Raw genomic sequence first — 134974 nt, 5'->3', positions numbered from 1 at the left:
GCAACACATGTCACCTGAATACTTGTACTCCCATCATCTGCTTGAAAAGAGAGAGAAAAGAAAATGCAATCCTAGAGGTAAGAGACACTTTTTAAAAATAATGAATCCGAAGAGAAAAGTAAAAGGAGGCCTGTGGAGCAGGTCTGGGTGTGACTCCGGATCCCCCAACATCAGGTGCCACCACCAAAGATTCCTGCGTGTAGCCCATAGAACCCCAAAAGCAACGGGACGAGTTCTGGTCACATACTCCCTCAAAATGACATCCTGGCCTTCTTCTGGAACTCCCTCCCCTCTCAGACTCTCAAGGTTTCCTCCAGCGTGTCGGTTCCCACAGAGCAGACCTTTGGTCTGAGACCTGACAGTCCAGATGCCACGCATGCTGCCGCGTGGCGGCGGTGTCGCGGCTTGGGACAAGAGGAGGCCCCACGGTGCGGGCTGGGGCGCCAGGCACCGGGCGGGCGCTGAGGGTGGGGGTGACCCCCACCCCGGGCCGCCGCCTCGCTCCCAGAAAGGGGACAGAACAAGAGGCAAGAAAAAAAAAAAAAAAAAAAGCAGCAGCCTGTGGCACCCGGTATTCCCAGGCGGTCTCCCATCCAAGTACTAACCAGGCCCGACCCTGCTTAGCTTCCGAGACCAGACGAGATCGGGGGCGTTCAGGGTGGTGTGGCCCTAGACGGCGGCGGAGGGCGCCCCTGCCCCGCTCGAGAAGCCGAGCCTCTCTGGGCTTCCCCGCCGCCGCCTCCCGCCCCAGGCCCCGCGCCGGGCGGGGCCGGGCCGGCCGGGTCCCGCGGGCTCCCAGGGACGGGGGTGATGGGCGGGGCGGGGCGGGGGGCTGTCTCTCTATACACACACACACACACTCACACTCACTCACACTCACACAAGATGCGCCTCCACGGCTGGACTCGCCAAGGTGGAGCCCTCCCAGCCCCCCTCGTCTCCTCGCCCGGCCTCCTTCACCTACCCGCTGCCCACCCCCAGCGCGTCGCTGCCGCTGACTGCGCACGCGCGGGACGCTCGCCCTTTGACCCCAGCCAGGGGCCGCCCTCCCCCACAACCCCTTTCAGCTGCGCCCCCCCCTCGCCCTGTGGGTGGGCTGCCGCCTATTCCCCCGGGCCAGGGCTGGGGCACAGCCAGTGTATGGGGCGTCTCTCTCTGGGGATGTGTCCCATGGGTGGGGTGGGGTGGCGTGGTTTGGGGGGCGCTGAAGAAATCAGTCCCCTCCATCTCCTACCTCTGGAAAACGCCCAAGCCCGTGGAGAACTGCCGGCACCGCTTCGTGGGGGCCGGGACCCTCCTCCGTGTCCTCCTGTGGCCCAGTCCAAGGGGCCTGGGCCTGGCCGGGGCTGCTTTGGACCCCGACCACCCTGGCGTGTGGACTCGCTAAAAATCAGCCATTAGATATTGGATTCCAGCTTCCTGGAGGTCATTTCACTAATGAGTGCACCGGAAAGAGTTTCCTAATCCATCTGTGAGGGTGGCAACTGAAGGAGAATTTTAAAGCTGACAGAATAGGCGAGGGAAGGCATAGGAGATTTCCACACCCAGCAAGGAAGACTTTCCCGAAATGGAAGAAAGAAACGAGCAAACAGAGACACCGGTAGCCCGCCCGGAAAAGAGTCTGCCCCCGAGAGAAAGCACCCTGACCAGGTTCACCCGTGGGTGGGTGGCGAGCTAGCGGCATTCAGAAGAGCGAGGCCCGCAGTCTGTGCGGAAGACACCTGCACTCGGGTGTGTGTGGCGGCGCGATTCCCAAGCAGCTCTAGATGTTAAACCAAGGAGAAGCCAGGGAGTTCCCAACGCCCCAGGTGTCCTCAGCCCACGACTGGCTGCTGTGGGAATGCGAAGCCCGGCTCCTTGTCTCAGAGCGGGGTTCCCAGGAGGATCAGGCTGAAGCTGGGACTTGGCCTCAAAGTGTCCCCTCGCATGGCCACCCCCTTCCCCTTCCTGCTCCTCTACTCCTGGTGCCCCTCCATCCAGGGGCCAGACCTTAAAGAGTCACCGCAAGAGAATCCTGGTCCCAAAGGAGCCTTCTGGGGGACCGGTGCTGAGAGAGGTTGTGGGCATGGCCCGCTGGGGCTCTGCCCGACCCAGGGCTGAGAGATGCCACCTCCCAGCTCTGGGTCCCTGCAGGAAGTGTTGGCAAGCACAGGGCCGGTCCTCCAAAGGCCCAGGTGCAGGGAGCCCAGGCCAAGCAGCCTGTGGAAGAAGCCACTTGCCGTGCCACCCCGGGAACAGGACTGCAGGCCCCGGCCCTTCCCACCTCCTCCTCCTCCTCCTCCTCCTCCCCCCCGCCCCGCCCCCACAGGGCACAGGGCTCAGAGACACCTCAGACTCTTGCTACCCAAAGTGCAAAGGGCATCAGTTGCTCCTCCAACCCCCCCCCCCCGCCCAGCAGACCACGTTGTCCAGCCAGCCCCCGGGCCTCCCTGGGGTGCCCAGCACAAAAGTGCAGACACCCACCGGACCCTCAGTCTCAGTTTTCGGAGGTTTTTGCCACTCTAAGGACCCGCAGGCCAGCTGGGCCTTCGGGCAGGACAGAGAGCCCCGGAATCCGACGTGGAGAGCTGCGTGTACGTCCCCATCAGGAGGCGGTCCCCACCTCCGCGGCTCTCCCCTTGCGGGGAGCGGCAGCCCAGCCGGCAGCCGCAGGGCCTCAGGGAAGACACCAGGCTGGGCCCCCGCGGCACAGCGGGGGCACGTCCCCCGCACTCACGCGACTTAGGGACGGCTGCTGGAGACTGCTGCGGCCACCCTGCTGCCGGGTTTCTGGAGGGCTTCCTGGAAGCAGCGTCCACACCAAGCCCTTGGAAGGCCCAGGCGACGGAGGAGCCGGTCAGGCAGGGGCCGAGGACGGTGAGAGGCCGGGCGGGAAGGAGCGTGTCAGGCAGGGGCAGAGGACGGTGACCGGCCGGGCGGGGAGGAGCCGGTCAGGCGGGGGCCCAGGACAGTGACGGGCCTGGCCGGGGAGGAGTGCGTCAGGCAGGGGCAGAGGAGACGGGCTGGGTAAGGGTTAGGGTTACAGTTAGGGCACAATTCACAATCCCAAAGACGTGGAAGCGACCAGAGTGCCCATCCATCCAGGAGTGCATCAATAAAATGTGGCGCGTGGACACCACGGAGTGCCATTCGGCTGTGAGGAGCAGCGGTGAGAGGGCGCCTCTCGTGTTCTCCTGGCCAGAGCTGGAACCCGTTCCAGGAAGCCAAGTATCCCAAGAATGGACACACGAGCACCACGTGAGCACGCTCACCAGCAAATTGGTACGAACGGATGGACGCCTAAGTGGACAGAGAGGAATCACCTTCATCGGGTGGGTGTCGGGCGGGCGGGTGGGGGGAGGGGAGGGGCATACACATCCATTAGGCATGGGGTGGGTGCGCACCGACTGGGGGATGGGCGCACTTGAAGCTCTGACCCGAGGGGGGAGGCTTGGAGAGGGCAAGGCACCCGACCTTAACATTGGTACCCCCACAATACGCTGGAACAACATGAGAGGTATATGAATAAGAACACAGGGGGGGCCGGGCGCGGTGGCTCACGCCTGTAATCCTAGCTCTCTGGGAGGCCGAGGCGGGCGGATTGCTCCAGGTCAGGAGTTCGAAACCAGCCTGAGCAAGAGCGAGACCCCGTCTCTACTAAAAATAGAAAGAAATTAATTGGCCAACTAATATATATAGAAAAACACAGCCGGGCGTGGTGGTGCATGCCTGTAGTCCCAACTACTCGGGAGGCTGAGGCAGCAGGATTGCTTGAGCCCGGAGATTGAGGTTGCTGTGAGCTAGGCTGACGCCATGGCACTCACTCTAGCCTGGGCAGCAAAACGAGACTCTGTCTCAAAAAAAAAAAAAAAAGAACACAGGGGGGAGGGCGGCACGGGCAACACATGTCACCTGAATACTTGTACTCCCATCATCTGCTTGAAAAGAGAGAGAAAAGAAAATGCAATCCTAGAGGTAAGAGACACTTTTTAAAAATAATGAATCCGAAGAGAAAAGTAAAAGGAGGCCTGTGGAGCAGGTCTGGGTGTGACTCCGGATCCCCCAACATCAGGTGCCACCACCAAAGATTCCTGCGTGTAGCCCATAGAACCCCAAAAGCAACGGGACGAGTTCTGGTCACATACTCCCTCAAAATGACATCCTGGCCTTCTTCTGGAACTCCCTCCCCTCTCAGACTCTCAAGGTTTCCTCCAGCGTGTCGGTTCCCACAGAGCAGACCTTTGGTCTGAGACCTGACAGTCCAGATGCCACGCATGCTGCCGCGTGGCGGCGGTGTCGCGGCTTGGGACAAGAGGAGGCCCCACGGTGCGGGCTGGGGCGCCAGGCACCGCGCGGGCGCTGAGGGTGGGGGTGACCCCCACCCCGGGCCGCCGCCTCGCTCCCAGAAAGGGGACAGAACAAGAGGCAAGAAAAAAAAAAAAAAAAAAAGCAGCAGCCTGTGGCACCCGGTATTCCCAGGCGGTCTCCCATCCAAGTACTAACCAGGCCCGACCCTGCTTAGCTTCCGAGACCAGACGAGATCGGGGGCGTTCAGGGTGGTGTGGCCCTAGACGGCGGCGGAGGGCGCCCCTGCCCCGCTCGAGAAGCCGAGCCTCTCTGGGCTTCCCCGCCGCCGCCTCCCGCCCCAGGCCCCACGCCGGGCGGGGCCGGGCCGGCCGGGTCCCGCGGGCTCCCAGGGACGGGGGTGATGGGCGGGGCGGGGCGGGGCGGGGTGGGGGGCTGTCTCTCTATACACACACACACACACTCACACTCACTCACACTCACACAAGATGCGCCTCCACGGCTGGACTCGCCAAGGTGGAGCCCTCCCAGCCCCCCTCGTCTCCTCGCCCGGCCTCCTTCACCTACCCGCTGCCCACCCCCAGCGCGTCGCTGCCGCTGACTGCGCACGCGCGGGACGCTCGCCCTTTGACCCCAGCCAGGGGCCGCCCTCCCCCACAACCCCTTTCAGCTGCGCCCCCCCCTCGCCCTGTGGGTGGGCTGCCGCCTATTCCCCCGGGCCAGGGCTGGGGCACAGCCAGTGTATGGGGCGTCTCTCTCTGGGGATGTGTCCCATGGGTGGGGTGGGGTGGCGTGGTTTGGGGGGCGCTGAAGAAATCAGTCCCCTCCATCTCCTACCTCTGGAAAACGCCCAAGCCCGTGGAGAACTGCCGGCACCGCTTCGTGGGGGCCGGGACCCTCCTCCGTGTCCTCCTGTGGCCCAGTCCAAGGGGCCTGGGCCTGGCCGGGGCTGCTTTGGACCCCGACCACCCTGGCGTGTGGACTCGCTAAAAATCAGCCATTAGATATTGGATTCCAGCTTCCTGGAGGTCATTTCACTAATGAGTGCACCGGAAAGAGTTTCCTAATCCATCTGTGAGGGTGGCAACTGAAGGAGAATTTTAAAGCTGACAGAATAGGCGAGGGAAGGCATAGGAGATTTCCACACCCAGCAAGGAAGACTTTCCCGAAATGGAAGAAAGAAACGAGCAAACAGAGACACCGGTAGCCCGCCCGGAAAAGAGTCTGCCCCCGAGAGAAAGCACCCTGACCAGGTTCACCCGTGGGTGGGTGGCGAGCTAGCGGCATTCAGAAGAGCGAGGCCCGCAGTCTGTGCGGAAGACACCTGCACTCGGGTGTGTGTGGCGGCGCGATTCCCAAGCAGCTCTAGATGTTAAACCAAGGAGAAGCCAGGGAGTTCCCAACGCCCCAGGTGTCCTCAGCCCACGACTGGCTGCTGTGGGAATGCGAAGCCCGGCTCCTTGTCTCAGAGCGGGGTTCCCAGGAGGATCAGGCTGAAGCTGGGACTTGGCCTCAAAGTGTCCCCTCGCATGGCCACCCCCTTCCCCTTCCTGCTCCTCTACTCCTGGTGCCCCTCCATCCAGGGGCCAGACCTTAAAGAGTCACCGCAAGAGAATCCTGGTCCCAAAGGAGCCTTCTGGGGGACCGGTGCTGAGAGAGGTTGTGGGCATGGCCCGCTGGGGCTCTGCCCGACCCAGGGCTGAGAGATGCCACCTCCCAGCTCTGGGTCCCTGCAGGAAGTGTTGGCAAGCACAGGGCCGGTCCTCCAAAGGCCCAGGTGCAGGGAGCCCAGGCCAAGCAGCCTGTGGAAGAAGCCACTTGCCGTGCCACCCCGGGAACAGGACTGCAGGCCCCGGCCCTTCCCACCTCCTCCTCCTCCTCCTCCTCCTCCCCCCCGCCCCGCCCCCACAGGGCACAGGGCTCAGAGACACCTCAGACTCTTGCTACCCAAAGTGCAAAGGGCATCAGTTGCTCCTCCAACCCCCCCCCCCCCCGCCCAGCAGACCACGTTGTCCAGCCAGCCCCCGGGCCTCCCTGGGGTGCCCAGCACAAAAGTGCAGACACCCACCGGACCCTCAGTCTCAGTTTTCGGAGGTTTTTGCCACTCTAAGGACCCGCAGGCCAGCTGGGCCTTCGGGCAGGACAGAGAGCCCCGGAATCCGACGTGGAGAGCTGCGTGTACGTCCCCATCAGGAGGCGGTCCCCACCTCCGCGGCTCTCCCCTTGCGGGGAGCGGCAGCCCAGCCGGCAGCCGCAGGGCCTCAGGGAAGACACCAGGCTGGGCCCCCGCGGCACAGCGGGGGCACGTCCCCCGCACTCACGCGACTTAGGGACGGCTGCTGGAGACTGCTGCGGCCACCCTGCTGCCGGGTTTCTGGAGGGCTTCCTGGAAGCAGCGTCCACACCAAGCCCTTGGAAGGCCCAGGCGACGGAGGAGCCGGTCAGGCAGGGGCCGAGGACGGTGAGAGGCCGGGCGGGAAGGAGCGTGTCAGGCAGGGGCAGAGGACGGTGACCGGCCGGGCGGGGAGGAGCCGGTCAGGCGGGGGCCCAGGACAGTGACGGGCCTGGCCGGGGAGGAGTGCGTCAGGCAGGGGCAGAGGAGACGGGCTGGGTAAGGGTTAGGGTTACAGTTAGGGCACAATTCACAATCCCAAAGACGTGGAAGCGACCCGAGTGCCCATCCATCCAGGAGTGCATCAATAAAATGTGGCGCGTGGACACCACGGAGTGCCATTCGGCTGTGAGGAGCAGCGGTGAGAGGGCGCCTCTCGTGTTCTCCTGGCCAGAGCTGGAACCCGTTCCAGTAGGCCAAGTATCCCAAGAATGGACACACGAGCACCACGTGAGCGCGCTCACCAGCAAATTGGTACGAACGGATGGACGCCTAAGTGGACAGAGAGGAATCACCTTCATCGGGTGGGTGTTGGGCGGGCGGGTGGGGGGAGGGGAGGGGCATACACATCCATTAGGCATGGGGTGGGTGCGCACCGACTGGGGGATGGGCGCACTTGAAGCTCTGACCCGAGGGGGGAGGCTTGGAGAGGGCAAGGCACCCGACCTTAACATTGGTACCCCCACAATACGCTGGAACAACATGAGAGGTATATGAATAAGAACACAGGGGGGGCCGGGCGCGGTGGCTCACGCCTGTAATCCTAGCTCTCTGGGAGGCCGAGGCGGGCGGATTGCTCCAGGTCAGGAGTTCGAAACCAGCCTGAGCAAGAGCGAGACCCCGTCTCTACTAAAAATAGAAAGAAATTAATTGGCCAACTAATATATATAGAAAAACACAGCCGGGCGTGGTGGTGCATGCCTGTAGTCCCAACTACTCGGGAGGCTGAGGCAGCAGGATTGCTTGAGCCCGGAGATTGAGGTTGCTGTGAGCTAGGCTGACGCCATGGCACTCACTCTAGCCTGGGCAGCAAAACGAGACTCTGTCTCAAAAAAAAAAAAAAAAAGAACACAGGGGGGAGGGCGGCACGGGCAACACATGTCACCTGAATACTTGTACTCCCATCATCTGCTTGAAAAGAGAGAGAAAAGAAAATGCAATCCTAGAGGTAAGAGACACTTTTTAAAAATAATGAATCCGAAGAGAAAAGTAAAAGGAGGCCTGTGGAGCAGGTCTGGGTGTGACTCCGGATCCCCCAACATCAGGTGCCACCACCAAAGATTCCTGCGTGTAGCCCATAGAACCCCAAAAGCAACGGGACGAGTTCTGGTCACATACTCCCTCAAAATGACATCCTGGCCTTCTTCTGGAACTCCCTCCCCTCTCAGACTCTCAAGGTTCCTCCAGCGTGTCGGTTCCCACAGAGCAGACCTTTGGTCTGAGACCTGACAGTCCAGATGCCACGCATGCTGCCGCGTGGCGGCGGTGTCGCGGCTTGGGACAAGAGGAGGCCCCACGGTGCGGGCTGGGGCGCCAGGCACCGCGCGGGCGCTGAGGGTGGGGGTGACCCCCACCCCGGGCCGCCGCCTCGCTCCAAGAAAGGGGACAGAACAAGAGGCAAGAAAAAAAAAAAAAAAGCAGCAGCCTGTGGCACCCGGTATTCCCAGGCGGTCTCCCATCCAAGTACTAACCAGGCCCGACCCTGCTTAGCTTCCGAGACCAGACGAGATCGGGGGCGTTCAGGGTGGTGTGGCCCTAGACGGCGGCGGAGGGCGCCCCTGCCCCGCTCGAGAAGCCGAGCCTCTCTGGGCTTCCCCGCCGCCGCCTCCCGCCCCAGGCCCCGCGCCGGGCGGGGCCGGGCCGGCCGGGTCCCGCGGGCTCCCAGGGACGGGGGTGATGGGCGGGGCGGGGCGGGGCGGGGTGGGGGGCTGTCTCTCTATACACACACACACACACTCACACTCACTCACACTCACACAAGATGCGCCTCCACGGCTGGACTCGCCAAGGTGGAGCCCTCCCAGCCCCCCTCGTCTCCTCGCCCGGCCTCCTTCACCTACCCGCTGCCCACCCCCAGCGCGTCGCTGCCGCTGACTGCGCACGCGCGGGACGCTCGCCCTTTGACCCCAGCCAGGGGCCGCCCTCCCCCACAACCCCTTTCAGCTGCGCCCCCCCCTCGCCCTGTGGGTGGGCTGCCGCCTATTCCCCCGGGCCAGGGCTGGGGCACAGCCAGTGTATGGGGCGTCTCTCTCTGGGGATGTGTCCCATGGGTGGGGTGGGGTGGCGTGGTTTGGGGGGCGCTGAAGAAATCAGTCCCCTCCATCTCCTACCTCTGGAAAACGCCCAAGCCCGTGGAGAACTGCCGGCACCGCTTCGTGGGGGCCGGGACCCTCCTCCGTGTCCTCCTGTGGCCCAGTCCAAGGGGCCTGGGCCTGGCCGGGGCTGCTTTGGACCCCGACCACCCTGGCGTGTGGACTCGCTAAAAATCGGCCATTAGATATTGGATTCCAGCTTCCTGGAGGTCATTTCACTAATGAGTGCACCGGAAAGAGTTTCCTAATCCATCTGTGAGGGTGGCAACTGAAGGAGAATTTTAAAGCTGACAGAATAGGCGAGGGAAGGCATAGGAGATTTCCACACCCAGCAAGGAAGACTTTCCCGAAATGGAAGAAAGAAACGAGCAAACAGAGACACCGGTAGCCCGCCCGGAAAAGAGTCTGCCCCCGAGAGAAAGCACCCTGACCAGGTTCACCCGTGGGTGGGTGGCGAGCTAGCGGCATTCAGAAGAGCGAGGCCCGCAGTCTGTGCGGAAGACACCTGCACTCGGGTGTGTGTGGCGGCGCGATTCCCAAGCAGCTCTAGATGTTAAACCAAGGAGAAGCCAGGGAGTTCCCAACGCCCCAGGTGTCCTCAGCCCACGACTGGCTGCTGTGGGAATGCGAAGCCCGGCTCCTTGTCTCAGAGCGGGGTTCCCAGGAGGATCAGGCTGAAGCTGGGACTTGGCCTCAAAGTGTCCCCTCGCATGGCCACCCCCTTCCCCTTCCTGCTCCTCTACTCCTGGTGCCCCTCCATCCAGGGGCCAGACCTTAAAGAGTCACCGCAAGAGAATCCTGGTCCCAAAGGAGCCTTCTGGGGGACCGGTGCTGAGAGAGGTTGTGGGCATGGCCCGCTGGGGCTCTGCCCGACCCAGGGCTGAGAGATGCCACCTCCCAGCTCTGGGTCCCTGCAGGAAGTGTTGGCAAGCACAGGGCCGGTCCTCCAAAGGCCCAGGTGCAGGGAGCCCAGGCCAAGCAGCCTGTGGAAGAAGCCACTTGCCGTGCCACCCCGGGAACAGGACTGCAGGCCCCGGCCCTTCCCACCTCCTCCTCCTCCTCCTCCTCCTCCCCCCCGCCCCGCCCCCACAGGGCACAGGGCTCAGAGACACCTCAGACTCTTGCTACCCAAAGTGCAAAGGGCATCAGTTGCTCCTCCAACCCCCCCCCCCCCCGCCCAGCAGACCACGTTGTCCAGCCAGCCCCCGGGCCTCCCTGGGGTGCCCAGCACAAAAGTGCAGACACCCACCGGAACCTCAGTCTCAGTTTTCGGAGGTTTTTGCCACTCTAAGGACCCGCAGGCCAGCTGGGCCTTCGGGCAGGACAGAGAGCCCCGGAATCCGACGTGGAGAGCTGCGTGTACGTCCCCATCAGGAGGCGGTCCCCACCTCCGCGGCTCTCCCCTTGCGGGGAGCGGCAGCCCAGCCGGCAGCCGCAGGGCCTCAGGGAAGACACCAGGCTGGGCCCCCGCGGCACAGCGGGGGCACGTCCCCCGCACTCACGCGACTTAGGGACGGCTGCTGGAGACTGCTGCGGCCACCCTGCTGCCGGGTTTCTGGAGGGCTTCCTGGAAGCAGCGTCCACACCAAGCCCTTGGAAGGCCCAGGCGACGGAGGAGCCGGTCAGGCAGGGGCCGAGGACGGTGAGAGGCCGGGCGGGAAGGAGCGTGTCAGGCAGGGGCAGAGGACGGTGACCGGCCGGGCGGGGAGGAGCCGGTCAGGCGGGGGCCCAGGACAGTGACGGGCCTGGCCGGGGAGGAGTGCGTCAGGCAGGGGCAGAGGAGACGGGCTGGGTAAGGGTTAGGGTTACAGTTAGGGCACAATTCACAATCCCAAAGACGTGGAAGCGACCCGAGTGCCCATCCATCCAGGAGTGCATCAATAAAATGTGGCGCGTGGACACCACGGAGTGCCATTCGGCTGTGAGGAGCAGCGGTGAGAGGGCGCCTCTCGTGTTCTCCTGGCCAGAGCTGGAACCCGTTCCAGGAAGCCAAGTATCCCAAGAATGGACACACGAGCACCACGTGAGCGCGCTCACCAGCAAATTGGTACGAACGGATGGACGCCTAAGTGGACAGAGAGGAATCACCTTCATCGGGTGGGTGTCGGGCGGGCGGGTGGGGGGAGGGGAGGGGCATACACATCCATTAGGCATGGGGTGGGTGCGCACCGACTGGGGGATGGGCGCACTTGAAGCTCTGACCCGAGGGGGGAGGCTTGGAGAGGGCAAGGCACCCGACCTTAACATTGGTACCCCCACAATACGCTGGAACAACATGAGAGGTATATGAATAAGAACACAGGGGGGGCCGGGCGCGGTGGCTCACGCCTGTAATCCTAGCTCTCTGGGAGGCCGAGGCGGGCGGATTGCTCCAGGTCAGGAGTTCGAAACCAGCCTGAGCAAGAGCGAGACCCCGTCTCTACTAAAAATAGAAAGAAATTAATTGGCCAACTAATATATATAGAAAAACACAGCCGGGCGTGGTGGTGCATGCCTGTAGTCCCAACTACTCGGGAGGCTGAGGCAGCAGGATTGCTTGAGCCCGGAGATTGAGGTTGCTGTGAGCTAGGCTGACGCCATGGCACTCACTCTAGCCTGGGCAGCAAAACGAGACTCTGTCTCAAAAAAAAAAAAAAAAGAACACAGGGGGGAGGGCGGCACGGGCAACACATGTCACCTGAATACTTGTACTCCCATCATCTGCTTGAAAAGAGAGAGAAAAGAAAATGCAATCCTAGAGGTAAGAGACACTTTTTAAAAATAATGAATCCGAAGAGAAAAGTAAAAGGAGGCCTGTGGAGCAGGTCTGGGTGTGACTCCGGATCCCCCAACATCAGGTGCCACCACCAAAGATTCCTGCGTGTAGCCCATAGAACCCCAAAAGCAACGGGACGAGTTCTGGTCACATACTCCCTCAAAATGACATCCTGGCCTTCTTCTGGAACTCCCTCCCCTCTCAGACTCTCAAGGTTTCCTCCAGCGTGTCGGTTCCCACAGAGCAGACCTTTGGTCTGAGACCTGACAGTCCAGATGCCACGCATGCTGCCGCGTGGCGGCGGTGTCGCGGCTTGGGACAAGAGGAGGCCCCACGGTGCGGGCTGGGGCGCCAGGCACCGCGCGGGCGCTGAGGGTGGGGGTGACCCCCACCCCGGGCCGCCGCCTCGCTCCCAGAAAGGGGACAGAACAAGAGGCAAGAAAAAAAAAAAAAAAAAAAGCAGCAGCCTGTGGCACCCGGTATTCCCAGGCGGTCTCCCATCCAAGTACTAACCAGGCCCGACCCTGCTTAGCTTCCGAGACCAGACGAGATCGGGGGCGTTCAGGGTGGTGTGGCCCTAGACGGCGGCGGAGGGCGCCCCTGCCCCGCTCGAGAAGCCGAGCCTCTCTGCGCTTCCCCGCCGCCGCCTCCCGCCCCAGGCCCCGCGCCGGGCGGGGACGGGCCGGACGGGTCCCGCGGGCTCCCAGGGACGGGGGTGATGGGCGGGGCGGGGCGGGGGGCTGTCTCTCTATACACACACACACACACTCACACTCACTCACACTCACACAAGATGCGCCTCCACGGCTGGACTCGCCAAGGTGGAGCCCTCCCAGCCCCCCTCGTCTCCTCGCCCGGCCTCCTTCACCTACCCGCTGCCCACCCCCAGCGCGTCGCTGCCGCTGACTGCGCACGCGCGGGACGCTCGCCCTTTGACCCCAGCCAGGGGCCGCCCTCCCCCACAACCCCTTTCAGCTGCGCCCCCCCTCGCCCTGTGGGTGGGCTGCCGCCTATTCCCCCGGGCCAGGGCTGGGGCACAGCCAGTGTATGGGGCGTCTCTCTCTGGGGATGTGTCCCATGGGTGGGGTGGGGTGGCGTGGTTTGGGGGGCGCTGAAGAAATCAGTCCCCTCCATCTCCTACCTCTGGAAAACGCCCAAGCCCGTGGAGAACTGCCGGCACCGCTTCGTGGGGGCCGGGACCCTCCTCCGTGTCCTCCTGTGGCCCAGTCCAAGGGGCCTGGGCCTGGCCGGGGCTGCTTTGGACCCCGACCACCCTGGCGTGTGGACTCGCTAAAAATCAGCCATTAGATATTGGATTCCAGCTTCCTGGAGGTCATTTCACTAATGAGTGCACCGGAAAGAGTTTCCTAATCCATCTGTGAGGGTGGCAACTGAAGGAGAATTTTAAAGCTGACAGAATAGGCGAGGGAAGGCATAGGAGATTTCCACACCCAGCAAGGAAGACTTTCCCGAAATGGAAGAAAGAAACGAGCAAACAGAGACACCGGTAGCCCGCCCGGAAAAGAGTCTGCCCCCGAGAGAAAGCACCCTGACCAGGTTCACCCGTGGGTGGGTGGCGAGCTAGCGGCATTCAGAAGAGCGAGGCCCGCAGTCTGTGCGGAAGACACCTGCACTCGGGTGTGTGTGGCGGCGCGATTCCCAAGCAGCTCTAGATGTTAAACCAAGGAGAAGCCAGGGAGTTCCCAACGCCCCAGGTGTCCTCAGCCCACGACTGGCTGCTGTGGGAATGCGAAGCCCGGCTCCTTGTCTCAGAGCGGGGTTCCCAGGAGGATCAGGCTGAAGCTGGGACTTGGCCTCAAAGTGTCCCCTCGCATGGCCACCCCCTTCCCCTTCCTGCTCCTCTACTCCTGGTGCCCCTCCATCCAGGGGCCAGACCTTAAAGAGTCACCGCAAGAGAATCCTGGTCCCAAAGGAGCCTTCTGGGGGACCGGTGCTGAGAGAGGTTATGGGCATGGCCCGCTGGGGCTCTGCCCGACCCAGGGCTGAGAGATGCCACCTCCCAGCTCTGGGTCCCTGCAGGAAGTGTTGGCAAGCACAGGGCCGGTCCTCCAAAGGCCCAGGTGCAGGGAGCCCAGGCCAAGCAGCCTGTGGAAGAAGCCACTTGCCGTGCCACCCCGGGAACAGGACTGCAGGCCCCGGCCCTTCCCACCTCCTCCTCCTCCTCCTCCTCCTCCCCCCCGCCCCGCCCCCACAGGGCACAGGGCTCAGAGACACCTCAGACTCTTGCTACCCAAAGTGCAAAGGGCATCAGTTGCTCCTCCAACCCCCCCCCCCCCCCGCCCAGCAGACCACGTTGTCCAGCCAGCCCCCGGGCCTCCCTGGGGTGCCCAGCACAAAAGTGCAGACACCCACCGGACCCTCAGTCTCAGTTTTCGGAGGTTTTTGCCACTCTAAGGACCCGCAGGCCAGCTGGGCCTTCGGGCAGGACAGAGAGCCCCGGAATCCGACGTGGAGAGCTGCGTGTACGTCCCCATCAGGAGGCGGTCCCCACCTCCGCGGCTCTCCCCTTGCGGGGAGCGGCAGCCCAGCCGGCAGCCGCAGGGCCTCAGGGAAGACACCAGGCTGGGCCCCCGCGGCACAGCGGGGGCACGTCCCCCGCACTCACGCGACTTAGGGACGGCTGCTGGAGACTGCTGCGGCCACCCTGCTGCCGGGTTTCTGGAGGGCTTCCTGGAAGCAGCGTCCACACCAAGCCCTTGGAAGGCCCAGGCGACGGAGGAGCCGGTCAGGCAGGGGCCGAGGACGGTGAGAGGCCGGGCGGGAAGGAGCGTGTCAGGCAGGGGCAGAGGACGGTGACCGGCCGGGCGGGGAGGAGCCGGTCAGGCGGGGGCCCAGGACAGTGACGGGCCTGGCCGGGGAGGAGTGCGTCAGGCAGGGGCAGAGGAGACGGGCTGGGTAAGGGTTAGGGTTACAGTTAGGGCACAATTCACAATCCCAAAGACGTGGAAGCGACCCGAGTGCCCATCCATCCAGGAGTGCATCAATAAAATGTGGCGCGTGGACACCACGGAGTGCCATTCGGCTGTGAGGAGCAGCGGTGAGAGGGCGCCTCTCGTGTTCTCCTGGCCAGAGCTGGAACCCGTTCCAGGAAGCCAAGTATCCCAAGAATGGACACACGAGCACCACGTGAGCGCGCTCACCAGCAAATTGGTACGAACGGATGGACGCCTAAGTGGACAGAGAGGAATCACCTTCATCGGGTGGGTGTCGGGCGGGCGGGTGGGGGGAGGGGAGGGGCATACACATCCATTAGGCATGGGGTGGGTGCGCACCGACTGGGGGATGGGCGCACTTGAAGCTCTGACCCGAGGGGGGAGGCTTGGAGAGGGCAAGGCACCCGACCTTAACATTGGTACCCCCACAATACGCTGGAACAACATGAGAGGTATATGAATAAGAACACAGGGGGGGCCGGGCGCGGTGGCTCACGCCTGTAATCCTAGCTCTCTGGGAGGCCGAGGCGGGCGGATTGCTCCAGGTCAGGAGTTCGAAACCAGCCTGAGCAAGAGCGAGACCCCGTCTCTACTAAAAATAGAAAGAAATTAATTGGCCAACTAATATATATAGAAAAACACAGCCGGGCGTGGTGGTGCATGCCTGTAGTCCCAACTACTCGGGAGGCTGAGGCAGCAGGATTGCTTGAGCCCGGAGATTGAGGTTGCTGTGAGCTAGGCTGACGCCATGGCACTCACTCTAGCCTGGGCAGCAAAACGAGACTCTGTCTCAAAAAAAAAAAAAAAAGAACACAGGGGGGAGGGCGGCACGGGCAACACATGTCACCTGAATACTTGTACTCCCATCATCTGCTTGAAAAGAGAGAGAAAAGAAAATGCAATCCTAGAGGTAAGAGACACTTTTTAAAAATAATGAATCCGAAGAGAAAAGTAAAAGGAGGCCTGTGGAGCAGGTCTGGGTGTGACTCCGGATCCCCCAACATCAGGTGCCACCACCAAAGATTCCTGCGTGTAGCCCATAGAACCCCAAAAGCAACGGGACGAGTTCTGGTCACATACTCCCTCAAAATGACATCCTGGCCTTCTTCTGGAACTCCCTCCCCTCTCAGACTCTCAAGGTTTCCTCCAGCGTGTCGGTTCCCACAGAGCAGACCTTTGGTCTGAGACCTGACAGTCCAGATGCCACGCATGCTGCCGCGTGGCGGCGGTGTCGCGGCTTGGGACAAGAGGAGGCCCCACGGTGCGGGCTGGGGCGCCAGGCACCGCGCGGGCGCTGAAGGTGGGGGTGACCCCCACCCCGGGCCGCCGCCTCGCTCCCAGAAAGGGGACAGAACAAGAGGCAAGAAAAAAAAAAAAAAAAAAGCAGCAGCCTGTGGCACCCGGTATTCCCAGGCGGTCTCCCATCCAAGTACTAACCAGGCCCGACCCTGCTTAGCTTCCGAGACCAGACGAGATCGGGGGCGTTCAGGGTGGTGTGGCCCTAGACGGCGGCGGAGGGCGCCCCTGCCCCGCTCGAGAAGCCGAGCCTCTCTGCGCTTCCCCGCCGCCGCCTCCCGCCCCAGGCCCCGCGCCGGGCGGGGCCGGGCCGGCCGGGTCCCGCGGGCTGCCAGGGACGGGGGTGATGGGCGGGGCGGGGCGGGGGGCTGTCTCTCTATACACACACACACACACTCACACTCACTCACACTCACACAAGATGCGCCTCCACAGCTGGACTCGCCAAGGTGGAGCCCTCCCAGCCCCCCTCGTCTCCTCGCCCGGCCTCCTTCACCTACCCGCTGCCCACCCCCAGCGCGTCGCTGCCGCTGACTGCGCACGCGCGGGACGCTCGCCCTTTGACCCCAGCCAGGGGCCGCCCTCCCCCACAACCCCTTTCAGCTGCGCCCCCCCCTCGCCCTGTGGGTGGGCTGCCGCCTATTCCCCCGGGCCAGGGCTGGGGCACAGCCAGTGTATGGGGCGTCTCTCTCTGGGGATGTGTCCCATGGGTGGGGTGGGGTGGCGTGGTTTGGGGGGCGCTGAAGAAATCAGTCCCCTCCATCTCCTACCTCTGGAAAACGCCCAAGCCCGTGGAGAACTGCCGGCACCGCTTCGTGGGGGCCGGGACCCTCCTCCGTGTCCTCCTGTGGCCCAGTCCAAGGGGCCTGGGCCTGGCCGGGGCTGCTTTGGACCCCGACCACCCTGGCGTGTGGACTCGCTAAAAATCGGCCATTAGATATTGGATTCCAGCTTCCTGGAGGTCATTTCACTAATGAGTGCACCGGAAAGAGTTTCCTAATCCATCTGTGAGGGTGGCAACTGAAGGAGAATTTTAAAGCTGACAGAATAGGCGAGGGAAGGCATAGGAGATTTCCACACCCAGCAAGGAAGACTTTCCCGAAATGGAAGAAAGAAACGAGCAAACAGAGACACCGGTAGCCCGCCCGGAAAAGAGTCTGCCCCCGAGAGAAAGCACCCTGACCAGGTTCACCCGTGGGTGGGTGGCGAGCTAGCGGCATTCAGAAGAGCGAGGCCCGCAGTCTGTGCGGAAGACACCTGCACTCGGGTGTGTGTGGCGGCGCGATTCCCAAGCAGCTCTAGATGTTAAACCAAGGAGAAGCCAGGGAGTTCCCAACGCCCCAGGTGTCCTCAGCCCACGACTGGCTGCTGTGGGAATGCGAAGCCCGGCTCCTTGTCTCAGAGCGGGGTTCCCAGGAGGATCAGGCTGAAGCTGGGACTTGGGCTCAAAGTGTCCCCTCGCATGGCCACCCCCTTCCCCTTCCTGCTCCTCTACTCCTGGTGCCCCTCCATCCAGGGGCCAGACCTTAAAGAGTCACCGCAAGAGAATCCTGGTCCCAAAGGAGCCTTCTGGGGGACCGGTGCTGAGAGAGGTTGTGGGCATGGCCCGCTGGGGCTCTGCCCGACCCAGGGCTGAGAGATGCCACCTCCCAGCTCTGGGTCCCTGCAGGAAGTGTTGGCAAGCACAGGGCCGGTCCTCCAAAGGCCCAGGTGCAGGGAGCCCAGGCCAAGCAGCCTGTGGAAGAAGCCACTTGCCGTGCCACCCCGGGAACAGGACTGCAGGCCCCGGCCCTTCCCACCTCCTCCTCCTCCTCCTCCTCCTCCCCCCCGCCCGCCCCCACAGGGCACAGGGCTCAGAGACACCTCAGACTCTTGCTACCCAAAGTGCAAAGGGCATCAGTTGCTCCTCCAACCCCCCCCCCCCCGCCCAGCAGACCACGTTGTCCAGCCAGCCCCCGGGCCTCCCTGGGGTGCCCAGCACAAAAGTGCAGACACCCACCGGACCCTCAGTCTCAGTTTTCGGAGGTTTTTGCCACTCTAAGGACCCGCAGGCCAGCTGGGCCTTCGGGCAGGACAGAGAGCCCCGGAATCCGACGTGGAGAGCTGCGTGTACGTCCCCATCAGGAGGCGGTCCCCACCTCCGCGGCTCTCCCCTTGCGGGGAGCGGCAGCCCAGCCGGCAGCCGCAGGGCCTCAGGGAAGACACCAGGCTGGGCCCCCGCGGCACAGCGGGGGCACGTCCCCCGCACTCACGCGACTTAGGGACGGCTGCTGGAGACTGCTGCGGCCACCCTGCTGCCGGGTTTCTGGAGGGCTTCCTGGAAGCAGCGTCCACACCAAGCCCTTGGAAGGCCCAGGCGACGGAGGAGCCGGTCAGGCAGGGGCCGAGGACGGTGAGAGGCCGGGCGGGAAGGAGCGTGTCAGGCAGGGGCAGAGGACGGTGACCGGCCGGGCGGGGAGGAGCCGGTCAGGCGGGGGCCCAGGACAGTGACGGGCCTGGCCGGGGAGGAGTGCGTCAGGCAGGGGCAGAGGAGACGGGCTGGGTAAGGGTTAGGGTTACAGTTAGGGCACAATTCACAATCCCAAAGACGTGGAAGCGACCCGAGTGCCCATCCATCCAGGAGTGCATCAATAAAATGTGGCGCGTGGACACCACGGAGTGCCATTCGGCTGTGAGGAGCAGCGGTGAGAGGGCGCCTCTCGTGTTCTCCTGGCCAGAGCTGGAACCCGTTCCAGGAAGCCAAGTATCCCAAGAATGGACACACGAGCACCACGTGAGCGCGCTCACCAGCAAATTGGTACGAACGGATGGACGCCTAAGTGGACAGAGAGGAATCACCTTCATCGGGTGGGTGTCGGGCGGGCGGGTGGGGGGAGGGGAGGGGCATACACATCCATTAGGCATGGGGTGGGTGCGCACCGACTGGGGGATGGGCGCACTTGAAGCTCTGACCCGAGGGGGGAGGCTTGGAGAGGGCAAGGCACCCGACCTTAACATTGGTACCCCCACAATACGCTGGAACAACATGAGAGGTATATGAATAAGAACACAGGGGGGGCCGGGCGCGGTGGCTCACGCCTGTAATCCTAGCTCTCTGGGAGGCCGAGGCGGGCGGATTGCTCCAGGTCAGGAGTTCGAAACCAGCCTGAGCAAGAGCGAGACCCCGTCTCTACTAAAAATAGAAAGAAATTAATTGGCCAACTAATATATATAGAAAAACACAGCCGGGCGTGGTGGTGCATGCCTGTAGTCCCAACTACTCGGGAGGCTGAGGCAGCAGGATTGCTTGAGCCCGGAGATTGAGGTTGCTGTGAGCTAGGCTGACGCCATGGCACTCACTCTAGCCTGGGCAGCAAAACGAGACTCTGTCTCAAAAAAAAAAAAAAAGAACACAGGGGGGAGGGCGGCACGGGCAACACATGTCACCTGAATACTTGTACTCCCATCATCTGCTTGAAAAGAGAGAGAAAAGAAAATGCAATCCTAGAGGTAAGAGACACTTTTTAAAAATAATGAATCCGAAGAGAAAAGTAAAAGGAGGCCTGTGGAGCAGGTCTGGGTGTGACTCCGGATCCCCCAACATCAGGTGCCACCACCAAAGATTCCTGCGTGTAGCCCATAGAACCCCAAAAGCAACGGGACGAGTTCTGGTCACATACTCCCTCAAAATGACATCCTGGCCTTCTTCTGGAACTCCCTCCCCTCTCAGACTCTCAAGGTTTCCTCCAGCGTGTCGGTTCCCACAGAGCAGACCTTTGGTCTGAGACCTGACAGTCCAGATGCCACGCATGCTGCCGCGTGGCGGCGGTGTCGCGGCTTGGGACAAGAGGAGGCCCCACGGTGCGGGCTGGGGCGCCAGGCACCGCGCGGGCGCTGAGGGTGGGGGTGACCCCCACCCCGGGCCGCCGCCTCGCTCCCAGAAAGGGGACAGAACAAGAGGCAAGAAAAAAAAAAAAAAAAAAAGCAGCAGCCTGTGGCACCCGGTATTCCCAGGCGGTCTCCCATCCAAGTACTAACCAGGCCCGACCCTGCTTAGCTTCCGAGACCAGACGAGATCGGGGGCGTTCAGGGTGGTGTGGCCCTAGACGGCGGCGGAGGGCGCCCCTGCCCCGCTCGAGAAGCCGAGCCTCTCTGCGCTTCCCCGCCGCCGCCTCCCGCCCCAGGCCCCGCGCCGGGCGGGGCCGGGCCGGCCGGGTCCCGCGGGCTGCCAGGGACGGGGGTGATGGGCGGGGCGGGGCGGGGGGCTGTCTCTCTATACACACACACACACACTCACACTCACTCACACTCACACAAGATGCGCCTCCACGGCTGGACTCGCCAAGGTGGAGCCCTCCCAGCCCCCCTCGTCTCCTCGCCCGGCCTCCTTCACCTACCCGCTGCCCACCCCCAGCGCGTCGCTGCCGCTGACTGCGCACGCGCGGGACGCTCGCCCTTTGACCCCAGCCAGGGGCCGCCCTCCCCCACAACCCCTTTCAGCTGCGCCCCCCCTCGCCCTGTGGGTGGGCTGCCGCCTATTCCCCCGGGCCAGGGCTGGGGCACAGCCAGTGTATGGGGCGTCTCTCTCTGGGGATGTGTCCCATGGGTGGGGTGGGGTGGCGTGGTTTGGGGGGCGCTGAAGAAATCAGTCCCCTCCATCTCCTACCTCTGGAAAACGCCCAAGCCCGTGGAGAACTGCCGGCACCGCTTCGTGGGGGCCGGGACCCTCCTCCGTGTCCTCCTGTGGCCCAGTCCAAGGGGCCTGGGCCTGGCCGGGGCTGCTTTGGACCCCGACCACCCTGGCGTGTGGACTCGCTAAAAATCGGCCATTAGATATTGGATTCCAGCTTCCTGGAGGTCATTTCACTAATGAGTGCACCGGAAAGAGTTTCCTAATCCATCTGTGAGGGTGGCAACTGAAGGAGAATTTTAAAGCTGACAGAATAGGCGAGGGAAGGCATAGGAGATTTCCACACCCAGCAAGGAAGACTTTCCCGAAATGGAAGAAAGAAACGAGCAAACAGAGACACCGGTAGCCCGCCCGGAAAAGAGTCTGCCCCCGAGAGAAAGCACCCTGACCAGGTTCACCCGTGGGTGGGTGGCGAGCTAGCGGCATTCAGAAGAGCGAGGCCCGCAGTCTGTGCGGAAGACACCTGCACTCGGGTGTGTGTGGCGGCGCGATTCCCAAGCAGCTCTAGATGTTAAACCAAGGAGAAGCCAGGGAGTTCCCAACGCCCCAGGTGTCCTCAGCCCACGACTGGCTGCTGTGGGAATGCGAAGCCCGGCTCCTTGTCTCAGAGCGGGGTTCCCAGGAGGATCAGGCTGAAGCTGGGACTTGGCCTCAAAGTGTCCCCTCGCATGGCCACCCCCTTCCCCTTCCTGCTCCTCTACTCCTGGTGCCCCTCCATCCAGGGGCCAGACCTTAAAGAGTCACCGCAAGAGAATCCTGGTCCCAAAGGAGCCTTCTGGGGGACCGGTGCTGAGAGAGGTTGTGGGCATGGCCCGCTGGGGCTCTGCCCGACCCAGGGCTGAGAGATGCCACCTCCCAGCTCTGGGTCCCTGCAGGAAGTGTTGGCAAGCACAGGGCCGGTCCTCCAAAGGCCCAGGTGCAGGGAGCCCAGGCCAAGCAGCCTGTGGAAGAAGCCACTTGCCGTGCCACCCCGGGAACAGGACTGCAGGCCCCGGCCCTTCCCACCTCCTCCTCCTCCTCCTCCTCCTCCCCCCCGCCCCGCCCCCACAGGGCACAGGGCTCAGAGACACCTCAGACTCTTGCTACCCAAAGTGCAAAGGGCATCAGTTGCTCCTCCAACCCCCCCCCCCCGCCCAGCAGACCACGTTGTCCAGCCAGCCCCCGGGCCTCCCTGGGGTGCCCAGCACAAAAGTGCAGACACCCACCGGACCCTCAGTCTCAGTTTTCGGAGGTTTTTGCCACTCTAAGGACCCGCAGGCCAGCTGGGCCTTCGGGCAGGACAGAGAGCCCCGGAATCCGACGTGGAGAGCTGCGTGTACGTCCCCATCAGGAGGCGGTCCCCACCTCCGCGGCTCTCCCCTTGCGGGGAGCGGCAGCCCAGCCGGCAGCCGCAGGGCCTCAGGGAAGACACCAGGCTGGGCCCCCGCGGCACAGCGGGGGCACGTCCCCCGCACTCAGGCGACTTAGGGACGGCTGCTGGAGACTGCTGCGGCCACCCTGCTGCCGGGTTTCTGGAGGGCTTCCTGGAAGCAGCGTCCACACCAAGCCCTTGGAAGGCCCAGGCGACGGAGGAGCCGGTCAGGCAGGGGCCGAGGACGGTGAGAGGCCGGGCGGGAAGGAGCGTGTCAGGCAGGGGCAGAGGACGGTGACCGGCCGGGCGGGGAGGAGCCGGTCAGGCGGGGGCCCAGGACAGTGACGGGCCTGGCCGGGGAGGAGTGCGTCAGGCAGGGGCAGAGGAGACGGGCTGGGTAAGGGTTAGGGTTACAGTTAGGGCACAATTCACAATCCCAAAGACGTGGAAGCGACCCGAGTGCCCATCCATCCAGGAGTGCATCAATAAAATGTGGCGCGTGGACACCACGGAGTGCCATTCGGCTGTGAGGAGCAGCGGTGAGAGGGCGCCTCTCGTGTTCTCCTGGCCAGAGCTGGAACCCGTTCCAGGAAGCCAAGTATCCCAAGAATGGACACACGAGCACCACGTGAGCGCGCTCACCAGCAAATTGGTACGAACGGATGGACGCCTAAGTGGACAGAGAGGAATCACCTTCATCGGGTGGGTGTCGGGCGGGCGGGTGGGGGGAGGGGAGGGGCATACACATCCATTAGGCATGGGGTGGGTGCGCACCGACTGGGGGATGGGCGCACTTGAAGCTCTGACCCGAGGGGGGAGGCTTGGAGAGGGCAAGGCACCCGACCTTAACATTGGTACCCCCACAATACGCTGGAACAACATGAGAGGTATATGAATAAGAACACAGGGGGGGCCGGGCGCGGTGGCTCACGCCTGTAATCCTAGCTCTCTGGGAGGCCGAGGCGGGCGGATTGCTCCAGGTCAGGAGTTCGAAACCAGCCTGAGCAAGAGCGAGACCCCGTCTCTACTAAAAATAGAAAGAAATTAATTGGCCAACTAATATATATAGAAAAACACAGCCGGGCGTGGTGGTGCATGCCTGTAGTCCCAACTACTCGGGAGGCTGAGGCAGCAGGATTGCTTGAGCCCGGAGATTGAGGTTGCTGTGAGCTAGGCTGACGCCATGGCACTCACTCTAGCCTGGGCAGCAAAACGAGACTCTGTCTCAAAAAAAAAAAAAAAAGAACACAGGGGGGAGGGCGGCACGGGCAACACATGTCACCTGAATACTTGTACTCCCATCATCTGCTTGAAAAGAGAGAGAAAAGAAAATGCAATCCTAGAGGTAAGAGACACTTTTTAAAAATAATGAATCCGAAGAGAAAAGTAAAAGGAGGCCTGTGGAGCAGGTCTGGGTGTGACTCCGGATCCCCCAACATCAGGTGCCACCACCAAAGATTCCTGCGTGTAGCCCATAGAACCCCAAAAGCAACGGGACGAGTTCTGGTCACATACTCCCTCAAAATGACATCCTGGCCTTCTTCTGGAACTCCCTCCCCTCTCAGACTCTCAAGGTTTCCTCCAGCGTGTCGGTTCCCACAGAGCAGACCTTTGGTCTGAGACCTGACAGTCCAGATGCCACGCATGCTGCCGCGTGGCGGCGGTGTCGCGGCTTGGGACAAGAGGAGGCCCCACGGTGCGGGCTGGGGCGCCAGGCACCGCGCGGGCGCTGAGGGTGGGGGTGACCCCCACCCCGGGCCGCCGCCTCGCTCCCAGAAAGGGGACAGAACAAGAGGCAAGAAAAAAAAAAAAAAAAAAAAGCAGCAGCCTGTGGCACCCGGTATTCCCAGGCGGTCTCCCATCCAAGTACTAACCAGGCCCGACCCTGCTTAGCTTCCGAGACCAGACGAGATCGGGGGCGTTCAGGGTGGTGTGGCCCTAGACGGCGGCGGAGGGCGCCCCTGCCCCGCTCGAGAAGCCGAGCCTCTCTGCGCTTCCCCGCCGCCGCCTCCCGCCCCAGGCCCCGCGCCGGGCGGGGCCGGGCCGGCCGGGTCCCGCGGGCTGCCAGGGACGGGGGTGATGGGCGGGGCGGGGCGGGGGGCTGTCTCTCTATACACACACACACACACTCACACTCACTCACACTCACACAAGATGCGCCTCCACGGCTGGACTCGCCAAGGTGGAGCCCTCCCAGCCCCCCTCGTCTCCTCGCCCGGCCTCCTTCACCTACCCGCTGCCCACCCCCAGCGCGTCGCTGCCGCTGACTGCGCACGCGCGGGACGCTCGCCCTTTGACCCCAGCCAGGGGCCGCCCTCCCCCACAACCCCTTTCAGCTGCGCCCCCCCTCGCCCTGTGGGTGGGCTGCCGCCTATTCCCCCGGGCCAGGGCTGGGGCACAGCCAGTGTATGGGGCGTGTCTCTCTGGGGATGTGTCCCATGGGTGGGGTGGGGTGGCGTGGTTTGGGGGGCGCTGAAGAAATCAGTCCCCTCCATCTCCTACCTCTGGAAAACGCCCAAGCCCGTGGAGAACTGCCGGCACCGCTTCGTGGGGGCCGGGACCCTCCTCCGTGTCCTCCTGTGGCCCAGTCCAAGGGGCCTGGGCCTGGCCGGGGCTGCTTTGGACCCCGACCACCCTGGCGTGTGGACTCGCTAAAAATCGGCCATTAGATATTGGATTCCAGCTTCCTGGAGGTCATTTCACTAATGAGTGCACCGGAAAGAGTTTCCTAATCCATCTGTGAGGGTGGCAACTGAAGGAGAATTTTAAAGCTGACAGAATAGGCGAGGGAAGGCATAGGAGATTTCCACACCCAGCAAGGAAGACTTTCCCGAAATGGAAGAAAGAAACGAGCAAACAGAGACACCGGTAGCCCGCCCGGAAAAGAGTCTGCCCCTGAGAGAAAGCACCCTGACCAGGTTCACCCGTGGGTGGGTGGCGAGCTAGCGGCATTCAGAAGAGCGAGGCCCGCAGTCTGTGCGGAAGACACCTGCACTCGGGTGTGTGTGGCGGCGCGATTCCCAAGCAGCTCTAGATGTTAAACTAATGAGGAGAAGCCAGGGAGTTCCCAACGCCCCAGGTGTCCTCAGCCCACGACTGGCTGCTGTGGGAATGCGAAGCCCGGCTCCTTGTCTCAGAGCGGGGTTCCCAGGAGGATCAGGCTGAAGCTGGGACTTGGCCTCAAAGTGTCCCCTCGCATGGCCACCCCCTTCCCCTTCCTGCTCCTCTACTCCTGGTGCCCCTCCATCCAGGGGCCAGACCTTAAAGAGTCACCGCAAGAGAATCCTGGTCCCAAAGGAGCCTTCTGGGGGACCGGTGCTGAGAGAGGTTGTGGGCATGGCCCGCTGGGGCTCTGCCCGACCCAGGGCTGAGAGATGCCACCTCCCAGCTCTGGGTCCCTGCAGGAAGTGTTGGCAAGCACAGGGCCGGTCCTCGAAAGGCCCAGGTGCAGGGAGCCCAGGCCAAGCAGCCTGTGGAAGAAGCCACTTGCCGTGCCACCCCGGGAACAGGACTGCAGGCCCCGGCCCTTCCCACCTCCTCCTCCTCCTCCTCCTCCTCCCCCCCGCCCCGCCCCCACAGGGCACAGGGCTCAGAGACACCTCAGACTCTTGCTACCCAAAGTGCAAAGGGCATCAGTTGCTCCTCCAACCCCCCCCCCCCCCGCCCAGCAGACCACGTTGTCCAGCCAGCCCCCGGGCCTCCCTGGGGTGCCCAGCACAAAAGTGCAGACACCCACCGGACCCTCAGTCTCAGTTTTCGGAGGTTTTTGCCACTCTAAGGACCCGCAGGCCAGCTGGGCCTTCGGGCAGGACAGAGAGCCCCGGAATCCGACGTGGAGAGCTGCGTGTACGTCCCCATCAGGAGGCGGTCCCCACCTCCGCGGCTCTCCCCTTGCGGGGAGCGGCAGCCCAGCCGGCAGCCGCAGGGCCTCAGGGAAGACACCAGGCTGGGCCCCCGCGGCACAGCGGGGGCACGTCCCCCGCACTCACGCGACTTAGGGACGGCTGCTGGAGACTGCTGCGGCCACCCTGCTGCCGGGTTTCCGGAGGGCTTCCTGGAAGCAGCGTCCACACCAAGCCCTTGGAAGGCCCAGGCGACGGAGGAGCCGGTCAGGCAGGGGCCGAGGACGGTGAGAGGCCGGGCGGGAAGGAGCGTGTCAGGCAGGGGCAGAGGACGGTGACCGGCCGGGCGGGGAGGAGCCGGTCAGGCGGGGGCCCAGGACAGTGACGGGCCTGGCCGGGGAGGAGTGCGTCAGGCAGGGGCAGAGGAGACGGGCTGGGTAAGGGTTAGGGTTACAGTTAGGGCACAATTCACAATCCCAAAGACGTGGAAGCGACCCGAGTGCCCATCCATCCAGGAGTGCATCAATAAAATGTGGCGCGTGGACACCACGGAGTGCCATTCGGCTGTGAGGAGCAGCGGTGAGAGGGCGCCTCTCGTGTTCTCCTGGCCAGAGCTGGAACCCGTTCCAGTAAGCCAAGTATCCCAAGAATGAACACACGAGCACCACGTGAGCGCGCTCACCAGCAAATTGGTACGAACGGATGGACGCCTAAGTGGACAGAGAGGAATCACCTTCATCGGGTGGGTGTTGGGCGGGCGGGTGGGGGGAGGGGAGGGGCATACACATCCATTAGGCATGGGGTGGGTGCGCACCGACTGGGGGATGGGCGCACTTGAAGCTCTGACCCGAGGGGGGAGGCTTGGAGAGGGCAAGGCACCCGACCTTAACATTGGTACCCCCACAATACGCTGGAACAACATGAGAGGTATATGAATAAGAACACAGGGGGGGCCGGGCGCGGTGGCTCACGCCTGTAATCCTAGCTCTCTGGGAGGCCGAGGCGGGCGGATTGCTCCAGGTCAGGAGTTCGAAACCAGCCTGAGCAAGAGCGAGACCCCGTCTCTACTAAAAATAGAAAGAAATTAATTGGCCAACTAATATATATAGAAAAACACAGCCGGGCGTGGTGGTGCATGCCTGTAGTCCCAACTACTCGGGAGGCTGAGGCAGCAGGATTGCTTGAGCCCGGAGATTGAGGTTGCTGTGAGCTAGGCTGACGCCATGGCACTCACTCTAGCCTGGGCAGCAAAACGAGACTCTGTCTCAAAAAAAAAAAAAAAAGAACACAGGGGGGAGGGCGGCACGGGCAACACATGTCACCTGAATACTTGTACTCCCATCATCTGCTTGAAAAGAGAGAGAAAAGAAAATGCAATCCTAGAGGTAAGAGACACTTTTTAAAAATAATGAATCCGAAGAGAAAAGTAAAAGGAGGCCTGTGGAGCAGGTCTGGGTGTGACTCCGGATCCCCCAACATCAGGTGCCACCACCAAAGATTCCTGCGTGTAGCCCATAGAACCCCAAAAGCAACGGGACGAGTTCTGGTCACATACTCCCTCAAAATGACATCCTGGCCTTCTTCTGGAACTCCCTCCCCTCTCAGACTCTCAAGGTTTCCTCCAGTGTGTCGGTTCCCACAGAGCAGACCTTTGGTCTGAGACCTGACAGTCCAGATGCCACGCATGCTGCCGCGTGGCGGCGGTGTCGCGGCTTGGGACAAGAGGAGGCCCCACGGTGCGGGCTGGGGCGCCAGGCACCGCGCGGGCGCTGAGGGTGGGGGTGACCCCCACCCCGGGCCGCCGCCTCGCTCCAAGAAAGGGGACAGAACAAGAGGCAAGAAAAAAAAAAAAAAAAGCAGCAGCCTGTGGCACCCGGTATTCCCAGGCGGTCTCCCATCCAAGTACTAACCAGGCCCGACCCTGCTTAGCTTCCGAGACCAGACGAGATCGGGGGCGTTCAGGGTGGTGTGGCCCTAGACGGCGGCGGAGGGCGCCCCTGCCCCGCTCGAGAAGCCGAGCCTCTCTGGGCTTCCCCGCCGCCGCCTCCCGCCCCAGGCCCCGCGCCGGGCGGGGCCGGGCCGGCCGGGTCCCGCGGGCTCCCAGGGACGGGGGTGATGGGCGGGGCGGGGCGGGGCGGGGTGGGGGGCTGTCTCTCTATACACACACACACACACTCACACTCACTCACACTCACACAAGATGCGCCTCCACGGCTGGACTCGCCAAGGTGGAGCCCTCCCAGCCCCCCTCGTCTCCTCGCCCGGCCTCCTTCACCTACCCGCTGCCCACCCCCAGCGCGTCGCTGCCGCTGACTGCGCACGCGCGGGACGCTCGCCCTTTGACCCCAGCCAGGGGCCGCCCTCCCCCACAACCCCTTTCAGCTGCGCCCCCCCCTCGCCCTGTGGGTGGGCTGCCGCCTATTCCCCCGGGCCAGGGCTGGGGCACAGCCAGTGTATGGGGCGTCTCTCTCTGGGGATGTGTCCCATGGGTGGGGTGGGGTGGCGTGGTTTGGGGGGCGCTGAAGAAATCAGTCCCCTCCATCTCCTACCTCTGGAAAACGCCCAAGCCCGTGGAGAACTGCCGGCACCGCTTCGTGGGGGCCGGGACCCTCCTCCGTGTCCTCCTGTGGCCCAGTCCAAGGGGCCTGGGCCTGGCCGGGGCTGCTTTGGACCCCGACCACCCTGGCGTGTGGACTCGCTAAAAATCAGCTATTAGATATTGGATTCCAGCTTCCTGGAGGTCATTTCACTAATGAGTGCACCGGAAAGAGTTTCCTAATCCATCTGTGAGGGTGGCAACTGAAGGAGAATTTTAAAGCTGACAGAATAGGCGAGGGAAGGCATAGGAGATTTCCACACCCAGCAAGGAAGACTTTCCCGAAATGGAAGAAAGAAACGAGCAAACAGAGACACCGGTAGCCCGCCCGGAAAAGAGTCTGCCCCCGAGAGAAAGCACCCTGACCAGGTTCACCCGTGGGTGGGTGGCGAGCTAGCGGCATTCAGAAGAGCGAGGCCCGCAGTCTGTGCGGAAGACACCTGCACTCGGGTGTGTGTGGCGGCGCGATTCCCAAGCAGCTCTAGATGTTAAACCAAGGAGAAGCCAGGGAGTTCCCAACGCCCCAGGTGTCCTCAGCCCACGACTGGCTGCTGTGGGAATGCGAAGCCCGGCTCCTTGTCTCAGAGCGGGGTTCCCAGGAGGATCAGGCTGAAGCTGGGACTTGGCCTCAAAGTGTCCCCTCGCATGGCCACCCCCTTCCCCTTCCTGCTCCTCTACTCCTGGTGCCCCTCCATCCAGGGGCCAGACCTTAAAGAGTCACCGCAAGAGAATCCTGGTCCCAAAGGAGCCTTCTGGGGGACCGGTGCTGAGAGAGGTTGTGGGCATGGCCCGCTGGGGCTCTGCCCGACCCAGGGCTGAGAGATGCCACCTCCCAGCTCTGGGTCCCTGCAGGAAGTGTTGGCAAGCACAGGGCCGGTCCTCCAAAGGCCCAGGTGCAGGGAGCCCAGGCCAAGCAGCCTGTGGAAGAAGCCACTTGCCGTGCCACCCCGGGAACAGGACTGCAGGCCCCGGCCCTTCCCACCTCCTCCTCCTCCTCCTCCTCCTCCCCCCCCGCCCCGCCCCCACAGGGCACAGGGCTCAGAGACACCTCAGACTCTTGCTACCCAAAGTGCAAAGGGCATCAGTTGCTCCTCCAACCCCCCCCCCCCCCGCCCAGCAGACCACGTTGTCCAGCCAGCCCCCGGGCCTCCCTGGGGTGCCCAGCACAAAAGTGCAGACACCCACCGGACCCTCAGTCTCAGTTTTCGGAGGTTTTTGCCACTCTAAGGACCCGCAGGCCAGCTGGGCCTTCGGGCAGGACAGAGAGCCCCGGAATCCGACGTGGAGAGCTGCGTGTACGTCCCCATCAGGAGGCGGTCCCCACCTCCGCGGCTCTCCCCTTGCGGGGAGCGGCAGCCCAGCCGGCAGCCGCAGGGCCTCAGGGAAGACACCAGGCTGGGCCCCCGCGGCACAGCGGGGGCACGTCCCCCGCACTCACGCGACTTAGGGACGGCTGCTGGAGACTGCTGCGGCCACCCTGCTGCCGGGTTTCTGGAGGGCTTCCTGGAAGCAGCGTCCACACCAAGCCCTTGGAAGGCCCAGGCGACGGAGGAGCCGGTCAGGCAGGGGCCGAGGACGGTGAGAGGCCGGGCGGGAAGGAGCGTGTCAGGCAGGGGCAGAGGACGGTGACCGGCCGGGCGGGGAGGAGCCGGTCAGGCGGGGGCCCAGGACAGTGACGGGCCTGGCCGGGGAGGAGTGCGTCAGGCAGGGGCAGAGGAGACGGGCTGGGTAAGGGTTAGGGTTACAGTTAGGGCACAATTCACAATCCCAAAGACGTGGAAGCGACCCGAGTGCCCATCCATCCAGGAGTGCATCAATAAAATGTGGCGCGTGGACACCACGGAGTGCCATTCGGCTGTGAGGAGCAGCGGTGAGAGGGCGCCTCTCGTGTTCTCCTGGCCAGAGCTGGAACCCGTTCCAGGAAGCCAAGTATCCCAAGAATGGACACACGAGCACCACGTGAGCGCGCTCACCAGCAAATTGGTACGAACGGATGGACGCCTAAGTGGACAGAGAGGAATCACCTTCATCGGGTGGGTGTCGGGCGGGCGGGTGGGGGGAGGGGAGGGGCATACACATCCATTAGGCATGGGGTGGGTGCGCACCGACTGGGGGATGGGCGCACTTGAAGCTCTGACCCGAGGGGGGAGGCTTGGAGAGGGCAAGGCACCCGACCTTAACATTGGTACCCCCACAATACGCTGGAACAACATGAGAGGTATATGAATAAGAACACAGGGGGGGCCGGGCGCGGTGGCTCACGCCTGTAATCCTAGCTCTCTGGGAGGCCGAGGCGGGCGGATTGCTCCAGGTCAGGAGTTCGAAACCAGCCTGAGCAAGAGCGAGACCCCGTCTCTACTAAAAATAGAAAGAAATTAATTGGCCAACTAATATATATAGAAAAACACAGCCGGGCGTGGTGGTGCATGCCTGTAGTCCCAACTACTCGGGAGGCTGAGGCAGCAGGATTGCTTGAGCCCGGAGATTGAGGTTGCTGTGAGCTAGGCTGACGCCATGGCACTCACTCTAGCCTGGGCAGCAAAACGAGACTCTGTCTCAAAAAAAAAAAAAAAAGAACACAGGGGGGAGGGCGGCACGGGCAACACATGTCACCTGAATACTTGTACTCCCATCATCTGCTTGAAAAGAGAGAGAAAAGAAAATGCAATCCTAGAGGTAAGAGACACTTTTTAAAAATAATGAATCCGAAGAGAAAAGTAAAAGGAGGCCTGTGGAGCAGGTCTGGGTGTGACTCCGGATCCCCCAACATCAGGTGCCACCACCAAAGATTCCTGCGTGTAGCCCATAGAACCCCAAAAGCAACGGGACGAGTTCTGGTCACATACTCCCTCAAAATGACATCCTGGCCTTCTTCTGGAACTCCCTCCCCTCTCAGACTCTCAAGGTTTCCTCCAGCGTGTCGGTTCCCACAGAGCAGACCTTTGGTCTGAGACCTGACAGTCCAGATGCCACGCATGCTGCCGCGTGGCGGCGGTGTCGCGGCTTGGGACAAGAGGAGGCCCCACGGTGCGGGCTGGGGCGCCAGGCACCGCGCGGGCGCTGAGGGTGGGGGTGACCCCCACCCCGGGCCGCCGCCTCGCTCCCAGAAAGGGGACAGAACAAGAGGCAAGAAAAAAAAAAAAAAAAAAAGCAGCAGCCTGTGGCACCCGGTATTCCCAGGCGGTCTCCCATCCAAGTACTAACCAGGCCCGACCCTGCTTAGCTTCCGAGACCAGACGAGATCGGGGGCGTTCAGGGTGGTGTGGCCCTAGACGGCGGCGGAGGGCGCCCCTGCCCCGCTCGAGAAGCCGAGCCTCTCTGCGCTTCCCCGCCGCCGCCTCCCGCCCCAGGCCCCGCGCCGGGCGGGGCCGGGCCGGCCGGGTCCCGCGGGCTGCCAGGGACGGGGGTGATGGGCGGGGCGGGGCGGGGGGCTGTCTCTCTATACACACACACACACACTCACACTCACTCACACTCACACAAGATGCGCCTCCACGGCTGGACTCGCCAAGGTGGAGCCCTCCCAGCCCCCCTCGTCTCCTCGCCCGGCCTCCTTCACCTACCCGCTGCCCACCCCCAGCGCGTCGCTGCCGCTGACTGCGCACGCGCGGGACGCTCGCCCTTTGACCCCAGCCAGGGGCCGCCCTCCCCCACAACCCCTTTCAGCTGCGCCCCCCCTCGCCCTGTGGGTGGGCTGCCGCCTATTCCCCCGGGCCAGGGCTGGGGCACAGCCAGTGTATGGGGCGTGTCTCTCTGGGGATGTGTCCCATGGGTGGGGTGGGGTGGCGTGGTTTGGGGGGCGCTGAAGAAATCAGTCCCCTCCATCTCCTACCTCTGGAAAACGCCCAAGCCCGTGGAGAACTGCCGGCACCGCTTCGTGGGGGCCGGGACCCTCCTCCGTGTCCTCCTGTGGCCCAGTCCAAGGGGCCTGGGCCTGGCCGGGGCTGCTTTGGACCCCGACCACCCTGGCGTGTGGACTCGCTAAAAATCGGCCATTAGATATTGGATTCCAGCTTCCTGGAGGTCATTTCACTAATGAGTGCACCGGAAAGAGTTTCCTAATCCATCTGTGAGGGTGGCAACTGAAGGAGAATTTTAAAGCTGACAGAATAGGCGAGGGAAGGCATAGGAGATTTCCACACCCAGCAAGGAAGACTTTCCCGAAATGGAAGAAAGAAACGAGCAAACAGAGACACCGGTAGCCCGCCCGGAAAAGAGTCTGCCCCTGAGAGAAAGCACCCTGACCAGGTTCACCCGTGGGTGGGTGGCGAGCTAGCGGCATTCAGAAGAGCGAGGCCCGCAGTCTGTGCGGAAGACACCTGCACTCGGGTGTGTGTGGCGGCGCGATTCCCAAGCAGCTCTAGATGTTAAACTAATGAGGAGAAGCCAGGGAGTTCCCAACGCCCCAGGTGTCCTCAGCCCACGACTGGCTGCTGTGGGAATGCGAAGCCCGGCTCCTTGTCTCAGAGCGGGGTTCCCAGGAGGATCAGGCTGAAGCTGGGACTTGGCCTCAAAGTGTCCCCTCGCATGGCCACCCCCTTCCCCTTCCTGCTCCTCTACTCCTGGTGCCCCTCCATCCAGGGGCCAGACCTTAAAGAGTCACCGCAAGAGAATCCTGGTCCCAAAGGAGCCTTCTGGGGGACCGGTGCTGAGAGAGGTTGTGGGCATGGCCCGCTGGGGCTCTGCCCGACCCAGGGCTGAGAGATGCCACCTCCCAGCTCTGGGTCCCTGCAGGAAGTGTTGGCAAGCACAGGGCCGGTCCTCCAAAGGCCCAGGTGCAGGGAGCCCAGGCCAAGCAGCCTGTGGAAGAAGCCACTTGCCGTGCCACCCCGGGAACAGGACTGCAGGCCCCGGCCCTTCCCACCTCCTCCTCCTCCTCCTCCTCCTCCCCCCCGCCCCGCCCCCACAGGGCACAGGGCTCAGAGACACCTCAGACTCTTGCTACCCAAAGTGCAAAGGGCATCAGTTGCTCCTCCAACCCCCCCCCCCCCCCCCCCGCCCAGCAGACCACGTTGTCCAGCCAGCCCCCGGGCCTCCCTGGGGTGCCCAGCACAAAAGTGCAGACACCCACCGGACCCTCAGTCTCAGTTTTCGGAGGTTTTTGCCACTCTAAGGACCCGCAGGCCAGCTGGGCCTTCGGGCAGGACAGAGAGCCCCGGAATCCGACGTGGAGAGCTGCGTGTACGTCCCCATCAGGAGGCGGTCCCCACCTCCGCGGCTCTCCCCTTGCGGGGAGCGGCAGCCCAGCCGGCAGCCGCAGGGCCTCAGGGAAGACACCAGGCTGGGCCCCCGCGGCACAGCGGGGGCACGTCCCCCGCACTCACGCGACTTAGGGACGGCTGCTGGAGACTGCTGCGGCCACCCTGCTGCCGGGTTTCCGGAGGGCTTCCTGGAAGCAGCGTCCACACCAAGCCCTTGGAAGGCCCAGGCGACGGAGGAGCCGGTCAGGCAGGGGCCGAGGACGGTGAGAGGCCGGGCGGGAAGGAGCGTGTCAGGCAGGGGCAGAGGACGGTGACCGGCCGGGCGGGGAGGAGCCGGTCAGGCGGGGGCCCAGGACAGTGACGGGCCTGGCCGGGGAGGAGTGCGTCAGGCAGGGGCAGAGGAGACGGGCTGGGTAAGGGTTAGGGTTACAGTTAGGGCACAATTCACAATCCCAAAGACGTGGAAGCGACCCGAGTGCCCATCCATCCAGGAGTGCATCAATAAAATGTGGCTCGTGGACACCACGGAGTGCCATTCGGCTGTGAGGAGCAGCGGTGAGAGGGCGCCTCTCGTGTTCTCCTGGCCAGAGCTGGAACCCGTTCCAGGAAGCCAAGTATCCCAAGAATGGACACACGAGCACCACGTGAGCACGCTCACCAGCAAATTGGTACGAACGGATGGACGCCTAAGTGGACAGAGAGGAATCACCTTCATCGGGTGGGTGTCGGGCGGGCGGGTGGGGGGAGGGGAGGGGCATACACATCCATTAGGCATGGGGTGGGTGCGCACCGACTGGGGGATGGGCGCACTTGAAGCTCTGACCCGAGGGGGGAGGCTTGGAGAGGGCAAGGCACCCGACCTTAACATTGGTACCCCCACAATACGCTGGAACAACATGAGAGGTATATGAATAAGAACACAGGGGGGGCCGGGCGCGGTGGCTCACGCCTGTAATCCTAGCTCTCTGGGAGGCCGAGGCGGGCGGATTGCTCCAGGTCAGGAGTTCGAAACCAGCCTGAGCAAGAGCGAGACCCCGTCTCTACTAAAAATAGAAAGAAATTAATTGGCCAACTAATATATATAAAAAAACACAGCCGGGCGTGGTGGTGCATGCCTGTAGTCCCAACTACTCGGGAGGCTGAGGCAGCAGGATTGCTTGAGCCCGGAGATTGAGGTTGCTGTGAGCTAGGCTGACGCCATGGCACTCACTCTAGCCTGGGCAGCAAAACGAGACTCTGTCTCAAAAAAAAAAAAAAAAGAACACAGGGGGGAGGGCGGCACGGGCAACACATGTCACCTGAATACTTGTACTCCCATCATCTGCTTGAAAAGAGAGAGAAAAGAAAATGCAATCCTAGAGGTAAGAGACACTTTTTAAAAATAATGAATCCGAAGAGAAAAGTAAAAGGAGGCCTGTGGAGCAGGTCTGGGTGTGACTCCGGATCCCCCAACATCAGGTGCCACCACCAAAGATTCCTGCGTGTAGCCCATAGAACCCCAAAAGCAACGGGACGAGTTCTGGTCACATACTCCCTCAAAATGACATCCTGGCCTTCTTCTGGAACTCCCTCCCCTCTCAGACTCTCAAGGTTTCCTCCAGCGTGTCGGTTCCCACAGAGCAGACCTTTGGTCTGAGACCTGACAGTCCAGATGCCACGCATGCTGCCGCGTGGCGGCGGTGTCGCGGCTTGGGACAAGAGGAGGCCCCACGGTGCGGGCTGGGGCGCCAGGCACCGCGCGGGCGCTGAGGGTGGGGGTGACCCCCACCCCGGGCCGCCGCCTCGCTCCAAGAAAGGGGACAGAACAAGAGGCAAGAAAAAAAAAAAAAAAAGCAGCAGCCTGTGGCACCCGGTATTCCCAGGCGGTCTCCCATCCAAGTACTAACCAGGCCCGACCCTGCTTAGCTTCCGAGACCAGACGAGATCGGGGGCGTTCAGGGTGGTGTGGCCCTAGACGGCGGCGGAGGGCGCCCCTGCCCCGCTCGAGAAGCCGAGCCTCTCTGGGCTTCCCCGCCGCCGCCTCCCGCCCCAGGCCCCGCGCCGGGCGGGGCCGGGCCGGCCGGGTCCCGCGGGCTCCCAGGGACGGGGGTGATGGGCGGGGCGGGGCGGGGCGGGGTGGGGGGCTGTCTCTCTATACACACACACACACACTCACACTCACTCACACTCACACAAGATGCGCCTCCACGGCTGGACTCGCCAAGGTGGAGCCCTCCCAGCCCCCCTCGTCTCCTCGCCCGGCCTCCTTCACCTACCCGCTGCCCACCCCCAGCGCGTCGCTGCCGCTGACTGCGCACGCGCGGGACGCTCGCCCTTTGACCCCAGCCAGGGGCCGCCCTCCCCCACAACCCCTTTCAGCTGCGCCCCCCCCTCGCCCTGTGGGTGGGCTGCCGCCTATTCCCCCGGGCCAGGGCTGGGGCACAGCCAGTGTATGGGGCGTCTCTCTCTGGGGATGTGTCCCATGGGTGGGGTGGGGTGGCGTGGTTTGGGGGGCGCTGAAGAAATCAGTCCCCTCCATCTCCTACCTCTGGAAAACGCCCAAGCCCGTGGAGAACTGCCGGCACCGCTTCGTGGGGGCCGGGACCCTCCTCCGTGTCCTCCTGTGGCCCAGTCCAAGGGGCCTGGGCCTGGCCGGGGCTGCTTTGGACCCCGACCACCCTGGCGTGTGGACTCGCTAAAAATCAGCTATTAGATATTGGATTCCAGCTTCCTGGAGGTCATTTCACTAATGAGTGCACCGGAAAGAGTTTCCTAATCCATCTGTGAGGGTGGCAACTGAAGGAGAATTTTAAAGCTGACAGAATAGGCGAGGGAAGGCATAGGAGATTTCCACACCCAGCAAGGAAGACTTTCCCGAAATGGAAGAAAGAAACGAGCAAACAGAGACACCGGTAGCCCGCCCGGAAAAGAGTCTGCCCCCGAGAGAAAGCACCCTGACCAGGTTCACCCGTGGGTGGGTGGCGAGCTAGCGGCATTCAGAAGAGCGAGGCCCGCAGTCTGTGCGGAAGACACCTGCACTCGGGTGTGTGTGGCGGCGCGATTCACAAGCAGCTCTAGATGTTAAACCAAGGAGAAGCCAGGGAGTTCCCAACGCCCCAGGTGTCCTCAGCCCACGACTGGCTGCTGTGGGAATGCGAAGCCCGGCTCCTTGTCTCAGAGCGGGGTTCCCAGGAGGATCAGGCTGAAGCTGGGACTTGGCCTCAAAGTGTCCCCTCGCATGGCCACCCCCTTCCCCTTCCTGCTCCTCTACTCCTGGTGCCCCTCCATCCAGGGGCCAGACCTTAAAGAGTCACCGCAAGAGAATCCTGGTCCCAAAGGAGCCTTCTGGGGGACCGGTGCTGAGAGAGGTTGTGGGCATGGCCCGCTGGGGCTCTGCCCGACCCAGGGCTGAGAGATGCCACCTCCCAGCTCTGGGTCCCTGCAGGAAGTGTTGGCAAGCACAGGGCCGGTCCTCCAAAGGCCCAGGTGCAGGGAGCCCAGGCCAAGCAGCCTGTGGAAGAAGCCACTTGCCGTGCCACCCCGGGAACAGGACTGCAGGCCCCGGCCCTTCCCACCTCCTCCTCCTCCTCCTCCTCCTCCCCCCCGCCCCGCCCCCACAGGGCACAGGGCTCAGAGACACCTCAGACTCTTGCTACCCAAAGTGCAAAGGGCATCAGTTGCTCCTCCAACCCCCCCCCCCCCCCCGCCCAGCAGACCACGTTGTCCAGCCAGCCCCCGGGCCTCCCTGGGGTGCCCAGCACAAAAGTGCAGACACCCACCGGACCCTCAGTCTCAGTTTTCGGAGGTTTTTGCCACTCTAAGGACCCGCAGGCCAGCTGGGCCTTCGGGCAGGACAGAGAGCCCCGGAATCCGACGTGGAGAGCTGCGTGTACGTCCCCATCAGGAGGCGGTCCCCACCTCCGCGGCTCTCCCCTTGCGGGGAGCGGCAGCCCAGCCGGCAGCCGCAGGGCCTCAGGGAAGACACCAGGCTGGGCCCCCGCGGCACAGCGGGGGCACGTCCCCCGCACTCACGCGACTTAGGGACGGCTGCTGGAGACTGCTGCGGCCACCCTGCTGCCGGGTTTCTGGAGGGCTTCCTGGAAGCAGCGTCCACACCAAGCCCTTGGAAGGCCCAGGCGACGGAGGAGCCGGTCAGGCAGGGGCCGAGGACGGTGAGAGGCCGGGCGGGAAGGAGCGTGTCAGGCAGGGGCAGAGGACGGTGACCGGCCGGGCGGGGAGGAGCCGGTCAGGCGGGGGCCCAGGACAGTGACGGGCCTGGCCGGGGAGGAGTGCGTCAGGCAGGGGCAGAGGAGACGGGCTGGGTAAGGGTTAGGGTTACAGTTAGGGCACAATTCACAATCCCAAAGACGTGGAAGCGACCCGAGTGCCCATCCATCCAGGAGTGCATCAATAAAATGTGGCTCGTGGACACCACGGAGTGCCATTCGGCTGTGAGGAGCAGCGGTGAGAGGGCGCCTCTCGTGTTCTCCTGGCCAGAGCTGGAACCCGTTCCAGGAAGCCAAGTATCCCAAGAATGGACACACGAGCACCACGTGAGCGCGCTCACCAGCAAATTGGTACGAACGGATGGACGCCTAAGTGGACAGAGAGGAATCACCTTCATCGGGTGGGTGTCGGGCGGGCGGGTGGGGGGAGGGGAGGGGCATACACATCCATTAGGCATGGGGTGGGTGCGCACCGACTGGGGGATGGGCGCACTTGAAGCTCTGACCCGAGGGGGGAGGCTTGGAGAGGGCAAGGCACCCGACCTTAACATTGGTACCCCCACAATACGCTGGAACAACATGAGAGGTATATGAATAAGAACACAGGGGGGGCCGGGCGCGGTGGCTCACGCCTGTAATCCTAGCTCTCTGGGAGGCCGAGGCGGGCGGATTGCTCCAGGTCAGGAGTTCGAAACCAGCCTGAGCAAGAGCGAGACCCCGTCTCTACTAAAAATAGAAAGAAATTAATTGGCCAACTAATATATATAAAAAAACACAGCCGGGCGTGGTGGTGCATGCCTGTAGTCCCAACTACTCGGGAGGCTGAGGCAGCAGGATTGCTTGAGCCCGGAGATTGAGGTTGCTGTGAGCTAGGCTGACGCCATGGCACTCACTCTAGCCTGGGCAGCAAAACGAGACTCTGTCTCAAAAAAAAAAAAAAAAGAACACAGGGGGGAGGGCGGCACGGGCAACACATGTCACCTGAATACTTGTACTCCCATCATCTGCTTGAAAAGAGAGAGAAAAGAAAATGCAATCCTAGAGGTAAGAGACACTTTTTAAAAATAATGAATCCGAAGAGAAAAGTAAAAGGAGGCCTGTGGAGCAGGTCTGGGTGTGACTCCGGATCCCCCAACATCAGGTGCCACCACCAAAGATTCCTGCGTGTAGCCCATAGAACCCCAAAAGCAACGGGACGAGTTCTGGTCACATACTCCCTCAAAATGACATCCTGGCCTTCTTCTGGAACTCCCTCCCCTCTCAGACTCTCAAGGTTTCCTCCAGTGTGTCGGTTCCCACAGAGCAGACCTTTGGTCTGAGACCTGACAGTCCAGATGCCACGCATGCTGCCGCGTGGCGGCGGTGTCGCGGCTTGGGACAAGAGGAGGCCCCACGGTGCGGGCTGGGGCGCCAGGCACCGCGCGGGCGCTGAGGGTGGGGGTGACCCCCACCCCGGGCCGCCGCCTCGCTCCAAGAAAGGGGACAGAACAAGAGGCAAGAAAAAAAAAAAAAAAAGCAGCAGCCTGTGGCACCCGGTATTCCCAGGCGGTCTCCCATCCAAGTACTAACCAGGCCCGACCCTGCTTAGCTTCCGAGACCAGACGAGATCGGGGGCGTTCAGGGTGGTGTGGCCCTAGACGGCGGCGGAGGGCGCCCCTGCCCCGCTCGAGAAGCCGAGCCTCTCTGGGCTTCCCCGCCGCCGCCTCCCGCCCCAGGCCCCGCGCCGGGCGGGGCCGGGCCGGCCGGGTCCCGCGGGCTCCCAGGGACGGGGGTGATGGGCGGGGCGGGGCGGGGCGGGGTGGGGGGCTGTCTCTCTATACACACACACACACACTCACACTCACTCACACTCACACAAGATGCGCCTCCACGGCTGGACTCGCCAAGGTGGAGCCCTCCCAGCCCCCCTCGTCTCCTCGCCCGGCCTCCTTCACCTACCCGCTGCCCACCCCCAGCGCGTCGCTGCCGCTGACTGCGCACGCGCGGGACGCTCGCCCTTTGACCCCAGCCAGGGGCCGCCCTCCCCCACAACCCCTTTCAGCTGCGCCCCCCCCTCGCCCTGTGGGTGGGCTGCCGCCTATTCCCCCGGGCCAGGGCTGGGGCACAGCCAGTGTATGGGGCGTCTCTCTCTGGGGATGTGTCCCATGGGTGGGGTGGGGTGGCGTGGTTTGGGGGGCGCTGAAGAAATCAGTCCCCTCCATCTCCTACCTCTGGAAAACGCCCAAGCCCGTGGAGAACTGCCGGTACCGCTTCGTGGGGGCCGGGACCCTCCTCCGTGTCCTCCTGTGGCCCAGTCCAAGGGGCCTGGGCCTGGCCGGGGCTGCTTTGGACCCCGACCACCCTGGCGTGTGGACTCGCTAAAAATCAGCTATTAGATATTGGATTCCAGCTTCCTGGAGGTCATTTCACTAATGAGTGCACCGGAAAGAGTTTCCTAATCCATCTGTGAGGGTGGCAACTGAAGGAGAATTTTAAAGCTGACAGAATAGGCGAGGGAAGGCATAGGAGATTTCCACACCCAGCAAGGAAGACTTTCCCGAAATGGAAGAAAGAAACGAGCAAACAGAGACACCGGTAGCCCGCCCGGAAAAGAGTCTGCCCCCGAGAGAAAGCACCCTGACCAGGTTCACCCGTGGGTGGGTGGCGAGCTAGCGGCATTCAGAAGAGCGAGGCCCGCAGTCTGTGCGGAAGACACCTGCACTCGGGTGTGTGTGGCGGCGCGATTCCCAAGCAGCTCTAGATGTTAAACCAAGGAGAAGCCAGGGAGTTCCCAACGCCCCAGGTGTCCTCAGCCCACGACTGGCTGCTGTGGGAATGCGAAGCCCGGCTCCTTGTCTCAGAGCGGGGTTCCCAGGAGGATCAGGCTGAAGCTGGGACTTGGCCTCAAAGTGTCCCCTCGCATGGCCACCCCCTTCCCCTTCCTGCTCCTCTACTCCTGGTGCCCCTCCATCCAGGGGCCAGACCTTAAAGAGTCACCGCAAGAGAATCCTGGTCCCAAAGGAGCCTTCTGGGGGACCGGTGCTGAGAGAGGTTGTGGGCATGGCCCGCTGGGGCTCTGCCCGACCCAGGGCTGAGAGATGCCACCTCCCAGCTCTGGGTCCCTGCAGGAAGTGTTGGCAAGCACAGGGCCGGTCCTCCAAAGGCCCAGGTGCAGGGAGCCCAGGCCAAGCAGCCTGTGGAAGAAGCCACTTGCCGTGCCACCCCGGGAACAGGACTGCAGGCCCCGGCCCTTCCCACCTCCTCCTCCTCCTCCTCCTCCTCCCCCCCCGCCCCGCCCCCACAGGGCACAGGGCTCAGAGACACCTCAGACTCTTGCTACCCAAAGTGCAAAGGGCATCAGTTGCTCCTCCAACCCCCCCCCCCGCCCAGCAGACCACGTTGTCCAGCCAGCCCCCGGGCCTCCCTGGGGTGCCCAGCACAAAAGTGCAGACACCCACCGGACCCTCAGTCTCAGTTTTCGGAGGTTTTTGCCACTCTAAGGACCCGCAGGCCAGCTGGGCCTTCGGGCAGGACAGAGAGCCCCGGAATCCGACGTGGAGAGCTGCGTGTACGTCCCCATCAGGAGGCGGTCCCCACCTCCGCGGCTCTCCCCTTGCGGGGAGCGGCAGCCCAGCCGGCAGCCGCAGGGCCTCAGGGAAGACACCAGGCTGGGCCCCCGCGGCACAGCGGGGGCACGTCCCCCGCACTCACGCGACTTAGGGACGGCTGCTGGAGACTGCTGCGGCCACCCTGCTGCCGGGTTTCTGGAGGGCTTCCTGGAAGCAGCGTCCACACCAAGCCCTTGGAAGGCCCAGGCGACGGAGGAGCCGGTCAGGCAGGGGCCGAGGACGGTGAGAGGCCGGGCGGGAAGGAGCGTGTCAGGCAGGGGCAGAGGACGGTGACCGGCCGGGCGGGGAGGAGCCGGTCAGGCGGGGGCCCAGGACAGTGACGGGCCTGGCCGGGGAGGAGTGCGTCAGGCAGGGGCAGAGGAGACGGGCTGGGTAAGGGTTAGGGTTACAGTTAGGGCACAATTCACAATCCCAAAGACGTGGAAGCGACCCGAGTGCCCATCCATCCAGGAGTGCATCAATAAAATGTGGCGCGTGGACACCACGGAGTGCCATTCGGCTGTGAGGAGCAGCGGTGAGAGGGCGCCTCTCGTGTTCTCCTGGCCAGAGCTGGAACCCGTTCCAGGAAGCCAAGTATCCCAAGAATGGACACACGAGCACCACGTGAGCGCGCTCACCAGCAAATTGGTACGAACGGATGGACGCCTAAGTGGACAGAGAGGAATCACCTTCATCGGGTGGGTGTCGGGCGGGCGGGTGGGGGGAGGGGAGGGGCATACACATCCATTAGGCATGGGGTGGGTGCGCACCGACTGGGGGATGGGCGCACTTGAAGCTCTGACCCGAGGGGGGAGGCTTGGAGAGGGCAAGGCACCCGACCTTAACATTGGTACCCCCACAATACGCTGGAACAACATGAGAGGTATATGAATAAGAACACAGGGGGGGCCGGGCGCGGTGGCTCACGCCTGTAATCCTAGCTCTCTGGGAGGCCGAGGCGGGCGGATTGCTCCAGGTCAGGAGTTCGAAACCAGCCTGAGCAAGAGCGAGACCCCGTCTCTACTAAAAATAGAAAGAAATTAATTGGCCAACTAATATATATAGAAAAACACAGCCGGGCGTGGTGGTGCATGCCTGTAGTCCCAACTACTCGGGAGGCTGAGGCAGCAGGATTGCTTGAGCCCGGAGATTGAGGTTGCTGTGAGCTAGGCTGACGCCATGGCACTCACTCTAGCCTGGGCAGCAAAACGAGACTCTGTCTCAAAAAAAAAAAAAAAAGAACACAGGGGGGAGGGCGGCACGGGCAACACATGTCACCTGAATACTTGTACTCCCATCATCTGCTTGAAAAGAGAGAGAAAAGAAAATGCAATCCTAGAGGTAAGAGACACTTTTTAAAAATAATGAATCCGAAGAGAAAAGTAAAAGGAGGCCTGTGGAGCAGGTCTGGGTGTGACTCCGGATCCCCCAACATCAGGTGCCACCACCAAAGATTCCTGCGTGTAGCCCATAGAACCCCAAAAGCAACGGGACGAGTTCTGGTCACATACTCCCTCAAAATGACATCCTGGCCTTCTTCTGGAACTCCCTCCCCTCTCAGACTCTCAAGGTTTCCTCCAGCGTGTCGGTTCCCACAGAGCAGACCTTTGGTCTGAGACCTGACAGTCCAGATGCCACGCATGCTGCCGCGTGGCGGCGGTGTCGCGGCTTGGGACAAGAGGAGGCCCCACGGTGCGGGCTGGGGCGCCAGGCACCGCGCGGGCGCTGAGGGTGGGGGTGACCCCCACCCCGGGCCGCCGCCTCGCTCCCAGAAAGGGGACAGAACAAGAGGCAAGAAAAAAAAAAAAAAAAAAAGCAGCAGCCTGTGGCACCCGGTATTCCCAGGCGGTCTCCCATCCAAGTACTAACCAGGCCCGACCCTGCTTAGCTTCCGAGACCAGACGAGATCGGGGGCGTTCAGGGTGGTGTGGCCCTAGACGGCGGCGGAGGGCGCCCCTGCCCCGCTCGAGAAGCCGAGCCTCTCTGCGCTTCCCCGCCGCCGCCTCCCGCCCCAGGCCCCGCGCCGGGCGGGGCCGGGCCGGCCGGGTCCCGCGGGCTGCCAGGGACGGGGGTGATGGGCGGGGCGGGGCGGGGGGCTGTCTCTCTATACACACACACACACACTCACACTCACTCACACTCACACAAGATGCGCCTCCACGGCTGGACTCGCCAAGGTGGAGCCCTCCCAGCCCCCCTCGTCTCCTCGCCCGGCCTCCTTCACCTACCCGCTGCCCACCCCCAGCGCGTCGCTGCCGCTGACTGCGCACGCGCGGGACGCTCGCCCTTTGACCCCAGCCAGGGGCCGCCCTCCCCCACAACCCCTTTCAGCTGCGCCCCCCCTCGCCCTGTGGGTGGGCTGCCGCCTATTCCCCCGGGCCAGGGCTGGGGCACAGCCAGTGTATGGGGCGTGTCTCTCTGGGGATGTGTCCCATGGGTGGGGTGGGGTGGCGTGGTTTGGGGGGCGCTGAAGAAATCAGTCCCCTCCATCTCCTACCTCTGGAAAACGCCCAAGCCCGTGGAGAACTGCCGGCACCGCTTCGTGGGGGCCGGGACCCTCCTCCGTGTCCTCCTGTGGCCCAGTCCAAGGGGCCTGGGCCTGGCCGGGGCTGCTTTGGACCCCGACCACCCTGGCGTGTGGACTCGCTAAAAATCGGCCATTAGATATTGGATTCCAGCTTCCTGGAGGTCATTTCACTAATGAGTGCACCGGAAAGAGTTTCCTAATCCATCTGTGAGGGTGGCAACTGAAGGAGAATTTTAAAGCTGACAGAATAGGCGAGGGAAGGCATAGGAGATTTCCACACCCAGCAAGGAAGACTTTCCCGAAATGGAAGAAAGAAACGAGCAAACAGAGACACCGGTAGCCCGCCCGGAAAAGAGTCTGCCCCTGAGAGAAAGCACCCTGACCAGGTTCACCCGTGGGTGGGTGGCGAGCTAGCGGCATTCAGAAGAGCGAGGCCCGCAGTCTGTGCGGAAGACACCTGCACTCGGGTGTGTGTGGCGGCGCGATTCCCAAGCAGCTCTAGATGTTAAACTAATGAGGAGAAGCCAGGGAGTTCCCAACGCCCCAGGTGTCCTCAGCCCACGACTGGCTGCTGTGGGAATGCGAAGCCCGGCTCCTTGTCTCAGAGCGGGGTTCCCAGGAGGATCAGGCTGAAGCTGGGACTTGGCCTCAAAGTGTCCCCTCGCATGGCCACCCCCTTCCCCTTCCTGCTCCTCTACTCCTGGTGCCCCTCCATCCAGGGGCCAGACCTTAAAGAGTCACCGCAAGAGAATCCTGGTCCCAAAGGAGCCTTCTGGGGGACCGGTGCTGAGAGAGGTTGTGGGCATGGCCCGCTGGGGCTCTGCCCGACCCAGGGCTGAGAGATGCCACCTCCCAGCTCTGGGTCCCTGCAGGAAGTGTTGGCAAGCACAGGGCCGGTCCTCCAAAGGCCCAGGTGCAGGGAGCCCAGGCCAAGCAGCCTGTGGAAGAAGCCACTTGCCGTGCCACCCCGGGAACAGGACTGCAGGCCCCGGCCCTTCCCACCTCCTCCTCCTCCTCCTCCTCCTCCCCCCCCGCCCCGCCCCCACAGGGCACAGGGCTCAGAGACACCTCAGACTCTTGCTACCCAAAGTGCAAAGGGCATCAGTTGCTCCTCCAACCCCCCCCCCCCCGCCCAGCAGACCACGTTGTCCAGCCAGCCCCCGGGCCTCCCTGGGGTGCCCAGCACAAAAGTGCAGACACCCACCGGACCCTCAGTCTCAGTTTTCGGAGGTTTTTGCCACTCTAAGGACCCGCAGGCCAGCTGGGCCTTCGGGCAGGACAGAGAGCCCCGGAATCTGACGTGGAGAGCTGCGTGTACGTCCCCATCAGGAGGCGGTCCCCACCTCCGCGGCTCTCCCCTTGCGGGGAGCGGCAGCCCAGCCGGCAGCCGCAGGGCCTCAGGGAAGACACCAGGCTGGGCCCCCGCGGCACAGCGGGGGCACGTCCCCCGCACTCACGCGACTTAGGGACGGCTGCTGGAGACTGCTGCGGCCACCCTGCTGCCGGGTTTCTGGAGGGCTTCCTGGAAGCAGCGTCCACACCAAGCCCTTGGAAGGCCCAGGCGACGGAGGAGCCGGTCAGGCAGGGGCCGAGGACGGTGAGAGGCCGGGCGGGAAGGAGCGTGTCAGGCAGGGGCAGAGGACGGTGACCGGCCGGGCGGGGAGGAGCCGGTCAGGCGGGGGCCCAGGACAGTGACGGGCCTGGCCGGGGAGGAGTGCGTCAGGCAGGGGCAGAGGAGACGGGCTGGGTAAGGGTTAGGGTTACAGTTAGGGCACAATTCACAATCCCAAAGACGTGGAAGCGACCCGAGTGCCCATCCATCCAGGAGTGCATCAATAAAATGTGGCGCGTGGACACCACGGAGTGCCATTCGGCTGTGAGGAGCAGCGGTGAGAGGGCGCCTCTCGTGTTCTCCTGGCCAGAGCTGGAACCCGTTCCAGGAAGCCAAGTATCCCAAGAATGGACACACGAGCACCACGTGAGCGCGCTCACCAGCAAATTGGTACGAACGGATGGACGCCTAAGTGGACAGAGAGGAATCACCTTCATCGGGTGGGTGTCGGGCGGGCGGGTGGGGGGAGGGGAGGGGCATACACATCCATTAGGCATGGGGTGGGTGCGCACCGACTGGGGGATGGGCGCACTTGAAGCTCTGACCCGAGGGGGGAGGCTTGGAGAGGGCAAGGCACCCGACCTTAACATTGGTACCCCCACAATACGCTGGAACAACATGAGAGGTATATGAATAAGAACACAGGGGGGGCCGGGCGCGGTGGCTCACGCCTGTAATCCTAGCTCTCTGGGAGGCCGAGGCGGGCGGATTGCTCCAGGTCAGGAGTTCGAAACCAGCCTGAGCAAGAGCGAGACCCCGTCTCTACTAAAAATAGAAAGAAATTAATTGGCCAACTAATATATATAGAAAAACACAGCCGGGCGTGGTGGTGCATGCCTGTAGTCCCAACTACTCGGGAGGCTGAGGCAGCAGGATTGCTTGAGCCCGGAGATTGAGGTTGCTGTGAGCTAGGCTGACGCCATGGCACTCACTCTAGCCTGGGCAGCAAAACGAGACTCTGTCTCAAAAAAAAAAAAAAAAGAACACAGGGGGGAGGGCGGCACGGGCAACACATGTCACCTGAATACTTGTACTCCCATCATCTGCTTGAAAAGAGAGAGAAAAGAAAATGCAATCCTAGAGGTAAGAGACACTTTTTAAAAATAATGAATCCGAAGAGAAAAGTAAAAGGAGGCCTGTGGAGCAGGTCTGGGTGTGACTCCGGATCCCCCAACATCAGGTGCCACCACCAAAGATTCCTGCGTGTAGCCCATAGAACCCCAAAAGCAACGGGACGAGTTCTGGTCACATACTCCCTCAAAATGACATCCTGGCCTTCTTCTGGAACTCCCTCCCCTCTCAGACTCTCAAGGTTTCCTCCAGCGTGTCGGTTCCCACAGAGCAGACCTTTGGTCTGAGACCTGACAGTCCAGATGCCACGCATGCTGCCGCGTGGCGGCGGTGTCGCGGCTTGGGACAAGAGGAGGCCCCACGGTGCGGGCTGGGGCGCCAGGCACCGCGCGGGCGCTGAGGGTGGGGGTGACCCCCACCCCGGGCCGCCGCCTCGCTCCCAGAAAGGGGACAGAACAAGAGGCAAGAAAAAAAAAAAAAAAAAAAGCAGCAGCCTGTGGCACCCGGTATTCCCAGGCGGTCTCCCATCCAAGTACTAACCAGGCCCGACCCTGCTTAGCTTCCGAGACCAGACGAGATCGGGGGCGTTCAGGGTGGTGTGGCCCTAGACGGCGGCGGAGGGCGCCCCTGCCCCGCTCGAGAAGCCGAGCCTCTCTGCGCTTCCCCGCCGCCGCCTCCCGCCCCAGGCCCCGCGCCGGGCGGGGCCGGGCCGGCCGGGTCCCGCGGGCTGCCAGGGACGGGGGTGATGGGCGGGGCGGGGCGGGGGGCTGTCTCTCTATACACACACACACACACTCACACTCACTCACACTCACACAAGATGCGCCTCCACGGCTGGACTCGCCAAGGTGGAGCCCTCCCAGCCCCCCTCGTCTCCTCGCCCGGCCTCCTTCACCTACCCGCTGCCCACCCCCAGCGCGTCGCTGCCGCTGACTGCGCACGCGCGGGACGCTCGCCCTTTGACCCCAGCCAGGGGCCGCCCTCCCCCACAACCCCTTTCAGCTGCGCCCCCCCTCGCCCTGTGGGTGGGCTGCCGCCTATTCCCCCGGGCCAGGGCTGGGGCACAGCCAGTGTATGGGGCGTGTCTCTCTGGGGATGTGTCCCATGGGTGGGGTGGGGTGGCGTGGTTTGGGGGGCGCTGAAGAAATCAGTCCCCTCCATCTCCTACCTCTGGAAAACGCCCAAGCCCGTGGAGAACTGCCGGCACCGCTTCGTGGGGGCCGGGACCCTCCTCCGTGTCCTCCTGTGGCCCAGTCCAAGGGGCCTGGGCCTGGCCGGGGCTGCTTTGGACCCCGACCACCCTGGCGTGTGGACTCGCTAAAAATCGGCCATTAGATATTGGATTCCAGCTTCCTGGAGGTCATTTCACTAATGAGTGCACCGGAAAGAGTTTCCTAATCCATCTGTGAGGGTGGCAACTGAAGGAGAATTTTAAAGCTGACAGAATAGGCGAGGGAAGGCATAGGAGATTTCCACACCCAGCAAGGAAGACTTTCCCGAAATGGAAGAAAGAAACGAGCAAACAGAGACACCGGTAGCCCGCCCGGAAAAGAGTCTGCCCCTGAGAGAAAGCACCCTGACCAGGTTCACCCGTGGGTGGGTGGCGAGCTAGCGGCATTCAGAAGAGCGAGGCCCGCAGTCTGTGCGGAAGACACCTGCACTCGGGTGTGTGTGGCGGCGCGATTCCCAAGCAGCTCTAGATGTTAAACTAATGAGGAGAAGCCAGGGAGTTCCCAACGCCCCAGGTGTCCTCAGCCCACGACTGGCTGCTGTGGGAATGCGAAGCCCGGCTCCTTGTCTCAGAGCGGGGTTCCCAGGAGGATCAGGCTGAAGCTGGGACTTGGCCTCAAAGTGTCCCCTCGCATGGCCACCCCCTTCCCCTTCCTGCTCCTCTACTCCTGGTGCCCCTCCATCCAGGGGCCAGACCTTAAAGAGTCACCGCAAGAGAATCCTGGTCCCAAAGGAGCCTTCTGGGGGACCGGTGCTGAGAGAGGTTGTGGGCATGGCCCGCTGGGGCTCTGCCCGACCCAGGGCTGAGAGATGCCACCTCCCAGCTCTGGGTCCCTGCAGGAAGTGTTGGCAAGCACAGGGCCGGTCCTCGAAAGGCCCAGGTGCAGGGAGCCCAGGCCAAGCAGCCTGTGGAAGAAGCCACTTGCCGTGCCACCCCGGGAACAGGACTGCAGGCCCCGGCCCTTCCCACCTCCTCCTCCTCCTCCTCCTCCTCCCCCCCGCCCCGCCCCCACAGGGCACAGGGCTCAGAGACACCTCAGACTCTTGCTACCCAAAGTGCAAAGGGCATCAGTTGCTCCTCCAACCCCCCCCCCCCCGCCCAGCAGACCACGTTGTCCAGCCAGCCCCCGGGCCTCCCTGGGGTGCCCAGCACAAAAGTGCAGACACCCACCGGACCCTCAGTCTCAGTTTTCGGAGGTTTTTGCCACTCTAAGGACCCGCAGGCCAGCTGGGCCTTCGGGCAGGACAGAGAGCCCCGGAATCCGACGTGGAGAGCTGCGTGTACGTCCCCATCAGGAGGCGGTCCCCACCTCCGCGGCTCTCCCCTTGCGGGGAGCGGCAGCCCAGCCGGCAGCCGCAGGGCCTCAGGGAAGACACCAGGCTGGGCCCCCGCGGCACAGCGGGGGCACGTCCCCCGCACTCACGCGACTTAGGGACGGCTGCTGGAGACTGCTGCGGCCACCCTGCTGCCGGGTTTCCGGAGGGCTTCCTGGAAGCAGCGTCCACACCAAGCCCTTGGAAGGCCCAGGCGACGGAGGAGCCGGTCAGGCAGGGGCCGAGGACGGTGAGAGGCCGGGCGGGAAGGAGCGTGTCAGGCAGGGGCAGAGGACGGTGACCGGCCGGGCGGGGAGGAGCCGGTCAGGCGGGGGCCCAGGACAGTGACGGGCCTGGCCGGGGAGGAGTGCGTCAGGCAGGGGCAGAGGAGACGGGCTGGGTAAGGGTTAGGGTTACAGTTAGGGCACAATTCACAATCCCAAAGACGTGGAAGCGACCCGAGTGCCCATCCATCCAGGAGTGCATCAATAAAATGTGGCGCGTGGACACCACGGAGTGCCATTCGGCTGTGAGGAGCAGCGGTGAGAGGGCGCCTCTCGTGTTCTCCTGGCCAGAGCTGGAACCCGTTCCAGTAAGCCAAGTATCCCAAGAATGAACACACGAGCACCACGTGAGCGCGCTCACCAGCAAATTGGTACGAACGGATGGACGCCTAAGTGGACAGAGAGGAATCACCTTCATCGGGTGGGTGTTGGGCGGGCGGGTGGGGGGAGGGGAGGGGCATACACATCCATTAGGCATGGGGTGGGTGCGCACCGACTGGGGGATGGGCGCACTTGAAGCTCTGACCCGAGGGGGGAGGCTTGGAGAGGGCAAGGCACCCGACCTTAACATTGGTACCCCCACAATACGCTGGAACAACATGAGAGGTATATGAATAAGAACACAGGGGGGGCCGGGCGCGGTGGCTCACGCCTGTAATCCTAGCTCTCTGGGAGGCCGAGGCGGGCGGATTGCTCCAGGTCAGGAGTTCGAAACCAGCCTGAGCAAGAGCGAGACCCCGTCTCTACTAAAAATAGAAAGAAATTAATTGGCCAACTAATATATATAGAAAAACACAGCCGGGCGTGGTGGTGCATGCCTGTAGTCCCAACTACTCGGGAGGCTGAGGCAGCAGGATTGCTTGAGCCCGGAGATTGAGGTTGCTGTGAGCTAGGCTGACGCCATGGCACTCACTCTAGCCTGGGCAGCAAAACGAGACTCTGTCTCAAAAAAAAAAAAAAAAGAACACAGGGGGGAGGGCGGCACGGGCAACACATGTCACCTGAATACTTGTACTCCCATCATCTGCTTGAAAAGAGAGAGAAAAGAAAATGCAATCCTAGAGGTAAGAGACACTTTTTAAAAATAATGAATCCGAAGAGAAAAGTAAAAGGAGGCCTGTGGAGCAGGTCTGGGTGTGACTCCGGATCCCCCAACATCAGGTGCCACCACCAAAGATTCCTGCGTGTAGCCCATAGAACCCCAAAAGCAACGGGACGAGTTCTGGTCACATACTCCCTCAAAATGACATCCTGGCCTTCTTCTGGAACTCCCTCCCCTCTCAGACTCTCAAGGTTTCCTCCAGTGTGTCGGTTCCCACAGAGCAGACCTTTGGTCTGAGACCTGACAGTCCAGATGCCACGCATGCTGCCGCGTGGCGGCGGTGTCGCGGCTTGGGACAAGAGGAGGCCCCACGGTGCGGGCTGGGGCGCCAGGCACCGCGCGGGCGCTGAGGGTGGGGGTGACCCCCACCCCGGGCCGCCGCCTCGCTCCAAGAAAGGGGACAGAACAAGAGGCAAGAAAAAAAAAAAAAAAAGCAGCAGCCTGTGGCACCCGGTATTCCCAGGCGGTCTCCCATCCAAGTACTAACCAGGCCCGACCCTGCTTAGCTTCCGAGACCAGACGAGATCGGGGGCGTTCAGGGTGGTGTGGCCCTAGACGGCGGCGGAGGGCGCCCCTGCCCCGCTCGAGAAGCCGAGCCTCTCTGGGCTTCCCCGCCGCCGCCTCCCGCCCCAGGCCCCGCGCCGGGCGGGGCCGGGCCGGCCGGGTCCCGCGGGCTCCCAGGGACGGGGGGGATGGGCGGGGCGGGGCGGGGCGGGGTGGGGGGCTGTCTCTCTATACACACACACACACACTCACACTCACTCACACTCACACAAGATGCGCCTCCACGGCTGGACTCGCCAAGGTGGAGCCCTCCCAGCCCCCCTCGTCTCCTCGCCCGGCCTCCTTCACCTACCCGCTGCCCACCCCCAGCGCGTCGCTGCCGCTGACTGCGCACGCGCGGGACGCTCGCCCTTTGACCCCAGCCAGGGGCCGCCCTCCCCCACAACCCCTTTCAGCTGCGCCCCCCCCTCGCCCTGTGGGTGGGCTGCCGCCTATTCCCCCGGGCCAGGGCTGGGGCACAGCCAGTGTATGGGGCGTCTCTCTCTGGGGATGTGTCCCATGGGTGGGGTGGGGTGGCGTGGTTTGGGGGGCGCTGAAGAAATCAGTCCCCTCCATCTCCTACCTCTGGAAAACGCCCAAGCCCGTGGAGAACTGCCGGCACCGCTTCGTGGGGGCCGGGACCCTCCTCCGTGTCCTCCTGTGGCCCAGTCCAAGGGGCCTGGGCCTGGCCGGGGCTGCTTTGGACCCCGACCACCCTGGCGTGTGGACTCGCTAAAAATCAGCTATTAGATATTGGATTCCAGCTTCCTGGAGGTCATTTCACTAATGAGTGCACCGGAAAGAGTTTCCTAATCCATCTGTGAGGGTGGCAACTGAAGGAGAATTTTAAAGCTGACAGAATAGGCGAGGGAAGGCATAGGAGATTTCCACACCCAGCAAGGAAGACTTTCCCGAAATGGAAGAAAGAAACGAGCAAACAGAGACACCGGTAGCCCGCCCGGAAAAGAGTCTGCCCCCGAGAGAAAGCACCCTGACCAGGTTCACCCGTGGGTGGGTGGCGAGCTAGCGGCATTCAGAAGAGCGAGGCCCGCAGTCTGTGCGGAAGACACCTGCACTCGGGTGTGTGTGGCGGCGCGATTCCCAAGCAGCTCTAGATGTTAAACCAAGGAGAAGCCAGGGAGTTCCCAACGCCCCAGGTGTCCTCAGCCCACGACTGGCTGCTGTGGGAATGCGAAGCCCGGCTCCTTGTCTCAGAGCGGGGTTCCCAGGAGGATCAGGCTGAAGCTGGGACTTGGCCTCAAAGTGTCCCCTCGCATGGCCACCCCCTTCCCCTTCCTGCTCCTCTACTCCTGGTGCCCCTCCATCCAGGGGCCAGACCTTAAAGAGTCACCGCAAGAGAATCCTGGTCCCAAAGGAGCCTTCTGGGGGACCGGTGCTGAGAGAGGTTGTGGGCATGGCCCGCTGGGGCTCTGCCCGACCCAGGGCTGAGAGATGCCACCTCCCAGCTCTGGGTCCCTGCAGGAAGTGTTGGCAAGCACAGGGCCGGTCCTCCAAAGGCCCAGGTGCAGGGAGCCCAGGCCAAGCAGCCTGTGGAAGAAGCCACTTGCCGTGCCACCCCGGGAACAGGACTGCAGGCCCCGGCCCTTCCCACCTCCTCCTCCTCCTCCTCCTCCTCCCCCCCGCCCCGCCCCCACAGGGCACAGGGCTCAGAGACACCTCAGACTCTTGCTACCCAAAGTGCAAAGGGCATCAGTTGCTCCTCCAACCCCCCCCCCCCCCCGCCCAGCAGACCACGTTGTCCAGCCAGCCCCCGGGCCTCCCTGGGGTGCCCAGCACAAAAGTGCAGACACCCACCGGACCCTCAGTCTCAGTTTTCGGAGGTTTTTGCCACTCTAAGGACCCGCAGGCCAGCTGGGCCTTCGGGCAGGACAGAGAGCCCCGGAATCCGACGTGGAGAGCTGCGTGTACGTCCCCATCAGGAGGCGGTCCCCACCTCCGCGGCTCTCCCCTTGCGGGGAGCGGCAGCCCAGCCGGCAGCCGCAGGGCCTCAGGGAAGACACCAGGCTGGGCCCCCGCGGCACAGCGGGGGCACGTCCCCCGCACTCACGCGACTTAGGGACGGCTGCTGGAGACTGCTGCGGCCACCCTGCTGCCGGGTTTCTGGAGGGCTTCCTGGAAGCAGCGTCCACACCAAGCCCTTGGAAGGCCCAGGCGACGGAGGAGCCGGTCAGGCAGGGGCCGAGGACGGTGAGAGGCCGGGCGGGAAGGAGCGTGTCAGGCAGGGGCAGAGGACGGTGACCGGCCGGGCGGGGAGGAGCCGGTCAGGCGGGGGCCCAGGACAGTGACGGGCCTGGCCGGGGAGGAGTGCGTCAGGCAGGGGCAGAGGAGACGGGCTGGGTAAGGGTTAGGGTTACAGTTAGGGCACAATTCACAATCCCAAAGACGTGGAAGCGACCCGAGTGCCCATCCATCCAGGAGTGCATCAATAAAATGTGGCTCGTGGACACCACGGAGTGCCATTCGGCTGTGAGGAGCAGCGGTGAGAGGGCGCCTCTCGTGTTCTCCTGGCCAGAGCTGGAACCCGTTCCAGGAAGCCAAGTATCCCAAGAATGGACACACGAGCACCACGTGAGCGCGCTCACCAGCAAATTGGTACGAACGGATGGACGCCTAAGTGGACAGAGAGGAATCACCTTCATCGGGTGGGTGTCGGGCGGGCGGGTGGGGGGAGGGGAGGGGCATACACATCCATTAGGCATGGGGTGGGTGCGCACCGACTGGGGGATGGGCGCACTTGAAGCTCTGACCCGAGGGGGGAGGCTTGGAGAGGGCAAGGCACCCGACCTTAACATTGGTACCCCCACAATACGCTGGAACAACATGAGAGGTATATGAATAAGAACACAGGGGGGGCCGGGCGCGGTGGCTCACGCCTGTAATCCTAGCTCTCTGGGAGGCCGAGGCGGGCGGATTGCTCCAGGTCAGGAGTTCGAAACCAGCCTGAGCAAGAGCGAGACCCCGTCTCTACTAAAAATAGAAAGAAATTAATTGGCCAACTAATATATATAAAAAAACACAGCCGGGCGTGGTGGTGCATGCCTGTAGTCCCAACTACTCGGGAGGCTGAGGCAGCAGGATTGCTTGAGCCCGGAGATTGAGGTTGCTGTGAGCTAGGCTGACGCCATGGCACTCACTCTAGCCTGGGCAGCAAAACGAGACTCTGTCTCAAAAAAAAAAAAAAAAGAACACAGGGGGGAGGGCGGCACGGGCAACACATGTCACCTGAATACTTGTACTCCCATCATCTGCTTGAAAAGAGAGAGAAAAGAAAATGCAATCCTAGAGGTAAGAGACACTTTTTAAAAATAATGAATCCGAAGAGAAAAGTAAAAGGAGGCCTGTGGAGCAGGTCTGGGTGTGACTCCGGATCCCCCAACATCAGGTGCCACCACCAAAGATTCCTGCGTGTAGCCCATAGAACCCCAAAAGCAACGGGACGAGTTCTGGTCACATACTCCCTCAAAATGACATCCTGGCCTTCTTCTGGAACTCCCTCCCCTCTCAGACTCTCAAGGTTTCCTCCAGTGTGTCGGTTCCCACAGAGCAGACCTTTGGTCTGAGACCTGACAGTCCAGATGCCACGCATGCTGCCGCGTGGCGGCGGTGTCGCGGCTTGGGACAAGAGGAGGCCCCACGGTGCGGGCTGGGGCGCCAGGCACCGCGCGGGCGCTGAGGGTGGGGGTGACCCCCACCCCGGGCCGCCGCCTCGCTCCAAGAAAGGGGACAGAACAAGAGGCAAGAAAAAAAAAAAAAAAAGCAGCAGCCTGTGGCACCCGGTATTCCCAGGCGGTCTCCCATCCAAGTACTAACCAGGCCCGACCCTGCTTAGCTTCCGAGACCAGACGAGATCGGGGGCGTTCAGGGTGGTGTGGCCCTAGACGGCGGCGGAGGGCGCCCCTGCCCCGCTCGAGAAGCCGAGCCTCTCTGGGCTTCCCCGCCGCCGCCTCCCGCCCCAGGCCCCGCGCCGGGCGGGGCCGGGCCGGCCGGGTCCCGCGGGCTCCCAGGGACGGGGGTGATGGGCGGGGCGGGGCGGGGCGGGGTGGGGGGCTGTCTCTCTATACACACACACACACACTCACACTCACTCACACTCACACAAGATGCGCCTCCACGGCTGGACTCGCCAAGGTGGAGCCCTCCCAGCCCCCCTCGTCTCCTCGCCCGGCCTCCTTCACCTACCCGCTGCCCACCCCCAGCGCGTCGCTGCCGCTGACTGCGCACGCGCGGGACGCTCGCCCTTTGACCCCAGCCAGGGGCCGCCCTCCCCCACAACCCCTTTCAGCTGCGCCCCCCCCTCGCCCTGTGGGTGGGCTGCCGCCTATTCCCCCGGGCCAGGGCTGGGGCACAGCCAGTGTATGGGGCGTCTCTCTCTGGGGATGTGTCCCATGGGTGGGGTGGGGTGGCGTGGTTTGGGGGGCGCTGAAGAAATCAGTCCCCTCCATCTCCTACCTCTGGAAAACGCCCAAGCCCGTGGAGAACTGCCGGCACCGCTTCGTGGGGGCCGGGACCCTCCTCCGTGTCCTCCTGTGGCCCAGTCCAAGGGGCCTGGGCCTGGCCGGGGCTGCTTTGGACCCCGACCACCCTGGCGTGTGGACTCGCTAAAAATCAGCTATTAGATATTGGATTCCAGCTTCCTGGAGGTCATTTCACTAATGAGTGCACCGGAAAGAGTTTCCTAATCCATCTGTGAGGGTGGCAACTGAAGGAGAATTTTAAAGCTGACAGAATAGGCGAGGGAAGGCATAGGAGATTTCCACACCCAGCAAGGAAGACTTTCCCGAAATGGAAGAAAGAAACGAGCAAACAGAGACACCGGTAGCCCGCCCGGAAAAGAGTCTGCCCCCGAGAGAAAGCACCCTGACCAGGTTCACCCGTGGGTGGGTGGCGAGCTAGCGGCATTCAGAAGAGCGAGGCCCGCAGTCTGTGCGGAAGACACCTGCACTCGGGTGTGTGTGGCGGCGCGATTCCCAAGCAGCTCTAGATGTTAAACCAAGGAGAAGCCAGGGAGTTCCCAACGCCCCAGGTGTCCTCAGCCCACGACTGGCTGCTGTGGGAATGCGAAGCCCGGCTCCTTGTCTCAGAGCGGGGTTCCCAGGAGGATCAGGCTGAAGCTGGGACTTGGCCTCAAAGTGTCCCCTCGCATGGCCACCCCCTTCCCCTTCCTGCTCCTCTACTCCTGGTGCCCCTCCATCCAGGGGCCAGACCTTAAAGAGTCACCGCAAGAGAATCCTGGTCCCAAAGGAGCCTTCTGGGGGACCGGTGCTGAGAGAGGTTGTGGGCATGGCCCGCTGGGGCTCTGCCCGACCCAGGGCTGAGAGATGCCACCTCCCAGCTCTGGGTCCCTGCAGGAAGTGTTGGCAAGCACAGGGCCGGTCCTCCAAAGGCCCAGGTGCAGGGAGCCCAGGCCAAGCAGCCTGTGGAAGAAGCCACTTGCCGTGCCACCCCGGGAACAGGACTGCAGGCCCCGGCCCTTCCCACCTCCTCCTCCTCCTCCTCCTCCTCCCCCCCCGCCCCGCCCCCACAGGGCACAGGGCTCAGAGACACCTCAGACTCTTGCTACCCAAAGTGCAAAGGGCATCAGTTGCTCCTCCAACCCCCCCCCCCCGCCCAGCAGACCACGTTGTCCAGCCAGCCCCCGGGCCTCCCTGGGGTGCCCAGCACAAAAGTGCAGACACCCACCGGACCCTCAGTCTCAGTTTTCGGAGGTTTTTGCCACTCTAAGGACCCGCAGGCCAGCTGGGCCTTCGGGCAGGACAGAGAGCCCCGGAATCCGACGTGGAGAGCTGCGTGTACGTCCCCATCAGGAGGCGGTCCCCACCTCCGCGGCTCTCCCCTTGCGGGGAGCGGCAGCCCAGCCGGCAGCCGCAGGGCCTCAGGGAAGACACCAGGCTGGGCCCCCGCGGCACAGCGGGGGCACGTCCCCCGCACTCACGCGACTTAGGGACGGCTGCTGGAGACTGCTGCGGCCACCCTGCTGCCGGGTTTCTGGAGGGCTTCCTGGAAGCAGCGTCCACACCAAGCCCTTGGAAGGCCCAGGCGACGGAGGAGCCGGTCAGGCAGGGGCCGAGGACGGTGAGAGGCCGGGCGGGAAGGAGCGTGTCAGGCAGGGGCAGAGGACGGTGACCGGCCGGGCGGGGAGGAGCCGGTCAGGCGGGGGCCCAGGACAGTGACGGGCCTGGCCGGGGAGGAGTGCGTCAGGCAGGGGCAGAGGAGACGGGCTGGGTAAGGGTTAGGGTTACAGTTAGGGCACAATTCACAATCCCAAAGACGTGGAAGCGACCCGAGTGCCCATCCATCCAGGAGTGCATCAATAAAATGTGGCGCGTGGACACCACGGAGTGCCATTCGGCTGTGAGGAGCAGCGGTGAGAGGGCGCCTCTCGTGTTCTCCTGGCCAGAGCTGGAACCCGTTCCAGGAAGCCAAGTATCCCAAGAATGGACACACGAGCACCACGTGAGCGCGCTCACCAGCAAATTGGTACGAACGGATGGACGCCTAAGTGGACAGAGAGGAATCACCTTCATCGGGTGGGTGTCGGGCGGGCGGGTGGGGGGAGGGGAGGGGCATACACATCCATTAGGCATGGGGTGGGTGCGCACCGACTGGGGGATGGGCGCACTTGAAGCTCTGACCCGAGGGGGGAGGCTTGGAGAGGGCAAGGCACCCGACCTTAACATTGGTACCCCCACAATACGCTGGAACAACATGAGAGGTATATGAATAAGAACACAGGGGGGGCCGGGCGCGGTGGCTCACGCCTGTAATCCTAGCTCTCTGGGAGGCCGAGGCGGGCGGATTGCTCCAGGTCAGGAGTTCGAAACCAGCCTGAGCAAGAGCGAGACCCCGTCTCTACTAAAAATAGAAAGAAATTAATTGGCCAACTAATATATATAAAAAAACACAGCCGGGCGTGGTGGTGCATGCCTGTAGTCCCAACTACTCGGGAGGCTGAGGCAGCAGGATTGCTTGAGCCCGGAGATTGAGGTTGCTGTGAGCTAGGCTGACGCCATGGCACTCACTCTAGCCTGGGCAGCAAAACGAGACTCTGTCTCAAAAAAAAAAAAAAAAGAACACAGGGGGGAGGGCGGCACGGGCAACACATGTCACCTGAATACTTGTACTCCCATCATCTGCTTGAAAAGAGAGAGAAAAGAAAATGCAATCCTAGAGGTAAGAGACACTTTTTAAAAATAATGAATCCGAAGAGAAAAGTAAAAGGAGGCCTGTGGAGCAGGTCTGGGTGTGACTCCGGATCCCCCAACATCAGGTGCCACCACCAAAGATTCCTGCGTGTAGCCCATAGAACCCCAAAAGCAACGGGACGAGTTCTGGTCACATACTCCCTCAAAATGACATCCTGGCCTTCTTCTGGAACTCCCTCCCCTCTCAGACTCTCAAGGTTTCCTCCAGTGTGTCGGTTCCCACAGAGCAGACCTTTGGTCTGAGACCTGACAGTCCAGATGCCACGCATGCTGCCGCGTGGCGGCGGTGTCGCGGCTTGGGACAAGAGGAGGCCCCACGGTGCGGGCTGGGGCGCCAGGCACCGCGCGGGCGCTGAGGGTGGGGGTGACCCCCACCCCGGGCCGCCGCCTCGCTCCAAGAAAGGGGACAGAACAAGAGGCAAGAAAAAAAAAAAAAAAAGCAGCAGCCTGTGGCACCCGGTATTCCCAGGCGGTCTCCCATCCAAGTACTAACCAGGCCCGACCCTGCTTAGCTTCCGAGACCAGACGAGATCGGGGGCGTTCAGGGTGGTGTGGCCCTAGACGGCGGCGGAGGGCGCCCCTGCCCCGCTCGAGAAGCCGAGCCTCTCTGGGCTTCCCCGCCGCCGCCTCCCGCCCCAGGCCCCGCGCCGGGCGGGGCCGGGCCGGCCGGGTCCCGCGGGCTCCCAGGGACGGGGGTGATGGGCGGGGCGGGGCGGGGCGGGGTGGGGGGCTGTCTCTCTATACACACACACACACACTCACACTCACTCACACTCACACAAGATGCGCCTCCACGGCTGGACTCGCCAAGGTGGAGCCCTCCCAGCCCCCCTCGTCTCCTCGCCCGGCCTCCTTCACCTACCCGCTGCCCACCCCCAGCGCGTCGCTGCCGCTGACTGCGCACGCGCGGGACGCTCGCCCTTTGACCCCAGCCAGGGGCCGCCCTCCCCCACAACCCCTTTCAGCTGCGCCCCCCCTCGCCCTGTGGGTGGGCTGCCGCCTATTCCCCCGGGCCAGGGCTGGGGCACAGCCAGTGTATGGGGCGTGTCTCTCTGGGGATGTGTCCCATGGGTGGGGTGGGGTGGCGTGGTTTGGGGGGCGCTGAAGAAATCAGTCCCCTCCATCTCCTACCTCTGGAAAACGCCCAAGCCCGTGGAGAACTGCCGGCACCGCTTCGTGGGGGCCGGGACCCTCCTCCGTGTCCTCCTGTGGCCCAGTCCAAGGGGCCTGGGCCTGGCCGGGGCTGCTTTGGACCCCGACCACCCTGGCGTGTGGACTCGCTAAAAATCGGCCATTAGATATTGGATTCCAGCTTCCTGGAGGTCATTTCACTAATGAGTGCACCGGAAAGAGTTTCCTAATCCATCTGTGAGGGTGGCAACTGAAGGAGAATTTTAAAGCTGACAGAATAGGCGAGGGAAGGCATAGGAGATTTCCACACCCAGCAAGGAAGACTTTCCCGAAATGGAAGAAAGAAACGAGCAAACAGAGACACCGGTAGCCCGCCCGGAAAAGAGTCTGCCCCCGAGAGAAAGCACCCTGACCAGGTTCACCCGTGGGTGGGTGGCGAGCTAGCGGCATTCAGAAGAGCGAGGCCCGCAGTCTGTGCGGAAGACACCTGCACTCGGGTGTGTGTGGCGGCGCGATTCCCAAGCAGCTCTAGATGTTAAACCAAGGAGAAGCCAGGGAGTTCCCAACGCCCCAGGTGTCCTCAGCCCACGACTGGCTGCTGTGGGAATGCGAAGCCCGGCTCCTTGTCTCAGAGCGGGGTTCCCAGGAGGATCAGGCTGAAGCTGGGACTTGGCCTCAAAGTGTCCCCTCGCATGGCCACCCCCTTCCCCTTCCTGCTCCTCTACTCCTGGTGCCCCTCCATCCAGGGGCCAGACCTTAAAGAGTCACCGCAAGAGAATCCTGGTCCCAAAGGAGCCTTCTGGGGGACCGGTGCTGAGAGAGGTTGTGGGCATGGCCCGCTGGGGCTCTGCCCGACCCAGGGCTGAGAGATGCCACCTCCCAGCTCTGGGTCCCTGCAGGAAGTGTTGGCAAGCACAGGGCCGGTCCTCCAAAGGCCCAGGTGCAGGGAGCCCAGGCCAAGCAGCCTGTGGAAGAAGCCACTTGCCGTGCCACCCCGGGAACAGGACTGCAGGCCCCGGCCCTTCCCACCTCCTCCTCCTCCTCCTCCTCCTCCCCCCCGCCCCGCCCCCACAGGGCACAGGGCTCAGAGACACCTCAGACTCTTGCTACCCAAAGTGCAAAGGGCATCAGTTGCTCCTCCAACCCCCCCCCCCCCCCCGCCCAGCAGACCACGTTGTCCAGCCAGCCCCCGGGCCTCCCTGGGGTGCCCAGCACAAAAGTGCAGACACCCACCGGACCCTCAGTCTCAGTTTTCGGAGGTTTTTGCCACTCTAAGGACCCGCAGGCCAGCTGGGCCTTCGGGCAGGACAGAGAGCCCCGGAATCCGACGTGGAGAGCTGCGTGTACGTCCCCATCAGGAGGCGGTCCCCACCTCCGCGGCTCTCCCCTTGCGGGGAGCGGCAGCCCAGCCGGCAGCCGCAGGGCCTCAGGGAAGACACCAGGCTGGGCCCCCGCGGCACAGCGGGGGCACGTCCCCCGCACTCACGCGACTTAGGGACGGCTGCTGGAGACTGCTGCGGCCACCCTGCTGCCGGGTTTCTGGAGGGCTTCCTGGAAGCAGCGTCCACACCAAGCCCTTGGAAGGCCCAGGCGACGGAGGAGCCGGTCAGGCAGGGGCCGAGGACGGTGAGAGGCCGGGCGGGAAGGAGCGTGTCAGGCAGGGGCAGAGGACGGTGACCGGCCGGGCGGGGAGGAGCCGGTCAGGCGGGGGCCCAGGACAGTGACGGGCCTGGCCGGGGAGGAGTGCGTCAGGCAGGGGCAGAGGAGACGGGCTGGGTAAGGGTTAGGGTTACAGTTAGGGCACAATTCACAATCCCAAAGACGTGGAAGCGACCCGAGTGCCCATCCATCCAGGAGTGCATCAATAAAATGTGGCTCGTGGACACCACGGAGTGCCATTCGGCTGTGAGGAGCAGCGGTGAGAGGGCGCCTCTCGTGTTCTCCTGGCCAGAGCTGGAACCCGTTCCAGGAAGCCAAGTATCCCAAGAATGGACACACGAGCACCACGTGAGCGCGCTCACCAGCAAATTGGTACGAACGGATGGACGCCTAAGTGGACAGAGAGGAATCACCTTCATCGGGTGGGTGTCGGGCGGGCGGGTGGGGGGAGGGGAGGGGCATACACATCCATTAGGCATGGGGTGGGTGCGCACCGACTGGGGGATGGGCGCACTTGAAGCTCTGACCCGAGGGGGGAGGCTTGGAGAGGGCAAGGCACCCGACCTTAACATTGGTACCCCCACAATACGCTGGAACAACATGAGAGGTATATGAATAAGAACACAGGGGGGGCCGGGCGCGGTGGCTCACGCCTGTAATCCTAGCTCTCTGGGAGGCCGAGGCGGGCGGATTGCTCCAGGTCAGGAGTTCGAAACCAGCCTGAGCAAGAGCGAGACCCCGTCTCTACTAAAAATAGAAAGAAATTAATTGGCCAACTAATATATATAAAAAAACACAGCCGGGCGTGGTGGTGCATGCCTGTAGTCCCAACTACTCGGGAGGCTGAGGCAGCAGGATTGCTTGAGCCCGGAGATTGAGGTTGCTGTGAGCTAGGCTGACGCCATGGCACTCACTCTAGCCTGGGCAGCAAAACGAGACTCTGTCTCAAAAAAAAAAAAAAAAGAACACAGGGGGGAGGGCGGCACGGGCAACACATGTCACCTGAATACTTGTACTCCCATCATCTGCTTGAAAAGAGAGAGAAAAGAAAATGCAATCCTAGAGGTAAGAGACACTTTTTAAAAATAATGAATCCGAAGAGAAAAGTAAAAGGAGGCCTGTGGAGCAGGTCTGGGTGTGACTCCGGATCCCCCAACATCAGGTGCCACCACCAAAGATTCCTGCGTGTAGCCCATAGAACCCCAAAAGCAACGGGACGAGTTCTGGTCACATACTCCCTCAAAATGACATCCTGGCCTTCTTCTGGAACTCCCTCCCCTCTCAGACTCTCAAGGTTTCCTCCAGTGTGTCGGTTCCCACAGAGCAGACCTTTGGTCTGAGACCTGACAGTCCAGATGCCACGCATGCTGCCGCGTGGCGGCGGTGTCGCGGCTTGGGACAAGAGGAGGCCCCACGGTGCGGGCTGGGGCGCCAGGCACCGCGCGGGCGCTGAGGGTGGGGGTGACCCCCACCCCGGGCCGCCGCCTCGCTCCAAGAAAGGGGACAGAACAAGAGGCAAGAAAAAAAAAAAAAAAAGCAGCAGCCTGTGGCACCCGGTATTCCCAGGCGGTCTCCCATCCAAGTACTAACCAGGCCCGACCCTGCTTAGCTTCCGAGACCAGACGAGATCGGGGGCGTTCAGGGTGGTGTGGCCCTAGACGGCGGCGGAGGGCGCCCCTGCCCCGCTCGAGAAGCCGAGCCTCTCTGGGCTTCCCCGCCGCCGCCTCCCGCCCCAGGCCCCGCGCCGGGCGGGGCCGGGCCGGCCGGGTCCCGCGGGCTCCCAGGGACGGGGGTGATGGGCGGGGCGGGGCGGGGCGGGGTGGGGGGCTGTCTCTCTATACACACACACACACACTCACACTCACTCACACTCACACAAGATGCGCCTCCACGGCTGGACTCGCCAAGGTGGAGCCCTCCCAGCCCCCCTCGTCTCCTCGCCCGGCCTCCTTCACCTACCCGCTGCCCACCCCCAGCGCGTCGCTGCCGCTGACTGCGCACGCGCGGGACGCTCGCCCTTTGACCCCAGCCAGGGGCCGCCCTCCCCCACAACCCCTTTCAGCTGCGCCCCCCCCTCGCCCTGTGGGTGGGCTGCCGCCTATTCCCCCGGGCCAGGGCTGGGGCACAGCCAGTGTATGGGGCGTCTCTCTCTGGGGATGTGTCCCATGGGTGGGGTGGGGTGGCGTGGTTTGGGGGGCGCTGAAGAAATCAGTCCCCTCCATCTCCTACCTCTGGAAAACGCCCAAGCCCGTGGAGAACTGCCGGCACCGCTTCGTGGGGGCCGGGACCCTCCTCCGTGTCCTCCTGTGGCCCAGTCCAAGGGGCCTGGGCCTGGCCGGGGCTGCTTTGGACCCCGACCACCCTGGCGTGTGGACTCGCTAAAAATCAGCTATTAGATATTGGATTCCAGCTTCCTGGAGGTCATTTCACTAATGAGTGCACCGGAAAGAGTTTCCTAATCCATCTGTGAGGGTGGCAACTGAAGGAGAATTTTAAAGCTGACAGAATAGGCGAGGGAAGGCATAGGAGATTTCCACACCCAGCAAGGAAGACTTTCCCGAAATGGAAGAAAGAAACGAGCAAACAGAGACACCGGTAGCCCGCCCGGAAAAGAGTCTGCCCCCGAGAGAAAGCACCCTGACCAGGTTCACCCGTGGGTGGGTGGCGAGCTAGCGGCATTCAGAAGAGCGAGGCCCGCAGTCTGTGCGGAAGACACCTGCACTCGGGTGTGTGTGGCGGCGCGATTCCCAAGCAGCTCTAGATGTTAAACCAAGGAGAAGCCAGGGAGTTCCCAACGCCCCAGGTGTCCTCAGCCCACGACTGGCTGCTGTGGGAATGCGAAGCCCGGCTCCTTGTCTCAGAGCGGGGTTCCCAGGAGGATCAGGCTGAAGCTGGGACTTGGCCTCAAAGTGTCCCCTCGCATGGCCACCCCCTTCCCCTTCCTGCTCCTCTACTCCTGGTGCCCCTCCATCCAGGGGCCAGACCTTAAAGAGTCACCGCAAGAGAATCCTGGTCCCAAAGGAGCCTTCTGGGGGACCGGTGCTGAGAGAGGTTGTGGGCATGGCCCGCTGGGGCTCTGCCCGACCCAGGGCTGAGAGATGCCACCTCCCAGCTCTGGGTCCCTGCAGGAAGTGTTGGCAAGCACAGGGCCGGTCCTCCAAAGGCCCAGGTGCAGGGAGCCCAGGCCAAGCAGCCTGTGGAAGAAGCCACTTGCCGTGCCACCCCGGGAACAGGACTGCAGGCCCCGGCCCTTCCCACCTCCTCCTCCTCCTCCTCCTCCTCCCCCCCCGCCCCGCCCCCACAGGGCACAGGGCTCAGAGACACCTCAGACTCTTGCTACCCAAAGTGCAAAGGGCATCAGTTGCTCCTCCAACCCCCCCCCCCCGCCCAGCAGACCACGTTGTCCAGCCAGCCCCCGGGCCTCCCTGGGGTGCCCAGCACAAAAGTGCAGACACCCACCGGACCCTCAGTCTCAGTTTTCGGAGGTTTTTGCCACTCTAAGGACCCGCAGGCCAGCTGGGCCTTCGGGCAGGACAGAGAGCCCCGGAATCCGACGTGGAGAGCTGCGTGTACGTCCCCATCAGGAGGCGGTCCCCACCTCCGCGGCTCTCCCCTTGCGGGGAGCGGCAGCCCAGCCGGCAGCCGCAGGGCCTCAGGGAAGACACCAGGCTGGGCCCCCGCGGCACAGCGGGGGCACGTCCCCCGCACTCACGCGACTTAGGGACGGCTGCTGGAGACTGCTGCGGCCACCCTGCTGCCGGGTTTCTGGAGGGCTTCCTGGAAGCAGCGTCCACACCAAGCCCTTGGAAGGCCCAGGCGACGGAGGAGCCGGTCAGGCAGGGGCCGAGGACGGTGAGAGGCCGGGCGGGAAGGAGCGTGTCAGGCAGGGGCAGAGGACGGTGACCGGCCGGGCGGGGAGGAGCCGGTCAGGCGGGGGCCCAGGACAGTGACGGGCCTGGCCGGGGAGGAGTGCGTCAGGCAGGGGCAGAGGAGACGGGCTGGGTAAGGGTTAGGGTTACAGTTAGGGCACAATTCACAATCCCAAAGACGTGGAAGCGACCCGAGTGCCCATCCATCCAGGAGTGCATCAATAAAATGTGGCGCGTGGACACCACGGAGTGCCATTCGGCTGTGAGGAGCAGCGGTGAGAGGGCGCCTCTCGTGTTCTCCTGGCCAGAGCTGGAACCCGTTCCAGGAAGCCAAGTATCCCAAGAATGGACACACGAGCACCACGTGAGCGCGCTCACCAGCAAATTGGTACGAACGGATGGACGCCTAAGTGGACAGAGAGGAATCACCTTCATCGGGTGGGTGTCGGGCGGGCGGGTGGGGGGAGGGGAGGGGCATACACATCCATTAGGCATGGGGTGGGTGCGCACCGACTGGGGGATGGGCGCACTTGAAGCTCTGACCCGAGGGGGGAGGCTTGGAGAGGGCAAGGCACCCGACCTTAACATTGGTACCCCCACAATACGCTGGAACAACATGAGAGGTATATGAATAAGAACACAGGGGGGGCCGGGCGCGGTGGCTCACGCCTGTAATCCTAGCTCTCTGGGAGGCCGAGGCGGGCGGATTGCTCCAGGTCAGGAGTTCGAAACCAGCCTGAGCAAGAGCGAGACCCCGTCTCTACTAAAAATAGAAAGAAATTAATTGGCCAACTAATATATATAGAAAAACACAGCCGGGCGTGGTGGTGCATGCCTGTAGTCCCAACTACTCGGGAGGCTGAGGCAGCAGGATTGCTTGAGCCCGGAGATTGAGGTTGCTGTGAGCTAGGCTGACGCCATGGCACTCACTCTAGCCTGGGCAGCAAAACGAGACTCTGTCTCAAAAAAAAAAAAAAAAGAACACAGGGGGGAGGGCGGCACGGGCAACACATGTCACCTGAATACTTGTACTCCCATCATCTGCTTGAAAAGAGAGAGAAAAGAAAATGCAATCCTAGAGGTAAGAGACACTTTTTAAAAATAATGAATCCGAAGAGAAAAGTAAAAGGAGGCCTGTGGAGCAGGTCTGGGTGTGACTCCGGATCCCCCAACATCAGGTGCCACCACCAAAGATTCCTGCGTGTAGCCCATAGAACCCCAAAAGCAACGGGACGAGTTCTGGTCACATACTCCCTCAAAATGACATCCTGGCCTTCTTCTGGAACTCCCTCCCCTCTCAGACTCTCAAGGTTTCCTCCAGCGTGTCGGTTCCCACAGAGCAGACCTTTGGTCTGAGACCTGACAGTCCAGATGCCACGCATGCTGCCGCGTGGCGGCGGTGTCGCGGCTTGGGACAAGAGGAGGCCCCACGGTGCGGGCTGGGGCGCCAGGCACCGCGCGGGCGCTGAGGGTGGGGGTGACCCCCACCCCGGGCCGCCGCCTCGCTCCCAGAAAGGGGACAGAACAAGAGGCAAGAAAAAAAAAAAAAAAAAAAGCAGCAGCCTGTGGCACCCGGTATTCCCAGGCGGTCTCCCATCCAAGTACTAACCAGGCCCGACCCTGCTTAGCTTCCGAGACCAGACGAGATCGGGGGCGTTCAGGGTGGTGTGGCCCTAGACGGCGGCGGAGGGCGCCCCTGCCCCGCTCGAGAAGCCGAGCCTCTCTGCGCTTCCCCGCCGCCGCCTCCCGCCCCAGGCCCCGCGCCGGGCGGGGCCGGGCCGGCCGGGTCCCGCGGGCTGCCAGGGACGGGGGTGATGGGCGGGGCGGGGCGGGGGGCTGTCTCTCTATACACACACACACACACTCACACTCACTCACACTCACACAAGATGCGCCTCCACGGCTGGACTCGCCAAGGTGGAGCCCTCCCAGCCCCCCTCGTCTCCTCGCCCGGCCTCCTTCACCTACCCGCTGCCCACCCCCAGCGCGTCGCTGCCGCTGACTGCGCACGCGCGGGACGCTCGCCCTTTGACCCCAGCCAGGGGCCGCCCTCCCCCACAACCCCTTTCAGCTGCGCCCCCCCCTCGCCCTGTGGGTGGGCTGCCGCCTATTCCCCCGGGCCAGGGCTGGGGCACAGCCAGTGTATGGGGCGTCTCTCTCTGGGGATGTGTCCCATGGGTGGGGTGGGGTGGCGTGGTTTGGGGGGCGCTGAAGAAATCAGTCCCCTCCATCTCCTACCTCTGGAAAACGCCCAAGCCCGTGGAGAACTGCCGGCACCGCTTCGTGGGGGCCGGGACCCTCCTCCGTGTCCTCCTGTGGCCCAGTCCAAGGGGCCTGGGCCTGGCCGGGGCTGCTTTGGACCCCGACCACCCTGGCGTGTGGACTCGCTAAAAATCAGCTATTAGATATTGGATTCCAGCTTCCTGGAGGTCATTTCACTAATGAGTGCACCGGAAAGAGTTTCCTAATCCATCTGTGAGGGTGGCAACTGAAGGAGAATTTTAAAGCTGACAGAATAGGCGAGGGAAGGCATAGGAGATTTCCACACCCAGCAAGGAAGACTTTCCCGAAATGGAAGAAAGAAACGAGCAAACAGAGACACCGGTAGCCCGCCCGGAAAAGAGTCTGCCCCCGAGAGAAAGCACCCTGACCAGGTTCACCCGTGGGTGGGTGGCGAGCTAGCGGCATTCAGAAGAGCGAGGCCCGCAGTCTGTGCGGAAGACACCTGCACTCGGGTGTGTGTGGCGGCGCGATTCCCAAGCAGCTCTAGATGTTAAACCAAGGAGAAGCCAGGGAGTTCCCAACGCCCCAGGTGTCCTCAGCCCACGACTGGCTGCTGTGGGAATGCGAAGCCCGGCTCCTTGTCTCAGAGCGGGGTTCCCAGGAGGATCAGGCTGAAGCTGGGACTTGGCCTCAAAGTGTCCCCTCGCATGGCCACCCCCTTCCCCTTCCTGCTCCTCTACTCCTGGTGCCCCTCCATCCAGGGGCCAGACCTTAAAGAGTCACCGCAAGAGAATCCTGGTCCCAAAGGAGCCTTCTGGGGGACCGGTGCTGAGAGAGGTTGTGGGCATGGCCCGCTGGGGCTCTGCCCGACCCAGGGCTGAGAGATGCCACCTCCCAGCTCTGGGTCCCTGCAGGAAGTGTTGGCAAGCACAGGGCCGGTCCTCCAAAGGCCCAGGTGCAGGGAGCCCAGGCCAAGCAGCCTGTGGAAGAAGCCACTTGCCGTGCCACCCCGGGAACAGGACTGCAGGCCCCGGCCCTTCCCACCTCCTCCTCCTCCTCCTCCTCCTCCCCCCCCGCCCCGCCCCCACAGGGCACAGGGCTCAGAGACACCTCAGACTCTTGCTACCCAAAGTGCAAAGGGCATCAGTTGCTCCTCCAACCCCCCCCCCCCGCCCAGCAGACCACGTTGTCCAGCCAGCCCCCGGGCCTCCCTGGGGTGCCCAGCACAAAAGTGCAGACACCCACCGGACCCTCAGTCTCAGTTTTCGGAGGTTTTTGCCACTCTAAGGACCCGCAGGCCAGCTGGGCCTTCGGGCAGGACAGAGAGCCCCGGAATCCGACGTGGAGAGCTGCGTGTACGTCCCCATCAGGAGGCGGTCCCCACCTCCGCGGCTCTCCCCTTGCGGGGAGCGGCAGCCCAGCCGGCAGCCGCAGGGCCTCAGGGAAGACACCAGGCTGGGCCCCCGCGGCACAGCGGGGGCACGTCCCCCGCACTCACGCGACTTAGGGACGGCTGCTGGAGACTGCTGCGGCCACCCTGCTGCCGGGTTTCTGGAGGGCTTCCTGGAAGCAGCGTCCACACCAAGCCCTTGGAAGGCCCAGGCGACGGAGGAGCCGGTCAGGCAGGGGCCGAGGACGGTGAGAGGCCGGGCGGGAAGGAGCGTGTCAGGCAGGGGCAGAGGACGGTGACCGGCCGGGCGGGGAGGAGCCGGTCAGGCGGGGGCCCAGGACAGTGACGGGCCTGGCCGGGGAGGAGTGCGTCAGGCAGGGGCAGAGGAGACGGGCTGGGTAAGGGTTAGGGTTACAGTTAGGGCACAATTCACAATCCCAAAGACGTGGAAGCGACCCGAGTGCCCATCCATCCAGGAGTGCATCAATAAAATGTGGCGCGTGGACACCACGGAGTGCCATTCGGCTGTGAGGAGCAGCGGTGAGAGGGCGCCTCTCGTGTTCTCCTGGCCAGAGCTGGAACCCGTTCCAGGAAGCCAAGTATCCCAAGAATGGACACACGAGCACCACGTGAGCGCGCTCACCAGCAAATTGGTACGAACGGATGGACGCCTAAGTGGACAGAGAGGAATCACCTTCATCGGGTGGGTGTCGGGCGGGCGGGTGGGGGGAGGGGAGGGGCATACACATCCATTAGGCATGGGGTGGGTGCGCACCGACTGGGGGATGGGCGCACTTGAAGCTCTGACCCGAGGGGGGAGGCTTGGAGAGGGCAAGGCACCCGACCTTAACATTGGTACCCCCACAATACGCTGGAACAACATGAGAGGTATATGAATAAGAACACAGGGGGGGCCGGGCGCGGTGGCTCACGCCTGTAATCCTAGCTCTCTGGGAGGCCGAGGCGGGCGGATTGCTCCAGGTCAGGAGTTCGAAACCAGCCTGAGCAAGAGCGAGACCCCGTCTCTACTAAAAATAGAAAGAAATTAATTGGCCAACTAATATATATAGAAAAACACAGCCGGGCGTGGTGGTGCATGCCTGTAGTCCCAACTACTCGGGAGGCTGAGGCAGCAGGATTGCTTGAGCCCGGAGATTGAGGTTGCTGTGAGCTAGGCTGACGCCATGGCACTCACTCTAGCCTGGGCAGCAAAACGAGACTCTGTCTCAAAAAAAAAAAAAAAAGAACACAGGGGGGAGGGCGGCACGGGCAACACATGTCACCTGAATACTTGTACTCCCATCATCTGCTTGAAAAGAGAGAGAAAAGAAAATGCAATCCTAGAGGTAAGAGACACTTTTTAAAAATAATGAATCCGAAGAGAAAAGTAAAAGGAGGCCTGTGGAGCAGGTCTGGGTGTGACTCCGGATCCCCCAACATCAGGTGCCACCACCAAAGATTCCTGCGTGTAGCCCATAGAACCCCAAAAGCAACGGGACGAGTTCTGGTCACATACTCCCTCAAAATGACATCCTGGCCTTCTTCTGGAACTCCCTCCCCTCTCAGACTCTCAAGGTTTCCTCCAGCGTGTCGGTTCCCACAGAGCAGACCTTTGGTCTGAGACCTGACAGTCCAGATGCCACGCATGCTGCCGCGTGGCGGCGGTGTCGCGGCTTGGGACAAGAGGAGGCCCCACGGTGCGGGCTGGGGCGCCAGGCACCGCGCGGGCGCTGAGGGTGGGGGTGACCCCCACCCCGGGCCGCCGCCTCGCTCCCAGAAAGGGGACAGAACAAGAGGCAAGAAAAAAAAAAAAAAAAAAAGCAGCAGCCTGTGGCACCCGGTATTCCCAGGCGGTCTCCCATCCAAGTACTAACCAGGCCCGACCCTGCTTAGCTTCCGAGACCAGACGAGATCGGGGGCGTTCAGGGTGGTGTGGCCCTAGACGGCGGCGGAGGGCGCCCCTGCCCCGCTCGAGAAGCCGAGCCTCTCTGCGCTTCCCCGCCGCCGCCTCCCGCCCCAGGCCCCGCGCCGGGCGGGGCCGGGCCGGCCGGGTCCCGCGGGCTGCCAGGGACGGGGGTGATGGGCGGGGCGGGGCGGGGGGCTGTCTCTCTATACACACACACACACACTCACACTCACTCACACTCACACAAGATGCGCCTCCACGGCTGGACTCGCCAAGGTGGAGCCCTCCCAGCCCCCCTCGTCTCCTCGCCCGGCCTCCTTCACCTACCCGCTGCCCACCCCCAGCGCGTCGCTGCCGCTGACTGCGCACGCGCGGGACGCTCGCCCTTTGACCCCAGCCAGGGGCCGCCCTCCCCCACAACCCCTTTCAGCTGCGCCCCCCCTCGCCCTGTGGGTGGGCTGCCGCCTATTCCCCCGGGCCAGGGCTGGGGCACAGCCAGTGTATGGGGCGTGTCTCTCTGGGGATGTGTCCCATGGGTGGGGTGGGGTGGCGTGGTTTGGGGGGCGCTGAAGAAATCAGTCCCCTCCATCTCCTACCTCTGGAAAACGCCCAAGCCCGTGGAGAACTGCCGGCACCGCTTCGTGGGGGCCGGGACCCTCCTCCGTGTCCTCCTGTGGCCCAGTCCAAGGGGCCTGGGCCTGGCCGGGGCTGCTTTGGACCCCGACCACCCTGGCGTGTGGACTCGCTAAAAATCGGCCATTAGATATTGGATTCCAGCTTCCTGGAGGTCATTTCACTAATGAGTGCACCGGAAAGAGTTTCCTAATCCATCTGTGAGGGTGGCAACTGAAGGAGAATTTTAAAGCTGACAGAATAGGCGAGGGAAGGCATAGGAGATTTCCACACCCAGCAAGGAAGACTTTCCCGAAATGGAAGAAAGAAACGAGCAAACAGAGACACCGGTAGCCCGCCCGGAAAAGAGTCTGCCCCTGAGAGAAAGCACCCTGACCAGGTTCACCCGTGGGTGGGTGGCGAGCTAGCGGCATTCAGAAGAGCGAGGCCCGCAGTCTGTGCGGAAGACACCTGCACTCGGGTGTGTGTGGCGGCGCGATTCCCAAGCAGCTCTAGATGTTAAACTAATGAGGAGAAGCCAGGGAGTTCCCAACGCCCCAGGTGTCCTCAGCCCACGACTGGCTGCTGTGGGAATGCGAAGCCCGGCTCCTTGTCTCAGAGCGGGGTTCCCAGGAGGATCAGGCTGAAGCTGGGACTTGGCCTCAAAGTGTCCCCTCGCATGGCCACCCCCTTCCCCTTCCTGCTCCTCTACTCCTGGTGCCCCTCCATCCAGGGGCCAGACCTTAAAGAGTCACCGCAAGAGAATCCTGGTCCCAAAGGAGCCTTCTGGGGGACCGGTGCTGAGAGAGGTTGTGGGCATGGCCCGCTGGGGCTCTGCCCGACCCAGGGCTGAGAGATGCCACCTCCCAGCTCTGGGTCCCTGCAGGAAGTGTTGGCAAGCACAGGGCCGGTCCTCGAAAGGCCCAGGTGCAGGGAGCCCAGGCCAAGCAGCCTGTGGAAGAAGCCACTTGCCGTGCCACCCCGGGAACAGGACTGCAGGCCCCGGCCCTTCCCACCTCCTCCTCCTCCTCCTCCTCCTCCCCCCCGCCCCGCCCCCACAGGGCACAGGGCTCAGAGACACCTCAGACTCTTGCTACCCAAAGTGCAAAGGGCATCAGTTGCTCCTCCAACCCCCCCCCCCCGCCCAGCAGACCACGTTGTCCAGCCAGCCCCCGGGCCTCCCTGGGGTGCCCAGCACAAAAGTGCAGACACCCACCGGACCCTCAGTCTCAGTTTTCGGAGGTTTTTGCCACTCTAAGGACCCGCAGGCCAGCTGGGCCTTCGGGCAGGACAGAGAGCCCCGGAATCCGACGTGGAGAGCTGCGTGTACGTCCCCATCAGGAGGCGGTCCCCACCTCCGCGGCTCTCCCCTTGCGGGGAGCGGCAGCCCAGCCGGCAGCCGCAGGGCCTCAGGGAAGACACCAGGCTGGGCCCCCGCGGCACAGCGGGGGCACGTCCCCCGCACTCACGCGACTTAGGGACGGCTGCTGGAGACTGCTGCGGCCACCCTGCTGCCGGGTTTCCGGAGGGCTTCCTGGAAGCAGCGTCCACACCAAGCCCTTGGAAGGCCCAGGCGACGGAGGAGCCGGTCAGGCAGGGGCCGAGGACGGTGAGAGGCCGGGCGGGAAGGAGCGTGTCAGGCAGGGGCAGAGGACGGTGACCGGCCGGGCGGGGAGGAGCCGGTCAGGCGGGGGCCCAGGACAGTGACGGGCCTGGCCGGGGAGGAGTGCGTCAGGCAGGGGCAGAGGAGACGGGCTGGGTAAGGGTTAGGGTTACAGTTAGGGCACAATTCACAATCCCAAAGACGTGGAAGCGACCCGAGTGCCCATCCATCCAGGAGTGCATCAATAAAATGTGGCGCGTGGACACCACGGAGTGCCATTCGGCTGTGAGGAGCAGCGGTGAGAGGGCGCCTCTCGTGTTCTCCTGGCCAGAGCTGGAACCCGTTCCAGTAAGCCAAGTATCCCAAGAATGAACACACGAGCACCACGTGAGCGCGCTCACCAGCAAATTGGTACGAACGGATGGACGCCTAAGTGGACAGAGAGGAATCACCTTCATCGGGTGGGTGTTGGGCGGGCGGGTGGGGGGAGGGGAGGGGCATACACATCCATTAGGCATGGGGTGGGTGCGCACCGACTGGGGGATGGGCGCACTTGAAGCTCTGACCCGAGGGGGGAGGCTTGGAGAGGGCAAGGCACCCGACCTTAACATTGGTACCCCCACAATACGCTGGAACAACATGAGAGGTATATGAATAAGAACACAGGGGGGGCCGGGCGCGGTGGCTCACGCCTGTAATCCTAGCTCTCTGGGAGGCCGAGGCGGGCGGATTGCTCCAGGTCAGGAGTTCGAAACCAGCCTGAGCAAGAGCGAGACCCCGTCTCTACTAAAAATAGAAAGAAATTAATTGGCCAACTAATATATATAGAAAAACACAGCCGGGCGTGGTGGTGCATGCCTGTAGTCCCAACTACTCGGGAGGCTGAGGCAGCAGGATTGCTTGAGCCCGGAGATTGAGGTTGCTGTGAGCTAGGCTGACGCCATGGCACTCACTCTAGCCTGGGCAGCAAAACGAGACTCTGTCTCAAAAAAAAAAAAAAAAGAACACAGGGGGGAGGGCGGCACGGGCAACACATGTCACCTGAATACTTGTACTCCCATCATCTGCTTGAAAAGAGAGAGAAAAGAAAATGCAATCCTAGAGGTAAGAGACACTTTTTAAAAATAATGAATCCGAAGAGAAAAGTAAAAGGAGGCCTGTGGAGCAGGTCTGGGTGTGACTCCGGATCCCCCAACATCAGGTGCCACCACCAAAGATTCCTGCGTGTAGCCCATAGAACCCCAAAAGCAACGGGACGAGTTCTGGTCACATACTCCCTCAAAATGACATCCTGGCCTTCTTCTGGAACTCCCTCCCCTCTCAGACTCTCAAGGTTTCCTCCAGTGTGTCGGTTCCCACAGAGCAGACCTTTGGTCTGAGACCTGACAGTCCAGATGCCACGCATGCTGCCGCGTGGCGGCGGTGTCGCGGCTTGGGACAAGAGGAGGCCCCACGGTGCGGGCTGGGGCGCCAGGCACCGCGCGGGCGCTGAGGGTGGGGGTGACCCCCACCCCGGGCCGCCGCCTCGCTCCAAGAAAGGGGACAGAACAAGAGGCAAGAAAAAAAAAAAAAAAAGCAGCAGCCTGTGGCACCCGGTATTCCCAGGCGGTCTCCCATCCAAGTACTAACCAGGCCCGACCCTGCTTAGCTTCCGAGACCAGACGAGATCGGGGGCGTTCAGGGTGGTGTGGCCCTAGACGGCGGCGGAGGGCGCCCCTGCCCCGCTCGAGAAGCCGAGCCTCTCTGGGCTTCCCCGCCGCCGCCTCCCGCCCCAGGCCCCGCGCCGGGCGGGGCCGGGCCGGCCGGGTCCCGCGGGCTCCCAGGGACGGGGGTGATGGGCGGGGCGGGGCGGGGCGGGGTGGGGGGCTGTCTCTCTATACACACACACACACACTCACACTCACTCACACTCACACAAGATGCGCCTCCACGGCTGGACTCGCCAAGGTGGAGCCCTCCCAGCCCCCCTCGTCTCCTCGCCCGGCCTCCTTCACCTACCCGCTGCCCACCCCCAGCGCGTCGCTGCCGCTGACTGCGCACGCGCGGGACGCTCGCCCTTTGACCCCAGCCAGGGGCCGCCCTCCCCCACAACCCCTTTCAGCTGCGCCCCCCCCTCGCCCTGTGGGTGGGCTGCCGCCTATTCCCCCGGGCCAGGGCTGGGGCACAGCCAGTGTATGGGGCGTCTCTCTCTGGGGATGTGTCCCATGGGTGGGGTGGGGTGGCGTGGTTTGGGGGGCGCTGAAGAAATCAGTCCCCTCCATCTCCTACCTCTGGAAAACGCCCAAGCCCGTGGAGAACTGCCGGCACCGCTTCGTGGGGGCCGGGACCCTCCTCCGTGTCCTCCTGTGGCCCAGTCCAAGGGGCCTGGGCCTGGCCGGGGCTGCTTTGGACCCCGACCACCCTGGCGTGTGGACTCGCTAAAAATCAGCTATTAGATATTGGATTCCAGCTTCCTGGAGGTCATTTCACTAATGAGTGCACCGGAAAGAGTTTCCTAATCCATCTGTGAGGGTGGCAACTGAAGGAGAATTTTAAAGCTGACAGAATAGGCGAGGGAAGGCATAGGAGATTTCCACACCCAGCAAGGAAGACTTTCCCGAAATGGAAGAAAGAAACGAGCAAACAGAGACACCGGTAGCCCGCCCGGAAAAGAGTCTGCCCCCGAGAGAAAGCACCCTGACCAGGTTCACCCGTGGGTGGGTGGCGAGCTAGCGGCATTCAGAAGAGCGAGGCCCGCAGTCTGTGCGGAAGACACCTGCACTCGGGTGTGTGTGGCGGCGCGATTCCCAAGCAGCTCTAGATGTTAAACCAAGGAGAAGCCAGGGAGTTCCCAACGCCCCAGGTGTCCTCAGCCCACGACTGGCTGCTGTGGGAATGCGAAGCCCGGCTCCTTGTCTCAGAGCGGGGTTCCCAGGAGGATCAGGCTGAAGCTGGGACTTGGCCTCAAAGTGTCCCCTCGCATGGCCACCCCCTTCCCCTTCCTGCTCCTCTACTCCTGGTGCCCCTCCATCCAGGGGCCAGACCTTAAAGAGTCACCGCAAGAGAATCCTGGTCCCAAAGGAGCCTTCTGGGGGACCGGTGCTGAGAGAGGTTGTGGGCATGGCCCGCTGGGGCTCTGCCCGACCCAGGGCTGAGAGATGCCACCTCCCAGCTCTGGGTCCCTGCAGGAAGTGTTGGCAAGCACAGGGCCGGTCCTCCAAAGGCCCAGGTGCAGGGAGCCCAGGCCAAGCAGCCTGTGGAAGAAGCCACTTGCCGTGCCACCCCGGGAACAGGACTGCAGGCCCCGGCCCTTCCCACCTCCTCCTCCTCCTCCTCCTCCTCCCCCCCGCCCCGCCCCCACAGGGCACAGGGCTCAGAGACACCTCAGACTCTTGCTACCCAAAGTGCAAAGGGCATCAGTTGCTCCTCCAACCCCCCCCCCCCCCCCGCCCAGCAGACCACGTTGTCCAGCCAGCCCCCGGGCCTCCCTGGGGTGCCCAGCACAAAAGTGCAGACACCCACCGGACCCTCAGTCTCAGTTTTCGGAGGTTTTTGCCACTCTAAGGACCCGCAGGCCAGCTGGGCCTTCGGGCAGGACAGAGAGCCCCGGAATCCGACGTGGAGAGCTGCGTGTACGTCCCCATCAGGAGGCGGTCCCCACCTCCGCGGCTCTCCCCTTGCGGGGAGCGGCAGCCCAGCCGGCAGCCGCAGGGCCTCAGGGAAGACACCAGGCTGGGCCCCCGCGGCACAGCGGGGGCACGTCCCCCGCACTCACGCGACTTAGGGACGGCTGCTGGAGACTGCTGCGGCCACCCTGCTGCCGGGTTTCTGGAGGGCTTCCTGGAAGCAGCGTCCACACCAAGCCCTTGGAAGGCCCAGGCGACGGAGGAGCCGGTCAGGCAGGGGCCGAGGACGGTGAGAGGCCGGGCGGGAAGGAGCGTGTCAGGCAGGGGCAGAGGACGGTGACCGGCCGGGCGGGGAGGAGCCGGTCAGGCGGGGGCCCAGGACAGTGACGGGCCTGGCCGGGGAGGAGTGCGTCAGGCAGGGGCAGAGGAGACGGGCTGGGTAAGGGTTAGGGTTACAGTTAGGGCACAATTCACAATCCCAAAGACGTGGAAGCGACCCGAGTGCCCATCCATCCAGGAGTGCATCAATAAAATGTGGCTCGTGGACACCACGGAGTGCCATTCGGCTGTGAGGAGCAGCGGTGAGAGGGCGCCTCTCGTGTTCTCCTGGCCAGAGCTGGAACCCGTTCCAGGAAGCCAAGTATCCCAAGAATGGACACACGAGCACCACGTGAGCGCGCTCACCAGCAAATTGGTACGAACGGATGGACGCCTAAGTGGACAGAGAGGAATCACCTTCATCGGGTGGGTGTCGGGCGGGCGGGTGGGGGGAGGGGAGGGGCATACACATCCATTAGGCATGGGGTGGGTGCGCACCGACTGGGGGATGGGCGCACTTGAAGCTCTGACCCGAGGGGGGAGGCTTGGAGAGGGCAAGGCACCCGACCTTAACATTGGTACCCCCACAATACGCTGGAACAACATGAGAGGTATATGAATAAGAACACAGGGGGGGCCGGGCGCGGTGGCTCACGCCTGTAATCCTAGCTCTCTGGGAGGCCGAGGCGGGCGGATTGCTCCAGGTCAGGAGTTCGAAACCAGCCTGAGCAAGAGCGAGACCCCGTCTCTACTAAAAATAGAAAGAAATTAATTGGCCAACTAATATATATAAAAAAACACAGCCGGGCGTGGTGGTGCATGCCTGTAGTCCCAACTACTCGGGAGGCTGAGGCAGCAGGATTGCTTGAGCCCGGAGATTGAGGTTGCTGTGAGCTAGGCTGACGCCATGGCACTCACTCTAGCCTGGGCAGCAAAACGAGACTCTGTCTCAAAAAAAAAAAAAAAAGAACACAGGGGGGAGGGCGGCACGGGCAACACATGTCACCTGAATACTTGTACTCCCATCATCTGCTTGAAAAGAGAGAGAAAAGAAAATGCAATCCTAGAGGTAAGAGACACTTTTTAAAAATAATGAATCCGAAGAGAAAAGTAAAAGGAGGCCTGTGGAGCAGGTCTGGGTGTGACTCCGGATCCCCCAACATCAGGTGCCACCACCAAAGATTCCTGCGTGTAGCCCATAGAACCCCAAAAGCAACGGGACGAGTTCTGGTCACATACTCCCTCAAAATGACATCCTGGCCTTCTTCTGGAACTCCCTCCCCTCTCAGACTCTCAAGGTTTCCTCCAGTGTGTCGGTTCCCACAGAGCAGACCTTTGGTCTGAGACCTGACAGTCCAGATGCCACGCATGCTGCCGCGTGGCGGCGGTGTCGCGGCTTGGGACAAGAGGAGGCCCCACGGTGCGGGCTGGGGCGCCAGGCACCGCGCGGGCGCTGAGGGTGGGGGTGACCCCCACCCCGGGCCGCCGCCTCGCTCCAAGAAAGGGGACAGAACAAGAGGCAAGAAAAAAAAAAAAAAAAGCAGCAGCCTGTGGCACCCGGTATTCCCAGGCGGTCTCCCATCCAAGTACTAACCAGGCCCGACCCTGCTTAGCTTCCGAGACCAGACGAGATCGGGGGCGTTCAGGGTGGTGTGGCCCTAGACGGCGGCGGAGGGCGCCCCTGCCCCGCTCGAGAAGCCGAGCCTCTCTGGGCTTCCCCGCCGCCGCCTCCCGCCCCAGGCCCCGCGCCGGGCGGGGCCGGGCCGGCCGGGTCCCGCGGGCTCCCAGGGACGGGGGTGATGGGCGGGGCGGGGCGGGGCGGGGTGGGGGGCTGTCTCTCTATACACACACACACACACTCACACTCACTCACACTCACACAAGATGCGCCTCCACGGCTGGACTCGCCAAGGTGGAGCCCTCCCAGCCCCCCTCGTCTCCTCGCCCGGCCTCCTTCACCTACCCGCTGCCCACCCCCAGCGCGTCGCTGCCGCTGACTGCGCACGCGCGGGACGCTCGCCCTTTGACCCCAGCCAGGGGCCGCCCTCCCCCACAACCCCTTTCAGCTGCGCCCCCCCCTCGCCCTGTGGGTGGGCTGCCGCCTATTCCCCCGGGCCAGGGCTGGGGCACAGCCAGTGTATGGGGCGTCTCTCTCTGGGGATGTGTCCCATGGGTGGGGTGGGGTGGCGTGGTTTGGGGGGCGCTGAAGAAATCAGTCCCCTCCATCTCCTACCTCTGGAAAACGCCCAAGCCCGTGGAGAACTGCCGGCACCGCTTCGTGGGGGCCGGGACCCTCCTCCGTGTCCTCCTGTGGCCCAGTCCAAGGGGCCTGGGCCTGGCCGGGGCTGCTTTGGACCCCGACCACCCTGGCGTGTGGACTCGCTAAAAATCAGCTATTAGATATTGGATTCCAGCTTCCTGGAGGTCATTTCACTAATGAGTGCACCGGAAAGAGTTTCCTAATCCATCTGTGAGGGTGGCAACTGAAGGAGAATTTTAAAGCTGACAGAATAGGCGAGGGAAGGCATAGGAGATTTCCACACCCAGCAAGGAAGACTTTCCCGAAATGGAAGAAAGAAACGAGCAAACAGAGACACCGGTAGCCCGCCCGGAAAAGAGTCTGCCCCCGAGAGAAAGCACCCTGACCAGGTTCACCCGTGGGTGGGTGGCGAGCTAGCGGCATTCAGAAGAGCGAGGCCCGCAGTCTGTGCGGAAGACACCTGCACTCGGGTGTGTGTGGCGGCGCGATTCCCAAGCAGCTCTAGATGTTAAACCAAGGAGAAGCCAGGGAGTTCCCAACGCCCCAGGTGTCCTCAGCCCACGACTGGCTGCTGTGGGAATGCGAAGCCCGGCTCCTTGTCTCAGAGCGGGGTTCCCAGGAGGATCAGGCTGAAGCTGGGACTTGGCCTCAAAGTGTCCCCTCGCATGGCCACCCCCTTCCCCTTCCTGCTCCTCTACTCCTGGTGCCCCTCCATCCAGGGGCCAGACCTTAAAGAGTCACCGCAAGAGAATCCTGGTCCCAAAGGAGCCTTCTGGGGGACCGGTGCTGAGAGAGGTTGTGGGCATGGCCCGCTGGGGCTCTGCCCGACCCAGGGCTGAGAGATGCCACCTCCCAGCTCTGGGTCCCTGCAGGAAGTGTTGGCAAGCACAGGGCCGGTCCTCCAAAGGCCCAGGTGCAGGGAGCCCAGGCCAAGCAGCCTGTGGAAGAAGCCACTTGCCGTGCCACCCCGGGAACAGGACTGCAGGCCCCGGCCCTTCCCACCTCCTCCTCCTCCTCCTCCTCCTCCCCCCCCGCCCCGCCCCCACAGGGCACAGGGCTCAGAGACACCTCAGACTCTTGCTACCCAAAGTGCAAAGGGCATCAGTTGCTCCTCCAACCCCCCCCCCCCGCCCAGCAGACCACGTTGTCCAGCCAGCCCCCGGGCCTCCCTGGGGTGCCCAGCACAAAAGTGCAGACACCCACCGGACCCTCAGTCTCAGTTTTCGGAGGTTTTTGCCACTCTAAGGACCCGCAGGCCAGCTGGGCCTTCGGGCAGGACAGAGAGCCCCGGAATCCGACGTGGAGAGCTGCGTGTACGTCCCCATCAGGAGGCGGTCCCCACCTCCGCGGCTCTCCCCTTGCGGGGAGCGGCAGCCCAGCCGGCAGCCGCAGGGCCTCAGGGAAGACACCAGGCTGGGCCCCCGCGGCACAGCGGGGGCACGTCCCCCGCACTCACGCGACTTAGGGACGGCTGCTGGAGACTGCTGCGGCCACCCTGCTGCCGGGTTTCTGGAGGGCTTCCTGGAAGCAGCGTCCACACCAAGCCCTTGGAAGGCCCAGGCGACGGAGGAGCCGGTCAGGCAGGGGCCGAGGACGGTGAGAGGCCGGGCGGGAAGGAGCGTGTCAGGCAGGGGCAGAGGACGGTGACCGGCCGGGCGGGGAGGAGCCGGTCAGGCGGGGGCCCAGGACAGTGACGGGCCTGGCCGGGGAGGAGTGCGTCAGGCAGGGGCAGAGGAGACGGGCTGGGTAAGGGTTAGGGTTACAGTTAGGGCACAATTCACAATCCCAAAGACGTGGAAGCGACCCGAGTGCCCATCCATCCAGGAGTGCATCAATAAAATGTGGCGCGTGGACACCACGGAGTGCCATTCGGCTGTGAGGAGCAGCGGTGAGAGGGCGCCTCTCGTGTTCTCCTGGCCAGAGCTGGAACCCGTTCCAGGAAGCCAAGTATCCCAAGAATGGACACACGAGCACCACGTGAGCGCGCTCACCAGCAAATTGGTACGAACGGATGGACGCCTAAGTGGACAGAGAGGAATCACCTTCATCGGGTGGGTGTCGGGCGGGCGGGTGGGGGGAGGGGAGGGGCATACACATCCATTAGGCATGGGGTGGGTGCGCACCGACTGGGGGATGGGCGCACTTGAAGCTCTGACCCGAGGGGGGAGGCTTGGAGAGGGCAAGGCACCCGACCTTAACATTGGTACCCCCACAATACGCTGGAACAACATGAGAGGTATATGAATAAGAACACAGGGGGGGCCGGGCGCGGTGGCTCACGCCTGTAATCCTAGCTCTCTGGGAGGCCGAGGCGGGCGGATTGCTCCAGGTCAGGAGTTCGAAACCAGCCTGAGCAAGAGCGAGACCCCGTCTCTACTAAAAATAGAAAGAAATTAATTGGCCAACTAATATATATAGAAAAACACAGCCGGGCGTGGTGGTGCATGCCTGTAGTCCCAACTACTCGGGAGGCTGAGGCAGCAGGATTGCTTGAGCCCGGAGATTGAGGTTGCTGTGAGCTAGGCTGACGCCATGGCACTCACTCTAGCCTGGGCAGCAAAACGAGACTCTGTCTCAAAAAAAAAAAAAAAAGAACACAGGGGGGAGGGCGGCACGGGCAACACATGTCACCTGAATACTTGTACTCCCATCATCTGCTTGAAAAGAGAGAGAAAAGAAAATGCAATCCTAGAGGTAAGAGACACTTTTTAAAAATAATGAATCCGAAGAGAAAAGTAAAAGGAGGCCTGTGGAGCAGGTCTGGGTGTGACTCCGGATCCCCCAACATCAGGTGCCACCACCAAAGATTCCTGCGTGTAGCCCATAGAACCCCAAAAGCAACGGGACGAGTTCTGGTCACATACTCCCTCAAAATGACATCCTGGCCTTCTTCTGGAACTCCCTCCCCTCTCAGACTCTCAAGGTTTCCTCCAGCGTGTCGGTTCCCACAGAGCAGACCTTTGGTCTGAGACCTGACAGTCCAGATGCCACGCATGCTGCCGCGTGGCGGCGGTGTCGCGGCTTGGGACAAGAGGAGGCCCCACGGTGCGGGCTGGGGCGCCAGGCACCGCGCGGGCGCTGAGGGTGGGGGTGACCCCCACCCCGGGCCGCCGCCTCGCTCCCAGAAAGGGGACAGAACAAGAGGCAAGAAAAAAAAAAAAAAAAAAGCAGCAGCCTGTGGCACCCGGTATTCCCAGGCGGTCTCCCATCCAAGTACTAACCAGGCCCGACCCTGCTTAGCTTCCGAGACCAGACGAGATCGGGGGCGTTCAGGGTGGTGTGGCCCTAGACGGCGGCGGAGGGCGCCCCTGCCCCGCTCGAGAAGCCGAGCCTCTCTGCGCTTCCCCGCCGCCGCCTCCCGCCCCAGGCCCCGCGCCGGGCGGGGCCGGGCCGGCCGGGTCCCGCGGGCTGCCAGGGACGGGGGTGATGGGCGGGGCGGGGCGGGGGGCTGTCTCTCTATACACACACACACACACTCACACTCACTCACACTCACACAAGATGCGCCTCCACGGCTGGACTCGCCAAGGTGGAGCCCTCCCAGCCCCCCTCGTCTCCTCGCCCGGCCTCCTTCACCTACCCGCTGCCCACCCCCAGCGCGTCGCTGCCGCTGACTGCGCACGCGCGGGACGCTCGCCCTTTGACCCCAGCCAGGGGCCGCCCTCCCCCACAACCCCTTTCAGCTGCGCCCCCCCCTCGCCCTGTGGGTGGGCTGCCGCCTATTCCCCCGGGCCAGGGCTGGGGCACAGCCAGTGTATGGGGCGTCTCTCTCTGGGGATGTGTCCCATGGGTGGGGTGGGGTGGCGTGGTTTGGGGGGCGCTGAAGAAATCAGTCCCCTCCATCTCCTACCTCTGGAAAACGCCCAAGCCCGTGGAGAACTGCCGGCACCGCTTCGTGGGGGCCGGGACCCTCCTCCGTGTCCTCCTGTGGCCCAGTCCAAGGGGCCTGGGCCTGGCCGGGGCTGCTTTGGACCCCGACCACCCTGGCGTGTGGACTCGCTAAAAATCAGCTATTAGATATTGGATTCCAGCTTCCTGGAGGTCATTTCACTAATGAGTGCACCGGAAAGAGTTTCCTAATCCATCTGTGAGGGTGGCAACTGAAGGAGAATTTTAAAGCTGACAGAATAGGCGAGGGAAGGCATAGGAGATTTCCACACCCAGCAAGGAAGACTTTCCCGAAATGGAAGAAAGAAACGAGCAAACAGAGACACCGGTAGCCCGCCCGGAAAAGAGTCTGCCCCCGAGAGAAAGCACCCTGACCAGGTTCACCCGTGGGTGGGTGGCGAGCTAGCGGCATTCAGAAGAGCGAGGCCCGCAGTCTGTGCGGAAGACACCTGCACTCGGGTGTGTGTGGCGGCGCGATTCCCAAGCAGCTCTAGATGTTAAACCAAGGAGAAGCCAGGGAGTTCCCAACGCCCCAGGTGTCCTCAGCCCACGACTGGCTGCTGTGGGAATGCGAAGCCCGGCTCCTTGTCTCAGAGCGGGGTTCCCAGGAGGATCAGGCTGAAGCTGGGACTTGGCCTCAAAGTGTCCCCTCGCATGGCCACCCCCTTCCCCTTCCTGCTCCTCTACTCCTGGTGCCCCTCCATCCAGGGGCCAGACCTTAAAGAGTCACCGCAAGAGAATCCTGGTCCCAAAGGAGCCTTCTGGGGGACCGGTGCTGAGAGAGGTTGTGGGCATGGCCCGCTGGGGCTCTGCCCGACCCAGGGCTGAGAGATGCCACCTCCCAGCTCTGGGTCCCTGCAGGAAGTGTTGGCAAGCACAGGGCCGGTCCTCCAAAGGCCCAGGTGCAGGGAGCCCAGGCCAAGCAGCCTGTGGAAGAAGCCACTTGCCGTGCCACCCCGGGAACAGGACTGCAGGCCCCGGCCCTTCCCACCTCCTCCTCCTCCTCCTCCTCCTCCCCCCCCGCCCCGCCCCCACAGGGCACAGGGCTCAGAGACACCTGAGACTCTTGCTACCCAAAGTGCAAAGGGCATCAGTTGCTCCTCCAACCCCCCCCCCCCCGCCCAGCAGACCACGTTGTCCAGCCAGCCCCCGGGCCTCCCTGGGGTGCCCAGCACAAAAGTGCAGACACCCACCGGACCCTCAGTCTCAGTTTTCGGAGGTTTTTGCCACTCTAAGGACCCGCAGGCCAGCTGGGCCTTCGGGCAGGACAGAGAGCCCCGGAATCCGACGTGGAGAGCTGCGTGTACGTCCCCATCAGGAGGCGGTCCCCACCTCCGCGGCTCTCCCCTTGCGGGGAGCGGCAGCCCAGCCGGCAGCCGCAGGGCCTCAGGGAAGACACCAGGCTGGGCCCCCGCGGCACAGCGGGGGCACGTCCCCCGCACTCACGCGACTTAGGGACGGCTGCTGGAGACTGCTGCGGCCACCCTGCTGCCGGGTTTCTGGAGGGCTTCCTGGAAGCAGCGTCCACACCAAGCCCTTGGAAGGCCCAGGCGACGGAGGAGCCGGTCAGGCAGGGGCCGAGGACGGTGAGAGGCCGGGCGGGAAGGAGCGTGTCAGGCAGGGGCAGAGGACGGTGACCGGCCGGGCGGGGAGGAGCCGGTCAGGCGGGGGCCCAGGACAGTGACGGGCCTGGCCGGGGAGGAGTGCGTCAGGCAGGGGCAGAGGAGACGGGCTGGGTAAGGGTTAGGGTTACAGTTAGGGCACAATTCACAATCCCAAAGACGTGGAAGCGACCCGAGTGCCCATCCATCCAGGAGTGCATCAATAAAATGTGGCGCGTGGACACCACGGAGTGCCATTCGGCTGTGAGGAGCAGCGGTGAGAGGGCGCCTCTCGTGTTCTCCTGGCCAGAGCTGGAACCCGTTCCAGGAAGCCAAGTATCCCAAGAATGGACACACGAGCACCACGTGAGCGCGCTCACCAGCAAATTGGTACGAACGGATGGACGCCTAAGTGGACAGAGAGGAATCACCTTCATCGGGTGGGTGTCGGGCGGGCGGGTGGGGGGAGGGGAGGGGCATACACATCCATTAGGCATGGGGTGGGTGCGCACCGACTGGGGGATGGGCGCACTTGAAGCTCTGACCCGAGGGGGGAGGCTTGGAGAGGGCAAGGCACCCGACCTTAACATTGGTACCCCCACAATACGCTGGAACAACATGAGAGGTATATGAATAAGAACACAGGGGGGGCCGGGCGCGGTGGCTCACGCCTGTAATCCTAGCTCTCTGGGAGGCCGAGGCGGGCGGATTGCTCCAGGTCAGGAGTTCGAAACCAGCCTGAGCAAGAGCGAGACCCCGTCTCTACTAAAAATAGAAAGAAATTAATTGGCCAACTAATATATATAGAAAAACACAGCCGGGCGTGGTGGTGCATGCCTGTAGTCCCAACTACTCGGGAGGCTGAGGCAGCAGGATTGCTTGAGCCCGGAGATTGAGGTTGCTGTGAGCTAGGCTGACGCCATGGCACTCACTCTAGCCTGGGCAGCAAAACGAGACTCTGTCTCAAAAAAAAAAAAAAAAGAACACAGGGGGGAGGGCGGCACGGGCAACACATGTCACCTGAATACTTGTACTCCCATCATCTGCTTGAAAAGAGAGAGAAAAGAAAATGCAATCCTAGAGGTAAGAGACACTTTTTAAAAATAATGAATCCGAAGAGAAAAGTAAAAGGAGGCCTGTGGAGCAGGTCTGGGTGTGACTCCGGATCCCCCAACATCAGGTGCCACCACCAAAGATTCCTGCGTGTAGCCCATAGAACCCCAAAAGCAACGGGACGAGTTCTGGTCACATACTCCCTCAAAATGACATCCTGGCCTTCTTCTGGAACTCCCTCCCCTCTCAGACTCTCAAGGTTTCCTCCAGCGTGTCGGTTCCCACAGAGCAGACCTTTGGTCTGAGACCTGACAGTCCAGATGCCACGCATGCTGCCGCGTGGCGGCGGTGTCGCGGCTTGGGACAAGAGGAGGCCCCACGGTGCGGGCTGGGGCGCCAGGCACCGCGCGGGCGCTGAGGGTGGGGGTGACCCCCACCCCGGGCCGCCGCCTCGCTCCCAGAAAGGGGACAGAACAAGAGGCAAGAAAAAAAAAAAAAAAAAAAGCAGCAGCCTGTGGCACCCGGTATTCCCAGGCGGTCTCCCATCCAAGTACTAACCAGGCCCGACCCTGCTTAGCTTCCGAGACCAGACGAGATCGGGGGCGTTCAGGGTGGTGTGGCCCTAGACGGCGGCGGAGGGCGCCCCTGCCCCGCTCGAGAAGCCGAGCCTCTCTGCGCTTCCCCGCCGCCGCCTCCCGCCCCAGGCCCCGCGCCGGGCGGGGCCGGGCCGGCCGGGTCCCGCGGGCTGCCAGGGACGGGGGTGATGGGCGGGGCGGGGCGGGGGGCTGTCTCTCTATACACACACACACACACTCACACTCACTCACACTCACACAAGATGCGCCTCCACGGCTGGACTCGCCAAGGTGGAGCCCTCCCAGCCCCCCTCGTCTCCTCGCCCGGCCTCCTTCACCTACCCGCTGCCCACCCCCAGCGCGTCGCTGCCGCTGACTGCGCACGCGCGGGACGCTCGCCCTTTGACCCCAGCCAGGGGCCGCCCTCCCCCACAACCCCTTTCAGCTGCGCCCCCCCTCGCCCTGTGGGTGGGCTGCCGCCTATTCCCCCGGGCCAGGGCTGGGGCACAGCCAGTGTATGGGGCGTGTCTCTCTGGGGATGTGTCCCATGGGTGGGGTGGGGTGGCGTGGTTTGGGGGGCGCTGAAGAAATCAGTCCCCTCCATCTCCTACCTCTGGAAAACGCCCAAGCCCGTGGAGAACTGCCGGCACCGCTTCGTGGGGGCCGGGACCCTCCTCCGTGTCCTCCTGTGGCCCAGTCCAAGGGGCCTGGGCCTGGCCGGGGCTGCTTTGGACCCCGACCACCCTGGCGTGTGGACTCGCTAAAAATCGGCCATTAGATATTGGATTCCAGCTTCCTGGAGGTCATTTCACTAATGAGTGCACCGGAAAGAGTTTCCTAATCCATCTGTGAGGGTGGCAACTGAAGGAGAATTTTAAAGCTGACAGAATAGGCGAGGGAAGGCATAGGAGATTTCCACACCCAGCAAGGAAGACTTTCCCGAAATGGAAGAAAGAAACGAGCAAACAGAGACACCGGTAGCCCGCCCGGAAAAGAGTCTGCCCCTGAGAGAAAGCACCCTGACCAGGTTCACCCGTGGGTGGGTGGCGAGCTAGCGGCATTCAGAAGAGCGAGGCCCGCAGTCTGTGCGGAAGACACCTGCACTCGGGTGTGTGTGGCGGCGCGATTCCCAAGCAGCTCTAGATGTTAAACTAATGAGGAGAAGCCAGGGAGTTCCCAACGCCCCAGGTGTCCTCAGCCCACGACTGGCTGCTGTGGGAATGCGAAGCCCGGCTCCTTGTCTCAGAGCGGGGTTCCCAGGAGGATCAGGCTGAAGCTGGGACTTGGCCTCAAAGTGTCCCCTCGCATGGCCACCCCCTTCCCCTTCCTGCTCCTCTACTCCTGGTGCCCCTCCATCCAGGGGCCAGACCTTAAAGAGTCACCGCAAGAGAATCCTGGTCCCAAAGGAGCCTTCTGGGGGACCGGTGCTGAGAGAGGTTGTGGGCATGGCCCGCTGGGGCTCTGCCCGACCCAGGGCTGAGAGATGCCACCTCCCAGCTCTGGGTCCCTGCAGGAAGTGTTGGCAAGCACAGGGCCGGTCCTCCAAAGGCCCAGGTGCAGGGAGCCCAGGCCAAGCAGCCTGTGGAAGAAGCCACTTGCCGTGCCACCCCGGGAACAGGACTGCAGGCCCCGGCCCTTCCCACCTCCTCCTCCTCCTCCTCCTCCTCCCCCCCGCCCCGCCCCCACAGGGCACAGGGCTCAGAGACACCTCAGACTCTTGCTACCCAAAGTGCAAAGGGCATCAGTTGCTCCTCCAACCCCCCCCCCCCGCCCAGCAGACCACGTTGTCCAGCCAGCCCCCGGGCCTCCCTGGGGTGCCCAGCACAAAAGTGCAGACACCCACCGGACCCTCAGTCTCAGTTTTCGGAGGTTTTTGCCACTCTAAGGACCCGCAGGCCAGCTGGGCCTTCGGGCAGGACAGAGAGCCCCGGAATCCGACGTGGAGAGCTGCGTGTACGTCCCCATCAGGAGGCGGTCCCCACCTCCGCGGCTCTCCCCTTGCGGGGAGCGGCAGCCCAGCCGGCAGCCGCAGGGCCTCAGGGAAGACACCAGGCTGGGCCCCCGCGGCACAGCGGGGGCACGTCCCCCGCACTCACGCGACTTAGGGACGGCTGCTGGAGACTGCTGCGGCCACCCTGCTGCCGGGTTTCCGGAGGGCTTCCTGGAAGCAGCGTCCACACCAAGCCCTTGGAAGGCCCAGGCGACGGAGGAGCCGGTCAGGCAGGGGCCGAGGACGGTGAGAGGCCGGGCGGGAAGGAGCGTGTCAGGCAGGGGCAGAGGACGGTGACCGGCCGGGCGGGGAGGAGCCGGTCAGGCGGGGGCCCAGGACAGTGACGGGCCTGGCCGGGGAGGAGTGCGTCAGGCAGGGGCAGAGGAGACGGGCTGGGTAAGGGTTAGGGTTACAGTTAGGGCACAATTCACAATCCCAAAGACGTGGAAGCGACCCGAGTGCCCATCCATCCAGGAGTGCATCAATAAAATGTGGCGCGTGGACACCACGGAGTGCCATTCGGCTGTGAGGAGCAGCGGTGAGAGGGCGCCTCTCGTGTTCTCCTGGCCAGAGCTGGAACCCGTTCCAGTAAGCCAAGTATCCCAAGAATGAACACACGAGCACCACGTGAGCGCGCTCACCAGCAAATTGGTACGAACGGATGGACGCCTAAGTGGACAGAGAGGAATCACCTTCATCGGGTGGGTGTTGGGCGGGCGGGTGGGGGGAGGGGAGGGGCATACACATCCATTAGGCATGGGGTGGGTGCGCACCGACTGGGGGATGGGCGCACTTGAAGCTCTGACCCGAGGGGGGAGGCTTGGAGAGGGCAAGGCACCCGACCTTAACATTGGTACCCCCACAATACGCTGGAACAACATGAGAGGTATATGAATAAGAACACAGGGGGGGCCGGGCGCGGTGGCTCACGCCTGTAATCCTAGCTCTCTGGGAGGCCGAGGCGGGCGGATTGCTCCAGGTCAGGAGTTCGAAACCAGCCTGAGCAAGAGCGAGACCCCGTCTCTACTAAAAATAGAAAGAAATTAATTGGCCAACTAATATATATAGAAAAACACAGCCGGGCGTGGTGGTGCATGCCTGTAGTCCCAACTACTCGGGAGGCTGAGGCAGCAGGATTGCTTGAGCCCGGAGATTGAGGTTGCTGTGAGCTAGGCTGACGCCATGGCACTCACTCTAGCCTGGGCAGCAAAACGAGACTCTGTCTCAAAAAAAAAAAAAAAAGAACACAGGGGGGAGGGCGGCACGGGCAACACATGTCACCTGAATACTTGTACTCCCATCATCTGCTTGAAAAGAGAGAGAAAAGAAAATGCAATCCTAGAGGTAAGAGACACTTTTTAAAAATAATGAATCCGAAGAGAAAAGTAAAAGGAGGCCTGTGGAGCAGGTCTGGGTGTGACTCCGGATCCCCCAACATCAGGTGCCACCACCAAAGATTCCTGCGTGTAGCCCATAGAACCCCAAAAGCAACGGGACGAGTTCTGGTCACATACTCCCTCAAAATGACATCCTGGCCTTCTTCTGGAACTCCCTCCCCTCTCAGACTCTCAAGGTTTCCTCCAGTGTGTCGGTTCCCACAGAGCAGACCTTTGGTCTGAGACCTGACAGTCCAGATGCCACGCATGCTGCCGCGTGGCGGCGGTGTCGCGGCTTGGGACAAGAGGAGGCCCCACGGTGCGGGCTGGGGCGCCAGGCACCGCGCGGGCGCTGAGGGTGGGGGTGACCCCCACCCCGGGCCGCCGCCTCGCTCCAAGAAAGGGGACAGAACAAGAGGCAAGAAAAAAAAAAAAAAAAGCAGCAGCCTGTGGCACCCGGTATTCCCAGGCGGTCTCCCATCCAAGTACTAACCAGGCCCGACCCTGCTTAGCTTCCGAGACCAGACGAGATCGGGGGCGTTCAGGGTGGTGTGGCCCTAGACGGCGGCGGAGGGCGCCCCTGCCCCGCTCGAGAAGCCGAGCCTCTCTGGGCTTCCCCGCCGCCGCCTCCCGCCCCAGGCCCCGCGCCGGGCGGGGCCGGGCCGGCCGGGTCCCGCGGGCTCCCAGGGACGGGGGTGATGGGCGGGGCGGGGCGGGGCGGGGTGGGGGGCTGTCTCTCTATACACACACACACACACTCACACTCACTCACACTCACACAAGATGCGCCTCCACGGCTGGACTCGCCAAGGTGGAGCCCTCCCAGCCCCCCTCGTCTCCTCGCCCGGCCTCCTTCACCTACCCGCTGCCCACCCCCAGCGCGTCGCTGCCGCTGACTGCGCACGCGCGGGACGCTCGCCCTTTGACCCCAGCCAGGGGCCGCCCTCCCCCACAACCCCTTTCAGCTGCGCCCCCCCCTCGCCCTGTGGGTGGGCTGCCGCCTATTCCCCCGGGCCAGGGCTGGGGCACAGCCAGTGTATGGGGCGTCTCTCTCTGGGGATGTGTCCCATGGGTGGGGTGGGGTGGCGTGGTTTGGGGGGCGCTGAAGAAATCAGTCCCCTCCATCTCCTACCTCTGGAAAACGCCCAAGCCCGTGGAGAACTGCCGGCACCGCTTCGTGGGGGCCGGGACCCTCCTCCGTGTCCTCCTGTGGCCCAGTCCAAGGGGCCTGGGCCTGGCCGGGGCTGCTTTGGACCCCGACCACCCTGGCGTGTGGACTCGCTAAAAATCAGCTATTAGATATTGGATTCCAGCTTCCTGGAGGTCATTTCACTAATGAGTGCACCGGAAAGAGTTTCCTAATCCATCTGTGAGGGTGGCAACTGAAGGAGAATTTTAAAGCTGACAGAATAGGCGAGGGAAGGCATAGGAGATTTCCACACCCAGCAAGGAAGACTTTCCCGAAATGGAAGAAAGAAACGAGCAAACAGAGACACCGGTAGCCCGCCCGGAAAAGAGTCTGCCCCCGAGAGAAAGCACCCTGACCAGGTTCACCCGTGGGTGGGTGGCGAGCTAGCGGCATTCAGAAGAGCGAGGCCCGCAGTCTGTGCGGAAGACACCTGCACTCGGGTGTGTGTGGCGGCGCGATTCCCAAGCAGCTCTAGATGTTAAACCAAGGAGAAGCCAGGGAGTTCCCAACGCCCCAGGTGTCCTCAGCCCACGACTGGCTGCTGTGGGAATGCGAAGCCCGGCTCCTTGTCTCAGAGCGGGGTTCCCAGGAGGATCAGGCTGAAGCTGGGACTTGGCCTCAAAGTGTCCCCTCGCATGGCCACCCCCTTCCCCTTCCTGCTCCTCTACTCCTGGTGCCCCTCCATCCAGGGGCCAGACCTTAAAGAGTCACCGCAAGAGAATCCTGGTCCCAAAGGAGCCTTCTGGGGGACCGGTGCTGAGAGAGGTTGTGGGCATGGCCCGCTGGGGCTCTGCCCGACCCAGGGCTGAGAGATGCCACCTCCCAGCTCTGGGTCCCTGCAGGAAGTGTTGGCAAGCACAGGGCCGGTCCTCCAAAGGCCCAGGTGCAGGGAGCCCAGGCCAAGCAGCCTGTGGAAGAAGCCACTTGCCGTGCCACCCCGGGAACAGGACTGCAGGCCCCGGCCCTTCCCACCTCCTCCTCCTCCTCCTCCTCCTCCCCCCCGCCCCGCCCCCACAGGGCACAGGGCTCAGAGACACCTCAGACTCTTGCTACCCAAAGTGCAAAGGGCATCAGTTGCTCCTCCAACCCCCCCCCCCCCCCGCCCAGCAGACCACGTTGTCCAGCCAGCCCCCGGGCCTCCCTGGGGTGCCCAGCACAAAAGTGCAGACACCCACCGGACCCTCAGTCTCAGTTTTCGGAGGTTTTTGCCACTCTAAGGACCCGCAGGCCAGCTGGGCCTTCGGGCAGGACAGAGAGCCCCGGAATCCGACGTGGAGAGCTGCGTGTACGTCCCCATCAGGAGGCGGTCCCCACCTCCGCGGCTCTCCCCTTGCGGGGAGCGGCAGCCCAGCCGGCAGCCGCAGGGCCTCAGGGAAGACACCAGGCTGGGCCCCCGCGGCACAGCGGGGGCACGTCCCCCGCACTCACGCGACTTAGGGACGGCTGCTGGAGACTGCTGCGGCCACCCTGCTGCCGGGTTTCTGGAGGGCTTCCTGGAAGCAGCGTCCACACCAAGCCCTTGGAAGGCCCAGGCGACGGAGGAGCCGGTCAGGCAGGGGCCGAGGACGGTGAGAGGCCGGGCGGGAAGGAGCGTGTCAGGCAGGGGCAGAGGACGGTGACCGGCCGGGCGGGGAGGAGCCGGTCAGGCGGGGGCCCAGGACAGTGACGGGCCTGGCCGGGGAGGAGTGCGTCAGGCAGGGGCAGAGGAGACGGGCTGGGTAAGGGTTAGGGTTACAGTTAGGGCACAATTCACAATCCCAAAGACGTGGAAGCGACCCGAGTGCCCATCCATCCAGGAGTGCATCAATAAAATGTGGCTCGTGGACACCACGGAGTGCCATTCGGCTGTGAGGAGCAGCGGTGAGAGGGCGCCTCTCGTGTTCTCCTGGCCAGAGCTGGAACCCGTTCCAGGAAGCCAAGTATCCCAAGAATGGACACACGAGCACCACGTGAGCGCGCTCACCAGCAAATTGGTACGAACGGATGGACGCCTAAGTGGACAGAGAGGAATCACCTTCATCGGGTGGGTGTCGGGCGGGCGGGTGGGGGGAGGGGAGGGGCATACACATCCATTAGGCATGGGGTGGGTGCGCACCGACTGGGGGATGGGCGCACTTGAAGCTCTGACCCGAGGGGGGAGGCTTGGAGAGGGCAAGGCACCCGACCTTAACATTGGTACCCCCACAATACGCTGGAACAACATGAGAGGTATATGAATAAGAACACAGGGGGGGCCGGGCGCGGTGGCTCACGCCTGTAATCCTAGCTCTCTGGGAGGCCGAGGCGGGCGGATTGCTCCAGGTCAGGAGTTCGAAACCAGCCTGAGCAAGAGCGAGACCCCGTCTCTACTAAAAATAGAAAGAAATTAATTGGCCAACTAATATATATAAAAAAACACAGCCGGGCGTGGTGGTGCATGCCTGTAGTCCCAACTACTCGGGAGGCTGAGGCAGCAGGATTGCTTGAGCCCGGAGATTGAGGTTGCTGTGAGCTAGGCTGACGCCATGGCACTCACTCTAGCCTGGGCAGCAAAACGAGACTCTGTCTCAAAAAAAAAAAAAAAAGAACACAGGGGGGAGGGCGGCACGGGCAACACATGTCACCTGAATACTTGTACTCCCATCATCTGCTTGAAAAGAGAGAGAAAAGAAAATGCAATCCTAGAGGTAAGAGACACTTTTTAAAAATAATGAATCCGAAGAGAAAAGTAAAAGGAGGCCTGTGGAGCAGGTCTGGGTGTGACTCCGGATCCCCCAACATCAGGTGCCACCACCAAAGATTCCTGCGTGTAGCCCATAGAACCCCAAAAGCAACGGGACGAGTTCTGGTCACATACTCCCTCAAAATGACATCCTGGCCTTCTTCTGGAACTCCCTCCCCTCTCAGACTCTCAAGGTTTCCTCCAGTGTGTCGGTTCCCACAGAGCAGACCTTTGGTCTGAGACCTGACAGTCCAGATGCCACGCATGCTGCCGCGTGGCGGCGGTGTCGCGGCTTGGGACAAGAGGAGGCCCCACGGTGCGGGCTGGGGCGCCAGGCACCGCGCGGGCGCTGAGGGTGGGGGTGACCCCCACCCCGGGCCGCCGCCTCGCTCCAAGAAAGGGGACAGAACAAGAGGCAAGAAAAAAAAAAAAAAAAGCAGCAGCCTGTGGCACCCGGTATTCCCAGGCGGTCTCCCATCCAAGTACTAACCAGGCCCGACCCTGCTTAGCTTCCGAGACCAGACGAGATCGGGGGCGTTCAGGGTGGTGTGGCCCTAGACGGCGGCGGAGGGCGCCCCTGCCCCGCTCGAGAAGCCGAGCCTCTCTGGGCTTCCCCGCCGCCGCCTCCCGCCCCAGGCCCCGCGCCGGGCGGGGCCGGGCCGGCCGGGTCCCGCGGGCTCCCAGGGACGGGGGTGATGGGCGGGGCGGGGCGGGGCGGGGTGGGGGGCTGTCTCTCTATACACACACACACACACTCACACTCACTCACACTCACACAAGATGCGCCTCCACGGCTGGACTCGCCAAGGTGGAGCCCTCCCAGCCCCCCTCGTCTCCTCGCCCGGCCTCCTTCACCTACCCGCTGCCCACCCCCAGCGCGTCGCTGCCGCTGACTGCGCACGCGCGGGACGCTCGCCCTTTGACCCCAGCCAGGGGCCGCCCTCCCCCACAACCCCTTTCAGCTGCGCCCCCCCCTCGCCCTGTGGGTGGGCTGCCGCCTATTCCCCCGGGCCAGGGCTGGGGCACAGCCAGTGTATGGGGCGTCTCTCTCTGGGGATGTGTCCCATGGGTGGGGTGGGGTGGCGTGGTTTGGGGGGCGCTGAAGAAATCAGTCCCCTCCATCTCCTACCTCTGGAAAACGCCCAAGCCCGTGGAGAACTGCCGGCACCGCTTCGTGGGGGCCGGGACCCTCCTCCGTGTCCTCCTGTGGCCCAGTCCAAGGGGCCTGGGCCTGGCCGGGGCTGCTTTGGACCCCGACCACCCTGGCGTGTGGACTCGCTAAAAATCAGCTATTAGATATTGGATTCCAGCTTCCTGGAGGTCATTTCACTAATGAGTGCACCGGAAAGAGTTTCCTAATCCATCTGTGAGGGTGGCAACTGAAGGAGAATTTTAAAGCTGACAGAATAGGCGAGGGAAGGCATAGGAGATTTCCACACCCAGCAAGGAAGACTTTCCCGAAATGGAAGAAAGAAACGAGCAAACAGAGACACCGGTAGCCCGCCCGGAAAAGAGTCTGCCCCCGAGAGAAAGCACCCTGACCAGGTTCACCCGTGGGTGGGTGGCGAGCTAGCGGCATTCAGAAGAGCGAGGCCCGCAGTCTGTGCGGAAGACACCTGCACTCGGGTGTGTGTGGCGGCGCGATTCCCAAGCAGCTCTAGATGTTAAACCAAGGAGAAGCCAGGGAGTTCCCAACGCCCCAGGTGTCCTCAGCCCACGACTGGCTGCTGTGGGAATGCGAAGCCCGGCTCCTTGTCTCAGAGCGGGGTTCCCAGGAGGATCAGGCTGAAGCTGGGACTTGGCCTCAAAGTGTCCCCTCGCATGGCCACCCCCTTCCCCTTCCTGCTCCTCTACTCCTGGTGCCCCTCCATCCAGGGGCCAGACCTTAAAGAGTCACCGCAAGAGAATCCTGGTCCCAAAGGAGCCTTCTGGGGGACCGGTGCTGAGAGAGGTTGTGGGCATGGCCCGCTGGGGCTCTGCCCGACCCAGGGCTGAGAGATGCCACCTCCCAGCTCTGGGTCCCTGCAGGAAGTGTTGGCAAGCACAGGGCCGGTCCTCCAAAGGCCCAGGTGCAGGGAGCCCAGGCCAAGCAGCCTGTGGAAGAAGCCACTTGCCGTGCCACCCCGGGAACAGGACTGCAGGCCCCGGCCCTTCCCACCTCCTCCTCCTCCTCCTCCTCCTCCCCCCCCGCCCCGCCCCCACAGGGCACAGGGCTCAGAGACACCTCAGACTCTTGCTACCCAAAGTGCAAAGGGCATCAGTTGCTCCTCCAACCCCCCCCCCCCGCCCAGCAGACCACGTTGTCCAGCCAGCCCCCGGGCCTCCCTGGGGTGCCCAGCACAAAAGTGCAGACACCCACCGGACCCTCAGTCTCAGTTTTCGGAGGTTTTTGCCACTCTAAGGACCCGCAGGCCAGCTGGGCCTTCGGGCAGGACAGAGAGCCCCGGAATCCGACGTGGAGAGCTGCGTGTACGTCCCCATCAGGAGGCGGTCCCCACCTCCGCGGCTCTCCCCTTGCGGGGAGCGGCAGCCCAGCCGGCAGCCGCAGGGCCTCAGGGAAGACACCAGGCTGGGCCCCCGCGGCACAGCGGGGGCACGTCCCCCGCACTCACGCGACTTAGGGACGGCTGCTGGAGACTGCTGCGGCCACCCTGCTGCCGGGTTTCTGGAGGGCTTCCTGGAAGCAGCGTCCACACCAAGCCCTTGGAAGGCCCAGGCGACGGAGGAGCCGGTCAGGCAGGGGCCGAGGACGGTGAGAGGCCGGGCGGGAAGGAGCGTGTCAGGCAGGGGCAGAGGACGGTGACCGGCCGGGCGGGGAGGAGCCGGTCAGGCGGGGGCCCAGGACAGTGACGGGCCTGGCCGGGGAGGAGTGCGTCAGGCAGGGGCAGAGGAGACGGGCTGGGTAAGGGTTAGGGTTACAGTTAGGGCACAATTCACAATCCCAAAGACGTGGAAGCGACCCGAGTGCCCATCCATCCAGGAGTGCATCAATAAAATGTGGCGCGTGGACACCACGGAGTGCCATTCGGCTGTGAGGAGCAGCGGTGAGAGGGCGCCTCTCGTGTTCTCCTGGCCAGAGCTGGAACCCGTTCCAGGAAGCCAAGTATCCCAAGAATGGACACACGAGCACCACGTGAGCGCGCTCACCAGCAAATTGGTACGAACGGATGGACGCCTAAGTGGACAGAGAGGAATCACCTTCATCGGGTGGGTGTCGGGCGGGCGGGTGGGGGGAGGGGAGGGGCATACACATCCATTAGGCATGGGGTGGGTGCGCACCGACTGGGGGATGGGCGCACTTGAAGCTCTGACCCGAGGGGGGAGGCTTGGAGAGGGCAAGGCACCCGACCTTAACATTGGTACCCCCACAATACGCTGGAACAACATGAGAGGTATATGAATAAGAACACAGGGGGGGCCGGGCGCGGTGGCTCACGCCTGTAATCCTAGCTCTCTGGGAGGCCGAGGCGGGCGGATTGCTCCAGGTCAGGAGTTCGAAACCAGCCTGAGCAAGAGCGAGACCCCGTCTCTACTAAAAATAGAAAGAAATTAATTGGCCAACTAATATATATAGAAAAACACAGCCGGGCGTGGTGGTGCATGCCTGTAGTCCCAACTACTCGGGAGGCTGAGGCAGCAGGATTGCTTGAGCCCGGAGATTGAGGTTGCTGTGAGCTAGGCTGACGCCATGGCACTCACTCTAGCCTGGGCAGCAAAACGAGACTCTGTCTCAAAAAAAAAAAAAAAAGAACACAGGGGGGAGGGCGGCACGGGCAACACATGTCACCTGAATACTTGTACTCCCATCATCTGCTTGAAAAGAGAGAGAAAAGAAAATGCAATCCTAGAGGTAAGAGACACTTTTTAAAAATAATGAATCCGAAGAGAAAAGTAAAAGGAGGCCTGTGGAGCAGGTCTGGGTGTGACTCCGGATCCCCCAACATCAGGTGCCACCACCAAAGATTCCTGCGTGTAGCCCATAGAACCCCAAAAGCAACGGGACGAGTTCTGGTCACATACTCCCTCAAAATGACATCCTGGCCTTCTTCTGGAACTCCCTCCCCTCTCAGACTCTCAAGGTTTCCTCCAGCGTGTCGGTTCCCACAGAGCAGACCTTTGGTCTGAGACCTGACAGTCCAGATGCCACGCATGCTGCCGCGTGGCGGCGGTGTCGCGGCTTGGGACAAGAGGAGGCCCCACGGTGCGGGCTGGGGCGCCAGGCACCGCGCGGGCGCTGAGGGTGGGGGTGACCCCCACCCCGGGCCGCCGCCTCGCTCCCAGAAAGGGGACAGAACAAGAGGCAAGAAAAAAAAAAAAAAAAAAAAGCAGCAGCCTGTGGCACCCGGTATTCCCAGGCGGTCTCCCATCCAAGTACTAACCAGGCCCGACCCTGCTTAGCTTCCGAGACCAGACGAGATCGGGGGCGTTCAGGGTGGTGTGGCCCTAGACGGCGGCGGAGGGCGCCCCTGCCCCGCTCGAGAAGCCGAGCCTCTCTGCGCTTCCCCGCCGCCGCCTCCCGCCCCAGGCCCCGCGCCGGGCGGGGCCGGGCCGGCCGGGTCCCGCGGGCTGCCAGGGACGGGGGTGATGGGCGGGGCGGGGCGGGGGGCTGTCTCTCTATACACACACACACACACTCACACTCACTCACACTCACACAAGATGCGCCTCCACGGCTGGACTCGCCAAGGTGGAGCCCTCCCAGCCCCCCTCGTCTCCTCGCCCGGCCTCCTTCACCTACCCGCTGCCCACCCCCAGCGCGTCGCTGCCGCTGACTGCGCACGCGCGGGACGCTCGCCCTTTGACCCCAGCCAGGGGCCGCCCTCCCCCACAACCCCTTTCAGCTGCGCCCCCCCTCGCCCTGTGGGTGGGCTGCCGCCTATTCCCCCGGGCCAGGGCTGGGGCACAGCCAGTGTATGGGGCGTGTCTCTCTGGGGATGTGTCCCATGGGTGGGGTGGGGTGGCGTGGTTTGGGGGGCGCTGAAGAAATCAGTCCCCTCCATCTCCTACCTCTGGAAAACGCCCAAGCCCGTGGAGAACTGCCGGCACCGCTTCGTGGGGGCCGGGACCCTCCTCCGTGTCCTCCTGTGGCCCAGTCCAAGGGGCCTGGGCCTGGCCGGGGCTGCTTTGGACCCCGACCACCCTGGCGTGTGGACTCGCTAAAAATCGGCCATTAGATATTGGATTCCAGCTTCCTGGAGGTCATTTCACTAATGAGTGCACCGGAAAGAGTTTCCTAATCCATCTGTGAGGGTGGCAACTGAAGGAGAATTTTAAAGCTGACAGAATAGGCGAGGGAAGGCATAGGAGATTTCCACACCCAGCAAGGAAGACTTTCCCGAAATGGAAGAAAGAAACGAGCAAACAGAGACACCGGTAGCCCGCCCGGAAAAGAGTCTGCCCCTGAGAGAAAGCACCCTGACCAGGTTCACCCGTGGGTGGGTGGCGAGCTAGCGGCATTCAGAAGAGCGAGGCCCGCAGTCTGTGCGGAAGACACCTGCACTCGGGTGTGTGTGGCGGCGCGATTCCCAAGCAGCTCTAGATGTTAAACTAATGAGGAGAAGCCAGGGAGTTCCCAACGCCCCAGGTGTCCTCAGCCCACGACTGGCTGCTGTGGGAATGCGAAGCCCGGCTCCTTGTCTCAGAGCGGGGTTCCCAGGAGGATCAGGCTGAAGCTGGGACTTGGCCTCAAAGTGTCCCCTCGCATGGCCACCCCCTTCCCCTTCCTGCTCCTCTACTCCTGGTGCCCCTCCATCCAGGGGCCAGACCTTAAAGAGTCACCGCAAGAGAATCCTGGTCCCAAAGGAGCCTTCTGGGGGACCGGTGCTGAGAGAGGTTGTGGGCATGGCCCGCTGGGGCTCTGCCCGACCCAGGGCTGAGAGATGCCACCTCCCAGCTCTGGGTCCCTGCAGGAAGTGTTGGCAAGCACAGGGCCGGTCCTCGAAAGGCCCAGGTGCAGGGAGCCCAGGCCAAGCAGCCTGTGGAAGAAGCCACTTGCCGTGCCACCCCGGGAACAGGACTGCAGGCCCCGGCCCTTCCCACCTCCTCCTCCTCCTCCTCCTCCTCCCCCCCGCCCCGCCCCCACAGGGCACAGGGCTCAGAGACACCTCAGACTCTTGCTACCCAAAGTGCAAAGGGCATCAGTTGCTCCTCCAACCCCCCCCCCCCCCCCGCCCAGCAGACCACGTTGTCCAGCCAGCCCCCGGGCCTCCCTGGGGTGCCCAGCACAAAAGTGCAGACACCCACCGGACCCTCAGTCTCAGTTTTCGGAGGTTTTTGCCACTCTAAGGACCCGCAGGCCAGCTGGGCCTTCGGGCAGGACAGAGAGCCCCGGAATCCGACGTGGAGAGCTGCGTGTACGTCCCCATCAGGAGGCGGTCCCCACCTCCGCGGCTCTCCCCTTGCGGGGAGCGGCAGCCCAGCCGGCAGCCGCAGGGCCTCAGGGAAGACACCAGGCTGGGCCCCCGCGGCACAGCGGGGGCACGTCCCCCGCACTCACGCGACTTAGGGACGGCTGCTGGAGACTGCTGCGGCCACCCTGCTGCCGGGTTTCCGGAGGGCTTCCTGGAAGCAGCGTCCACACCAAGCCCTTGGAAGGCCCAGGCGACGGAGGAGCCGGTCAGGCAGGGGCCGAGGACGGTGAGAGGCCGGGCGGGAAGGAGCGTGTCAGGCAGGGGCAGAGGACGGTGACCGGCCGGGCGGGGAGGAGCCGGTCAGGCGGGGGCCCAGGACAGTGACGGGCCTGGCCGGGGAGGAGTGCGTCAGGCAGGGGCAGAGGAGACGGGCTGGGTAAGGGTTAGGGTTACAGTTAGGGCACAATTCACAATCCCAAAGACGTGGAAGCGACCCGAGTGCCCATCCATCCAGGAGTGCATCAATAAAATGTGGCGCGTGGACACCACGGAGTGCCATTCGGCTGTGAGGAGCAGCGGTGAGAGGGCGCCTCTCGTGTTCTCCTGGCCAGAGCTGGAACCCGTTCCAGTAAGCCAAGTATCCCAAGAATGAACACACGAGCACCACGTGAGCGCGCTCACCAGCAAATTGGTACGAACGGATGGACGCCTAAGTGGACAGAGAGGAATCACCTTCATCGGGTGGGTGTTGGGCGGGCGGGTGGGGGGAGGGGAGGGGCATACACATCCATTAGGCATGGGGTGGGTGCGCACCGACTGGGGGATGGGCGCACTTGAAGCTCTGACCCGAGGGGGGAGGCTTGGAGAGGGCAAGGCACCCGACCTTAACATTGGTACCCCCACAATACGCTGGAACAACATGAGAGGTATATGAATAAGAACACAGGGGGGGCCGGGCGCGGTGGCTCACGCCTGTAATCCTAGCTCTCTGGGAGGCCGAGGCGGGCGGATTGCTCCAGGTCAGGAGTTCGAAACCAGCCTGAGCAAGAGCGAGACCCCGTCTCTACTAAAAATAGAAAGAAATTAATTGGCCAACTAATATATATAGAAAAACACAGCCGGGCGTGGTGGTGCATGCCTGTAGTCCCAACTACTCGGGAGGCTGAGGCAGCAGGATTGCTTGAGCCCGGAGATTGAGGTTGCTGTGAGCTAGGCTGACGCCATGGCACTCACTCTAGCCTGGGCAGCAAAACGAGACTCTGTCTCAAAAAAAAAAAAAAAAGAACACAGGGGGGAGGGCGGCACGGGCAACACATGTCACCTGAATACTTGTACTCCCATCATCTGCTTGAAAAGAGAGAGAAAAGAAAATGCAATCCTAGAGGTAAGAGACACTTTTTAAAAATAATGAATCCGAAGAGAAAAGTAAAAGGAGGCCTGTGGAGCAGGTCTGGGTGTGACTCCGGATCCCCCAACATCAGGTGCCACCACCAAAGATTCCTGCGTGTAGCCCATAGAACCCCAAAAGCAACGGGACGAGTTCTGGTCACATACTCCCTCAAAATGACATCCTGGCCTTCTTCTGGAACTCCCTCCCCTCTCAGACTCTCAAGGTTTCCTCCAGTGTGTCGGTTCCCACAGAGCAGACCTTTGGTCTGAGACCTGACAGTCCAGATGCCACGCATGCTGCCGCGTGGCGGCGGTGTCGCGGCTTGGGACAAGAGGAGGCCCCACGGTGCGGGCTGGGGCGCCAGGCACCGCGCGGGCGCTGAGGGTGGGGGTGACCCCCACCCCGGGCCGCCGCCTCGCTCCAAGAAAGGGGACAGAACAAGAGGCAAGAAAAAAAAAAAAAAAAGCAGCAGCCTGTGGCACCCGGTATTCCCAGGCGGTCTCCCATCCAAGTACTAACCAGGCCCGACCCTGCTTAGCTTCCGAGACCAGACGAGATCGGGGGCGTTCAGGGTGGTGTGGCCCTAGACGGCGGCGGAGGGCGCCCCTGCCCCGCTCGAGAAGCCGAGCCTCTCTGGGCTTCCCCGCCGCCGCCTCCCGCCCCAGGCCCCGCGCCGGGCGGGGCCGGGCCGGCCGGGTCCCGCGGGCTCCCAGGGACGGGGGTGATGGGCGGGGCGGGGCGGGGCGGGGTGGGGGGCTGTCTCTCTATACACACACACACACACTCACACTCACTCACACTCACACAAGATGCGCCTCCACGGCTGGACTCGCCAAGGTGGAGCCCTCCCAGCCCCCCTCGTCTCCTCGCCCGGCCTCCTTCACCTACCCGCTGCCCACCCCCAGCGCGTCGCTGCCGCTGACTGCGCACGCGCGGGACGCTCGCCCTTTGACCCCAGCCAGGGGCCGCCCTCCCCCACAACCCCTTTCAGCTGCGCCCCCCCCTCGCCCTGTGGGTGGGCTGCCGCCTATTCCCCCGGGCCAGGGCTGGGGCACAGCCAGTGTATGGGGCGTCTCTCTCTGGGGATGTGTCCCATGGGTGGGGTGGGGTGGCGTGGTTTGGGGGGCGCTGAAGAAATCAGTCCCCTCCATCTCCTACCTCTGGAAAACGCCCAAGCCCGTGGAGAACTGCCGGCACCGCTTCGTGGGGGCCGGGACCCTCCTCCGTGTCCTCCTGTGGCCCAGTCCAAGGGGCCTGGGCCTGGCCGGGGCTGCTTTGGACCCCGACCACCCTGGCGTGTGGACTCGCTAAAAATCAGCTATTAGATATTGGATTCCAGCTTCCTGGAGGTCATTTCACTAATGAGTGCACCGGAAAGAGTTTCCTAATCCATCTGTGAGGGTGGCAACTGAAGGAGAATTTTAAAGCTGACAGAATAGGCGAGGGAAGGCATAGGAGATTTCCACACCCAGCAAGGAAGACTTTCCCGAAATGGAAGAAAGAAACGAGCAAACAGAGACACCGGTAGCCCGCCCGGAAAAGAGTCTGCCCCCGAGAGAAAGCACCCTGACCAGGTTCACCCGTGGGTGGGTGGCGAGCTAGCGGCATTCAGAAGAGCGAGGCCCGCAGTCTGTGCGGAAGACACCTGCACTCGGGTGTGTGTGGCGGCGCGATTCCCAAGCAGCTCTAGATGTTAAACCAAGGAGAAGCCAGGGAGTTCCCAACGCCCCAGGTGTCCTCAGCCCACGACTGGCTGCTGTGGGAATGCGAAGCCCGGCTCCTTGTCTCAGAGCGGGGTTCCCAGGAGGATCAGGCTGAAGCTGGGACTTGGCCTCAAAGTGTCCCCTCGCATGGCCACCCCCTTCCCCTTCCTGCTCCTCTACTCCTGGTGCCCCTCCATCCAGGGGCCAGACCTTAAAGAGTCACCGCAAGAGAATCCTGGTCCCAAAGGAGCCTTCTGGGGGACCGGTGCTGAGAGAGGTTGTGGGCATGGCCCGCTGGGGCTCTGCCCGACCCAGGGCTGAGAGATGCCACCTCCCAGCTCTGGGTCCCTGCAGGAAGTGTTGGCAAGCACAGGGCCGGTCCTCCAAAGGCCCAGGTGCAGGGAGCCCAGGCCAAGCAGCCTGTGGAAGAAGCCACTTGCCGTGCCACCCCGGGAACAGGACTGCAGGCCCCGGCCCTTCCCACCTCCTCCTCCTCCTCCTCCTCCTCCCCCCCGCCCCGCCCCCACAGGGCACAGGGCTCAGAGACACCTCAGACTCTTGCTACCCAAAGTGCAAAGGGCATCAGTTGCTCCTCCAACCCCCCCCCCCCGCCCAGCAGACCACGTTGTCCAGCCAGCCCCCGGGCCTCCCTGGGGTGCCCAGCACAAAAGTGCAGACACCCACCGGACCCTCAGTCTCAGTTTTCGGAGGTTTTTGCCACTCTAAGGACCCGCAGGCCAGCTGGGCCTTCGGGCAGGACAGAGAGCCCCGGAATCCGACGTGGAGAGCTGCGTGTACGTCCCCATCAGGAGGCGGTCCCCACCTCCGCGGCTCTCCCCTTGCGGGGAGCGGCAGCCCAGCCGGCAGCCGCAGGGCCTCAGGGAAGACACCAGGCTGGGCCCCCGCGGCACAGCGGGGGCACGTCCCCCGCACTCACGCGACTTAGGGACGGCTGCTGGAGACTGCTGCGGCCACCCTGCTGCCGGGTTTCTGGAGGGCTTCCTGGAAGCAGCGTCCACACCAAGCCCTTGGAAGGCCCAGGCGACGGAGGAGCCGGTCAGGCAGGGGCCGAGGACGGTGAGAGGCCGGGCGGGAAGGAGCGTGTCAGGCAGGGGCAGAGGACGGTGACCGGCCGGGCGGGGAGGAGCCGGTCAGGCGGGGGCCCAGGACAGTGACGGGCCTGGCCGGGGAGGAGTGCGTCAGGCAGGGGCAGAGGAGACGGGCTGGGTAAGGGTTAGGGTTACAGTTAGGGCACAATTCACAATCCCAAAGACGTGGAAGCGACCCGAGTGCCCATCCATCCAGGAGTGCATCAATAAAATGTGGCGCGTGGACACCACGGAGTGCCATTCGGCTGTGAGGAGCAGCGGTGAGAGGGCGCCTCTCGTGTTCTCCTGGCCAGAGCTGGAACCCGTTCCAGGAAGCCAAGTATCCCAAGAATGGACACACGAGCACCACGTGAGCGCGCTCACCAGCAAATTGGTACGAACGGATGGACGCCTAAGTGGACAGAGAGGAATCACCTTCATCGGGTGGGTGTCGGGCGGGCGGGTGGGGGGAGGGGAGGGGCATACACATCCATTAGGCATGGGGTGGGTGCGCACCGACTGGGGGATGGGCGCACTTGAAGCTCTGACCCGAGGGGGGAGGCTTGGAGAGGGCAAGGCACCCGACCTTAACATTGGTACCCCCACAATACGCTGGAACAACATGAGAGGTATATGAATAAGAACACAGGGGGGGCCGGGCGCGGTGGCTCACGCCTGTAATCCTAGCTCTCTGGGAGGCCGAGGCGGGCGGATTGCTCCAGGTCAGGAGTTCGAAACCAGCCTGAGCAAGAGCGAGACCCCGTCTCTACTAAAAATAGAAAGAAATTAATTGGCCAACTAATATATATAGAAAAACACAGCCGGGCGTGGTGGTGCATGCCTGTAGTCCCAACTACTCGGGAGGCTGAGGGAGCAGGATTGCTTGAGCCCGGAGATTGAGGTTGCTGTGAGCTAGGCTGACGCCATGGCACTCACTCTAGCCTGGGCAGCAAAACGAGACTCTGTCTCAAAAAAAAAAAAAAAAGAACACAGGGGGGAGGGCGGCACGGGCAACACATGTCACCTGAATACTTGTACTCCCATCATCTGCTTGAAAAGAGAGAGAAAAGAAAATGCAATCCTAGAGGTAAGAGACACTTTTTAAAAATAATGAATCCGAAGAGAAAAGTAAAAGGAGGCCTGTGGAGCAGGTCTGGGTGTGACTCCGGATCCCCCAACATCAGGTGCCACCACCAAAGATTCCTGCGTGTAGCCCATAGAACCCCAAAAGCAACGGGACGAGTTCTGGTCACATACTCCCTCAAAATGACATCCTGGCCTTCTTCTGGAACTCCCTCCCCTCTCAGACTCTCAAGGTTTCCTCCAGCGTGTCGGTTCCCACAGAGCAGACCTTTGGTCTGAGACCTGACAGTCCAGATGCCACGCATGCTGCCGCGTGGCGGCGGTGTCGCGGCTTGGGACAAGAGGAGGCCCCACGGTGCGGGCTGGGGCGCCAGGCACCGCGCGGGCGCTGAGGGTGGGGGTGACCCCCACCCCGGGCCGCCGCCTCGCTCCCAGAAAGGGGACAGAACAAGAGGCAAGAAAAAAAAAAAAAAAAAAAGCAGCAGCCTGTGGCACCCGGTATTCCCAGGCGGTCTCCCATCCAAGTACTAACCAGGCCCGACCCTGCTTAGCTTCCGAGACCAGACGAGATCGGGGGCGTTCAGGGTGGTGTGGCCCTAGACGGCGGCGGAGGGCGCCCCTGCCCCGCTCGAGAAGCCGAGCCTCTCTGCGCTTCCCCGCCGCCGCCTCCCGCCCCAGGCCCCGCGCCGGGCGGGGCCGGGCCGGCCGGGTCCCGCGGGCTGCCAGGGACGGGGGTGATGGGCGGGGCGGGGCGGGGGGCTGTCTCTCTCTACACACACACACACACTCACACTCACTCACACTCACACAAGATGCGCCTCCACGGCTGGACTCGCCAAGGTGGAGCCCTCCCAGCCCCCCTCGTCTCCTCGCCCGGCCTCCTTCACCTACCCGCTGCCCACCCCCAGCGCGTCGCTGCCGCTGACTGCGCACGCGCGGGACGCTCGCCCTTTGACCCCAGCCAGGGGCCGCCCTCCCCCACAACCCCTTTCAGCTGCGCCCCCCCTCGCCCTGTGGGTGGGCTGCCGCCTATTCCCCCGGGCCAGGGCTGGGGCACAGCCAGTGTATGGGGCGTCTCTCTCTGGGGATGTGTCCCATGGGTGGGGTGGGGTGGCGTGGTTTGGGGGGCGCTGAAGAAATCAGTCCCCTCCATCTCCTACCTCTGGAAAACGCCCAAGCCCGTGGAGAACTGCCGGCACCGCTTCGTGGGGGCCGGGACCCTCCTCCGTGTCCTCCTGTGGCCCAGTCCAAGGGGCCTGGGCCTGGCCGGGGCTGCTTTGGACCCCGACCACCCTGGCGTGTGGACTCGCTAAAAATCGGCCATTAGATATTGGATTCCAGCTTCCTGGAGGTCATTTCACTAATGAGTGCACCGGAAAGAGTTTCCTAATCCATCTGTGAGGGTGGCAACTGAAGGAGAATTTTAAAGCTGACAGAATAGGCGAGGGAAGGCATAGGAGATTTCCACACCCAGCAAGGAAGACTTTCCCGAAATGGAAGAAAGAAACGAGCAAACAGAGACACCGGTAGCCCGCCCGGAAAAGAGTCTGCCCCCGAGAGAAAGCACCCTGACCAGGTTCACCCGTGGGTGGGTGGCGAGCTAGCGGCATTCAGAAGAGCGAGGCCCGCAGTCTGTGCGGAAGACACCTGCACTCGGGTGTGTGTGGCGGCGCGATTCCCAAGCAGCTCTAGATGTTAAACCAAGGAGAAGCCAGGGAGTTCCCAACGCCCCAGGTGTCCTCAGCCCACGACTGGCTGCTGTGGGAATGCGAAGCCCGGCTCCTTGTCTCAGAGCGGGGTTCCCAGGAGGATCAGGCTGAAGCTGGGACTTGGCCTCAAAGTGTCCCCTCGCATGGCCACCCCCTTCCCCTTCCTGCTCCTCTACTCCTGGTGCCCCTCCATCCAGGGGCCAGACCTTAAAGAGTCACCGCAAGAGAATCCTGGTCCCAAAGGAGCCTTCTGGGGGACCGGTGCTGAGAGAGGTTGTGGGCATGGCCCGCTGGGGCTCTGCCCGACCCAGGGCTGAGAGATGCCACCTCCCAGCTCTGGGTCCCTGCAGGAAGTGTTGGCAAGCACAGGGCCGGTCCTCCAAAGGCCCAGGTGCAGGGAGCCCAGGCCAAGCAGCCTGTGGAAGAAGCCACTTGCCGTGCCACCCCGGGAACAGGACTGCAGGCCCCGGCCCTTCCCACCTCCTCCTCCTCCTCCTCCTCCTCCCCCCCGCCCCGCCCCCACAGGGCACAGGGCTCAGAGACACCTCAGACTCTTGCTACCCAAAGTGCAAAGGGCATCAGTTGCTCCTCCAACCCCCCCCCCCCGCCCAGCAGACCACGTTGTCCAGCCAGCCCCCGGGCCTCCCTGGGGTGCCCAGCACAAAAGTGCAGACACCCACCGGACCCTCAGTCTCAGTTTTCGGAGGTTTTTGCCACTCTAAGGACCCGCAGGCCAGCTGGGCCTTCGGGCAGGACAGAGAGCCCCGGAATCCGACGTGGAGAGCTGCGTGTACGTCCCCATCAGGAGGCGGTCCCCACCTCCGCGGCTCTCCCCTTGCGGGGAGCGGCAGCCCAGCCGGCAGCCGCAGGGCCTCAGGGAAGACACCAGGCTGGGCCCCCGCGGCACAGCGGGGGCACGTCCCCCGCACTCACGCGACTTAGGGACGGCTGCTGGAGACTGCTGCGGCCACCCTGCTGCCGGGTTTCTGGAGGGCTTCCTGGAAGCAGCGTCCACACCAAGCCCTTGGAAGGCCCAGGCGACGGAGGAGCCGGTCAGGCAGGGGCCGAGGACGGTGAGAGGCCGGGCGGGAAGGAGCGTGTCAGGCAGGGGCAGAGGACGGTGACCGGCCGGGCGGGGAGGAGCCGGTCAGGCGGGGGCCCAGGACAGTGACGGGCCTGGCCGGGGAGGAGTGCGTCAGGCAGGGGCAGAGGAGACGGGCTGGGTAAGGGTTAGGGTTACAGTTAGGGCACAATTCACAATCCCAAAGACGTGGAAGCGACCCGAGTGCCCATCCATCCAGGAGTGCATCAATAAAATGTGGCGCGTGGACACCACGGAGTGCCATTCGGCTGTGAGGAGCAGCGGTGAGAGGGCGCCTCTCGTGTTCTCCTGGCCAGAGCTGGAACCCGTTCCAGGAAGCCAAGTATCCCAAGAATGGACACACGAGCACCACGTGAGCGCGCTCACCAGCAAATTGGTACGAACGGATGGACGCCTAAGTGGACAGAGAGGAATCACCTTCATCGGGTGGGTGTCGGGCGGGCGGGTGGGGGGAGGGGAGGGGCATACACATCCATTAGGCATGGGGTGGGTGCGCACCGACTGGGGGATGGGCGCACTTGAAGCTCTGACCCGAGGGGGGAGGCTTGGAGAGGGCAAGGCACCCGACCTTAACATTGGTACCCCCACAATACGCTGGAACAACATGAGAGGTATATGAATAAGAACACAGGGGGGGCCGGGCGCGGTGGCTCACGCCTGTAATCCTAGCTCTCTGGGAGGCCGAGGCGGGCGGATTGCTCCAGGTCAGGAGTTCGAAACCAGCCTGAGCAAGAGCGAGACCCCGTCTCTACTAAAAATAGAAAGAAATTAATTGGCCAACTAATATATATAGAAAAACACAGCCGGGCGTGGTGGTGCATGCCTGTAGTCCCAACTACTCGGGAGGCTGAGGCAGCAGGATTGCTTGAGCCCGGAGATTGAGGTTGCTGTGAGCTAGGCTGACGCCATGGCACTCACTCTAGCCTGGGCAGCAAAACGAGACTCTGTCTCAAAAAAAAAAAAAAAAGAACACAGGGGGGAGGGCGGCACGGGCAACACATGTCACCTGAATACTTGTACTCCCATCATCTGCTTGAAAAGAGAGAGAAAAGAAAATGCAATCCTAGAGGTAAGAGACACTTTTTAAAAATAATGAATCCGAAGAGAAAAGTAAAAGGAGGCCTGTGGAGCAGGTCTGGGTGTGACTCCGGATCCCCCAACATCAGGTGCCACCACCAAAGATTCCTGCGTGTAGCCCATAGAACCCCAAAAGCAACGGGACGAGTTCTGGTCACATACTCCCTCAAAATGACATCCTGGCCTTCTTCTGGAACTCCCTCCCCTCTCAGACTCTCAAGGTTTCCTCCAGCGTGTCGGTTCCCACAGAGCAGACCTTTGGTCTGAGACCTGACAGTCCAGATGCCACGCATGCTGCCGCGTGGCGGCGGTGTCGCGGCTTGGGACAAGAGGAGGCCCCACGGTGCGGGCTGGGGCGCCAGGCACCGCGCGGGCGCTGAGGGTGGGGGTGACCCCCACCCCGGGCCGCCGCCTCGCTCCCAGAAAGGGGACAGAACAAGAGGCAAGAAAAAAAAAAAAAAAAAAAAGCAGCAGCCTGTGGCACCCGGTATTCCCAGGCGGTCTCCCATCCAAGTACTAACCAGGCCCGACCTTGCTTAGCTTCCGAGACCAGACGAGATCGGGGGCGTTCAGGGTGGTGTGGCCCTAGACGGCGGCGGAGGGCGCCCCTGCCCCGCTCGAGAAGCCGAGCCTCTCTGCGCTTCCCCGCCGCCGCCTCCCGCCCCAGGCCCCGCGCCGGGCGGGGCCGGGCCGGCCGGGTCCCGCGGGCTGCCAGGGACGGGGGTGATGGGCGGGGCGGGGCGGGGGGCTGTCTCTCTATACACACACACACACACTCACACTCACTCACACTCACACAAGATGCGCCTCCACGGCTGGACTCGCCAAGGTGGAGCCCTCCCAGCCCCCCTCGTCTCCTCGCCCGGCCTCCTTCACCTACCCGCTGCCCACCCCCAGCGCGTCGCTGCCGCTGACTGCGCACGCGCGGGACGCTCGCCCTTTGACCCCAGCCAGGGGCCGCCCTCCCCCACAACCCCTTTCAGCTGCGCCCCCCCTCGCCCTGTGGGTGGGCTGCCGCCTATTCCCCCGGGCCAGGGCTGGGGCACAGCCAGTGTATGGGGCGTGTCTCTCTGGGGATGTGTCCCATGGGTGGGGTGGGGTGGCGTGGTTTGGGGGGCGCTGAAGAAATCAGTCCCCTCCATCTCCTACCTCTGGAAAACGCCCAAGCCCGTGGAGAACTGCCGGCACCGCTTCGTGGGGGCCGGGACCCTCCTCCGTGTCCTCCTGTGGCCCAGTCCAAGGGGCCTGGGCCTGGCCGGGGCTGCTTTGGACCCCGACCACCCTGGCGTGTGGACTCGCTAAAAATCGGCCATTAGATATTGGATTCCAGCTTCCTGGAGGTCATTTCACTAATGAGTGCACCGGAAAGAGTTTCCTAATCCATCTGTGAGGGTGGCAACTGAAGGAGAATTTTAAAGCTGACAGAATAGGCGAGGGAAGGCATAGGAGATTTCCACACCCAGCAAGGAAGACTTTCCCGAAATGGAAGAAAGAAACGAGCAAACAGAGACACCGGTAGCCCGCCCGGAAAAGAGTCTGCCCCTGAGAGAAAGCACCCTGACCAGGTTCACCCGTGGGTGGGTGGCGAGCTAGCGGCATTCAGAAGAGCGAGGCCCGCAGTCTGTGCGGAAGACACCTGCACTCGGGTGTGTGTGGCGGCGCGATTCCCAAGCAGCTCTAGATGTTAAACTAATGAGGAGAAGCCAGGGAGTTCCCAACGCCCCAGGTGTCCTCAGCCCACGACTGGCTGCTGTGGGAATGCGAAGCCCGGCTCCTTGTCTCAGAGCGGGGTTCCCAGGAGGATCAGGCTGAAGCTGGGACTTGGCCTCAAAGTGTCCCCTCGCATGGCCACCCCCTTCCCCTTCCTGCTCCTCTACTCCTGGTGCCCCTCCATCCAGGGGCCAGACCTTAAAGAGTCACCGCAAGAGAATCCTGGTCCCAAAGGAGCCTTCTGGGGGACCGGTGCTGAGAGAGGTTGTGGGCATGGCCCGCTGGGGCTCTGCCCGACCCAGGGCTGAGAGATGCCACCTCCCAGCTCTGGGTCCCTGCAGGAAGTGTTGGCAAGCACAGGGCCGGTCCTCGAAAGGCCCAGGTGCAGGGAGCCCAGGCCAAGCAGCCTGTGGAAGAAGCCACTTGCCGTGCCACCCCGGGAACAGGACTGCAGGCCCCGGCCCTTCCCACCTCCTCCTCCTCCTCCTCCTCCTCCCCCCCGCCCCGCCCCCACAGGGCACAGGGCTCAGAGACACCTCAGACTCTTGCTACCCAAAGTGCAAAGGGCATCAGTTGCTCCTCCAACCCCCCCCCCCCCGCCCAGCAGACCACGTTGTCCAGCCAGCCCCCGGGCCTCCCTGGGGTGCCCAGCACAAAAGTGCAGACACCCACCGGACCCTCAGTCTCAGTTTTCGGAGGTTTTTGCCACTCTAAGGACCCGCAGGCCAGCTGGGCCTTCGGGCAGGACAGAGAGCCCCGGAATCCGACGTGGAGAGCTGCGTGTACGTCCCCATCAGGAGGCGGTCCCCACCTCCGCGGCTCTCCCCTTGCGGGGAGCGGCAGCCCAGCCGGCAGCCGCAGGGCCTCAGGGAAGACACCAGGCTGGGCCCCCGCGGCACAGCGGGGGCACGTCCCCCGCACTCACGCGACTTAGGGACGGCTGCTGGAGACTGCTGCGGCCACCCTGCTGCCGGGTTTCCGGAGGGCTTCCTGGAAGCAGCGTCCACACCAAGCCCTTGGAAGGCCCAGGCGACGGAGGAGCCGGTCAGGCAGGGGCCGAGGACGGTGAGAGGCCGGGCGGGAAGGAGCGTGTCAGGCAGGGGCAGAGGACGGTGACCGGCCGGGCGGGGAGGAGCCGGTCAGGCGGGGGCCCAGGACAGTGACGGGCCTGGCCGGGGAGGAGTGCGTCAGGCAGGGGCAGAGGAGACGGGCTGGGTAAGGGTTAGGGTTACAGTTAGGGCACAATTCACAATCCCAAAGACGTGGAAGCGACCCGAGTGCCCATCCATCCAGGAGTGCATCAATAAAATGTGGCGCGTGGACACCACGGAGTGCCATTCGGCTGTGAGGAGCAGCGGTGAGAGGGCGCCTCTCGTGTTCTCCTGGCCAGAGCTGGAACCCGTTCCAGTAAGCCAAGTATCCCAAGAATGAACACACGAGCACCACGTGAGCGCGCTCACCAGCAAATTGGTACGAACGGATGGACGCCTAAGTGGACAGAGAGGAATCACCTTCATCGGGTGGGTGTTGGGCGGGCGGGTGGGGGGAGGGGAGGGGCATACACATCCATTAGGCATGGGGTGGGTGCGCACCGACTGGGGGATGGGCGCACTTGAAGCTCTGACCCGAGGGGGGAGGCTTGGAGAGGGCAAGGCACCCGACCTTAACATTGGTACCCCCACAATACGCTGGAACAACATGAGAGGTATATGAATAAGAACACAGGGGGGGCCGGGCGCGGTGGCTCACGCCTGTAATCCTAGCTCTCTGGGAGGCCGAGGCGGGCGGATTGCTCCAGGTCAGGAGTTCGAAACCAGCCTGAGCAAGAGCGAGACCCCGTCTCTACTAAAAATAGAAAGAAATTAATTGGCCAACTAATATATATAGAAAAACACAGCCGGGCGTGGTGGTGCATGCCTGTAGTCCCAACTACTCGGGAGGCTGAGGCAGCAGGATTGCTTGAGCCCGGAGATTGAGGTTGCTGTGAGCTAGGCTGACGCCATGGCACTCACTCTAGCCTGGGCAGCAAAACGAGACTCTGTCTCAAAAAAAAAAAAAAAAGAACACAGGGGGGAGGGCGGCACGGGCAACACATGTCACCTGAATACTTGTACTCCCATCATCTGCTTGAAAAGAGAGAGAAAAGAAAATGCAATCCTAGAGGTAAGAGACACTTTTTAAAAATAATGAATCCGAAGAGAAAAGTAAAAGGAGGCCTGTGGAGCAGGTCTGGGTGTGACTCCGGATCCCCCAACATCAGGTGCCACCACCAAAGATTCCTGCGTGTAGCCCATAGAACCCCAAAAGCAACGGGACGAGTTCTGGTCACATACTCCCTCAAAATGACATCCTGGCCTTCTTCTGGAACTCCCTCCCCTCTCAGACTCTCAAGGTTTCCTCCAGTGTGTCGGTTCCCACAGAGCAGACCTTTGGTCTGAGACCTGACAGTCCAGATGCCACGCATGCTGCCGCGTGGCGGCGGTGTCGCGGCTTGGGACAAGAGGAGGCCCCACGGTGCGGGCTGGGGCGCCAGGCACCGCGCGGGCGCTGAGGGTGGGGGTGACCCCCACCCCGGGCCGCCGCCTCGCTCCAAGAAAGGGGACAGAACAAGAGGCAAGAAAAAAAAAAAAAAAAGCAGCAGCCTGTGGCACCCGGTATTCCCAGGCGGTCTCCCATCCAAGTACTAACCAGGCCCGACCCTGCTTAGCTTCCGAGACCAGACGAGATCGGGGGCGTTCAGGGTGGTGTGGCCCTAGACGGCGGCGGAGGGCGCCCCTGCCCCGCTCGAGAAGCCGAGCCTCTCTGGGCTTCCCCGCCGCCGCCTCCCGCCCCAGGCCCCGCGCCGGGCGGGGCCGGGCCGGCCGGGTCCCGCGGGCTCCCAGGGACGGGGGTGATGGGCGGGGCGGGGCGGGGCGGGGTGGGGGGCTGTCTCTCTATACACACACACACACACTCACACTCACTCACACTCACACAAGATGCGCCTCCACGGCTGGACTCGCCAAGGTGGAGCCCTCCCAGCCCCCCTCGTCTCCTCGCCCGGCCTCCTTCACCTACCCGCTGCCCACCCCCAGCGCGTCGCTGCCGCTGACTGCGCACGCGCGGGACGCTCGCCCTTTGACCCCAGCCAGGGGCCGCCCTCCCCCACAACCCCTTTCAGCTGCGCCCCCCCCTCGCCCTGTGGGTGGGCTGCCGCCTATTCCCCCGGGCCAGGGCTGGGGCACAGCCAGTGTATGGGGCGTCTCTCTCTGGGGATGTGTCCCATGGGTGGGGTGGGGTGGCGTGGTTTGGGGGGCGCTGAAGAAATCAGTCCCCTCCATCTCCTACCTCTGGAAAACGCCCAAGCCCGTGGAGAACTGCCGGCACCGCTTCGTGGGGGCCGGGACCCTCCTCCGTGTCCTCCTGTGGCCCAGTCCAAGGGGCCTGGGCCTGGCCGGGGCTGCTTTGGACCCCGACCACCCTGGCGTGTGGACTCGCTAAAAATCAGCTATTAGATATTGGATTCCAGCTTCCTGGAGGTCATTTCACTAATGAGTGCACCGGAAAGAGTTTCCTAATCCATCTGTGAGGGTGGCAACTGAAGGAGAATTTTAAAGCTGACAGAATAGGCGAGGGAAGGCATAGGAGATTTCCACACCCAGCAAGGAAGACTTTCCCGAAATGGAAGAAAGAAACGAGCAAACAGAGACACCGGTAGCCCGCCCGGAAAAGAGTCTGCCCCCGAGAGAAAGCACCCTGACCAGGTTCACCCGTGGGTGGGTGGCGAGCTAGCGGCATTCAGAAGAGCGAGGCCCGCAGTCTGTGCGGAAGACACCTGCACTCGGGTGTGTGTGGCGGCGCGATTCCCAAGCAGCTCTAGATGTTAAACCAAGGAGAAGCCAGGGAGTTCCCAACGCCCCAGGTGTCCTCAGCCCACGACTGGCTGCTGTGGGAATGCGAAGCCCGGCTCCTTGTCTCAGAGCGGGGTTCCCAGGAGGATCAGGCTGAAGCTGGGACTTGGCCTCAAAGTGTCCCCTCGCATGGCCACCCCCTTCCCCTTCCTGCTCCTCTACTCCTGGTGCCCCTCCATCCAGGGGCCAGACCTTAAAGAGTCACCGCAAGAGAATCCTGGTCCCAAAGGAGCCTTCTGGGGGACCGGTGCTGAGAGAGGTTGTGGGCATGGCCCGCTGGGGCTCTGCCCGACCCAGGGCTGAGAGATGCCACCTCCCAGCTCTGGGTCCCTGCAGGAAGTGTTGGCAAGCACAGGGCCGGTCCTCCAAAGGCCCAGGTGCAGGGAGCCCAGGCCAAGCAGCCTGTGGAAGAAGCCACTTGCCGTGCCACCCCGGGAACAGGACTGCAGGCCCCGGCCCTTCCCACCTCCTCCTCCTCCTCCTCCTCCTCCCCCCCCGCCCCGCCCCCACAGGGCACAGGGCTCAGAGACACCTCAGACTCTTGCTACCCAAAGTGCAAAGGGCATCAGTTGCTCCTCCAACCCCCCCCCCCCCCCGCCCAGCAGACCACGTTGTCCAGCCAGCCCCCGGGCCTCCCTGGGGTGCCCAGCACAAAAGTGCAGACACCCACCGGACCCTCAGTCTCAGTTTTCGGAGGTTTTTGCCACTCTAAGGACCCGCAGGCCAGCTGGGCCTTCGGGCAGGACAGAGAGCCCCGGAATCCGACGTGGAGAGCTGCGTGTACGTCCCCATCAGGAGGCGGTCCCCACCTCCGCGGCTCTCCCCTTGCGGGGAGCGGCAGCCCAGCCGGCAGCCGCAGGGCCTCAGGGAAGACACCAGGCTGGGCCCCCGCGGCACAGCGGGGGCACGTCCCCCGCACTCACGCGACTTAGGGACGGCTGCTGGAGACTGCTGCGGCCACCCTGCTGCCGGGTTTCTGGAGGGCTTCCTGGAAGCAGCGTCCACACCAAGCCCTTGGAAGGCCCAGGCGACGGAGGAGCCGGTCAGGCAGGGGCCGAGGACGGTGAGAGGCCGGGCGGGAAGGAGCGTGTCAGGCAGGGGCAGAGGACGGTGACCGGCCGGGCGGGGAGGAGCCGGTCAGGCGGGGGCCCAGGACAGTGACGGGCCTGGCCGGGGAGGAGTGCGTCAGGCAGGGGCAGAGGAGACGGGCTGGGTAAGGGTTAGGGTTACAGTTAGGGCACAATTCACAATCCCAAAGACGTGGAAGCGACCCGAGTGCCCATCCATCCAGGAGTGCATCAATAAAATGTGGCGCGTGGACACCACGGAGTGCCATTCGGCTGTGAGGAGCAGCGGTGAGAGGGCGCCTCTCGTGTTCTCCTGGCCAGAGCTGGAACCCGTTCCAGGAAGCCAAGTATCCCAAGAATGGACACACGAGCACCACGTGAGCGCGCTCACCAGCAAATTGGTACGAACGGATGGACGCCTAAGTGGACAGAGAGGAATCACCTTCATCGGGTGGGTGTCGGGCGGGCGGGTGGGGGGAGGGGAGGGGCATACACATCCATTAGGCATGGGGTGGGTGCGCACCGACTGGGGGATGGGCGCACTTGAAGCTCTGACCCGAGGGGGGAGGCTTGGAGAGGGCAAGGCACCCGACCTTAACATTGGTACCCCCACAATACGCTGGAACAACATGAGAGGTATATGAATAAGAACACAGGGGGGGCCGGGCGCGGTGGCTCACGCCTGTAATCCTAGCTCTCTGGGAGGCCGAGGCGGGCGGATTGCTCCAGGTCAGGAGTTCGAAACCAGCCTGAGCAAGAGCGAGACCCCGTCTCTACTAAAAATAGAAAGAAATTAATTGGCCAACTAATATATATAGAAAAACACAGCCGGGCGTGGTGGTGCATGCCTGTAGTCCCAACTACTCGGGAGGCTGAGGCAGCAGGATTGCTTGAGCCCGGAGATTGAGGTTGCTGTGAGCTAGGCTGACGCCATGGCACTCACTCTAGCCTGGGCAGCAAAACGAGACTCTGTCTCAAAAAAAAAAAAAAAAGAACACAGGGGGGAGGGCGGCACGGGCAACACATGTCACCTGAATACTTGTACTCCCATCATCTGCTTGAAAAGAGAGAGAAAAGAAAATGCAATCCTAGAGGTAAGAGACACTTTTTAAAAATAATGAATCCGAAGAGAAAAGTAAAAGGAGGCCTGTGGAGCAGGTCTGGGTGTGACTCCGGATCCCCCAACATCAGGTGCCACCACCAAAGATTCCTGCGTGTAGCCCATAGAACCCCAAAAGCAACGGGACGAGTTCTGGTCACATACTCCCTCAAAATGACATCCTGGCCTTCTTCTGGAACTCCCTCCCCTCTCAGACTCTCAAGGTTTCCTCCAGCGTGTCGGTTCCCACAGAGCAGACCTTTGGTCTGAGACCTGACAGTCCAGATGCCACGCATGCTGCCGCGTGGCGGCGGTGTCGCGGCTTGGGACAAGAGGAGGCCCCACGGTGCGGGCTGGGGCGCCAGGCACCGCGCGGGCGCTGAGGGTGGGGGTGACCCCCACCCCGGGCCGCCGCCTCGCTCCCAGAAAGGGGACAGAACAAGAGGCAAGAAAAAAAAAAAAAAAAAAAGCAGCAGCCTGTGGCACCCGGTATTCCCAGGCGGTCTCCCATCCAAGTACTAACCAGGCCCGACCCTGCTTAGCTTCCGAGACCAGACGAGATCGGGGGCGTTCAGGGTGGTGTGGCCCTAGACGGCGGCGGAGGGCGCCCCTGCCCCGCTCGAGAAGCCGAGCCTCTCTGCGCTTCCCCGCCGCCGCCTCCCGCCCCAGGCCCCGCGCCGGGCGGGGCCGGGCCGGCCGGGTCCCGCGGGCTGCCAGGGACGGGGGTGATGGGCGGGGCGGGGCGGGGGGCTGTCTCTCTATACACACACACACACACTCACACTCACTCACACTCACACAAGATGCGCCTCCACGGCTGGACTCGCCAAGGTGGAGCCCTCCCAGCCCCCCTCGTCTCCTCGCCCGGCCTCCTTCACCTACCCGCTGCCCACCCCCAGCGCGTCGCTGCCGCTGACTGCGCACGCGCGGGACGCTCGCCCTTTGACCCCAGCCAGGGGCCGCCCTCCCCCACAACCCCTTTCAGCTGCGCCCCCCCTCGCCCTGTGGGTGGGCTGCCGCCTATTCCCCCGGGCCAGGGCTGGGGCACAGCCAGTGTATGGGGCGTGTCTCTCTGGGGATGTGTCCCATGGGTGGGGTGGGGTGGCGTGGTTTGGGGGGCGCTGAAGAAATCAGTCCCCTCCATCTCCTACCTCTGGAAAACGCCCAAGCCCGTGGAGAACTGCCGGCACCGCTTCGTGGGGGCCGGGACCCTCCTCCGTGTCCTCCTGTGGCCCAGTCCAAGGGGCCTGGGCCTGGCCGGGGCTGCTTTGGACCCCGACCACCCTGGCGTGTGGACTCGCTAAAAATCGGCCATTAGATATTGGATTCCAGCTTCCTGGAGGTCATTTCACTAATGAGTGCACCGGAAAGAGTTTCCTAATCCATCTGTGAGGGTGGCAACTGAAGGAGAATTTTAAAGCTGACAGAATAGGCGAGGGAAGGCATAGGAGATTTCCACACCCAGCAAGGAAGACTTTCCCGAAATGGAAGAAAGAAACGAGCAAACAGAGACACCGGTAGCCCGCCCGGAAAAGAGTCTGCCCCTGAGAGAAAGCACCCTGACCAGGTTCACCCGTGGGTGGGTGGCGAGCTAGCGGCATTCAGAAGAGCGAGGCCCGCAGTCTGTGCGGAAGACACCTGCACTCGGGTGTGTGTGGCGGCGCGATTCCCAAGCAGCTCTAGATGTTAAACTAATGAGGAGAAGCCAGGGAGTTCCCAACGCCCCAGGTGTCCTCAGCCCACGACTGGCTGCTGTGGGAATGCGAAGCCCGGCTCCTTGTCTCAGAGCGGGGTTCCCAGGAGGATCAGGCTGAAGCTGGGACTTGGCCTCAAAGTGTCCCCTCGCATGGCCACCCCCTTCCCCTTCCTGCTCCTCTACTCCTGGTGCCCCTCCATCCAGGGGCCAGACCTTAAAGAGTCACCGCAAGAGAATCCTGGTCCCAAAGGAGCCTTCTGGGGGACCGGTGCTGAGAGAGGTTGTGGGCATGGCCCGCTGGGGCTCTGCCCGACCCAGGGCTGAGAGATGCCACCTCCCAGCTCTGGGTCCCTGCAGGAAGTGTTGGCAAGCACAGGGCCGGTCCTCCAAAGGCCCAGGTGCAGGGAGCCCAGGCCAAGCAGCCTGTGGAAGAAGCCACTTGCCGTGCCACCCCGGGAACAGGACTGCAGGCCCCGGCCCTTCCCACCTCCTCCTCCTCCTCCTCCTCCTCCCCCCCGCCCCGCCCCCACAGGGCACAGGGCTCAGAGACACCTCAGACTCTTGCTACCCAAAGTGCAAAGGGCATCAGTTGCTCCTCCAACCCCCCCCCCCCCCCCCCCGCCCAGCAGACCACGTTGTCCAGCCAGCCCCCGGGCCTCCCTGGGGTGCCCAGCACAAAAGTGCAGACACCCACCGGACCCTCAGTCTCAGTTTTCGGAGGTTTTTGCCACTCTAAGGACCCGCAGGCCAGCTGGGCCTTCGGGCAGGACAGAGAGCCCCGGAATCCGACGTGGAGAGCTGCGTGTACGTCCCCATCAGGAGGCGGTCCCCACCTCCGCGGCTCTCCCCTTGCGGGGAGCGGCAGCCCAGCCGGCAGCCGCAGGGCCTCAGGGAAGACACCAGGCTGGGCCCCCGCGGCACAGCGGGGGCACGTCCCCCGCACTCACGCGACTTAGGGACGGCTGCTGGAGACTGCTGCGGCCACCCTGCTGCCGGGTTTCCGGAGGGCTTCCTGGAAGCAGCGTCCACACCAAGCCCTTGGAAGGCCCAGGCGACGGAGGAGCCGGTCAGGCAGGGGCCGAGGACGGTGAGAGGCCGGGCGGGAAGGAGCGTGTCAGGCAGGGGCAGAGGACGGTGACCGGCCGGGCGGGGAGGAGCCGGTCAGGCGGGGGCCCAGGACAGTGACGGGCCTGGCCGGGGAGGAGTGCGTCAGGCAGGGGCAGAGGAGACGGGCTGGGTAAGGGTTAGGGTTACAGTTAGGGCACAATTCACAATCCCAAAGACGTGGAAGCGACCCGAGTGCCCATCCATCCAGGAGTGCATCAATAAAATGTGGCTCGTGGACACCACGGAGTGCCATTCGGCTGTGAGGAGCAGCGGTGAGAGGGCGCCTCTCGTGTTCTCCTGGCCAGAGCTGGAACCCGTTCCAGGAAGCCAAGTATCCCAAGAATGGACACACGAGCACCACGTGAGCACGCTCACCAGCAAATTGGTACGAACGGATGGACGCCTAAGTGGACAGAGAGGAATCACCTTCATCGGGTGGGTGTCGGGCGGGCGGGTGGGGGGAGGGGAGGGGCATACACATCCATTAGGCATGGGGTGGGTGCGCACCGACTGGGGGATGGGCGCACTTGAAGCTCTGACCCGAGGGGGGAGGCTTGGAGAGGGCAAGGCACCCGACCTTAACATTGGTACCCCCACAATACGCTGGAACAACATGAGAGGTATATGAATAAGAACACAGGGGGGGCCGGGCGCGGTGGCTCACGCCTGTAATCCTAGCTCTCTGGGAGGCCGAGGCGGGCGGATTGCTCCAGGTCAGGAGTTCGAAACCAGCCTGAGCAAGAGCGAGACCCCGTCTCTACTAAAAATAGAAAGAAATTAATTGGCCAACTAATATATATAAAAAAACACAGCCGGGCGTGGTGGTGCATGCCTGTAGTCCCAACTACTCGGGAGGCTGAGGCAGCAGGATTGCTTGAGCCCGGAGATTGAGGTTGCTGTGAGCTAGGCTGACGCCATGGCACTCACTCTAGCCTGGGCAGCAAAACGAGACTCTGTCTCAAAAAAAAAAAAAAAAGAACACAGGGGGGAGGGCGGCACGGGCAACACATGTCACCTGAATACTTGTACTCCCATCATCTGCTTGAAAAGAGAGAGAAAAGAAAATGCAATCCTAGAGGTAAGAGACACTTTTTAAAAATAATGAATCCGAAGAGAAAAGTAAAAGGAGGCCTGTGGAGCAGGTCTGGGTGTGACTCCGGATCCCCCAACATCAGGTGCCACCACCAAAGATTCCTGCGTGTAGCCCATAGAACCCCAAAAGCAACGGGACGAGTTCTGGTCACATACTCCCTCAAAATGACATCCTGGCCTTCTTCTGGAACTCCCTCCCCTCTCAGACTCTCAAGGTTTCCTCCAGCGTGTCGGTTCCCACAGAGCAGACCTTTGGTCTGAGACCTGACAGTCCAGATGCCACGCATGCTGCCGCGTGGCGGCGGTGTCGCGGCTTGGGACAAGAGGAGGCCCCACGGTGCGGGCTGGGGCGCCAGGCACCGCGCGGGCGCTGAGGGTGGGGGTGACCCCCACCCCGGGCCGCCGCCTCGCTCCAAGAAAGGGGACAGAACAAGAGGCAAGAAAAAAAAAAAAAAAAGCAGCAGCCTGTGGCACCCGGTATTCCCAGGCGGTCTCCCATCCAAGTACTAACCAGGCCCGACCCTGCTTAGCTTCCGAGACCAGACGAGATCGGGGGCGTTCAGGGTGGTGTGGCCCTAGACGGCGGCGGAGGGCGCCCCTGCCCCGCTCGAGAAGCCGAGCCTCTCTGGGCTTCCCCGCCGCCGCCTCCCGCCCCAGGCCCCGCGCCGGGCGGGGCCGGGCCGGCCGGGTCCCGCGGGCTCCCAGGGACGGGGGTGATGGGCGGGGCGGGGCGGGGCGGGGTGGGGGGCTGTCTCTCTATACACACACACACACACTCACACTCACTCACACTCACACAAGATGCGCCTCCACGGCTGGACTCGCCAAGGTGGAGCCCTCCCAGCCCCCCTCGTCTCCTCGCCCGGCCTCCTTCACCTACCCGCTGCCCACCCCCAGCGCGTCGCTGCCGCTGACTGCGCACGCGCGGGACGCTCGCCCTTTGACCCCAGCCAGGGGCCGCCCTCCCCCACAACCCCTTTCAGCTGCGCCCCCCCCTCGCCCTGTGGGTGGGCTGCCGCCTATTCCCCCGGGCCAGGGCTGGGGCACAGCCAGTGTATGGGGCGTCTCTCTCTGGGGATGTGTCCCATGGGTGGGGTGGGGTGGCGTGGTTTGGGGGGCGCTGAAGAAATCAGTCCCCTCCATCTCCTACCTCTGGAAAACGCCCAAGCCCGTGGAGAACTGCCGGCACCGCTTCGTGGGGGCCGGGACCCTCCTCCGTGTCCTCCTGTGGCCCAGTCCAAGGGGCCTGGGCCTGGCCGGGGCTGCTTTGGACCCCGACCACCCTGGCGTGTGGACTCGCTAAAAATCAGCTATTAGATATTGGATTCCAGCTTCCTGGAGGTCATTTCACTAATGAGTGCACCGGAAAGAGTTTCCTAATCCATCTGTGAGGGTGGCAACTGAAGGAGAATTTTAAAGCTGACAGAATAGGCGAGGGAAGGCATAGGAGATTTCCACACCCAGCAAGGAAGACTTTCCCGAAATGGAAGAAAGAAACGAGCAAACAGAGACACCGGTAGCCCGCCCGGAAAAGAGTCTGCCCCCGAGAGAAAGCACCCTGACCAGGTTCACCCGTGGGTGGGTGGCGAGCTAGCGGCATTCAGAAGAGCGAGGCCCGCAGTCTGTGCGGAAGACACCTGCACTCGGGTGTGTGTGGCGGCGCGATTCACAAGCAGCTCTAGATGTTAAACCAAGGAGAAGCCAGGGAGTTCCCAACGCCCCAGGTGTCCTCAGCCCACGACTGGCTGCTGTGGGAATGCGAAGCCCGGCTCCTTGTCTCAGAGCGGGGTTCCCAGGAGGATCAGGCTGAAGCTGGGACTTGGCCTCAAAGTGTCCCCTCGCATGGCCACCCCCTTCCCCTTCCTGCTCCTCTACTCCTGGTGCCCCTCCATCCAGGGGCCAGACCTTAAAGAGTCACCGCAAGAGAATCCTGGTCCCAAAGGAGCCTTCTGGGGGACCGGTGCTGAGAGAGGTTGTGGGCATGGCCCGCTGGGGCTCTGCCCGACCCAGGGCTGAGAGATGCCACCTCCCAGCTCTGGGTCCCTGCAGGAAGTGTTGGCAAGCACAGGGCCGGTCCTCCAAAGGCCCAGGTGCAGGGAGCCCAGGCCAAGCAGCCTGTGGAAGAAGCCACTTGCCGTGCCACCCCGGGAACAGGACTGCAGGCCCCGGCCCTTCCCACCTCCTCCTCCTCCTCCTCCTCCTCCCCCCCGCCCCGCCCCCACAGGGCACAGGGCTCAGAGACACCTCAGACTCTTGCTACCCAAAGTGCAAAGGGCATCAGTTGCTCCTCCAACCCCCCCCCCCCCCCCGCCCAGCAGACCACGTTGTCCAGCCAGCCCCCGGGCCTCCCTGGGGTGCCCAGCACAAAAGTGCAGACACCCACCGGACCCTCAGTCTCAGTTTTCGGAGGTTTTTGCCACTCTAAGGACCCGCAGGCCAGCTGGGCCTTCGGGCAGGACAGAGAGCCCCGGAATCCGACGTGGAGAGCTGCGTGTACGTCCCCATCAGGAGGCGGTCCCCACCTCCGCGGCTCTCCCCTTGCGGGGAGCGGCAGCCCAGCCGGCAGCCGCAGGGCCTCAGGGAAGACACCAGGCTGGGCCCCCGCGGCACAGCGGGGGCACGTCCCCCGCACTCACGCGACTTAGGGACGGCTGCTGGAGACTGCTGCGGCCACCCTGCTGCCGGGTTTCTGGAGGGCTTCCTGGAAGCAGCGTCCACACCAAGCCCTTGGAAGGCCCAGGCGACGGAGGAGCCGGTCAGGCAGGGGCCGAGGACGGTGAGAGGCCGGGCGGGAAGGAGCGTGTCAGGCAGGGGCAGAGGACGGTGACCGGCCGGGCGGGGAGGAGCCGGTCAGGCGGGGGCCCAGGACAGTGACGGGCCTGGCCGGGGAGGAGTGCGTCAGGCAGGGGCAGAGGAGACGGGCTGGGTAAGGGTTAGGGTTACAGTTAGGGCACAATTCACAATCCCAAAGACGTGGAAGCGACCCGAGTGCCCATCCATCCAGGAGTGCATCAATAAAATGTGGCTCGTGGACACCACGGAGTGCCATTCGGCTGTGAGGAGCAGCGGTGAGAGGGCGCCTCTCGTGTTCTCCTGGCCAGAGCTGGAACCCGTTCCAGGAAGCCAAGTATCCCAAGAATGGACACACGAGCACCACGTGAGCGCGCTCACCAGCAAATTGGTACGAACGGATGGACGCCTAAGTGGACAGAGAGGAATCACCTTCATCGGGTGGGTGTCGGGCGGGCGGGTGGGGGGAGGGGAGGGGCATACACATCCATTAGGCATGGGGTGGGTGCGCACCGACTGGGGGATGGGCGCACTTGAAGCTCTGACCCGAGGGGGGAGGCTTGGAGAGGGCAAGGCACCCGACCTTAACATTGGTACCCCCACAATACGCTGGAACAACATGAGAGGTATATGAATAAGAACACAGGGGGGGCCGGGCGCGGTGGCTCACGCCTGTAATCCTAGCTCTCTGGGAGGCCGAGGCGGGCGGATTGCTCCAGGTCAGGAGTTCGAAACCAGCCTGAGCAAGAGCGAGACCCCGTCTCTACTAAAAATAGAAAGAAATTAATTGGCCAACTAATATATATAAAAAAACACAGCCGGGCGTGGTGGTGCATGCCTGTAGTCCCAACTACTCGGGAGGCTGAGGCAGCAGGATTGCTTGAGCCCGGAGATTGAGGTTGCTGTGAGCTAGGCTGACGCCATGGCACTCACTCTAGCCTGGGCAGCAAAACGAGACTCTGTCTCAAAAAAAAAAAAAAAAGAACACAGGGGGGAGGGCGGCACGGGCAACACATGTCACCTGAATACTTGTACTCCCATCATCTGCTTGAAAAGAGAGAGAAAAGAAAATGCAATCCTAGAGGTAAGAGACACTTTTTAAAAATAATGAATCCGAAGAGAAAAGTAAAAGGAGGCCTGTGGAGCAGGTCTGGGTGTGACTCCGGATCCCCCAACATCAGGTGCCACCACCAAAGATTCCTGCGTGTAGCCCATAGAACCCCAAAAGCAACGGGACGAGTTCTGGTCACATACTCCCTCAAAATGACATCCTGGCCTTCTTCTGGAACTCCCTCCCCTCTCAGACTCTCAAGGTTTCCTCCAGTGTGTCGGTTCCCACAGAGCAGACCTTTGGTCTGAGACCTGACAGTCCAGATGCCACGCATGCTGCCGCGTGGCGGCGGTGTCGCGGCTTGGGACAAGAGGAGGCCCCACGGTGCGGGCTGGGGCGCCAGGCACCGCGCGGGCGCTGAGGGTGGGGGTGACCCCCACCCCGGGCCGCCGCCTCGCTCCAAGAAAGGGGACAGAACAAGAGGCAAGAAAAAAAAAAAAAAAAGCAGCAGCCTGTGGCACCCGGTATTCCCAGGCGGTCTCCCATCCAAGTACTAACCAGGCCCGACCCTGCTTAGCTTCCGAGACCAGACGAGATCGGGGGCGTTCAGGGTGGTGTGGCCCTAGACGGCGGCGGAGGGCGCCCCTGCCCCGCTCGAGAAGCCGAGCCTCTCTGGGCTTCCCCGCCGCCGCCTCCCGCCCCAGGCCCCGCGCCGGGCGGGGCCGGGCCGGCCGGGTCCCGCGGGCTCCCAGGGACGGGGGTGATGGGCGGGGCGGGGCGGGGCGGGGTGGGGGGCTGTCTCTCTATACACACACACACACACTCACACTCACTCACACTCACACAAGATGCGCCTCCACGGCTGGACTCGCCAAGGTGGAGCCCTCCCAGCCCCCCTCGTCTCCTCGCCCGGCCTCCTTCACCTACCCGCTGCCCACCCCCAGCGCGTCGCTGCCGCTGACTGCGCACGCGCGGGACGCTCGCCCTTTGACCCCAGCCAGGGGCCGCCCTCCCCCACAACCCCTTTCAGCTGCGCCCCCCCCTCGCCCTGTGGGTGGGCTGCCGCCTATTCCCCCGGGCCAGGGCTGGGGCACAGCCAGTGTATGGGGCGTCTCTCTCTGGGGATGTGTCCCATGGGTGGGGTGGGGTGGCGTGGTTTGGGGGGCGCTGAAGAAATCAGTCCCCTCCATCTCCTACCTCTGGAAAACGCCCAAGCCCGTGGAGAACTGCCGGTACCGCTTCGTGGGGGCCGGGACCCTCCTCCGTGTCCTCCTGTGGCCCAGTCCAAGGGGCCTGGGCCTGGCCGGGGCTGCTTTGGACCCCGACCACCCTGGCGTGTGGACTCGCTAAAAATCAGCTATTAGATATTGGATTCCAGCTTCCTGGAGGTCATTTCACTAATGAGTGCACCGGAAAGAGTTTCCTAATCCATCTGTGAGGGTGGCAACTGAAGGAGAATTTTAAAGCTGACAGAATAGGCGAGGGAAGGCATAGGAGATTTCCACACCCAGCAAGGAAGACTTTCCCGAAATGGAAGAAAGAAACGAGCAAACAGAGACACCGGTAGCCCGCCCGGAAAAGAGTCTGCCCCCGAGAGAAAGCACCCTGACCAGGTTCACCCGTGGGTGGGTGGCGAGCTAGCGGCATTCAGAAGAGCGAGGCCCGCAGTCTGTGCGGAAGACACCTGCACTCGGGTGTGTGTGGCGGCGCGATTCCCAAGCAGCTCTAGATGTTAAACCAAGGAGAAGCCAGGGAGTTCCCAACGCCCCAGGTGTCCTCAGCCCACGACTGGCTGCTGTGGGAATGCGAAGCCCGGCTCCTTGTCTCAGAGCGGGGTTCCCAGGAGGATCAGGCTGAAGCTGGGACTTGGCCTCAAAGTGTCCCCTCGCATGGCCACCCCCTTCCCCTTCCTGCTCCTCTACTCCTGGTGCCCCTCCATCCAGGGGCCAGACCTTAAAGAGTCACCGCAAGAGAATCCTGGTCCCAAAGGAGCCTTCTGGGGGACCGGTGCTGAGAGAGGTTGTGGGCATGGCCCGCTGGGGCTCTGCCCGACCCAGGGCTGAGAGATGCCACCTCCCAGCTCTGGGTCCCTGCAGGAAGTGTTGGCAAGCACAGGGCCGGTCCTCCAAAGGCCCAGGTGCAGGGAGCCCAGGCCAAGCAGCCTGTGGAAGAAGCCACTTGCCGTGCCACCCCGGGAACAGGACTGCAGGCCCCGGCCCTTCCCACCTCCTCCTCCTCCTCCTCCTCCTCCCCCCCCGCCCCGCCCCCACAGGGCACAGGGCTCAGAGACACCTCAGACTCTTGCTACCCAAAGTGCAAAGGGCATCAGTTGCTCCTCCAACCCCCCCCCCCGCCCAGCAGACCACGTTGTCCAGCCAGCCCCCGGGCCTCCCTGGGGTGCCCAGCACAAAAGTGCAGACACCCACCGGACCCTCAGTCTCAGTTTTCGGAGGTTTTTGCCACTCTAAGGACCCGCAGGCCAGCTGGGCCTTCGGGCAGGACAGAGAGCCCCGGAATCCGACGTGGAGAGCTGCGTGTACGTCCCCATCAGGAGGCGGTCCCCACCTCCGCGGCTCTCCCCTTGCGGGGAGCGGCAGCCCAGCCGGCAGCCGCAGGGCCTCAGGGAAGACACCAGGCTGGGCCCCCGCGGCACAGCGGGGGCACGTCCCCCGCACTCACGCGACTTAGGGACGGCTGCTGGAGACTGCTGCGGCCACCCTGCTGCCGGGTTTCTGGAGGGCTTCCTGGAAGCAGCGTCCACACCAAGCCCTTGGAAGGCCCAGGCGACGGAGGAGCCGGTCAGGCAGGGGCCGAGGACGGTGAGAGGCCGGGCGGGAAGGAGCGTGTCAGGCAGGGGCAGAGGACGGTGACCGGCCGGGCGGGGAGGAGCCGGTCAGGCGGGGGCCCAGGACAGTGACGGGCCTGGCCGGGGAGGAGTGCGTCAGGCAGGGGCAGAGGAGACGGGCTGGGTAAGGGTTAGGGTTACAGTTAGGGCACAATTCACAATCCCAAAGACGTGGAAGCGACCCGAGTGCCCATCCATCCAGGAGTGCATCAATAAAATGTGGCGCGTGGACACCACGGAGTGCCATTCGGCTGTGAGGAGCAGCGGTGAGAGGGCGCCTCTCGTGTTCTCCTGGCCAGAGCTGGAACCCGTTCCAGGAAGCCAAGTATCCCAAGAATGGACACACGAGCACCACGTGAGCGCGCTCACCAGCAAATTGGTACGAACGGATGGACGCCTAAGTGGACAGAGAGGAATCACCTTCATCGGGTGGGTGTCGGGCGGGCGGGTGGGGGGAGGGGAGGGGCATACACATCCATTAGGCATGGGGTGGGTGCGCACCGACTGGGGGATGGGCGCACTTGAAGCTCTGACCCGAGGGGGGAGGCTTGGAGAGGGCAAGGCACCCGACCTTAACATTGGTACCCCCACAATACGCTGGAACAACATGAGAGGTATATGAATAAGAACACAGGGGGGGCCGGGCGCGGTGGCTCACGCCTGTAATCCTAGCTCTCTGGGAGGCCGAGGCGGGCGGATTGCTCCAGGTCAGGAGTTCGAAACCAGCCTGAGCAAGAGCGAGACCCCGTCTCTACTAAAAATAGAAAGAAATTAATTGGCCAACTAATATATATAGAAAAACACAGCCGGGCGTGGTGGTGCATGCCTGTAGTCCCAACTACTCGGGAGGCTGAGGCAGCAGGATTGCTTGAGCCCGGAGATTGAGGTTGCTGTGAGCTAGGCTGACGCCATGGCACTCACTCTAGCCTGGGCAGCAAAACGAGACTCTGTCTCAAAAAAAAAAAAAAAAGAACACAGGGGGGAGGGCGGCACGGGCAACACATGTCACCTGAATACTTGTACTCCCATCATCTGCTTGAAAAGAGAGAGAAAAGAAAATGCAATCCTAGAGGTAAGAGACACTTTTTAAAAATAATGAATCCGAAGAGAAAAGTAAAAGGAGGCCTGTGGAGCAGGTCTGGGTGTGACTCCGGATCCCCCAACATCAGGTGCCACCACCAAAGATTCCTGCGTGTAGCCCATAGAACCCCAAAAGCAACGGGACGAGTTCTGGTCACATACTCCCTCAAAATGACATCCTGGCCTTCTTCTGGAACTCCCTCCCCTCTCAGACTCTCAAGGTTTCCTCCAGCGTGTCGGTTCCCACAGAGCAGACCTTTGGTCTGAGACCTGACAGTCCAGATGCCACGCATGCTGCCGCGTGGCGGCGGTGTCGCGGCTTGGGACAAGAGGAGGCCCCACGGTGCGGGCTGGGGCGCCAGGCACCGCGCGGGCGCTGAGGGTGGGGGTGACCCCCACCCCGGGCCGCCGCCTCGCTCCCAGAAAGGGGACAGAACAAGAGGCAAGAAAAAAAAAAAAAAAAAAAGCAGCAGCCTGTGGCACCCGGTATTCCCAGGCGGTCTCCCATCCAAGTACTAACCAGGCCCGACCCTGCTTAGCTTCCGAGACCAGACGAGATCGGGGGCGTTCAGGGTGGTGTGGCCCTAGACGGCGGCGGAGGGCGCCCCTGCCCCGCTCGAGAAGCCGAGCCTCTCTGCGCTTCCCCGCCGCCGCCTCCCGCCCCAGGCCCCGCGCCGGGCGGGGCCGGGCCGGCCGGGTCCCGCGGGCTGCCAGGGACGGGGGTGATGGGCGGGGCGGGGCGGGGGGCTGTCTCTCTATACACACACACACACACTCACACTCACTCACACTCACACAAGATGCGCCTCCACGGCTGGACTCGCCAAGGTGGAGCCCTCCCAGCCCCCCTCGTCTCCTCGCCCGGCCTCCTTCACCTACCCGCTGCCCACCCCCAGCGCGTCGCTGCCGCTGACTGCGCACGCGCGGGACGCTCGCCCTTTGACCCCAGCCAGGGGCCGCCCTCCCCCACAACCCCTTTCAGCTGCGCCCCCCCTCGCCCTGTGGGTGGGCTGCCGCCTATTCCCCCGGGCCAGGGCTGGGGCACAGCCAGTGTATGGGGCGTGTCTCTCTGGGGATGTGTCCCATGGGTGGGGTGGGGTGGCGTGGTTTGGGGGGCGCTGAAGAAATCAGTCCCCTCCATCTCCTACCTCTGGAAAACGCCCAAGCCCGTGGAGAACTGCCGGCACCGCTTCGTGGGGGCCGGGACCCTCCTCCGTGTCCTCCTGTGGCCCAGTCCAAGGGGCCTGGGCCTGGCCGGGGCTGCTTTGGACCCCGACCACCCTGGCGTGTGGACTCGCTAAAAATCGGCCATTAGATATTGGATTCCAGCTTCCTGGAGGTCATTTCACTAATGAGTGCACCGGAAAGAGTTTCCTAATCCATCTGTGAGGGTGGCAACTGAAGGAGAATTTTAAAGCTGACAGAATAGGCGAGGGAAGGCATAGGAGATTTCCACACCCAGCAAGGAAGACTTTCCCGAAATGGAAGAAAGAAACGAGCAAACAGAGACACCGGTAGCCCGCCCGGAAAAGAGTCTGCCCCTGAGAGAAAGCACCCTGACCAGGTTCACCCGTGGGTGGGTGGCGAGCTAGCGGCATTCAGAAGAGCGAGGCCCGCAGTCTGTGCGGAAGACACCTGCACTCGGGTGTGTGTGGCGGCGCGATTCCCAAGCAGCTCTAGATGTTAAACTAATGAGGAGAAGCCAGGGAGTTCCCAACGCCCCAGGTGTCCTCAGCCCACGACTGGCTGCTGTGGGAATGCGAAGCCCGGCTCCTTGTCTCAGAGCGGGGTTCCCAGGAGGATCAGGCTGAAGCTGGGACTTGGCCTCAAAGTGTCCCCTCGCATGGCCACCCCCTTCCCCTTCCTGCTCCTCTACTCCTGGTGCCCCTCCATCCAGGGGCCAGACCTTAAAGAGTCACCGCAAGAGAATCCTGGTCCCAAAGGAGCCTTCTGGGGGACCGGTGCTGAGAGAGGTTGTGGGCATGGCCCGCTGGGGCTCTGCCCGACCCAGGGCTGAGAGATGCCACCTCCCAGCTCTGGGTCCCTGCAGGAAGTGTTGGCAAGCACAGGGCCGGTCCTCCAAAGGCCCAGGTGCAGGGAGCCCAGGCCAAGCAGCCTGTGGAAGAAGCCACTTGCCGTGCCACCCCGGGAACAGGACTGCAGGCCCCGGCCCTTCCCACCTCCTCCTCCTCCTCCTCCTCCTCCCCCCCCGCCCCGCCCCCACAGGGCACAGGGCTCAGAGACACCTCAGACTCTTGCTACCCAAAGTGCAAAGGGCATCAGTTGCTCCTCCAACCCCCCCCCCCCCGCCCAGCAGACCACGTTGTCCAGCCAGCCCCCGGGCCTCCCTGGGGTGCCCAGCACAAAAGTGCAGACACCCACCGGACCCTCAGTCTCAGTTTTCGGAGGTTTTTGCCACTCTAAGGACCCGCAGGCCAGCTGGGCCTTCGGGCAGGACAGAGAGCCCCGGAATCTGACGTGGAGAGCTGCGTGTACGTCCCCATCAGGAGGCGGTCCCCACCTCCGCGGCTCTCCCCTTGCGGGGAGCGGCAGCCCAGCCGGCAGCCGCAGGGCCTCAGGGAAGACACCAGGCTGGGCCCCCGCGGCACAGCGGGGGCACGTCCCCCGCACTCACGCGACTTAGGGACGGCTGCTGGAGACTGCTGCGGCCACCCTGCTGCCGGGTTTCTGGAGGGCTTCCTGGAAGCAGCGTCCACACCAAGCCCTTGGAAGGCCCAGGCGACGGAGGAGCCGGTCAGGCAGGGGCCGAGGACGGTGAGAGGCCGGGCGGGAAGGAGCGTGTCAGGCAGGGGCAGAGGACGGTGACCGGCCGGGCGGGGAGGAGCCGGTCAGGCGGGGGCCCAGGACAGTGACGGGCCTGGCCGGGGAGGAGTGCGTCAGGCAGGGGCAGAGGAGACGGGCTGGGTAAGGGTTAGGGTTACAGTTAGGGCACAATTCACAATCCCAAAGACGTGGAAGCGACCCGAGTGCCCATCCATCCAGGAGTGCATCAATAAAATGTGGCGCGTGGACACCACGGAGTGCCATTCGGCTGTGAGGAGCAGCGGTGAGAGGGCGCCTCTCGTGTTCTCCTGGCCAGAGCTGGAACCCGTTCCAGGAAGCCAAGTATCCCAAGAATGGACACACGAGCACCACGTGAGCGCGCTCACCAGCAAATTGGTACGAACGGATGGACGCCTAAGTGGACAGAGAGGAATCACCTTCATCGGGTGGGTGTCGGGCGGGCGGGTGGGGGGAGGGGAGGGGCATACACATCCATTAGGCATGGGGTGGGTGCGCACCGACTGGGGGATGGGCGCACTTGAAGCTCTGACCCGAGGGGGGAGGCTTGGAGAGGGCAAGGCACCCGACCTTAACATTGGTACCCCCACAATACGCTGGAACAACATGAGAGGTATATGAATAAGAACACAGGGGGGGCCGGGCGCGGTGGCTCACGCCTGTAATCCTAGCTCTCTGGGAGGCCGAGGCGGGCGGATTGCTCCAGGTCAGGAGTTCGAAACCAGCCTGAGCAAGAGCGAGACCCCGTCTCTACTAAAAATAGAAAGAAATTAATTGGCCAACTAATATATATAGAAAAACACAGCCGGGCGTGGTGGTGCATGCCTGTAGTCCCAACTACTCGGGAGGCTGAGGCAGCAGGATTGCTTGAGCCCGGAGATTGAGGTTGCTGTGAGCTAGGCTGACGCCATGGCACTCACTCTAGCCTGGGCAGCAAAACGAGACTCTGTCTCAAAAAAAAAAAAAAAAGAACACAGGGGGGAGGGCGGCACGGGCAACACATGTCACCTGAATACTTGTACTCCCATCATCTGCTTGAAAAGAGAGAGAAAAGAAAATGCAATCCTAGAGGTAAGAGACACTTTTTAAAAATAATGAATCCGAAGAGAAAAGTAAAAGGAGGCCTGTGGAGCAGGTCTGGGTGTGACTCCGGATCCCCCAACATCAGGTGCCACCACCAAAGATTCCTGCGTGTAGCCCATAGAACCCCAAAAGCAACGGGACGAGTTCTGGTCACATACTCCCTCAAAATGACATCCTGGCCTTCTTCTGGAACTCCCTCCCCTCTCAGACTCTCAAGGTTTCCTCCAGCGTGTCGGTTCCCACAGAGCAGACCTTTGGTCTGAGACCTGACAGTCCAGATGCCACGCATGCTGCCGCGTGGCGGCGGTGTCGCGGCTTGGGACAAGAGGAGGCCCCACGGTGCGGGCTGGGGCGCCAGGCACCGCGCGGGCGCTGAGGGTGGGGGTGACCCCCACCCCGGGCCGCCGCCTCGCTCCCAGAAAGGGGACAGAACAAGAGGCAAGAAAAAAAAAAAAAAAAAAAGCAGCAGCCTGTGGCACCCGGTATTCCCAGGCGGTCTCCCATCCAAGTACTAACCAGGCCCGACCCTGCTTAGCTTCCGAGACCAGACGAGATCGGGGGCGTTCAGGGTGGTGTGGCCCTAGACGGCGGCGGAGGGCGCCCCTGCCCCGCTCGAGAAGCCGAGCCTCTCTGCGCTTCCCCGCCGCCGCCTCCCGCCCCAGGCCCCGCGCCGGGCGGGGCCGGGCCGGCCGGGTCCCGCGGGCTGCCAGGGACGGGGGTGATGGGCGGGGCGGGGCGGGGGGCTGTCTCTCTATACACACACACACACACTCACACTCACTCACACTCACACAAGATGCGCCTCCACGGCTGGACTCGCCAAGGTGGAGCCCTCCCAGCCCCCCTCGTCTCCTCGCCCGGCCTCCTTCACCTACCCGCTGCCCACCCCCAGCGCGTCGCTGCCGCTGACTGCGCACGCGCGGGACGCTCGCCCTTTGACCCCAGCCAGGGGCCGCCCTCCCCCACAACCCCTTTCAGCTGCGCCCCCCCTCGCCCTGTGGGTGGGCTGCCGCCTATTCCCCCGGGCCAGGGCTGGGGCACAGCCAGTGTATGGGGCGTGTCTCTCTGGGGATGTGTCCCATGGGTGGGGTGGGGTGGCGTGGTTTGGGGGGCGCTGAAGAAATCAGTCCCCTCCATCTCCTACCTCTGGAAAACGCCCAAGCCCGTGGAGAACTGCCGGCACCGCTTCGTGGGGGCCGGGACCCTCCTCCGTGTCCTCCTGTGGCCCAGTCCAAGGGGCCTGGGCCTGGCCGGGGCTGCTTTGGACCCCGACCACCCTGGCGTGTGGACTCGCTAAAAATCGGCCATTAGATATTGGATTCCAGCTTCCTGGAGGTCATTTCACTAATGAGTGCACCGGAAAGAGTTTCCTAATCCATCTGTGAGGGTGGCAACTGAAGGAGAATTTTAAAGCTGACAGAATAGGCGAGGGAAGGCATAGGAGATTTCCACACCCAGCAAGGAAGACTTTCCCGAAATGGAAGAAAGAAACGAGCAAACAGAGACACCGGTAGCCCGCCCGGAAAAGAGTCTGCCCCTGAGAGAAAGCACCCTGACCAGGTTCACCCGTGGGTGGGTGGCGAGCTAGCGGCATTCAGAAGAGCGAGGCCCGCAGTCTGTGCGGAAGACACCTGCACTCGGGTGTGTGTGGCGGCGCGATTCCCAAGCAGCTCTAGATGTTAAACTAATGAGGAGAAGCCAGGGAGTTCCCAACGCCCCAGGTGTCCTCAGCCCACGACTGGCTGCTGTGGGAATGCGAAGCCCGGCTCCTTGTCTCAGAGCGGGGTTCCCAGGAGGATCAGGCTGAAGCTGGGACTTGGCCTCAAAGTGTCCCCTCGCATGGCCACCCCCTTCCCCTTCCTGCTCCTCTACTCCTGGTGCCCCTCCATCCAGGGGCCAGACCTTAAAGAGTCACCGCAAGAGAATCCTGGTCCCAAAGGAGCCTTCTGGGGGACCGGTGCTGAGAGAGGTTGTGGGCATGGCCCGCTGGGGCTCTGCCCGACCCAGGGCTGAGAGATGCCACCTCCCAGCTCTGGGTCCCTGCAGGAAGTGTTGGCAAGCACAGGGCCGGTCCTCGAAAGGCCCAGGTGCAGGGAGCCCAGGCCAAGCAGCCTGTGGAAGAAGCCACTTGCCGTGCCACCCCGGGAACAGGACTGCAGGCCCCGGCCCTTCCCACCTCCTCCTCCTCCTCCTCCTCCTCCCCCCCGCCCCGCCCCCACAGGGCACAGGGCTCAGAGACACCTCAGACTCTTGCTACCCAAAGTGCAAAGGGCATCAGTTGCTCCTCCAACCCCCCCCCCCCCGCCCAGCAGACCACGTTGTCCAGCCAGCCCCCGGGCCTCCCTGGGGTGCCCAGCACAAAAGTGCAGACACCCACCGGACCCTCAGTCTCAGTTTTCGGAGGTTTTTGCCACTCTAAGGACCCGCAGGCCAGCTGGGCCTTCGGGCAGGACAGAGAGCCCCGGAATCCGACGTGGAGAGCTGCGTGTACGTCCCCATCAGGAGGCGGTCCCCACCTCCGCGGCTCTCCCCTTGCGGGGAGCGGCAGCCCAGCCGGCAGCCGCAGGGCCTCAGGGAAGACACCAGGCTGGGCCCCCGCGGCACAGCGGGGGCACGTCCCCCGCACTCACGCGACTTAGGGACGGCTGCTGGAGACTGCTGCGGCCACCCTGCTGCCGGGTTTCCGGAGGGCTTCCTGGAAGCAGCGTCCACACCAAGCCCTTGGAAGGCCCAGGCGACGGAGGAGCCGGTCAGGCAGGGGCCGAGGACGGTGAGAGGCCGGGCGGGAAGGAGCGTGTCAGGCAGGGGCAGAGGACGGTGACCGGCCGGGCGGGGAGGAGCCGGTCAGGCGGGGGCCCAGG

At 63.1% G+C, this 134974-nt stretch overlaps 34 non-coding genes and 1 pseudogene across 34 annotated transcripts; all 35 read right to left on the bottom strand.

The window, feature by feature from the left end:
• Positions 1–556: 556 nt before the first annotated feature.
• On the bottom strand, positions 557–675 carry LOC142873923 (5S ribosomal RNA). Its single transcript, XR_012921896.1, has one exon. It is a non-coding gene; the product is annotated as a 5S ribosomal RNA (ribosomal RNA).
• A 3758-nt stretch (positions 676–4433) lies between these two features.
• On the bottom strand, positions 4434–4552 carry LOC142873922 (5S ribosomal RNA). The gene has a single exon (XR_012921895.1). It is a non-coding gene; the product is annotated as a 5S ribosomal RNA (ribosomal RNA).
• A 3766-nt stretch (positions 4553–8318) lies between these two features.
• Positions 8319–8437, bottom strand: LOC142873921 (5S ribosomal RNA). Its single transcript, XR_012921894.1, has one exon. It is a non-coding gene; the product is annotated as a 5S ribosomal RNA (ribosomal RNA).
• Positions 8438–12207: 3770 nt separating this feature from the next.
• Positions 12208–12326, bottom strand: LOC142873920 (5S ribosomal RNA). The gene has a single exon (XR_012921893.1). It is a non-coding gene; the product is annotated as a 5S ribosomal RNA (ribosomal RNA).
• Positions 12327–16085: 3759 nt separating this feature from the next.
• On the bottom strand, positions 16086–16204 carry LOC142873919 (5S ribosomal RNA). Its single transcript, XR_012921892.1, has one exon. It is a non-coding gene; the product is annotated as a 5S ribosomal RNA (ribosomal RNA).
• Positions 16205–19961: 3757 nt separating this feature from the next.
• On the bottom strand, positions 19962–20080 carry LOC142873917 (5S ribosomal RNA). The gene has a single exon (XR_012921890.1). It is a non-coding gene; the product is annotated as a 5S ribosomal RNA (ribosomal RNA).
• Positions 20081–23838: 3758 nt separating this feature from the next.
• On the bottom strand, positions 23839–23957 carry LOC142873916 (5S ribosomal RNA). The gene has a single exon (XR_012921889.1). It is a non-coding gene; the product is annotated as a 5S ribosomal RNA (ribosomal RNA).
• Positions 23958–27716: 3759 nt separating this feature from the next.
• LOC142873915 (5S ribosomal RNA) lies at positions 27717–27835 on the bottom strand. Its single transcript, XR_012921888.1, has one exon. It is a non-coding gene; the product is annotated as a 5S ribosomal RNA (ribosomal RNA).
• Positions 27836–31606: 3771 nt separating this feature from the next.
• LOC142873914 (5S ribosomal RNA) lies at positions 31607–31725 on the bottom strand. Its single transcript, XR_012921887.1, has one exon. It is a non-coding gene; the product is annotated as a 5S ribosomal RNA (ribosomal RNA).
• Positions 31726–35489: 3764 nt separating this feature from the next.
• On the bottom strand, positions 35490–35608 carry LOC142873913 (5S ribosomal RNA). The gene has a single exon (XR_012921886.1). It is a non-coding gene; the product is annotated as a 5S ribosomal RNA (ribosomal RNA).
• Positions 35609–39377: 3769 nt separating this feature from the next.
• On the bottom strand, positions 39378–39496 carry LOC142873911 (5S ribosomal RNA). The gene has a single exon (XR_012921884.1). It is a non-coding gene; the product is annotated as a 5S ribosomal RNA (ribosomal RNA).
• Positions 39497–43264: 3768 nt separating this feature from the next.
• On the bottom strand, positions 43265–43383 carry LOC142873910 (5S ribosomal RNA). The gene has a single exon (XR_012921883.1). It is a non-coding gene; the product is annotated as a 5S ribosomal RNA (ribosomal RNA).
• Positions 43384–47145: 3762 nt separating this feature from the next.
• Positions 47146–47264, bottom strand: LOC142873909 (5S ribosomal RNA). The gene has a single exon (XR_012921882.1). It is a non-coding gene; the product is annotated as a 5S ribosomal RNA (ribosomal RNA).
• Positions 47265–51022: 3758 nt separating this feature from the next.
• On the bottom strand, positions 51023–51141 carry LOC142873908 (5S ribosomal RNA). The gene has a single exon (XR_012921881.1). It is a non-coding gene; the product is annotated as a 5S ribosomal RNA (ribosomal RNA).
• A 3768-nt stretch (positions 51142–54909) lies between these two features.
• LOC142873907 (5S ribosomal RNA) lies at positions 54910–55028 on the bottom strand. The gene has a single exon (XR_012921880.1). It is a non-coding gene; the product is annotated as a 5S ribosomal RNA (ribosomal RNA).
• Positions 55029–58794: 3766 nt separating this feature from the next.
• Positions 58795–58913, bottom strand: LOC142873906 (5S ribosomal RNA). The gene has a single exon (XR_012921879.1). It is a non-coding gene; the product is annotated as a 5S ribosomal RNA (ribosomal RNA).
• Positions 58914–62681: 3768 nt separating this feature from the next.
• Positions 62682–62800, bottom strand: LOC142873905 (5S ribosomal RNA). Its single transcript, XR_012921878.1, has one exon. It is a non-coding gene; the product is annotated as a 5S ribosomal RNA (ribosomal RNA).
• Positions 62801–66569: 3769 nt separating this feature from the next.
• LOC142873904 (5S ribosomal RNA) lies at positions 66570–66688 on the bottom strand. Its single transcript, XR_012921877.1, has one exon. It is a non-coding gene; the product is annotated as a 5S ribosomal RNA (ribosomal RNA).
• A 3759-nt stretch (positions 66689–70447) lies between these two features.
• LOC142873903 (5S ribosomal RNA) lies at positions 70448–70566 on the bottom strand. Its single transcript, XR_012921876.1, has one exon. It is a non-coding gene; the product is annotated as a 5S ribosomal RNA (ribosomal RNA).
• A 3757-nt stretch (positions 70567–74323) lies between these two features.
• LOC142873902 (5S ribosomal RNA) lies at positions 74324–74442 on the bottom strand. Its single transcript, XR_012921875.1, has one exon. It is a non-coding gene; the product is annotated as a 5S ribosomal RNA (ribosomal RNA).
• A 3769-nt stretch (positions 74443–78211) lies between these two features.
• Positions 78212–78330, bottom strand: LOC142873900 (5S ribosomal RNA). The gene has a single exon (XR_012921873.1). It is a non-coding gene; the product is annotated as a 5S ribosomal RNA (ribosomal RNA).
• A 3768-nt stretch (positions 78331–82098) lies between these two features.
• On the bottom strand, positions 82099–82217 carry LOC142873899 (5S ribosomal RNA). The gene has a single exon (XR_012921872.1). It is a non-coding gene; the product is annotated as a 5S ribosomal RNA (ribosomal RNA).
• Positions 82218–85977: 3760 nt separating this feature from the next.
• LOC142873898 (5S ribosomal RNA) lies at positions 85978–86096 on the bottom strand. The gene has a single exon (XR_012921871.1). It is a non-coding gene; the product is annotated as a 5S ribosomal RNA (ribosomal RNA).
• Positions 86097–89853: 3757 nt separating this feature from the next.
• Positions 89854–89972, bottom strand: LOC142873897 (5S ribosomal RNA). Its single transcript, XR_012921870.1, has one exon. It is a non-coding gene; the product is annotated as a 5S ribosomal RNA (ribosomal RNA).
• A 3768-nt stretch (positions 89973–93740) lies between these two features.
• LOC142873896 (5S ribosomal RNA) lies at positions 93741–93859 on the bottom strand. Its single transcript, XR_012921869.1, has one exon. It is a non-coding gene; the product is annotated as a 5S ribosomal RNA (ribosomal RNA).
• A 3770-nt stretch (positions 93860–97629) lies between these two features.
• Positions 97630–97748, bottom strand: LOC142873895 (5S ribosomal RNA). Its single transcript, XR_012921868.1, has one exon. It is a non-coding gene; the product is annotated as a 5S ribosomal RNA (ribosomal RNA).
• Positions 97749–101509: 3761 nt separating this feature from the next.
• LOC142873894 (5S ribosomal RNA) lies at positions 101510–101628 on the bottom strand. Its single transcript, XR_012921867.1, has one exon. It is a non-coding gene; the product is annotated as a 5S ribosomal RNA (ribosomal RNA).
• Positions 101629–105396: 3768 nt separating this feature from the next.
• On the bottom strand, positions 105397–105515 carry LOC142873893 (5S ribosomal RNA). Its single transcript, XR_012921866.1, has one exon. It is a non-coding gene; the product is annotated as a 5S ribosomal RNA (ribosomal RNA).
• Positions 105516–109273: 3758 nt separating this feature from the next.
• LOC142873956 (uncharacterized) lies at positions 109274–109392 on the bottom strand (annotated as a pseudogene).
• A 3758-nt stretch (positions 109393–113150) lies between these two features.
• On the bottom strand, positions 113151–113269 carry LOC142873892 (5S ribosomal RNA). Its single transcript, XR_012921865.1, has one exon. It is a non-coding gene; the product is annotated as a 5S ribosomal RNA (ribosomal RNA).
• A 3772-nt stretch (positions 113270–117041) lies between these two features.
• LOC142873891 (5S ribosomal RNA) lies at positions 117042–117160 on the bottom strand. Its single transcript, XR_012921864.1, has one exon. It is a non-coding gene; the product is annotated as a 5S ribosomal RNA (ribosomal RNA).
• A 3764-nt stretch (positions 117161–120924) lies between these two features.
• On the bottom strand, positions 120925–121043 carry LOC142873889 (5S ribosomal RNA). Its single transcript, XR_012921862.1, has one exon. It is a non-coding gene; the product is annotated as a 5S ribosomal RNA (ribosomal RNA).
• A 3769-nt stretch (positions 121044–124812) lies between these two features.
• On the bottom strand, positions 124813–124931 carry LOC142873888 (5S ribosomal RNA). Its single transcript, XR_012921861.1, has one exon. It is a non-coding gene; the product is annotated as a 5S ribosomal RNA (ribosomal RNA).
• A 3768-nt stretch (positions 124932–128699) lies between these two features.
• Positions 128700–128818, bottom strand: LOC142873887 (5S ribosomal RNA). Its single transcript, XR_012921860.1, has one exon. It is a non-coding gene; the product is annotated as a 5S ribosomal RNA (ribosomal RNA).
• A 3762-nt stretch (positions 128819–132580) lies between these two features.
• On the bottom strand, positions 132581–132699 carry LOC142873886 (5S ribosomal RNA). Its single transcript, XR_012921859.1, has one exon. It is a non-coding gene; the product is annotated as a 5S ribosomal RNA (ribosomal RNA).
• Positions 132700–134974: the final 2275 nt, after the last annotated feature.

Source organism: Microcebus murinus, chromosome 11 (assembly GCF_040939455.1).
Source record: "Microcebus murinus isolate Inina chromosome 11, M.murinus_Inina_mat1.0, whole genome shotgun sequence".
Taxonomy (NCBI): Eukaryota; Metazoa; Chordata; class Mammalia; order Primates; family Cheirogaleidae; genus Microcebus; species Microcebus murinus.
Note: the sequence above shows the minus strand (reverse complement) of the source record. Positions and strands in the feature narration are given on the sequence as shown.